This window comes from Hibiscus syriacus, unplaced genomic scaffold (genome assembly GCF_006381635.1).
Source record: "Hibiscus syriacus cultivar Baekdansim isolate YM2019G1 unplaced genomic scaffold, ASM638163v2 tig00116997_pilon, whole genome shotgun sequence".
NCBI lineage: Eukaryota > Viridiplantae > Streptophyta > Magnoliopsida > Malvales > Malvaceae > Hibiscus > Hibiscus syriacus.
In genome coordinates, this window is record NW_024063513.1 from 1 (window position 1) to 135,000 (window position 135,000).

Sequence of the window (135,000 nt, forward strand, 5' to 3'; positions counted from 1 at the left end):
TATGAAAACAAAAGTTCATGTCAAAGTGTATTTTCTACTTATTAATAGGTTCTTCGTGGAAAACCCATTACTTCCACTATTACACTCTTTTTCAAAAATTACATAGAAACCTTTGTTTTGTTTTCTGGCAAATTCTATATATTTTTCTCTTTACTGATGCTCATAAATTTCCAATTATTACATTTATCTTCCTATATATTTATAGAAAGAAGTATGATGTTTTCTTGAGTTTTAGATGTAAATATACCCGTAATAACTTTATATATCAACTATTAAGTCAAATAAAACAGATAAAGAGATGAAAACAGACCTGTAAAACTTCATATTGCACTATAATATAACTTGTTTTGAAGCTTTCAGCGATTGTCTCCACTCTCCAGTGAACACTAGCATTTGGGGGAAAAAAGGGGAAAATGAATATAGGTGCGAGGTGCCTCACGGGTTAACATATTGGATTTAATCTCCAAATAAAATTGGGTCAATTATGGAGTTGGTCATCAGAATATTAGATTAATTAATATTTTTAAGATACTTACAAATTGATCACCAAAATTGATTTAAGAAGATTGAGTTAAACATAAATGAATGAACATAAATGAACATAACCGAACGAACATAAACGAACATAACCGAACGTTTACGAACGTAAATGAACGAACGAGACATATGTTCATGTTCGTTCATTTAATTAAACGAACACACAAGCTTGTTCATGTCGTTCATTTAATAAATAAACGCACATAAACGAACTTCCCGCCGCACGGTTCGCTGAACGTTCAGTTTATTTACAGGCCTATTTCTATATATCCATTTTCGATTTACTTTTATAACACATTATATGTTTGTTGTTGTAAATATTTTATTTCTATAGATCCATTCTTTTTTGTCTTTTCTCTAGACTTACATATAATTTAATTGGTTATCATACTTATCTATATATACTTTAGATTCTCAAACTAAATATTAATAAGTATTTATAATGATTTAAAATAAATTATAACTGAGTTGTGATAATATTAATTTGTTGATAAAATATTTTTGTTACATATATTTTAATGTTAATTTTAATGTTGCTTATACTTCATCATGGATAATGATATATGTTTATATATATCATTTGTTTGAGTTGTTTAGTTAATTTTAAAAAAAAATTATGATTTTTAATTGATTAATTTAAATATTTCAATGATTTTAAGGAAAATGTACAACTTACGACGAGTCTTATAATTGTAAAAGATTTTCTGTTTAATATGATTTACAATAAATATTTCTGAAAAATAAAAATATTTGAAATATATGAAAAACAACCGAACACGATTTTTTTTTATCGTTTACGTTAAATGTAAATATCTAAGTTGACATCAAGCCATGTTCAAAGTGCTTTTAACCGCTTTAAGTTTCAGGTCTAATTTCACTTCAAATTACCATTAATGGCATTGTTTATGTATCCTAGACGTGATTTGCTCAATCTTTAATTCAGATTGCTTCACATATAGATTTACCAAATTTGTTAAATTTTATATTTAAAAGCAACTGGTTACATGAACTATTTAAGAAGGTAGAGAGCATAAATTATGGCAATTTTCATTTTTGTTTGTTATTATAATGGTGATATCAGGTGCCTATATTCGTTTCTTGCTTCTTTTCACAACTTTTGTCAGCCTGATTAGCAGTCATAATCTGCCTGAAAATCACGTTGCTCTGTTCATCTTTGGTGATTCGTTGTTCGATCCCGGAAACAACAATTACATTAACACCACCACTGATTTTCAGGCAAACTTCATTCCTTACGGTGAGACCTTCTTCGAATACCCCACCGGCAGATTCTCCGATGGCCGTCTGATCCCAGATTTCATTGGTATACACCTTCAAAAAACTTTCGAGTTTCGATTTGCCCATCGATTCATTTCTCACCATTTTTGTTGTTGCAGCTCAGTTTGCAGGGTTGCCAATAATTCCAGCGTATTTAAAGCCCGGGAAGCATAAGTTTACAGATGGGGTGAACTTCGCATCTGGTGGAGCCGGTGCTCTTGTCGAATCTCATCGAGGATTTGTATGTCATATTGGTTTACCATCTTAAATGCTCTGTTAAGCCATGTTTAGTTCATACTTAGATGGAATTCGTGATTTATTTTAAACGCCAGGTCGTGGACTTAGAAACTCAGATAAAATACTTCAAGAAAGTTGAGAAATCATTGAGACAAGAGCTGGGAGATGCAGAGGCCAAGAAATTGTTGTCCACAGCTGTTTACTTGATAAGCGTTGGGGGCAATGATTACTTGACCAAAAACTCAGCTGCCTCAGACGAAGAGTTCGCTTCCATGGTGCTCGGCAACCTCACCGTCGCTCTCCAAGTAATACATACCTAAAAAAACTAACTTGTCTCTGTTCCACCCATTTCCAGTAGTTGCTTAAAAACCCACTTTCTTTTGTTAAAATCGATGCAGGAAATATACAAGAAAGGAGGGAGGAAATTTGGGTTCCCAAATCTGATACAGTTGGGTTGTTTACCGTACATGAAAGCACAATCAGGGGGTTCCTGCAACCATGAAGCGACGGCAATAGCAGAGCTTCACAATGTCCTACTTCCCAAAACCCTGGATAAGTTAAAGGAGGAGCTTCGAGGCTTCAAATATGCTCTTTACAATATATATCAATCTTTTTCTGAAAGGTTGAACGACCCTTCAAAATATGGTAATGTTAAATCGCTGCTTTTATTCTTCTTTCTTCTCGCACGAGCAATTAAATAAGGAGGGTCCATTTCATGGGTTTATTTATGGTGTGAAGGTTTCAAGAATGCGACGACGGCGTGTTGTGGGTCTGGTTTGTACGGCGGAGTTTATAGCTGTGGAGGGAAGAGAGGGGTATCGGAGTATGATTTGTGTGATGATCCGGCTGATTTCTTCTTCTTCGATTCGTATCATCCCTCCGAGAAGGCTTACCGGCAGTTTGCAGACTTAATGTGGGCTGGAGCTACAGATATCGTACGGCCTTACAATTTCAAAACGCTATTTGAACACAAAGCATCATCGATTCATCATTCCAATGTCGAGCTTTAATTTCTCCGATAAATTTCATGTTCCAATGGAATAAATCAATTACTATATTAATGTTGTTTTATGTTTATATTTCTCGCTCCATAATTATTTGAAGATCGCGATTTTGTTACTTTTATGGCTATTGTTCATTGGGGAACATGTCTTTGGTGAGACGCGGTCAAGTTGAAGTCCAATTGATGACAACGATGGGTGTGGGTGATAGGCATGGTTATAGGGATTAGATTTAGGGTTTTTAAAGCTCGAGATAGTTTTTAAGATTTTTTAAAATTGCGAGTTTTTAAAATATATTTTTAACCTTTAAAAAAAAATTTAAAAATTATAAGAGTATAACACATATCACTTAATAGAATAAATTAATATTTTTGATGACTTAAACACTTAAAATGATAATTTTTATAACATTAAACATTAAAATGATAATTTTTATAACATTAAACATTAAAATAAATTAAAAAATACTTTAAATACTTATTACATAAAATTAATATAATTTAAATACTTATTTTATATTTAAACCTATAATAAATAACCCTTTAAAATCTTCGTATGCCTATCACGTAATCGAGTACCTAAAATTGTGGCCGAACTCGAGAAAAATCCAAAGAGGCAATCAGGTGTGGCGTCAGCATATATGATTGACGATTGAAATTGTGGACCAATTTTAGATAAAAATATGTATTTTTTTGTATACGTTCTTATCCTTTAAAAGTTTTATGATAAGAACAGGGGAAGCATCAACCAACAAAAATATAGTATTTTTTTCCTCTTTCGGCGAAATGTCATGTTTAGACACCAAAAATGGTTGATAACATCTCATCTATGGGGGCACGATGGGCACATGTGTTTGTTAATCAAAATAAGATTGGATACAACAAATACATAAAAAAATGTAGCAACCTACAGGATTATGAACGGCACTTTTTCATGCGGCCTTTAATTTTAGGGTAAAATACATAAATGATCGCATAATTATAAGTTGGATAGAGAAATGACAATCATTTTTAAATGTGTATCAATACAATTACTAAATTATTTAAACGATTTCAATATAGTCACACATCGTTAACATTTAAAATGTGGCAGTTAAAAAAATAGTATAATTAGGGGATGGGTCCTTGTAAAGTTTTGTATTCGTAATTCTGGAGCAATGCTTTGTTTTCTTCCATTTTAATTACTGTTTGTGTATGATTTGTTTCCTTAGATTTTTATTTAATACAATTTGTTCTTGATTCTGTTTTTAACTTGTCTAATACCTTAATTTGAGCATTGACTTTAAAATATTTTATTATTGTCATGTATTAAATTTATATATTAAATCCCTTGAATTTTAGAATTAATCAATTTGATCACCTAGATTAAATTTAATTCTTAATTTTTAATTAGGTTATAATTTTAATTTAATTTAATAAATTTATTTATCCAATTGCATTTTAACACCCAAAGGAATCCAACTTGGTCCCAAGGCGCATGCCTTAACCACTAAGCTAATTCTCACGTTTATTATTGAGATAATACATATGTTACATAACTTGTTCAAGTTTAGCTTGAAAAAAAAATTAAAATAACTTAATTGGATTTGAACCCAAAATGAATTAGTAATCAAACAAGTCTTAACCAATAAGATGAATCTAATATTTAGGAATTAATTATAATATGTATATATATATATATATTATAGTTAATGATAAAAAATAAAAATGGATAAGTGAGAACTTACGTCTAGGCCAATTGAGAATACGACAACACTTAAATCACTAAAATAAATATAATAGTTTATTTATAATTGATTTAACATTTTAATATTTTTAAACTAAATTTATTGTTCTGATATTTATTTTTTAAATATATATATGAAATCATTAAAAAGTAGTTTACTATTCAAACTATAATATATATATATATATATATTATAGTTAATGATAATATATATATATATATATATATTATAGTTAATATTCAAATTATAATCTTAAGATTGTGACACGTGTCACAACTTGATTGGAGAAATAAATATATTAAATTAAATTGAAATTATGACCTAATTAAAAATTAAGAATTAAAGTTAACATTGGTGATCAAATTGATCAATTCTAAAACCTAGGGGATTTAATCTACAAAATTAATACATGACTAAAATAAAATATTTTGATGTTAATGCTCAAATTAAGGAATTAGACAAATTAAAAACAAAATCAAGATCAAATTGGATTAAATGAAAATTCAAGGAAACAAATCATATACAAGTAGTGACCAAAATGGAAGAAAACAAAGCAGGGTGATGCGCCGTGAATACGTAACTTTACTAGGACTTGCACACTAATTATATCAATTTTTTAACTACCACGTAAACACCTCCACTAAATATTAATGACGTATGGCTATTTTGAAGTCATTTAAATAGTACAATGATCATATTGACGCAAATTTAAAAATAATAATCATTTCTCGACCCAATCCAACCCATAGTTAGGTAGTTTAACCCACAAGATTTTTTTTTTTTAATTTTATGTTTGAAATGGGTCGGGATAGATTTGTGTGAAAAATAATTGGATTGGAACGGAATCGAATATTGATTAATTTTTAATCTATTCGGTTTAATTTTTTTTTATTTAATAAAATACCACAGTATGTAAATTATTCAAAACTTTCCATTTGATGAAAGCGTTGATGGGCACACAAAATTTTACAATAGTAGTTGCTGTTGGTTTACAAACCCAGGGAAATGCCCTGGGTTTTTGGTTACTACTAAAGTCTTTATGAAATGTCTAAAAAAGATTAGCCGACCCTTATTCCCATATGTAATGCAGCAAAGATTGATTTTATTCACCACCTACAGGTTTAATCCCCGTATCTGGCGGAATGGTCTAGATATAAATCACTTCTGGTCAGTATAAACCGAGTCAACATCATCGAGTTCAAGCAATTTAGACATAAGTTCCTTGTTCAAGCCCATAGCCTCGTCATCCACCTGAAACCAACCAACATATCAATGGTGGCGCCAATGCAATAAGCAAGATGGTGATACAAGGTGATTAGGAAATCAACTGTGATAAGCATTCAGCACATCGTTAGGTCAACATCAGCCATATACAAGGCAAAAGGTCCTGGTTTAGAAGAAATCAAAGGGCAGCTCACAGATCTTATCAACATTACAGAAAAATGTACCTCAATGGTGTTTAGTGGAATTAGCTCGGAACCATTATCAGTTTCAAAATTTATTCCTTCCTCACGTAGCTTTGAAAGTATTGTTCCATAATTTTCTGCTGAGCTTACAATCTTGTAATAGCTACAAGACGAAATAGTGTTAAGCTTTACCCACTCCAAGTAGCAAAACAACTTATATGTTTGGAAAAGGAAAATGGGATCGATTTGTAACAGATCATTGAAAACCATATACGTGGACTTACTAAAGCATACAGATCTGGTAATTGATAACAAAGATATGTGCAACGCATTTGTAGAATCATGATCCTGTCATTATATGTCCAGATTTTTTTCTCGTCTGGAACAATTCAAAAAATATCCGGTCAGAAAAGAAAAAAGAAAGTCTCAAAATTTTTATGCAAACAATAATTAGTTCCTCTAAAATTATGTAGAGAAAGTATGGAATGAGTTTATGCCATGTATTAAAAAATTTGAAAATCAAAAGAAGCCGAAAAAGATGCAGTAAGTATGAAAAGGAGAAAGTAACTAAGAATTCAGTTTGGAAATGAAGGAGCATTACCTCTCTGATCTATCCTCGTCAGTATCATCTTCATATATGGGAGGCTCAATAACATTCTCAACTCCAGCATTTAATGCAATGTCAAGGAGCTGGTCTTTGTCAGCATCAGTGAATTTAATATTTGCAACTCGAACTCGCCTGAACTTGAACATAACGGAACCAGGATCTACCATCTTTGCTCCACAGTCCTTGACCACCTCCCTAACAGCTGCAACTGATCGAGTTATTTTATCTGTTAAGACCTCTACTACCATGCTTACTCCACCATAACCATATACCTGAAAGAAGCAGTCTTCTTGAAGAGTTAAGAAAACCCAATCTTGTATACAATCAAAGCATCTAAATACAAGAAGATACCCTCAATGACTATCACTACAGCAACAAATCTATAAATAAAAGTAGACCATATAAACAAGCCAACCTCGTAAACTTTCTCAATGTAAGCCTCTTGCCCTTTCTCCAAAGCTCTCTTGATATTGCGTTCCAAAATTTCTTTGGGTATATCAAGCTCCTTGGCCTTCTCAATTACAGCTGCAAGAACTGTATTTGAAGCTGGAACTGCACCGCCTCGCTTTACATTGCAGTGCATAAAGAATCAAACTCATGAGATTCAGTCTCCATACAGAAATGTATAGAAACTGGTCAAAGTAGAATAACTAAATGGTAAAACATGATATAAGAACTTCCAGCAGTTAACAAATATAATCAATTTTCAATGCTCCTTTTTGGCATTAATATAGAAGATCAAGCAAGGACCATGAGCTACCAACTTACGCAGATACAATTTCTTTTCCAATCTTTGAGTGAACTTTAGCCTTCTTTGCATCTTGAGCACCCTGAGACTAAGTAGAACAATAGTATAAAAATCACTTCTTTAATTGTGAATTTCTGACCGCATATATAAGAGGTAAAAACATATTTCAGCTCCACGCTAAAACAAGAGTAAGCGTGGTATTTAACTATTTCAAATTCGTAAATTACAATTGAGTTTGTCTTCTTTTAGAACTTTCATCAAACAGGTAGCATCCAAATCTAAAGAGGCTATATTTATTCAAAGGGAATTTAATAAATAAGACAAAATAGACCTTTTTGCCGGCAATCTTGGAAGAGCGCCTCCCCATGCAGAGAGGAGGGAAAGTGGAGATACTTCGTAATTAATGTTCATCGCTGTTAGTATCAACGTGATGAAATATTGAAGTTGAAGATGAAATTGAGGAAACTGATGATAATAATTTCCTATTACTTTTTAGGAGGCCAATCGAGAAACACTCGAGGAAGTCGAGGGAACCCCACTTGTGAATCTGTGGAGAACAGCACCAAGGGCTCTCAAGGTTGAAGATGATCCCATCTTTTATTTGCTTTACTAGGGATGTGGGATTTGGTTTTGTTTTGGGTTTCTTAACAAATGGTAGAGGACAGTGTTGGTTTGCACTTCCTCGGACTAGCAGTGTGTAAAATTATTCGACCCGGATAAAAAAATCCGGTTAATTTTTAAAAAAAAATACCCGATCGGGTCGGATACCCGGACCGACACTTTTCAGATCGGGCTCGGATCATAAAAATTGATTTTTTCGGATACACGGTTGATTTTTTTTAATATATTTAGTTTTCATGATATGCAAGGGATACATCATTGTTTCTGGGGTTATTGGTTTGAGAGCCTTGCCACTGAAGATCCAAGAAGAGATGATGGCGAAGGGATACATCATGTTGATGCCAATGTTGAATACTGTTCAGTGATTAAAACCAAATTATGTTCTCATCGAATTCTGATGGGTGCTGAAATGGATTGCTGCGATTCAGCAGATGAGGGAAGAAGATTTTATGTGGAGTTGAAAACAAGTCGTGAGTTGGATTATCATACAGAGGAAAGATATGAAAGAAAGAAACTGTTGAAGTTCTGGATTCAATCATTCCTGGCAGGCGTTCCGTATATTGTTATTGGATTTAGGGATGATTCAGGACGACTTGTTCGCACCGAGAGACTCAGAACCAAAGACATCACTCATCGAGTGAAAATGAAGAACTACTGGCATGGAGGAGTCTGCCTGGCATTTGCCGACGAGGTATTGTGTTGGTTTTACGGAACAGTCAAAGAGAATGAGGATTACATACTGCAGTTTGCACCGTCATTCAACCGGTTAGAGCTTCTTCAAGCGCAATCTTGCCCCGATGCGATTACTAACCAAGTTGAACAATCGTAGCTATTGGCAGGCTTCTTGTTAGTTTGTAATTCGGATAGTTCAAATACAGAAGATTAAAGAGGATGGTTTATATTTTACCAAAAAAAAAAAAATGATATGCAAGGGATGCATGCTACTGATGCAAACACATCTGGGTATCCGGGTACCCGACATAAGGGTACCCGGAACATCCGAGTCGGGATACGGGTCGAGAAATCATTGACCTGGATGTTCCGGGTACCCGGATTTGTACATCCCTACCTCGGACAACGAACAGATAACTTGGACCTTGGTCGAATATACGAGGCCTTATGTCCTAGTCCTTTACCGATTGCACTATAGCACAAAATGGGCCAAAAAATTCCAACTTTATTTTTACAGTGCTCTCTCTGCTCTTTTTGCTCGCATGGAAAATTAACTAAAGAAATTCGGCAAAACGTTCTTACATTGTTCGGCTTAAACTTTACCAAACGTAATAGGCCTGCCAAATCAGTTCTTAAACCACTCATGCAATTACCCTTAACACTGAAATTATAATTCAAATTTTCGATAGAACAAATAGAGCAGAACCATATGGCATTGGAACCGCCATTTTCAAGTGTCAACCATTAACTTGTGTTTATTATTTGGTTAAATGAACATGGAAGAAAAAAGTATGAGGAAAGTGTGTCATAAGCTCCAAATGAAAAGTAAAGCAAAAACCTTTACAACCACAACATTAAGAAAAGAACAAAAAAAAAGGTTGAAACTTGAATAAGAAATCATGTCCGGTAGTACTTTATTTCCAATCACAAAACACCCTACTTTTGCTTTTCCATCGAATGATGTTTCCAGCTCCCCCCACCAATAATCTTGAACAACATCAATACATTGCCTTCACCAATAATCAATAAAAGCAACATGAAGAACAGAAGGCTTTTTCAAGTACCCTTGTGTTGTCCTTCAACGCCAGTGCAATTGACAAAACATGCTGATATGGACTTGCATTGCCATTGGAATCCACATTCTGAGCCCTTTGTCGAGCACAATGTCCCTCAGTGACTGGCATCTGACCACAACATTCAAATCATCCATGCAAATATTGTGACAAGAAGCCAACACAAGGTATTCCAGTGACTCATGGTTCCCAAATGCTCTAACACCAACTCCGGTGACCAACTCGCAACCTGTTAAATCAATAGCCACCAAGTTCACACAATTTTTAGCAATTGCAGTAACTGTGGCATCCGATAAGTTGATCAGCCAAGCCAAATTCAATTTCTTGAGACTCGAGAGTGAAGAAACCGCGAGGCCACCGGTATCTGTTATCTTTGGCCCGCACTCAGCTAAATTTAGCTCCTCCAAACAACACATGTGCTTCAACATCGACACCCCAGAATCAGTGATTCGATCACACTCTGCGAGGACCAGTTTTTTCAACGTTCTTGAGATGAACCCAGTTGCTAGAACAGCCAGTCCATGGTCAGTAATCAATGAACAAGCTTCCAAATTCAAAACCCTTATTGAATCCGAACACCCGATTGCTTCAACGGCTTGATCATCCACCAAATTACACCTTCCTAAATCCAGAGATGTCAAATTCTTGCAGAACTTGACGAGGGAAATAACAGCAAGGTTGCCTACATTTTTTCTCTTTCGCAACAAAGCTTTCGTTAGATTTCGGCACCCATTAGCCAGAGCGCTAACCCCATCGTTTCCAACATCTTCAAAGCCGGAAACCACATCAACTTCATCGAATTCTTCAAGTGTTTTCCTAAGATTAAGGTTAAGGACTTGGAGCCTGGGGCATGTTTTGGCCACAAATTCAAGGTGGGGATCGGAGATAAAAATCTGGGTTTCAAAGAAAAGAAGATTTGGGAATCTGGGCATGAAACTGGGGAGGAGATCGGGCTCAAGAACCCGAATGGATAATCGGGATAAACCTTCCACCCGCAGCCATTGTTTGCAGACTTGAGAGAAGGATTTCCTGTCGTTTTGATCATAAACCCGTTTGAGAACTAAGCTTAACTCGTCGTCACCCAGTCTCGACATGAAGATAACAGAATCGTAACTTCTCAAGTTTTTCTATGAATTAAGAACACAGACAAAAACGACTATAGATACTCCCAAAAAAAAAACTACTCCAAGACAAAAGCTATGTAGACCGCAAGAGTATGCGTATGGCACCCACTAATTTCAAATCCGGGGGTTTATATGGGAACAACCCATTTCCCAAATTTAAATACTTCTTCAATGAGAAAATGAGATATGAAATCTTTCTTAAAATTTAAAAAAAAAATCAAAAGTGGTATGGCTTAACACTGTTTTCTATTTTAAATTCTTTTTTCCTCACAATATGTTTAATTTTTAACCTTCAAAATAGAATAACATTACTTACGGCATAATTTCTTTTCCTTAAAAATGACTTTAATCAAATAATAATATTTTAAAGAAAAAGTTTATCAAAGACCACTGGATATTTATTAACTAATGTACCAGTAAAACACTGCGTGGATTGGTTGGCAATGAAGAAGAAGAAGAAGAAGCATGAGCAACATGCACGTGGCATGTTGTCCTTTGGTAACCATATTACTTTCAGTATTGGAGCTCTGACTCAGCTGCATCAAATTAATGCAAATCTACCCTCCTTTCAAATTATGTGTGCGCCGCATTAATAAACATTTTTATTTATTTATTTATTTTTACTGATTTTGTGTTATGAATGATTTACATTTTCATACGAATATACCCATATTATACAATTAAAAATATAAAAGAGATTATTGATAATACCATTATATTAATGATTAAATGAACTTAACATCTCATTGTCAATAATTCGAATTATAGCTTAGGAAAGTAAAAAAAATGTGTTACTTTTACCTCGATGACACATCTTAATCTCACCTAATCATTGATGGTTCAAGCTTGCTATTCATGGCTGCCGACATTATGTACATTCCAAGCTTAAACATTAATTTTCCTACTTTCGCTTTCTTTCACCTCTTCTTTTTAGTTATTTCTTTGTTGCCTATTTTTAAATAGCGTAAACCACACAAACGATACCCGACTACATGACTCGGTTTTATTGAGTACTTTAATTATTAAATATTATAAAATGATCATTCGATTATTTATTATGTTTTAAATTCGTCATTTTTCGTAAAAAAAAATTAATGATTATCTGAGTTGGATTTAATTATCTGTATGAGATATGATAGTCGTTTGAGATTTTAGGATCAGATTTTAACGTATCTCATACAACATATTAGCATTCAGCTCGAACTGCCGTTAATTTTTCAACGAAAAGAGATGAATTCATAATATAATGAATAGTCAGGTGACTATTTGTAACTTTTAATAGTTGGAGGACTCGACAAAGTAACATCTTATAATTAGAGGACCATTTGTGTGCTTTACCCTTTTAAACAATCTCTATTAGTCTATTTCGTGTCTTTAGTAATATGTCCCAAAATTAAATTTATCTTCCTTTATTTTTCAACCCTTCGATTTTTATTTTTATATGATTTTCTGGGTTAAATGTCGAATTTAAATCCATATTACAAGAGAATGTTAATGTTTTGATTGGTATTTACCGTTCTGCTTTGAGTATTACGAACTTTTTTTTGACAAACATATTATGAATGAATTTACAACTATCTTTTTATACAATTTAAATTTACAGCTAAACTTTTAAATTTATTAAAATTTATAACCAATATTTTAACAAATAAAATTTATTATTCAATATTAACTTTTAATGACTTTAAATAAAAAAATACTTCAAATATTTTATTAAGAAACATTAATTTGATATAAAATAAATAAAAACGCGCACAAACCAACTTACGTCAGTGGTTAAAAGAATCGTTATTATTCTCATCGGCAGATTCAAGCCTATGGCCTACCCTATGCCCAAAAAAGGGGAAATTACTTATTGAGTCACTCATAAATTATTTACATTTTATTTTGGTCATATAACTGTTATTTATTTTAAATCACACTTAATTTACGTCTTGGTTCTATTTTGGTCACTCATCTTTAAAATTTTAGCAATGGTATTGAGTGTCATCATATGATAATGCAATATCATGATTGAAAAATAATTTTAAAAAAATGTAATGTTGATATTTTAAAAAATATCATATAGCTTTGATTTTGAAAAAAATTAATAGCTGAGTGACCAAAACATAAATTAAGTAATAGACGTGTGAGTAAATAGTTTACCCTAAATAAAAAAACATGTATAATTTATTTTATATAAAAATTGTATTATGTCTATATTAGCCCTAGTTTATAAAATTTTTCTGGCTTCGCCATTAGTTATTCCTAAAGGTCATAGGTTCAAGACCCCTAGTTATAGTAAATTGATTAATCGTTCATTTTAAAACGATTAAGAGTATTTAGAATAAATATTAATTTATAATCACTTTATCTTAATAAAAAATAAAAAATATTAATAAAGAGAAAAAAAATAAGCAAACAATGATATATCATTGTTATAATTGAGTATTTGTAGTCCACGGTTTTAATTTAAGAATAAGCAAACAAGAAATTCCAAGTATGATTCCTCCCCCGTTTGTATGTAATGAGAAGAGGGAGGAAGGGGGGATACGAGGGAGAGGGACAGGTGTGAAAGGGAGAGGAGGAGGTGCGGAAAATTTCTTAAATATTTTTTAATATAATAATTTAGTTGCAAGTTTTTCAAATAAAAATTTTAAAATTGATCAGAATACCATACGTATCCGTTAACGGAGTTTTTAAAGACCGTTATAATTATAGCACCTAAAGTGATACGTTTGCAACGTTAGACATCAAAATGAATCAGAAAAAAATTTAGAGATCACTTAAAAAATATATAATTTAGATACCTATTTTTTAACTGAGTCTAAAATATTTTAAAATTTAAGACTAATTTAGAATAAAGGTCAAGTTTGGCGGTTTTCTACGCAAGTAATTATATGGTAAATATAAAACAAATATTTTATATACCAATAGTTAAATTAAAACAAAATGCACAAAGGTGTTAAAGGACAAAGATAGCATTTTATTTGGACTTTAAGAGTTTTATTGATTTTTATTTTAAAAATTTAAAGTTTGTCTCTTTTTAAAGGTGAAGTCAAGTTTGATGACTAATGGTACTCATTAACTCTGAAATTTTAAGTATTGAACTGCATATGGCAGGTTTTAGTGGTTAGACAAGACCTTAAGATGAAATCAGGGAAGATTACATCCCAATGTGCCCGTAAGATTCCTTTGTTACTCTTAAAATCTGAAATTTTGCTTTCGATTTTAAAATCTACGTCTTTTTGGCTTTACCAACATTAGCTCCTCAGTCACACACATCCACTCCCCTCCCACCGTAACACTGGCATGTATGCAGAATTGATGTATAGGTATGTTTCTCTGGATAACAAGTCAGTTTCTTAATTCAATATTCACTTTGTTGGAAGAACCTCTTTATCCGTGTTAGTTACTTGTGCAAGTGAAATTATTTGACCAACAATAAATCATGTAAAACCATTGCAGTGATCGATCCCTTCTAAGACAATGGGAGGATTGCGGGCAACCCAAAATTGTTGTTACATGCAGGAATCAACAAGAAATGTAAGCAGGTGATTTTGTCGGGAATTTGTTGGGGGTGTTTCTCACCGTATATGTCAACTTACGTCAATAGTTGTGTAAGTGTACTTTCATTTTATTGTCAGGAATAAGCTAAGGGAAGCAGCTGAGAATATTGGCCTTCCCACTTTTGTTGTTGCTGATGCTGGAAGAACACAGGTGTTTTTCTTAATCAATTCGTGTAATCTCACAATTGCTTTACCTGAATGTAATGGCAACTTATAGGTCTAAAGGCATATCAGAACCAATAGACTCGTTATCCTGATATAATGTTAAAACCCCACAAAAGCCCTCAACTAGTCAACTTCCTCCCAAGTCCTCACCCTAACATTTCAGTGCTGCTTTGTCTTTTCTCAAAAACGGCGTCTCGCTTCAGATTTCTCTCAAAACCAGCGTTCTCTATCGTCAAATCCACCCTTAACAAACCAACCCTTAAACCCAAAACTCTCTATCCTCTACTCCCTGCTCGCTCCTCTACCACATTCTCAAGGTAAGCCCTTTAAAAATCTCATCTTGAAGTATAGGCTCCTTCGTTTCTCCAAACTTATTAATTCCAACCCTTTAATTTATCCTTTGGGTTTCCTTTAAACTACTTACCTTTGCTTCTAAATTGTCAAGCTTTAATTTTTTTCAGGCCTATTTCTCAATTGGGTTGTCTCCAATCTTTGCTGCCTCTCCACTCAGCTGTGTCTTCAGCTCGGTTAACGTCGTGTCTGGGAATCGATTCGAGGAGCTCTAGCTCATTGTCTCAGGGTATGCTTTGCAGCGCAAACCCAGGAGTTTGATTATCTTCAAAATGTTTGTAATTTTGTTTCCCCAAGCAACTTTTTAAACTCTAAAGTTAATTTGTAAAGCAATGTTGTTTGTTTAGGTTGTCTAATCTCATGATCATGATGTTCGTGCCCAATTAAGTGTCACTGAAAGCTACAATTTTGAGACCATTTATCCGTTCTTTTTTTGCTGCATCTCTTTTATAGTTCTCATCTTAATGGTATACGTTTTCCCTTTCTTAATGTTTTGTTGATAGTCTGAACCAAGTGAAAGTGAAGACATAAAGGTCTCTATTGTTCCTGTGTTAGGTTAGATAACAATTAAGCAAATAGGACAGGCAAAGTCTGCTTTGCTTGGTTTCAACTGTAAGGATGAAGTTAATCTAATAGAGATTAGTAAAAGGAAGAGTTTTTTTTTTGGGGGGGGTCGTCGAAGAAGAAGAGCTAGGCAACTTAGGGAAGACTAAATTATACTAACAAGTGAGTGAGATGTGCATGTATGATGATTTGATAAGTTGGGTGTATTGGAACAGGGGTAGATACAAACAAAGACACCTTGAGCTGGGGAACTCACATCCTTTGAGTGAGTTGTGTATGATTTATAGCTTTTTACACAGTACACTGATTTTTTTTTTATAGGAGCACTGATTTTTTTTATACTTCTTGTTTTGTCAATCGAAGTTAAAAATTGTTTGATACTCTAATATGATTGGGAATATAGACTCTACTTATGTTGACCATTTACTTTCTGCATATACTGTAATCTAATAGGCTCCCTATATGATACAGATAACATATACGTATAAGTCTTATTTCGTTCAGTATTGCTTGGTTTTTCTTTTCTTTTCAACATGATCTATAACCTTGTGTGATTCTTCTCTGTCAATGAAGAGTGTTTTACAACATAGGCCATTTTCTGTCCTGATTGTTATTTGATACTAAATTTAAATGGAGCTGTCAAGGCAAAACTTTACTTTTCTCCTGTTGAAATATGTAATTAAATGCACATATAATTGTGAGATAAGAGTTTTGTATTTGTCAGACCATTACTTGAACTGTATAAACTGATCACGAAACCCTGTTTGGTTAAGGAGAAGAATTTGATCTTTAAAATTTTAGTTGCAGGAAATCAGTGTGAAATATTCTTTTCTAGGAAATGTAGGATCGTACGAATCGTTCAAACTTCTTTCATTTCTTGCGCTCTAGTTATCTGTATTTGTCAAGTCTTTTTGCCGGTTTTGGTTGCTCCTGTGGCAAGTTATCTCTTATCTATTGTTTTATGCATCGTACGTATAATTTCTCATCATGCTATTTGGTAGCAGCTGCTTTATCTGTCAAGTGCCACCATACCTTGAAATAGTTTTAGTATATGAAGGCTTGTTTCTGGACCCTATTGATGTTTACATAATAATATAGCTTTATTCACAATTGACTCAAATAAGCCTCTTCTTTTACTTTCTTTCCTATAGTGCTTGCTAATGCTACTTGTTTTTATAATTTTGTACAGAACTAGGTCTCAGTGTGCCTTGATAACATAGCAAAACTGGAAGTACCGCATGATGGATCAGAGTCGTCGCTTTCCATTTTATGATCATGTCCATTTGGAGACTTCTTATATTTCATAAGTATTTCCTGTTCAACATTAGTTGAAGTTAATTTTCGAGTCTTGGATGCTGGATATAAGTTTATACTGCAAGAGCCAAGAGGTCTATTCACAGTTGCACAACTTTGGAAATTCTTCAGATTTCAGTTTTGGCAGTTGATTGAACTGTGTTTCTTTAAATTATAGAATTGTTTTTTGCAGGTACCTCATTTCTCTCGTGACTTTTAAATTATAGAATTGCTTTCAAGTCATGGTGGATGTAATGGAAAATGAAAGCAATGAATTGACATGCTTAATTTCATTCTCTATTCCCATCCTTATCTACCAGTAAAGCTTCCTAGTTGCCTCCAAATATACCAATGCGTGTATCAGTGCCGTTTTCTCGCGTCAGTCATATTTAATGTATTATCCTACCTTTGATGTGTCCCCTTTCTGATCCGACTTTGAAGGGTTTGGAATTCTGCCATGGTAAACCTTGTAAACAAACCTATGATTGTTCTATTATCTTCCTAAGGCAGGTGAGAAAGTAGAAAGTGAAGAGACGGGGTGTTGTCCACATGTCTCCACCATTAACACAACATTTGCAGTGCTTATAGGGCCTCTACCTCTCCATCCCCCCAAACGCCTTGCTTCCCTTTGTATATTTCTTTTTTGATTTGGGGGAAAACAAGCATGTGCTTCCATGCATTTTCAAACACAGGGAAGATAATGTTTGCAATTTGCATGATTGAACCCTCCCTGTCTGCTTATCCTGTTTTAGCTAGTCATTCTTTTCTTTTTTTCTTCTAGATCAAAGAATCTACCGGTCCATGTTCTTTTGTAAGTTATACGAAGTTACATTTTTCTTTACTTCATTGCTCTTGTTCTGATCATGTTCAATACCTTGCTACCCAACCAAAGTCAGAAACATAAACATTAAATTTATGCATAATCTGGAAAGAAAAAAACCTAACAAAATCCCCAGAAAATAAAAAGATTAATTGATATAGTCTATGAAAAGAAAATGTTTCCATAATAAGAATGATGATATTTAGTAAATGGAAAAAGGTAACTTTGGCTTCTGTAGTAGACCAAATTTGTCACTTTCGCCCTTATCGTATTTTCGCATCAATTTAGCCTTAAAGTTGTTTAATTGCATCATTCTATAACTCTACTCCTAAATTATAATACCTAAACCATAACCCTATTACCTATAAACACTAACTTATAATTTATAATTTAGGGTTTTAAGTTAGGGGAAGGATATAGAATGATACAATTGAACAACTTTAAAGGTTAAATTGATGTGAAAATATAATAGGGGCGAAAATGATAAATTTGGTCTACTACATTGTAGAGGTGACCCTTAAGCCTCGGTAAAAATAGCATGTTAAGAAGTTGGTTCAAATGATAGCTTCCAACTTCCCATGTTAGTGCCATTTTGTGCCAAAGAAAAGAGAGCTGAAAGTGAAGCCTGCAAGTTGTCCAAATGCAAAGACATTGACAGCAAAACTGGTCGCCAAAAGCAGACAATGTCTTTACTATTGAAATGGAAATATTACCACTCTGCATGGATGCCCATGTTTTCATAACACCACTATTATTTATTCCCATATCTCAATATTTCTAATAACAATGAATTTGGTATCCTTCTCTCATATAGTAGCATTCAAGCATGAACTTCCTTTTTCTTCCTCGTTTATTCTTTATTCTGATAATATTAACTGTGCGAGTGATTACATGCGGAGGGAAGAGACTAGAGAGTAGGAGAAAGCATGTGACATCCGCAAACTTCGCTTCTTTTTTCAGTTTTCACACAAAATTAATCGATTATATAAATACGTCTGCAAAAACTTACATATATATATATATTAACAACTGACCTACTGCAAGAATAACCTCTCTGTTATTTCGTTGGTTTTAACAAACAAGAGAAAGGAAATGAGGAAATGATTAATGTGTTGAGAATATTGTATGTGTTATATTCATATGATTAATTAAAAACTGATTTGGCAGGCCTATGGGATTAGCATTGCCTAGGATCGTGCATAGACAGTGGCATCGTCAACGAATATTGTAGCTCATGACTGATCAGGTTGCATATTTTTTTTTTCCTTTTAAAATCTCTCAGCTGGATCCCAATCCTTATTCGCATCACATGCTGCATGGTCTTTTAAGTCATGGAATAAGTTCTATTTTGAAAAATCAACCACATCTTGAAAACCTAATTTCCTATATATTATATTCATCAAAACCTGAATTTCCATGTTCATGTTTTCTGCAAAAACTTTTCCCTTTTTTTTATCATAATCATGTTAGTTCATTCTTGAAGCTGTTGTGCTAAACAAAGGGAAGAAGGGGAAATGGTATTCGCAGAAAACGATGCTAACAGTTATGGTATCGGCATTGATTTCATAAACATTCTCTGTACATATGTGAAACTTAAAAGCTATTTCATCATCAGCGTTTCATTTCACTGAAATTTATGCTGATAATTGGGTACAGTACTAGTTTTAAATAATAATACATATTCACTTAAAATAATCAGATGTATCTGCCGCCTGATTCTCTTGTTCCCATAATAGTTGGTGCATCGTTTGCACATTAACCTTCTAAACATCAAACTTTTGGCTAAGTATCGACTCCCTTGTAACTAGGATTTTAACCCTATACAAATAGAGCCCATGAAAAATGTACGCATTTACATTAATCTGCCGGTGGGGATGAATCCCAAAGATTACGTTTCGTGTGTCTTCAGCCAATTCAGAAAAACAAAAACTCCATGTGAGGTGTACCAATTCATGCAAACAAAATTAATTAATAAAGATTGTGTAGGTGATGGTTCTTGACTTTCTTTTTATGTCAAGGCCTCAAGGCTTTGCAAGGAAAGGTGGAAAATTAGAAAGAAAAAAGTAAAATTTCCTTCCTATTGTTGCGCTAGGTAAGAAGAATGAAAAAAAAAAACCCAACTTTTTCTTTATTAAAATTGTTTTGAATGATATCAAATCACATTTCCACTAGCTTGGGGAGGTATTGATGTATTCATGCATAAGTAAGCAAGCTTAGAAATGTTAATATTAATAATTAATGATGCCCACGATGTAAATAGTTATATCTACGTTACTCAAACTCAAATTATCAAGGAAGAACAAAATTTTCCTAACCATTAAAACCACTCCAAAGGTTCAAGATTTGAACTTTTCAAAATTAATTGAAGTAGTTCCAATCTAATGTTTAGCAATTGATTAATACTGGGGTACATAAGGACACCTAGTGAATGTATATTTATATGCATCTTGAAACATAATACATATACTATATTATGTATATATACTGGAGCTTAAAGGTCACGCTAATGGTGGAAGTCAAAACAATAATAAAAATTGAAAAAGAAAAAGATTGAATTCAATTGCCTGAAGTAAGAAAATTGGGTTTATAGAGTTTGCCAAATTAGGCCGGAAAAAGTCCAACTCAAGAGACGATTAGTCTACGGAATTATCCAAAAAATAAAACAACTGGAATTCAGTAACTAAATTAGTTCTGGGGGGAATTCAAGAACTCAAATTTAATTGAAGTTCCCTACTCTAGAATGAGCTGCCTGAAATCAGGGCCAACATGTTGGTGGATCAAGTAATCATCGCCGTTGGATACATCGAAAACCATGTTCTGATGATGGTGCTGCATGAATTGCTGTTGATGTTGCTGCTGGGCCCTTAACATTTCCTTCTGCCGCCTAAGCTCAAGCACCTTACGGTGAGAATTTGAATGTTTAGTAAGAACAAACGTCGGGCTCGAAGCGGGTCGGTATTCTGGCACAAGTCGCCCCGATTTATACCTCACCCCACATGCATTGCACAGTGTTTTGGGACCCATGGGACCAGTTCTCCACTGCGGCGTCTTATCCGTAGCGCAGTGCAGGCACTTCCGCCCATCGGAAATGGCCACGCCACCATCTTTCTTTTTCGACGACGTCGTTTTGACGGGCTTTTTGCCGGGTTGGTTTGGCGGAGGCGGTTGCACCGGGACGACGATGTCAGACTCGGAATAAGAAGATGTTGAGCTGAGAACAAGGAGACGGGAAGCCCAACTGCATGGCGCTGCCCGAGAGCGTTTGCTTCTTGCCTTGGCGGGAACCGACATATCCGGATTGAAAATTGGGTTGTCGGTATTGTTACCGTGGCTGTAGTCGCCGTTGTCAATGGCGTCATTAATTTGGGTGGGCAGAACGAGTTGGAATCCTTGGGTCTCTAATGCGTCGTCGGGTCGAATGTTCATTCCTGATAATAGCTGCTGCTTTTGTAGGTCATCACTTGAAAACGATTCCTCCACGAAATTTGACAGCCATTCAAGCTCAGCTAAATCGTCGCACTGTACATGAAAGGATAAAAAAATTAATATTATTAACAGAAGTATTTACTTGCAAAGTAGAAAACTAATATCATTCCGTAAAGCTATTCACGCACCTTTAACCAATTTGCGTTTGCCATGCACATGGCTTTTTATCTTCGTTTTGTTATAAGGAAAATGATCAAAAAGTAGAAAATACGTAAAATATTTACTTGCAACCGTATTTTTAGAATTCGAACCAAAATCCAAAATTTATTTTATTCCAAAAGTATTTTATTGCATGTACAAGGGGAGGGGGATGAAATTACCGGCACATAAAGGTCAGCGGAGGAGTGACCATCGGTAAAACCACGGCAACCAATACCGCCAACTAAATTGGGTTCGCAACCGGAAAACGATGACGAATTGCAGCTGTCGACGGCGGTAACGGTGGAAGAATCCGTGGAATGGCCAGCAACTGAGGAGTCGAACGTTTGTTCAGTTATAACGGCATCCTCGTTGGAAAAATCGAGCAAGTCTTCCACGATGAAATGGTCAGCGGTGGACGCTGGTTCTTCAGGCGCTAATTGAGAAGAACAGCTGCTTGCTTGAAAGAATTCTGGCGCGTCCATAACTGTTTCTTTTTCTTTATTTTTTTTTAAGTTTTCTTTATTTGGGAAGGAAGTGTAGAGTGTAGAGAGAAAAGAGAAAGGGAGAGAGAAGTGTGGGGAGCTGTGGTTTTTAAGAGAGTTTATTTGCGTTTGAAGGGGGCAGGCAGACAGCTAAAATGGTGCAATTTGACGACGTTAATTTTTTTTTTAATAATTAATACCAACAAAATTAAAAATCATGATATATAAATAAGCCTTGATTGGGATAAAGTAAAATCTAGTGTGAAGTTACTTTAGTGACCTTCTTGAGTTTTGGGTAAGGTCATAAATCAATCCGAGTTTCAACCATCGTGCATTTATGTGCTCATTTATTTTAATTTATTAGAATGCGTGTCAATACATATCGTGGTATAAAAATAAAATTATATAAAATAAAAAAATGAACTGCGATACATACAGATAAATAAAAATATAGTCATAAGTCAATACATGCTATGAAAAATTCCCTAAACTGGATGACAACAATACATCATTTAACATATGAAATAAATTAAAATATGACACAAAATAAATATAAAATAATTAAAACAGCGTAAAAAATTATATTAACATAATATAAATATTCAAACATGTAAAATACAATAACCAATTAGTATTATTGATTAATAGAAAAAGGCAATGTAATTTGTAATAATTAATTTTCATAATTATTTATTATTTAATTAATTTGGAATTTAAATTTTTAATATTTTGTTTTTAAGGTATGGGATATGACTAAGAATTAACAAAACTGGGGTGACCGGCCCCGCAAGTTCGCTTTGGTTTGATGATATAAATCTAACCGCACGTGTAGTCGTTGAGAGTTGATGATGGTAGTGACGGTTTACTCGCAATCATTGCTTCATTGCTTACAACTCCGGTTTACTCGCAAGTCACATAGGGCAGTGACGGTAATTTAAATAAAAAGATGTACCCTTTTTTGGGATAGCAAATTAAAGATAATTTACCGAGTATAATTGGGTAAAGAAGTAATTAACAAATTGATCAATCAATGATTAGGGAGTCCAATCTCTAGAAGTAACATATCTTTTAAGCTTGTCGCTAAGGCTTATGCATTAGCGTCCAAGTTTACAGCCCGACTCATCTGCTTTATTTCCCCTCGAGAGTAGTGCTTGTAATTTTTAATTACATTTCTGTTTTTAATTAGTTTCCTCTGACATTGTTTTTTTAGAGTTTTTTTATTTCACCTGTTAATTCGGGTATGATAATCAAAACCCACTTTTTAGCACGATTATTACAGCTAGTTGGACGGTCAGGATCCATAGAAGGAGCTACCAATTTGGGTTTTCATTTTTATCAGGGAACTGATGTCTATTTACATCAGAAAGAAAAAAGAAATAAAAATGTTATTAATTATTATCTTGAAGTATAGTATTTCTTAAAGTTAATGGGGGAGATGTTTGACAAACAACTTTTTTTTAAGAGTTTTTAGTTTATTTGAGTGTAAATAATTAATTAATAGTCAAACTCTTTTATTTTTGTGTTTGGTAAATACTATTTTGAAAGAGTTTATTGTACAAAATAAATTGAAAATGAAAATGTTGAAAAATTCAGCGGTTTGAAACAATTGATTGTAAAATAAGATGTTAAATAATATATTTGATCTTATTTTTTTTCCATAATTATATTCTTACCATAAAACATAATATAATGAAATAGCATTCGTCATAATATATCTAAGCTGAAATTTTATTTTATTATTCTATTTTTTAGTTCGAGATTCTCAAATATATTTTAGTTAATAAAATATAGCAAAACATGAAATTAAGAAAATATATAGTATTGATATTTTATACAAAGTTACTAGTATACAATATTAATATTTTTAAATATTAAATTTAAAAATATATTCAAAATTTTCGAAAATATTTATTAAAATATTATAAAACATATATATACTTAACAACTAAATGTATCATAACTTTATTTGTCATTTTACTTATATCAACCATCACCTAAATTTTACTAAACACTACTATATAAACAATTAATCAATTTAGTTTCTCAAATCAACTAATCAAATCAGTTAGTCAAACCAACTACTAAAATCATATATTAGCTGCCAAACACCCCTAATTTATTTTTAATTAAACGAAAATCATTGTATCTGTTTTTAACAAAATCCGCTGCTGAATGCACCAATCTCGAAGCAAGTGTATACCGAAGAGCGGATAAGGTTTTAAGTCTTTAAATTTATTGCTGTAGAGATATTTGGTCTCTTGTTTTATTTAATATTAATAACTTTTGTATAGTTTTAAATCTTATTACATTTCCCCCTTTAGCTTGAATTAAAAGATGTGCTGAAAAAAGTGAGAGTACCGAAGGCATTGCTTGGCGCGGAGGTCTCCGTTTAACAGACTTTTTCTTCATCCGTTTTCACTCAATTTTTTTTAATTGTAAAAGATTGGGATTTGGATGAATGGGTCCAATATGCACGTGATAGAGGGCGGGAGGGTGGTGGTGTCAGCTACCCATGTGAGTGCTTTGGCTCGTCTTAAAGGCCAGATCTGCCTGTGATCAATGCCACGTGGCTGCATCATCCGTGTATCTACTACTTCCGGGATGTTTTCAATTCGATCAAATGAGATTAAGGTGGTGTTTCATCCATGTTCGGTAATATTTTATTATTAATAGTAAATTTTTTAGGTATATTACCGGAAATGTTATTACCTCTCTTCCCTTAGGTATTGTAACATTATCGATGTTTTGGACTAAAATATCCTTAAATTTTTATTTTTTTCAAAAATATCATTCTTCTGTCATTGAATAATAAAAATTCTACGAATGTTAAATTATAAATTTATCCTTAAATTATTTTAGATTTACAAAAAAAATCTATAATTAAAATTTTATATGAAGTTCAGGGGTTAAAAAAATTTTACCCTTTCATTAAACCTTTTTTATATTTTTAATTTTGTAAAAAATTATATAAATATTATGAATTTAATTTTTTAAAGAAAATATATAAATATTTTACAATTTGTAATATTATACAAATATATAATAAGACAATTTGATCAAATATACATTCCAATAATCTTTTATTCCTTTAACCAAACACGGTAATCTTACATTCCTGCTAAACCAACCAAACACAAAATATAACATTCTCAGTAATCTTATTCCCTGGTAATCTTTTATTCCCACTGGTAATCTTTTATTCCCACTGGTAATCTTTTATTCCCACTGGTAATCTTACATTCCGTGAACCAAACGCACCCTAAGGGCACGTGCATGATGGTCACGTGAGTGGTGTTGAAGACGCACCTGTTCCATCGGGACATCTCGCGTGGGTCGGGTCGTTATCTCGTTTTGCTCTCGGCTGGTTTCTTTTCTCTAGCCCTAGTTTGCTAAAACGCTGAATCACCGACCTCTCTTATGGCTATAGTTTTAAAAATAATATATAATTTATTAAATCTAATAATAATGCATTCAAGGTACATAGTTTTCATAAATAGAATTTTCAACCGTAATTAGTACATTTAAATTTATTTAATACCACAATAAACACAAATCAAGAAATCTCTTTAATTAAAATGTTTGTTATTATTTCTTGAAGTTTCGGGTTCAAACACTATGTCTGCAGAGAAATTGTTTCATTAATCCTTCTCACCACGTTATCAACGGTCTCAATCAATTAAAAAGATATACTTTAATCTTTTTTTCGATGTCATTCACACTAGAGGTGGGTATACGGGCTAACCGGCCCGTTTAGCCCGTGGGTTTTGACGGTGCGGGCTTAAAAGGAGCGGTTTAAAAAGCCCGCATTCATAAACGGTTTTGAATTTTAAGGCCCGCGACCCGTCCATTTAACCTGTGGGCTAAACGGGCTTACCCGCGGCCCGTTTAATAAAAATAATTTTAAATGCTTTAAATGCAATAAAAAATAATGTTTTAACTTACTACACCTTTAAAAATGATCGAACAACTTGAAAAGGAAGGTAGTGCCGTCAAAATAATAAATAATATTTAAATTTTATTTTAAATAGCCGGAAATGATTATAAAATAATATTTTTTTAATTTTTTTAATCATTAATATATATATATATATATATAATGATATAATTACTTAAAATCAAATTAAAAAAATAATATTCACTTATATCACCAAATTAAAAAACAAATAAAACAATAATCACATTATACTTTTATAAAATACGATTATTAAAGGCTATAATAAGTCTAAAATACTATTTACTTTTTTTAATTTTTTTTTTAAAATGAAGAATAATTTGATACATTAATGATGTATATTTAAATGAAAAAAAATATCAAGCAGGGGTAGAATTATGACAAACGCCCTAATAAATTTAAGAACTACAATAGTTATAAGTAACATTATATTTATAGGTAATTTATTTTCTTTTTCTATAAAATTCTTTAAGTTTATTTTCTCTAAAATTTTATAAATTTTAAATTAAGCGGGCTTTAGTGGGTAGCCCGCGGTTATACCCATTAAACCCGCGGGTTTAACGGTCCGGGCTAAAAAGCCCGTAATTTAAACGATCTTTAATTTTTGAGGCCCGAAACCCGCACAGATCGCGGGTTAAACGGGTAGCCCGCGGGCCTTAGCCCATATACCCCGCTCTAATTCACACATATAAATTTTATTTTCCAAATAAATTCCGTCGTTGATGCATGTCAAAATTAAACATAAATTTAAGCATTGTTTTTTGGTCCTCATTAATATATATAAAAAAGGTTTTACCTATCTTATCTATTTTTTTCTTCTTTCAAAGTTTATCTTTTTATCTCTGTTCGTCCAAATCTTTTTCATGACTTTCAAACTTGAAACACCTAAAATTTTCATTTACCAAGTGATGTATGATCATCGGGGAAAAAACACAAATTTAAAAACTTTGTTATGTCTTCAGGTCAACAAAACTGATTAACAGACTGCTTCAAATGCATCTATAAAAAGCCAGGCCAAGAGAGGTAAAAAGTTACATGTTTTAATGAAAATCCTAAAATAATAGTTAAATTTAGGTTTAATTTTAATACATATTAATGAAGAAATTGATTTGGAAAATAAAATCCATGCGTGTGAATGACATTAAAAAAACATTAATATGTATATTTTTAATTAGTTGAGACCATCGGTGACATGGTGAAAAGGGTCAATGAAATAATTTTTAGTGTATGCATGAGTATAAAGGTTCATTTGTCAAATGGTTGAGTCTTTAAACATACAATTCCTTGTATTCACCTCATAATTATAAAAGAAAAACCACTATAAAAATTTACCAATGTATCTTGATTCAAATAATAATTAAATATATTTTAAAAAATACTATACTAAAATTACAATATAAAATATTAAAAAGAATTAGGCTTAAACTAAACAAGTACTCAAACTATGTCTTTTTTTGTTTTAAGTATCAAAACTATTTTTTTGGGTCAAACTAAGTCTTTAAACTATTATATGTAATCACTGTAAGTATCTAAACTATTTTTAGTCAAAATAAGTCCCTAAACTATGAATTTTTTCTTTAAGTCTCTAAACTATTTTTTGGGATCAAAACAAGTATTTAATTTTGTGCATCGTGTCAACATCTTATTGGTCAAAAAAAATTCAAACTAAAAAATGATGTGACTTAAAATGTTTAAATATAATAGTTTAAGGACTTAGTTTGACCAAAAATAGTTTAGGTACTTAAAGAAAAAATATTACATAGTTCGAGTACTTATTTTTACTTTAAGCCAAAGAATTAGAGTGATAAACTATTCAAAATCTCTTCTAAAAGCCCAACTTAGCCCAGTAGTTTCAGGCCTCTCCCTTTGCAAAAAAAGAGAAGAAAAGATCAAGTTAGGGCTTGAGCCCATGTTCAAAATTCGGGCCATGAAGTCCAAGGGTTTTCTTCTTCAGTCTTTCCCGTTTGCTATCGGGGTTTGAAGTTCCTTGGCAGAAATCGTCACATGGTCAGAGCGATGGAGAAAAACAGTTTTTTCATTCAACTTTGAAGAAAACAAAAATGGTGGAACCTGTGTTAGAAAACCGAAGCTCTTAACCAGAGTCAGATCCAATCACTGAAAAATAAAGAACAGTGCAAAAAGAAAATGAAGAATCAAAGCAATCTAATGGAGTGGTTGAATCAAGTGGTGGGTGAGCCGTATTATTTCTTCCATTTCCTAGCTTTGTTCTCTTATTTCATCGTTCGGAGCTCTGCTGCTAATGTCCTTTCCCCTCAAATCACTCAACATCTCTTTCACAGGGTAATAACTCGTTCTCCCCATCTCTGTCTTGATCTTCCTTTCACCAAGCAAACCCCATTTTTTCTAGCCGTAATAGATCGCCAATTTTCTTCTTTTGGATTTAGGAAGTTCAAGCGATTTTGGCCTTTTTGATGCTGGCAGCATACAAGGTAATCGAAGCAACATAGGAAATTAATTTCTTTGAACGTGTGATGTACTGTTTATTTTTTTCTCTGCTTTTCGTACAGATGGTAAGAGAAGAATCATGGGAGGGTTTTATTGCTGATACATTGTTTTTTGGAAAGGTTAGATTACCCATTTATTTGCTTGTTTATTTCATTTTAATGGATACGATTTGCGACTAAAATTTCCCATTTTTTCTCTTTTCTCAGATCTTTCTTATTGCCCTTACTCTAATAATGGACTATCACTTGACTTTGTGGGATATAGTGGTATTTTCAGGTATAATTGTTGCTTATCTTGCTATGGTAATTTTACAAGTATCATGGTTTATGCACTAATTGTTAGATCTTTAAAAATTGCAGATTTATGATGACATTGTTTTTATTTTTCAGTAATATATGTTATGGCACAACAACCCCCTTTCGAAAAACTTGGTACTAATGGATTTTGAATCCTTTCTTCCTTAAAAAGGACTAGCATGCCATTTTGATAAGAATGCTGTTTCTTCTGTTTATGAATTGAATTTTCTAGGTTCTTCAAGTAAGCTAACACCATTGCAATTGGAAGCTTTGCTAACCGAAGGGAACACATCAAGATTTTGGCTGGTTGGTTCTGGTTTTCTTTTCGTTTGATATTAATGTTCAATAACGTATATGATGATCTCTTAAAATTGCATGCTCTTTGGACTTATGAAATAGTTGTTATAACCTGCATTTAAGTGGTACCAAAGCAACATCATGTCTTACTCGTTAGTTAGTGGTAATTCTGAACAATATAAGCGAACATTGGCATTATTTACGAAGATGGTTAAAGTTCTGGTATTGATCGTTTATGCTTAAAGTAGTTACTTACTGAGAAGTTAAACTTTAAGAATTAAATTTGCAAACTAAGTTCCTTTTGTGCTACAAAAGTTGACATTCAATTACAAAATTTAATTTTATTATCTTTTATTGAGCTTGATCCCCCATTTTTTTGTGGATAACAACACGCTTTTGGCAGGTAGAATTCCGTTCTTCGTTTTCATCTGGATGCAGACGTGCCAGTCGGTGTTTTCCTGAGCTGTCAATTACGTACGTTGGTTTCCAAAATTATCTACTTTGCTTGTTTATTGTCATTAATTAGTTTCTAATGGTACTCAATGTTGACCTTGTTCAGATACTCGAACAAAACTCTATCGTTTGGAATAGTTGATCTTGGTCTTTTCCCAAATGCTGCAGAAAAATTCGGAATCTCTCCTGGAGGTGAGTAACATATATTAATTATGAAGAGAGCTCAGTAAGTTTTAGATCTTGTATTACTTATTTTGAATGTTGGTAATTGTAATGAATTTACGTGGGAATCTTGTACTCACAGGAAGCATGGGACAGCTCCCTACGTATATACTATTTGAGAATAATACAGAGGTTTCACGCTTTCCTGAGTTCAATTTTGAAGCAACTCCTACACTTCCTGTAACAACGGTAATGTACATGTTCGTGCATATATACATGCTTATGTTTTTCAGTTGGCTCTTGACATTGCATGTTCAGCACTCAAGTATTTTTACTCAAGGTTATTGTATAATTTGTTTTTGGACATTGTTTGTTTGTGTTTCAGCGGCTTCTTGCTCGCCATTTTGAGCTCGACCGGCTTCTCCTTGAATATGTAAATGGAAAATAGCTGATTCATCTAAGGCTTTACCTGGCAGTTAGCTATAAACTTTGATTCTTGATTCCCACTTCTTGGATGGACACCTAAAGAGAAGTAGAGATCAAACCGAGCTTTCCGCATAATTACGAAGTGTAGGTTAACATTCCTTTTTTTCTTATGCAATTGATTGGTGGATTTTTTTTGGCAGTTTGACATTTTTTGTCATTCACAAAGTGGAATATGAAAATATCTTAATGTTTTTGGAATACATGTAATATGTAATTAACTAGCCTATGAAACGCGATTCATAATCATACTGAATGTAGTACTGATACAACGAGTCTGAAATGAAAATTATTTGGGTAAACTGTGTTTAGTAACCAAACTATATTAGTTTTAGTATGTTTTAATACTTGATTTCTTTTCCGTAATCTTAATGTATTTAATATCTTAACTATCGGTTTTGGTATGTTTTAATAAAATTAAATGTTAAGTTTTTAGCGGGTATTACAATAAAACAAAAGCTAAAGATTAGCAGGATCTTGAAAATATTAAAAAATTAAGTATTCAAATAAATTAAAATCGATAGTTCAAGTATTTAATACACTATTTTATCCAAATTATTTTGTATCGGAGCAAGTTTGGGCTTTGGAATGTGCCTCATAAATTGACGTCCCCCCCCCACCCTCGACTCCTCGAGTAATATTAATATGGGAGGGTGGGTTTTACAGGCCATGAAGTTACGTAATATCGGAGCAAGTAAAAATCTCACGTGCGACAGTTTTAATATACGGTTAAAAAAATATTATTGGTTTTGTTATTATTTAAATAACAAAACTGATAAAAAATGACCGAAAATATTATTAGGCGCTAAAAAATATTAAAAATAATATTTTAGGTAAAAATAATAATATTTTAGATAATTTTTTACTATATTTTATTTAAACAATAATAAAATCGATAACATTTTAATTTAATATTATATTAAAGTATCGCACTATATAACTTCCCGATTCTTTTAATAGATAACGAGATTTGCATCTGCGCCGCCGAATATTCGTGTTTTTTTTTAATTAGGGTTGAAAAATGAAAAAGGCAAAAACAGGAAGTTAATAGACAGTAGGGAATGATTAAGAAGCGGAAGAGTGGGCCAAAATCCTCTATTTCCGCGCCGCTGAGTGGGCACTGCCACTGCCATTTGTTTGTCGGCCGTCCCACTCTTGTCTACTTTATTTCTCACTCACTCCTCCCCATTCACTTTGTGCTTCGCATGCCATTGCTTCTTCACAAAGTTATTAAACTACTAACTCATTTTATTATCCCTTCATTCCTCTGCCACTACCATTTGCAATTTATGATATTATAATCTGTCTTAATTTTGGTGCACTCCGTGATCTACATCCTTAAACTCTTCATTTTTGACACGTTTAATTCTAATATATATACCAACAATTATATGTATATATGTACTACGACTATACGTATATATTCACGAGTAACCATTGATACTCTTTTCGGTTGTAAACTCCCATATTTTTATGATAATGAAATTAAATACTTATAAGATTAACATCACAATGGAGTTGCAGCTAAGTAAGATGGGCGAGGAACGAATCAATAAATCAAGATCCTATGTTTGGATAGAATAAATTTCATCACATTAACAAATGAATTATAACATTAAATTAAACTATAAAAGATCATTGATAATTATAAGTTAGAATCGAACATCGTGAGAAGATTATTTCTGAACGTAAATTGTGTATTTAAATAGGGACGGACGCATCATCTTATGTTAAGGGGTGTGAACATGAACTTATAAATTTCTAGCGGGGGCGAAATTGAACTTATAAAATTTTAGGTTGGGCAAAAAAAGATTTTCAATAGAAAATACATTAAAAAAATCTAAAATATACGATAATTTTATTTTTTTTTTGGAGCGACCGCCCCCCGCCTAGGTCCATCCCTGTATTAAAATATAATCCAAGGGTCTAAAGTAGAGAATATAAAAGATGATAACAAATAAAATATCATATTGATAAGTTGAGGCAACCATGAGAAAATTAAACGAAGAAAACGATCAAATGACTGACAAAGATAATGAAAACATAGTGAAAGATGGAGGAAAAACATGTCATAACAATAAAATTATTAGAAACTAAACTAAGGGTGTGTTTGATAGCGGTAAATTATTTTCTGGAAAAATATTTCTCATTTTTCTGTGTTACATAGTTGTAATTGATTTTCTCAATGTAAATGATTTTCTCAGTTCCTTTGTATTTTATGTAAATTGGTTTACCATATAATTTTTTGTAAAATATTTTCTTAACTTTTCACTTCATAGTATAAACTTTCAAAAAATATTATTTTATAAATCTAATATTAAATTAATATTTCAATATCATTTAATAAAAATATTTATTATAATATACATGTAATATAATTTTAAGAATATTATATTTTTAATATATATTCAGATATACTATAATAATATATGATATTATATTTTTAAATAAATTATTAATATTTATCTATTAGTTTTATAATATAATGTTATTAAATTATTAATAATGAGTAATATTAATATAAATAATTTATAATTATTTCATAAAATACTAATAATTAAAATTAAGGGTGTTCAAATGGTTAATTCAACCACCTATCGAATTGAATTACGATTAACCGAATAAACAAAATTTTTTTTTCTTTAATCGTTAATCGAATCATTTTTTTTAAAAATATTAACCACACCAAACTTTTTTATTCATTTTATGTAAATCATTTTCTATACAATTAATTATAGTGTATCAAACAATCAGTGAAAATAATTTACACAATATCATCAAAACACCGTCAAACATTTTCCGAAAATTAATTTCCGAAAAACGTAATTCATTTTACATAAAGTAGGCTGTCCCTTTTTTCCCATATGTATGGGGTAAGGGGAGGTAAGATAGTAGGCTGCCCCCAACACCAGGTTGAGAGCAGCTTCCGTAGGAGACCTCCAAATTATGAAATGCCCTCCGTGGGACTTGATCCCACGACCTCAAGGTTTAGAACCTTGTGCTCTACCAACTGAGCTGGATGGTCATTTCATTTTACATAAAGTAGGTTTAGGTAATTCATTTTACGTAAAACAGTTTCATGTAATTAATTTTACGTAAAACAATTTTGTAAAACAGTTTTCAGGTAATCTATTTATGTAAATTATTTTGATAATGAACACTTATAATCTCTGACGTACGTAATGTTTAACCCAATATTAATGATAATCACTCAAGTTAAAAATGAATTTTGTTTTACATTTGCATGTATTATAACATAAAATACTAAAATAGTACGTTTTCTCACTTTATTAGTAGATTGAATTTGCTCTTTATAAAGCATACAGATTTAAAGTTTATAGACAGTTAAAAAAGAGTTACTCCTTTGCTTCAACTTTATAAATCGGCATTAGATATATTCGATATAAAGCTTTATCAACTTAGTATATGATAATTAATCGTAATTTTATTTTATTGTTTACCGCGCGTGAAACATTCTCTGGCACAGAAGCGCGTGTATGATAAGCATACGGTATCTTCACTGTAAAAAATGGGGGTACACCTGGGCTGGTGGCTGGTAAGGGCCAAGGAGCACGTTGTAAAGCGAAAGGAGAGAGTCTACACGCGTGCGTGGGCCACACCTCGGGTCCCCAGCCTGTGGACCACACCCCACAACCCCAAGGATTTGGTCTGCTGACGTCAAACTCACGTTACGCTCACTCGTGGTACACCTGTCAAACTGCTGTTTGTTGATCCGGAATTTCAAAACCAAAAAACTTTAAAAAAGGAAAACTAAAATTGTAGCGCAATCTTCTCAGTGGCACCGCTTTCAATGGAACAGGCGCGAGTGGCGGAACTTTCACGCCTTAATTTCTTCCTCCACCCCCCTTCTTTTAAATATTTAATAAAAAGTTAAAATATTAAAATATTTACCATTAAACAGTAAACACTCTTTTCCTCGTCTTGTTAATCTCCCACCGAGACCCGGTTAACCAATAACTGTAAAAAAAAAAGTTACAGGCAAAGCACTCAAATCTTTTATTAAAAAGGTTATTTAATTTAAAATTTAATAGGAAGACATTTCATAATTCGAAGGTCTTATACGAAAATTGTTCTCAATCTAATATTGAAAACAACCTACTATCTTATTTTCCCTTATCCCATTTCATATGAGAATAAGGGATAATACATATGAAAGTAAAAACGCGTATTTTGGGCTAAGATTGGTAGTGGGATTAAAGGACGCTAGTAGTCAAATCCACTTTGGTTGGTCTGCCGTTGCTTGATTTATAACCGATTGCTTCAAGAATCTCAATTTTCGCGTAGCAGATTTTATGAGTTAGTGGCCTTGACTCGTTCAACTATAAGCATCCATACTTCCATTCGCCAGTCTTAAAATCCAGTCCTTTGAAAATATCAGTCTAAAACTATACATTTCTTTGTTTTGTCGGTAACGTATACTTTTCGGTTTCCCAATTTTCATCATTTCCATCGAAATCATGTTTAGATTTTAAATAAAAAAATTATTGTTATTTTAATGTCAAATAATTAGGAATTATATTTACCCCTATTAATGAAAAATAATAATTTGCCAAGGAAGGCACATTTTCTACCATTTTAAAATGATGAGAGAGAGCACGAACCAAGTGATATTCGTGATAAAAGAATTGTTGTTATTCATTGATGACCCGTGTTCGAGTCTCGAGAATGCTATGAGTGTGGGCGTTCAATGTCAAGAGGTCGAGAGTTATATTCGAATAAATATTATCTTGTACTAATCTATATTAAATATAAAAAAAGAAGGATGAGAGAGAAAAGGTGGTGATTTGGGAACTCGAGGCCGCATGCAGACTCCTCCATAATTCTCTGTCCTGAACCCATGCACATTCACGCCTTCCTTTTCATTTATTTTCTCTTAATATCATTGTATTGTGTAATCATCTATGTATCTGATATAATCTTGAAAATAAATGTAAACAACTTGAGAGATTCGTCGTTAAATTTATAATAGGAGAAATCATTATACGCCAGACTTGAATCAATATTATATTAATGATATTGATACGTGAACCTTATGAGTTACACATTAATAAATCAAACCATCCGTATACTTTAATTAATTATTTATTCGATTGAAATAATAAGATTTCATATTAAGATTTATTTTAGTTTTTTTTTTATAAATTAGTTGTCTGTTATGTCTTAATAGTTTTTTATTTAAATTTTATATGAATTATGTCTGCTTTATATTCATAATAATCGATTTTATTTGTAGTAATATAATTACCTTTGTGTTTGTAATTTTTAATAAAATTATTAAATTTACAACAACTGTGAAAATTAACTAAAATTTTAAAATATGCTTTTCAAAATAACTATATATTTATAGTAAAATTATTGTATAAAAATTAATTTATATATATATTAATGGCATATGTCTTATTTAATGATTAAAATTTAATATAATTTTTTTTGAACAATTTCTATTTAAGGGAATGAGGAAGGAGGGTTTTATTCCTAATAAGTATTAAACCCATTACTTAAGAGAGATAAGAGTTATAAACCGAAAGGTTTTAACCATCTATTTTAAAAATTATCAACGACATTTTAAATTTTAATTTTCAACACCTATTATGTAAAAGATATCTCTATTTATGGGATTATATTATAAATAAGTATTTAAAGTAAGTTTTTTTCATCTAAGTGCCTAAAGTAGTATTTGGTCAAAATAAGTACTAAACTTATCTCTTTTTTTAATCAAAATAGGTACCTAAAGTATTTAATTTTTTCATCTAAATTCTAAAAATTGACGTGTGATATTAAAGAAATGGATGAAGTGGAAGATTTTGAAGAGCATGCGCTGGAACTGGGAGTGTGGATCCTACTAAGTTAATCGTTAATTTTTTTTTTTGAATTAATCATTGATATTTGATTTATTGATTGATTAATTCATATCAAATATTTTAGATGCGAGAATGATCCTCTCAATCAAATTTACTCTATTGATAAACGTTAGAGCTCGAACTATTGACCTAATCTAAAAGACTTAGTACCACTAGATCAACTAGCTGCTAATGTTGAATATTGTATCTTAATTGCATATTTTAGGAGGCCAAGACCGAAGAGGCGGTCTGTTTAAGTTTCTTTGATAAAAGAGAGAAAAAAAGTAAGAAAAGAAAGCAGCAGCAGCAGCATAAGTAATAGTATTATGATGATTGAGATTTGAGATTTGAAAACAAAAAAACAAAGTCTGATATTCTGTCAGGTATTAAGGGTGCTCTCTCTCTCTCTCTCTTTTTCCCTATGCTATTTCCCCCGTATCAAATCATCTCTCCTCCTCTTCAGTCTTCATATATAACACCACCTTCAAGCAGTAGACAGAAGCCTCTTTGCTCCTCCATCAAACATAACGGCAACGGCTGTTTTGAATCTGGTATCTGTTTAACATGATCAAGAGGATTCGTCTCAGAAAAATTTTTCATTCCTAGAGAGTGTTTCCCTTTGCTAAAACACCAAAAGCTAAATTACCCAAAGCTCAGAATTTGGTATACGAGGAAAAAGCTCTTTTTTTCCATTCTGAGAATTCGAAGAATGGATCTTTGAAGCTTCAACGGTGATCCGTTGGTGTTTCCCTAGTTCCCGGAGAAGAAAACGGTGTAATCAATCTCACTGCTTCTTTTGATTACTATATGATATTACTTATACTTCTGAGAATGAATGCTTTGATGATTTTTTTGGGGTGTATATATATATATATTGAAACTAGTCGTCGTTGGTTTTTGAAGGGGATTATAGACGTGATGATGGCGGTGACCTCATCCTGCAAAGAAGGGACCAGGATAGCAATGGATAATGGCAAGTATGTAAGGTACACGCCGGAGCAAGTGGAAGCTTTAGAACGTCTGTACCTTGAGTGTCCTAAGCCTAGCTCCATGCGTCGCCAACAGCTCATTCGTGAGTGTCCCATCCTCTCCAACATTGAGTCCAAACAGATTAAAGTTTGGTTCCAAAATCGAAGGTACATATTTTTCCAAATCTTCAAACATTGGGTCATCTAAAACAACCCTACCCATGCATGATCTGGTATACAGTAACTTACCATTTCCTTTTTGATAATTTTCAGATGTAGAGAAAAACAACGAAAAGAAGCGTCACGCCTCCAAGCTGTGAACAGGAAGTTGACAGCTATGAATAAACTGTTAATGGAGGAGAATGATAGGTTACAAAAGCAAGTCTCACAGCTTGTTTATGAAAACAGCTATTTCCGCCAACAGACTCAAAATGTAACAACTTTATCTTAAAAGGAGAGGAAGAAAACCTTAGAATCATATTATCAAGTGTTAGATTTGCTTCGAATTATTGGATCTTTTGTTAACAGCGGTGGTTTTGTTGTGGTTGCAGACGACCCTAGCCACCACGGATACAAGCTGTGAATCACTAGTGACGAGTGGTCAACATCATTTGACTCCTCAGCATCCTCCAAGGGATGCCAGCCCTGCAGGGTTAGTGGGAATTCTTTCTTACTGGTTTACTCCCATTGTTATGTCCCTTTCGTTCCTCGTTTTTCTATAAAAAATTAAACCTTTGTTTTGTTGCTGTATAATTGCTTATGGGCCTTTGCTTTCCAGACTTTTGTCCATTGCAGAGGAAACTTTAACACAGTTTCTTTCAAAGGCTACTGGAACTGCTGTTGAGTGGGTCCAAATGCCTGGGATGAAGGTCACTGCTCTCTCTCACTTTCTTCTCTCATTATACCTTTATTCTTTGTTATACTATTATATACTCCGTTATTCTTTTGTCATTATGGACAAAAAATCTTATATAAAACAAAGCGTAAAATCTTGCTAATCTTCTAGGCAACATCAAAACACATATTTGTTATGTCAATATCGAGGACAACCCCACTGTCCCATTTCTCTATAGGTTACTAATTACTATTCCCTTGTATCTCATACGAGTTTGATTTAAAAAAAATCATTTCTTTGACTAATGGGCTTCCAAAAATATGTTACGGGATTTTTTCCCCCAATTTCTATATTCTATATGAATGGTTAATAATTACAGACGGGATTAGTTCAAGTGATAAGTAATTTGATATCGCTTAAGTAAGATATCGGGTTTGAGTCTATGCAGAAAATCTTCCCTAGACGACTCACACTCCAAAATTAGGTGTGCGACCCAGATCGGTCTAGATTAGTCAGGACAAAACTTTGGAACTGGAGGGCAAAAAAAATGGTTAATGACTAATACTGATTAATATTAAAATGGAGAAAGTGTTAGGAACATATAGCATGCTGTTAATACTCAAACATGCTCTGGTCTTACAATGATTAATCTGATATCAAATGGAAAAATTTTCCTGTTTGATCCTGATTTCAGATTCATGCACCGATATTTCCTACTGTTAGATGCTCATATCTTCCTTTTATGTGCAGCCTGGTCCGGATTCCATTGGAATCGTTGCAATTTCTCATGGTCGCAGTCGTGTGGCGGCACGTGCATGCGGACTTGTGGGACTAGATCCTACAAGAGTGAGTTCATTTTTGCTTCCTGTTGAGAGGATATTTCTTTTCCTGGGTCAAATTTGGAGAAGAATTAAATGACATTTTTTTTCTTTTCATGTAGGTCGCGGAAATCCTTAAAGATCGGCTTTCATGGTATCGTGATTGCCGAGCTGTGGATGTTATAAACATGCTGTCCACTGGAAATGGTGGAACCATTGAACTGCTTTATATGCAGGTTAGCCAAGCTCCCATTTATTTCGCATTTAATTTGCAACTTAAGTATGAAATTAATGGTGCAATTGCTTTTCGTAAGAGTTCTAAATTTCGGTTGCCTTCTTCTTAAGCTCTATGCCCCAACAACATTGGCACCAGCTCGAGACTTTTGGTTCCTGCGCTATACTTCTGTTTTGGAGGACGGTAGTCTTGTGGTATGTATGTTTCCTATAGAGCTTTTGCTGTTCCTTTGAGTTAATGTTGTCAGAATAGATTTTATATTCTGATTTTTATAATTGTGATATGCTGCTTAGATATGTGAAAGATCACTTAACAACACTCAGAATGGTCCAAGTATGCCGCCAGCTGCAAATTTTGTGAGAGGAGAATTATTGCCTAGTGGTTATCTAATTAGACCTTGTGATGGTGGAGGATCCATCATTCACATAGTTGATCACATGGATTTGGAGGTTTGTAAATCACCATGCTTCGGTTTTGAAACTCTGGCATTCTTTTAAAGAGGCAAAAATATCAATTTTCTATTTTCTTATATGCAGCCTTGGAGCGCTCCTGAAGTGTTGCGCCCTCTTTATGAATCCTCAACATTACTTGCTCAGAAAACAACAATGGCGGTAAGACCTCTCTCTGCATCTATAATTACAGTTTTTGCAAGATGTGAACTCTATTTAGTGCCAAGATAATGCAGAGTAGTTAAGTGATTCAACCTTTGGTTCGGAACTTGTGCAGGCCTTGCGTCATTTGAGGCAGATTTCACAAGAAATATCTCAGCCAAATGTTACAGGTTGGGGCAGAAGACCTGCTGCCCTTCGTGCACTTAGTCGGAAGTTGTACAAGTATGTTGATCCAGCCCTTCAGAATTCATTTTTTTAAAATGGATGGAATGGAATCTAACAAATTCTGTTGTCCAGGGGATTTAATGAGTCTGTTAATGGATTTACCGATGAAGGATGGTCTATGTTGGAAAGTGATGGTGTTGATGATGTTACCCTACTTGTGAACTCATCTCCAAGCAAGATGATGGGCATAAATCTTTCTTATGGCAATGGATTTCCTTCGATGGGCAATGCGGTTCTATGTGCCAAAGCATCCATGTTACTCCAGGTCAGCGGCTTAATTGTGTTGCAAATTTGTCATTAACAGCAGAAGATCTAGTGACATGAAACAATACATATTATAATTTCTAATCAAACATGTATCTTTTTTATGAACCTGTGCTTTGGTTTTATTTGTAGAACGTGCCGCCAGCCATACTTCTCAGATTCTTGCGAGAACATCGATCAGAGTGGGCAGACAGTGGTATTGATGCTTACTCTGCTGCTGCTGTCAAAGCTGGTCCATGTGGATTGCCAGTAGTTCGAGGTGGAAGTTTTGGCGGTCAGGTCATTCTTCCTCTGGCTCACACTATTGAGAATGAAGAGGTAAGTAATTTGTTGCCGAACTTTGGCGATTACAGTATAATCCTTGGCATCAATTGGCATAAAATATTCTGATTGCTCCTCGTTTTTTGTTGCAGTTCATGGAGGTCATTAAGCTTGAAAATATGGGCCACTATCGAGAGGACATGATCATGCCCAATGATATCTTCCTGTTGCAGGTACGTAGGTTTTCACCTACAACCCCTCAACTTATGTTTTATTTCGTTGTCATTCTTCCATTTCCTCGTATAATTCTTGTTTTATTGGTAATTTATGTTTTTCTTTGTATATATCTCTCAGCTTTGTAGTGGAGTTGATGAGAATGCAGTTGGCACTTGTGCTGAACTCATCTTTGCCCCCATTGATGCTTCATTCTCTGATGATGCACCTATTATTCCTTCCGGTTTTCGCATCATCCCTCTTGATTCTGGAATGGTAATTTTTTTACATGCATGATACTATCTAAACTTTGATTTAGTATCTTTTTATCACTTTGTTTTTTTTTGTTTAGTTTTGTTCAGGTTAGTTTCTTACAAAACGAATTTAAACCTTATGTAGGATGCATCCAGTCCAAATCGTACACTCGACCTTGCCTCAACTCTTGAAGTTGGAGCTGCTGGAAACAGACCAACTGGTGATAATTCCGGTCATTATAGAAGCACAAAGTCTGTGATGACAATAGCATTCCAATTTGTGTATGAGATCAACCTTCAAGAAAATGTGGCTATCATGGCTCGGCAATATGTCCGTAGTGTTATTGCTTCTGTTCAAAGGGTGGCATTGGCGCTCTCTCCCTCCCATCTAGGCTCTCATGCTGGTTTTCGGACACCTCCTGGTACTCCTGAAGCACAGACGCTTGCTCATTGGATTTGTCAGAGCTATAGGTGTGTCAATCAAATCCCTTTTATTCATTTTATTCCTGTTTCTCTGAATTATGAACCTAATCCTTGTATCTAATGCCAATTACGTCATTCCAGACTCAAGCTAACCACTATTTTTGTGTTGTTCATCTCTTTGCAGGTGCTATCTCGGAGTTGAGCTGCTGGAATATGAAGGAAGTGAATCGATTCTAAAAACGCTTTGGCATCACACCGAAGCAGTTTTATGCTGCTCTTTGAAGGTAGTTCCTTATACTTTCCTTTCCCATTTCTCCCGATAGAGTTCTAAGATTTTCTGAAAATTGTCTTGTTTGCTACAAATTATAATCTACTTGGTAATATATGCAGGCACTACCAGTTTTTACATTTGCTAATCAAGCAGGACTTGACATGCTTGAAACAACCTTAGTAGCACTTCAGGACATAACTTTGGAGAAAATTTTCGATGACAATGGACGAAAAGCTCTATTTGCGGAGTTCCCACAAGTGATGCAGCAGGTATATGTGAATATCATATTCTTTGAAATGAATAATTGAAAAAAATAAACTTATGAGGTTGATAATAATGATGATTGATATGGTTGGACAGGGTTTTATGTGCCTTCAAGGTGGTATCTGCTTGTCAAGAATGGGGAGGTCAATCTCCTACGAGAGAGCAGTCGCTTGGAAAGTGGTAAATGATGAAGAAAATGCTCACTGTATCTGCTTCATGTTCATCAACTGGTCTTTTGTTTGAAAATTGGCAGAGAAGATAAGATTTAGAACAACAACTAGATTAGAAGGACTTCCCTTTCCATTTATTTAGTCTTCTTAGTTTGCAGAAACCTTTAACTGATGATGAAATGACACTGTTATAAGGATGTTGAACCTAATGGAATCTCCGGGGGCCCTCGATTGTAACCCCATTTTTGTATTTGCTTCATTGATCTCTCTCGGGTGCCCTTTGCTTCGTTTTACCCCTCAAATCCAATGTCTATGATTCACCCTGCTTACACATATCATTTACATTTATCCATGAGCATGTTCTTTTATTCTTACAGAACCCGTACAATTTCCTTGTTTACTTGATCCATGCAAAGTACTGATGTGTATGCATGTCATTTTCATTGTGGCAATGGTTTTCCAAAGGAACATGATGTTGAGCATCTAACATGGAATCTAGACTTAGATCCTATGGTATTGATGATCACCCGTTTCTTTTTTTATATCCCTTAAACGACAAAACATCAGTCAAATTTGTTATTGCTGGATAAAGTAAAAGTTCTATTGAAATGTGTAAAAAATCAGATAATGAATTATTAACTTACCTCTATTGATTCTTTTGCTTTCAGATTTAACGCTGAGCCTGACCCTTTATCCCTTTCCACCCCCTTCGTTGTGCAATTGGAAGACAAGAATTTGTCATCCTCCTAACTTACAATGTGCTGTGCTAAAGACTTCCACTAAAAATACTAAAATGATTTCCATATCCTTCCTGTCCTCAAGACTCTGCTTCCTTGAACTGACCAACAGTGGTGAAGCAAATTTGACCATTAAGATCCCATTTTTTCTCATGTTGATTAACGAATTTGCCTAGCCGAAGACAAAAAGAATAACGTCTGAATTTCTTTCACATCTTGAGTCAATGTCAATCCATATCAAGATTATTCAACTACTGAATACATTTAAACCTCACATACTTGAAGTACATCTCTTATACCTACTCCACCAAATCAAATAAGAAAGTTATTTTAAAAAATTGCAGGGAATAAAGTTTTGAGAGAATCTAGAAACACACTGATTACTTTTTTGATGAACCATTTTGGCACTATGTCAATAAGTGTAGATGGTTATTTTACATAGGTGAGAAGACATAACAACATAGTAGAACATACTGTAGTAGAGAACAAGACTAGATTAAATCATGGTAAATAGATTGTCTACATACTTGTATTCCAGGAAGTTACGACTTTTAATAATGTTTGTGTTTGCATTCCAAGAAAATATTGAGTTACCAACTAATTGGCTATGATTTAAGCTTCCGTCCCCCTAATTAATGAAAGGTCAAATTGATGGTAGCATGGTATAACAAAAAATGTGAGCAAATGGTTTTAAAAGTATATTCTAATAGGTTGGTCAAACTGAAACTGCACGATCATCCCATTTTTCATTTCTCCCATACCAAGAAATCCAGTGGGTGGTTGATGAGATATGTAAACACGTTTCGTTCTTGTGATGTGCAAAAAGAGAACTTTTTGGATAAAAAGGTTTGGAATTGGTATGTATAGAGGAAAACTTTCAAACAGAAGATCTGCAACTGTGGCCCCATTGAATCAAACAAGAATTATAAAGAAACAAAATGAGCTTTCTTTTTAGAAGAAAGCAGCCGATCGAAGAGACTTTTGCATGGTCTCCAAGAAAAACCCATAATTGATATCTCCAAGCTTTTTAAGATAACATTTCAAAAATCGTATCTGTGCCAGCAAAACTGAGCTGGTTTACTCCTCCAAATATCACCAAGTTCTTGTAAATCTTTAATGCTTAAAGCCCCTTTACTGATGGAATCTTCCAACAATGTGAGCTCATCTCCTCCCCATATGTTTTGTTTGGGCACAAGGGAAAAGGAAAATGATTTTTGTCAACGCCATCATTGCTTACAGAGAATGAAAAAAAAAAGAATAAAACCCTTCAGCATCATCATTGCCCCTTGAAGGCAAAAGTTTGTCACAAGAAAGGTTAGAAAAGAAACGAGCTAGCCCCATGTCATTTAGAATATCCACAATCAAACTCTTTAACAAAGTATTTCCATCCCTTCAAAACACTTGGTTATTTATTTATGCAAATAGGCTTCTTATTTTTTCTTTCCTTATATCATCATGAGCTGCAGACATTTGAATATTGAAATCCTTTTATCATTGCCTGTCAAGCATGAACAACTCTTGGAATGCGAGGTTAACGGATAAAAGGGCAGACATTGTTTTAGACTTTAGCAGTTTGCTTTTGTACATATGAATAGTGGTCCGACAATATGACAAACAATATCATCATCAAGACATCAGGATTTTTATTACAGAAAGCGGCCCCCTTTCAGAATGAGCAATTATCCCTGTTTTCTAGCTGTTTGACCTAACAGGTAGCTGCTGGGCGTGAAACCAAGCCTTTCACTGCCGTTGAAAGCCAAAACTTTCACACACACACACGTATAAATATAGTTCTCAATCCATCTAATTATGCAACAACCAATTCCCTTTGTGAACCGTGACTGTAGCTTTTGGCAAGCATGTGTTATATTTAACAAATATTTATATAAATTTGCAGAAAGAACAAACAAGGCGTGCGTTGCCCTCACTGTCTCTGGGTAAATAGCAGAAGGATCTTTCCAAGTCCCTGTTGAAAATCAGAATTCCATTTGAAAGATTTAAGTGATGTGGTAAAAAAATTGGTTAACTAGAAATGAGAAAGTGAAAACAAAAGTGTAAAGAAAAAAAGGGGAATAAATTCCTACAAGAAAGAGGGAAGACAAAAGGGAAATGAAAGTGGAGGAAGTAGGGCATGATGTTGAGTCCAAGACTCCAAATCCATGTGAATTCTATCTAATCCTTAAATGCCATTTTCAAGTTTAAAACCAATCTGTAAAAGAGAACAATGGTCTCTCTACGCATGTCAGCCAGTCATAGGTGGGAAAACAAGATGTCTTATATAGTTTTTTTCTCTTTCATTCCATAAAAGGAGATTTCAATCAAGTTTTTTTCCGCTTGATACAGAGTGGGTTTTCCAGGGGGAAATCCACTTACTCGATTTATATTTTGAAATCATTTAAGTTGAAAAGGTTGGACCATTAATACTTACAAACTCGTGTAAGCAACTTAATTAGTGCAGTGATGAGCCATGGAAGCATAGAAGATCTGAGAATAAGATACTTAACAGAAGATGTAGTTCATATATGAAGGCATTTAAATTATCTACAATTTTACACTCATTAGTATGTATTCAGCATACCATCAAACAAAACATTTGAGTGATGACGATCGTTTTAGTTATAACTCGAAACCATGGGAAAACAAAGAGGAAATTAACCAAAATTCTGAACAAAGTCATGCTGTGCAATTATTATTAGAAAGCCTAAACAGTTGAAGAAAACTTTAGGGCTGAACCACAGGAAGTTATTTTGAAAGCGGATTGTAGAGTTTTCGATACGTCGGTTGAGGATGGCCGAGCCATGGGGTCGCCGGCGGTGCAATGGAGAGCTAGATTCATGGCTTCAACGATCTGGCTCGGGTTGGCGTTGGATGCATGGCTTGGCTTGATCATGGGATCAACCCACGTATCAAGATGACAATCTGAGTAGCAGTAACGGGCCCACTCTACGATGCTTTGGTGTTGCTCCCCGAATTCACCATCGTCGGGGCTTTTCCCCGTTAATAATTCGATCAGAATGAGGCCAAATCCATAGATATCACTCTTTTCACACATATCTTTGCTTTCTCTAGCTTCTGCCAACAGAGGAAAAATATGCAAGAAAATATTAGATAACATGCACGTGCATTAATTCATAGAAATATTAATGAATATTAAGACACAATAATCGTAGAATGTAAGACATAATAATATCTCATAACTTCTGGTTTGACCCATGAATATCTTGCCAAGAATTTTTTTTTCAACTAAAAAAAGGGCTTTACTATGTCACGTACCTGGTGCGACGTACGCAGAAGATATGAAGGGCTTGTTCGCTATGGAAAACAGTCCAGGAAGGCTCAACTGTAACCGAGGTTCATCTTTTCCGTCGATGATAACTCTCTCCGGTGACATGTCTCCGACGATTACACTTGGCTTACAATAGGCATGCAAGAATCGTAGAGCTTTGGCAATCCCCATAGCGACTTTTCGCCGCTTCTCCCAGGTTAAATTGTGAAGGGTTTCACTTAAAAGTTTCCCTTCTATGTACTGGTAAAACAAATACGCACCCTTGTCCGACCGACACGTTCCGATCAGAATAACAATGTTCGGATGCTGAAGCTTGCCGAGTCGTTTGATTTCAGACCAAAAACTCGGTGCAATCAAGTTCACTTCATTCATTTCTTTCACCACGAACGACTTGCCTCTGCAAATACCATTGACTTCCTTTGCAGAGAGTTTGATATCATCGACTGTGACTGACTTGGAAACTTTGGAATCAAAGAACTGCAATTCCCATATTCCATCTTCGTTTTCCACTCTTTTCAGCTCCAAATTCTTTCTTCGTCGAATGAACATGAAGCCAAAAGCAGCAACAACGAGCAAAATTAAAGCCCCGAGAGGACAAATAACAAAGAAGAACCACCAATCCCGATGCTTTACCTTTTTGCATGGTGGTAAACCGCTCGTCTCATCTCCTCCACAAAGATCATTACCAGCCACTGCACTTGAATTTATAGCTAGAAAGGCCCCGGTAGACGGTAAACTACCCTGTAAATGGTTGTGAGAAATGTTCAATTGAATTAACGATTCCATTTTCCCCAACTGCGGCGGTACTTGACCGGATAATTGATTCTCCGACAAATAAAGACGACCAAGAACCGGCATATCTGCGAAACCTGTTGGAATTCGACCACTGAGTTGGTTATGGCTTAAGTCTAGACTCACGAGCTTGTTGCATGAACACAATTCCTCGGGGATTTCACCGATTAGCTTGTTTTCACATAGGCTCAATTGCATTAACTCCTCTAAGCTTCCGAAACTACGTGGAATAGTACCAGCAAATCCGCTCCTCGACAGGTCCAAGACCTCAATCTTTTGGCTGCCGAATGAATGTGGCAACTTCCCTGAAAATCTGTTTCCGGCCAAGTTCAACATTTCAAGCGACGGCATGTCCCATTTTCGTTCTCCAAGGTTGCCGGAAAGATAGTTGTTCGAGACATCCAAGAAGTAGACGAGAGGCAGCTTCGTGAACTCCGAAGATAATTCGCCTGACAGACGATTGTTTTGAAGCCTTACTCGCTGCAAACTCGTGCAGGTGCTCAAATTCTTTGGGATGGAACCTTCAAGCGAATTTGAGAAAAGGATGAGCTTAAAAAGCCGACCCGAGCTGCAAAGTCCGTCCGGTATCCGACCCGTGAGATTATTTGTGGAGAGATCGAGAATCGTGAGATCATTAAGTCTTCCAAGACTTTCAGGAATTTCACCTGACAATCTGTTGGACCAAAGCTGAAGCACTTGAAGACGAGGCAAAGCGGTCAAAGCCTTCGGTATTTTACCCGTAAAGCTGTTGCCGAAAAGATGAATTATCTCCAAGTTTTGCAAGTGAATTACCAGTCCAGAGATCTCACCAGATAACGAATTATCACTTAGATCAAGAGAGACCAGCTTTTTTAGTCCAAAAATGGAGTTTGGAATTGGACCTGTAAGCTTGTTTTGGTAAAGAAAAAGATGCTGAAGGTCGCTGAGATTTCCCAGGGATGATGGGATTTGGCCGGTGAGATTGTTGTAGACAAGATCAAGATGATTCAAGGAAGTTAACGTACCAATTTCTTCTGGAATTTGACCTGAAAGATTGTTGTAGCCGACGTATATCCACTTCAAGCTCTTCATTTTGCCTAGTTCTCGTGGAATGGGGCCAATTAATTGGTTTGAAGCCAAAGTCAAGAACTGCAAATTTGTGATGTTTGAGATCGAGGTTGGAATTTTTCCAACCAAAACATTCCCACCAAGATCGAGATATTTTAGGCTGTAAAGCGATCCGATTTCTAGTGGGATTTTTCCGGAAAGCATGTTGTTTGAAAGATCCAATACCTCGAGGTCGGGAATGGAACCTTTTGGTATTTGACCTGTGAAATTATTGTTACTAAGGTTGAGAGACCGAAGCGATGAAGAAGATGAAGAAAATACGTCCTCGGGAATTTCACCATGCAGCTGATTGTTGGAGAGATTTAAAGTCTGGATAAAAGGCAAACGGAAAATCGACGAGGAAACTAATTTCCCAGATAAGTTTTTTGCAGAAAGATCAAGTCTGTCGACATGAGAGAGATTATTGCAAGTGACACCGTGCCACTGACAAAAAGTGGCAGATGAATCCCAGTTTGAGAGGAAACCGGAAGGATCTCGGATTGATGACTTGAAAGACAAAAGAAGCTCAATTTCTTCACCAGCATTATCAGACACGACAAAACTGAAAAACAAGAACATGAACATAAAAAACACTACGACAACAACTGGACTTGCTTCAACTCCTTTCTTTTCCATCTCTAGTTTGATGAGATTATAGATGATCTTTGATACAATTCCAAGGATCCCAACCTGCTTGGAACGGAAAATAAAGAACGAGTCAGTACATGCATACATGCATACATACATATAGGTAGGAATTAACAAAAGCTTCTACTTGTATCACACAAAGGAGAGACTAGTTAATAAAAAGAACCCGCAAGATAAACTTTTTGCTAAGCAAAGAATCTAAATCATAAACGACGATAAAATATGGGTGAAATGTGTAGAGTTACCTAAGTGTAATCATTGGATTACAGTAAATTTCAAAGATCAGATTTCCATTATGTGGCAGAGAAGAAGGAATTAGGATGATATCAGAAGAGGGGTATGTCTTTGGTGTTTTCTTCTTAGTGACAATTGAATTGAAGATGGTAGGGCGAGAGGCTGTGTGTATAAATAGAGGGTGATAAGGAAATGGGCATTGAATTAACAAATAATTACAAGATTGCAACTTGACTTTGCCTTTGAAAAATCAAACTGTCGAAAGTGAACACAGGACATTTGTTGCAAGGAAAAGAAAAGGCTCTGCTTTTGTCGGATATTACCATCAACATGCTCTTTTGACTGAAACTGGGATTTCTGTAATCATTGAAAAGCTTTGATGACTGTACTTAATTACCATTTACTATCATGCGGATTAACTCTCTTAAGCATGCATGGGTTCAAACCCCCCCCCCCACTTTTTAAATGAATGGTTTATTCAGATTCGAGGTTGTTGAACATTATAATGAAGTGTAATTTTGGTGTTTGATGAAAGTAAAACCATGTTTTTCAGTCATGTTTAGTGGGCAGTAATCCATCATTTCTTGGTCAAAAAACCAACTTCAGAAAACTAATATCTCGTGATACAAAGTTAGAAGGCAATGGAGTGAGACTAATTAATGTAAATAAATAATCAGAAATATAATCAATTAGTTTGACCAACCAAGTTAACGTGGACAGTAAAGATTATTACGACTGAGATTTTATGAAATTCAAAGCTAATATATATTATCAGCCATGCAATGCAAACTGGTTTACGAGCCTGCACCAGTATGAAGCAGCACTTAACTGCCTCCTTTTGATTATATATATAATCATTTAAATCAAAGCATTGAGCTGTCTTGTCATTAGTTTTTATATATATTATAAATCATAGTTTGTCAGAAGAAATCATTACTGAGACACTATTCTCCTCTCCACCAATCACTTTTGTGCGAACAGTTCCATTAAGTGTGAATTAAGAAGAAAACAAGGGAAAAGAAGCCTGGAGTTGAAGAAAAATCGAAGTAATGGTTTTGGATCTTAAGTTATAACTGTAAAGCAAATAGAAACGCAGAAAGTGGCAGAGAGAAAAGGAAGATCAGTCATCAACGGCTTACGTTAAAGCAGAATATTTCAACCCCTTTTGTTTGGACTCACTGTTTACATCATTGTCTTGGATTCTCCTCTCTCTTATCCCCCCAACAAAAAGAAGGAAAAGGACACCCCCTTTTTGAAGGTAAAAAAGCAAAGAGAAAGGAGTTACAAATATCATATATAAACTTATATCATATGAATTGATTATTGCGTCCAAATTTATAAAGTATAATCTTTGAAATATGATTATAGGAATTGGAGCATTGAGAGTTACATATTTTATTTTTATTTTTTGTTCTTGAAAATGAGAGTTAAAGATAAGTACAGAGAGCATAGTGGGCAAAGGAGCAGAAAAACTGGAAAGAAGATGAAGAAAAAGAAAGAAAGGCTGAGGCAGTGCTGTTTCTCTTCTCAGGCTCTGTTAATGGGGCTTTTAAGGAAGACCCCACCGTTTATTTCTCGAAGGAATATACAGTGTGTTGTCTTTTTCATACCCCCGCCATCACCTTGCATGCTCTGCTTTCTTTTATTTCTCTATTTCCTATCTTCATCCTATTTTTTCAATTACTTGGATATCTTTGTAACTGATATTATACTACTTTTTACATTAAGCTTTAAATTTGATATTACTAATTTAGTCTTTCTTTTGTGATCGCTATAGCTTTTAGTTGTATATGTCGTAAAGATTACTTTTGTGTTACAAAATTATTCTAAAATATACATATTTTTTATATACATCAAATTTTAAAATAATATGTTTATATAAAATTTTAAAATACATGTGATATGTAATATTTGTTGATTTTTGATTCTCTTATTCATTCTGATTCATCTAAGTTCAAGCTAAGTTAAAAGACTACAAAACTAATATAAAAAATTTAATATGTATATATATATATATATATATATATAATTAGATTTATCCATAATCTTAGAAATAAAAAAAATATTCAAAATTTAATTAAATTGTTTCAATCAAACAAACCAAAATAAATTAGATTATTAAACAAAATATTTAGTTTTAAGAGGTTTGGATTTTCTTCCATTTTATATTAAATTATATTTTATATTCGAATTTTAATTTAAGGGCTAGGATCAATTACACATAGTAAAATTTTAAAAAAAAAGTTACACCTAAAACGTTTTAGGATCGTTAGACGAGGTAAAATCAAATGTTGAGATTAATAATAGGAAATGATAAGATATTCAGTGAGGAAAAAACAATGAGTTAACCTAAGTTTTGATTTTCCCTCGTCTAATGATCTTAAAATATATAAAACTAAAAGCTTTACATTAGGTATAAGTATAAGTGAATTCTAACCTTTAATTTATATAATTGGCCTTTGGGATTAATTTTCTTAAATTATATTTTTGGAATTGATTATTCTACTTCTCAAATTTAGAATTAAAATGAAAAACTTAAAACTTTAACCGACTCTTTAAATCGATTGAAATTAATCAAATCGAATTGATTTATTCAAATTAATTCAATTAATTTAACTATGTCCTACTTCAAAATATGTCACCCCTAATTGTCTTTTTTTTATTACCCTTTAGTTCTAAGGATTCGTCTTGATTAATTTGTACCGACCCAAGTTTCACACCTGACTAATTGACTTTTTCTTATAACATAACCGATATTATGTTTTTATAATTAAAAATGTTATATATAATCATCTAGTTAATGCATACGAAAATAAGACTAAGGGGTTGTTTGTTTGCCTCTTAATGGAACCATTCAGCGCTGAATGTTGAATCGTTTAGCATTCAGCGCGCGTTTATTTCGCACCTCTTAATGATTCAGCACAGAAGTACATTCTGAATGATTCAGAGTCATTATCAAACAACATGTCACATTCAGAGCTAATTCATAGAGCCTCTGAATCATTCAGCATCTGAATCATTCAACGCTTAATCATTCTGAGTTAAACAAATAGCCCCTAAATCTATATAAAAGAAATTGATATTTTAAACGATGCGCTATTTAAGCGCATTTAGCACTGTTCTTTATTATATAGTGCCATATAGTTGTCGACAACCATATGGATCGCACATATATTTGGACTTTGGTTGGGCAAACATGAATGTTGTACAAATATACGACTATTAACTTGTCCCATAGCGTCTAATTAATTGTTCCACTATATTTTTGCTTAAAATGGGACAACTCTTCTCAACTCTCCACTTTTATGATATTTATACTCTATATGTGCCGTGTACAAAATATAAAAGAAGTATGGGAAAATGGTTGAAATATTGTTGTAGAAAAAAAATCAATATAGACCACATCCGGATTATTTCTTGATCTATGGTGAAATCTATACTAATAACACAAAAACTCCATGACTATTTGACGTCTTCAGACCAAACTTAAAGACTCCAGTAGTGCATGGCGTCTTCAGACCGAGGAGAGACAGTCTATCTGTTTCTGCATGGCCTGAAGACGCTGTGCACTCCTGGAATCTTTATGTTTGTCCTGAAGATGTCGTGCACTCTTGGAGTCTTATCCATTGGCATGAAGGCGCCATACACTCCTGGAGTCTTTACGTTTGGCCTGAAGACGCCATGCAGTCATGGAGTCTTTGTGTTGTTACTGTAAATTTTACCTTAGATGGAGAAATAATCCCCGATATACCTTATCACAAAAATTTTTCTCCCACAACAATATATAGACAATTTGGCCTCGTCTACGTAATTTGCTTTAATTTATTGATATATGAATGTGTGATGAATCCCACCATATGAGTGGGTGGGCATGAGATGCACGAGTAATCCATGTCTCTAATTGTGTGAGTTAATATTGAGTTATTGTACCATGTTTTTTAATAGTTTAGAAAAATTATAAGTTAGTGTTAATTCAAAATCTTTTTAATATATTGATAATGTGAGCACACCTAATAAGTGTAAGTGCAACTGTTCGAACTTATGACTTTTAAGAAAAATAATATTTTCTTTAACGACAACTTAATGGACTCCAATATCTTTTTGTTAAGTTTTTAATAAACAAATAATAATATATATACACAAGAAGAGCATGTATCTTCCTAGTGGAACTCCTGTACATTCTCCACCGCATATTTTATATCTAGGAAGTAATCAGCAGTATTATACTCGAATAAATTAGTTGGTGTCGCGGTTTGGAGGTGGGATGATGAATCAAATATGCCTAATCCAGCTCAATATTCTCTTTGTAAGATTACATTAAAAAGTTGATTTTATGCCAACATGTCGTAAAGGGCATTAAAAACAATAAATTATATTTAGTGCTTTCATCATTGCAATCTCTTTCATTTATTCCTTAATTTCTTTTATCCAATTCTTCGAATGAGGCATGCATGACGTGGAGCCGACCCGCACCCCTCGAATAAGGGTCTGAACCCTCTTTTGAAAGTTTTTATTTTTTATTTTTAGGGTTTCGCTCGTCTTTCGTGGTCCGTAGAGTGATCAATAAGTTGGAAACTTAATAAACATATATTACTTTGGCTAGTAGCAGGGACTTGAATATCCCACTTTCTTTTTGTAAAGAATGTTCTCGTCGGGCGCAAATTGGGTCCACCCGGATTATAACGTGCGATTATTAGGTTGGCGATCGGCCAAATTGAGGGTCACATGGCAGCTGAAACCCACTGCCATAACACCCTATATTCCAACTGTTGTTTAAAATTCGTTCTTCGTCCAAAAAAGAGAAAGGGAAAATTATATTGAAATTATAATTCAACTTTTTAACTTTGCTCATGAAACCCATCAAAGAAACCCATTTGAGAACATTTAGATATTTGTTCGATCATTTTAATAAGATTAAATCTTATTAGAGATTATAGTCTGAATTTTATTTCCACCAGTTTATGTTGTAACTCGCTTAACGAAGAAAACTAAAATAAGATCCACGATAAATGCGTAGATTCTCGAGCCTAAAATTTTGTATAAATGTGTATTTGGAGTTCTAAACTTTTTAAAAGGAATTTTGTTGATATTATGATGTGTTTAAAGTTCGTTATACATTTCTTAATATTTTTCTTATATTTTAACGTCGGTATAATGAAATTCATTTTCTTTGCTCGTGATTTTTTATGATTAATTTTTTTCCACGTAAATTACATTTTTATAATTTCACAGTTAATTACTCGTCAGTAACCATAACTAATTCTTATATAAAAGCATCATTACATGAACATTTAACTCAAATGGAAATGGAAGAACATATATATTACTTATTTTTTTGGACAAGAATCCAGGGGTGTTAAGTCTTTTGCCATCCGACTAGTTAATCATGTCACGCTCCCCTATACGACTATTAATAAAGGTTTACCCGACCACCCTTGTCTCCTCAATCGTCCAGCATTAGCAACAGTATTTACAACATAAAAAACAGCACTTACGGATGCTTTACTTCATCTTTTGATGTGGAGTTTTCATTCATAGGGTTTATGCATGAAAGGGATGGGTTTAAAGGAATGGTCCAATCAAATTACTGAAAAATTCAAACTATTTTTAGAAAGGTCGGTCCACCCTAAAGTTGAGTCTATCGCACGTGTGATGTTCACGTTCCATGTGAGATTTTGCACCAACTAAGCCTTGTTCCATAATTTGGGGTTTTTTTTTTTGATGGGGGGGGGGACCAGCGACCAACTATAGAGCCCAATCATGAATACGATCCCACACCCCTACACTAGACTCAGGTCCCCGGCCCACTTAAATAGTATTCGTCAATTTTAAATTTGTAACATGTAACAACCATAAATATACTCACAAATAATATAATTTAATAATCCTATTCATATAATGTCAAAAAATAATAATCTTATTCATATGCGACTACAGAGTATTAAGACCTTCAACATGATAAACCAAAATTTATGATTAAAGGTTTATCGATCATGTTTTTTGATCTAATGGGATGTTGACTTTAATTGATCTTAGTCTTAACAGGTAGACTAACCAACATTTGTTTTCATTCTGAGAATTGGTTTTAAGGTGGGTAGGGACGTGGGGTTAAATGGTCACGCAATTTTTTGAACTACAAGATGCTTTATAGTCAGTTTTACCCAAATTTCGCTAAATGAGACGAAAGTCGTGAACTGATTTGATCACTTTAATATTCACTGTCAATTTTATCTTCTAAACACCTTTAAAAAATAAAATAAAATAATTTATTTTTTTGAATTTAATTATTAGTTTTAAGATTTTATTCTTTTATAAACATATTTATATGCAAATTTCTTGTATATTCGCATTTTATAATAAAGGCTTAATACATTTTTAGTGCTTAAACTATATCTCAAAACACGATTTGATATTTAAAGATTTTTTTGTTAACAATAGGTGCCTAACGTTTTCTCCGTTATACTTTTAGATGCATACAATTTTTTCCGTTACCCTTTTAAGTGTTTTTTTTAATTTTTAATAACAAAAATATTTTTTAAAAGAAAAATAAAATAAAAGTTCAAACCCCTATCCTATGTTATCCCTCTCCCTCCCATCCCCACCACAAACGACAAAGAGTCACCACCGGTCTGGTTTTGCTCGAATCGGGACAAGAAACTAACGGTGACAACCATATAACTTACGAACGAAAACTATAAAATTTGATGTAAAATTTGAGGGTTTTATGTTTTTTTTAAAAATAATTTTTGAAATTTTATATAAGTGACATGTGTCTGATAACAACCAAATTTAATGACCGTTACGGTCCATACACCTAAAAGTGTAACGTTGGAAACATTAGAAACCTATTACGAGTAAAAAATTCTTTAGGCACTAAATCATATTTTAAGGCATAATTTAGGTACTAAAAGTGTATTAAGCCTTTTATAAAAGAGAAAATAATCTCATTGACCAAAAATGCCTTATAATATACGATTTTAACTAATTTTTTTGGATTTGCCAAAATGACCAACTAAATCGCAATGCGATCGATAATTCGCAACGCGATCTCCGGAATCGCAAATCAATTTCCAGATTCACAACGCGAACTTCGACTATCGCAGTACGAACTTGGACTATCGCAATGCGAATATGTAAATCGCAATGCGATAGTCGACTATCGCAATGCGAACTCGGACTATCGCAATGCGAACTTCGACTATCGTAATGCGAACTTGAACTATCGCAATGCGAATATGTAAATTGCAATGCGATAGTCGAAGTTCGCGTTGCGATAGTCGAAGTTCGCGTTGTGATTTATTCCAAATTCGTTTCTTAAGAATTTTCTTTAAAAAGATAGTATTCGCGCGGACGTGTTGAAGACACGTATGACCACGACCACGACCACGACCACGACCACGAGACGAGACGAGACGGACGGCGGCGGCGCCCGAGAGTCCCCCTTGTTCTCTATCACTCAACAAGGAAGTGGGAAAGCCAAGCCTTAAATACCATTCCCAATAGTGTTTCCAATACTATGTGGGATTGAGCATTACCAACACTTGTTCCCAATACTATGTGGGATTGAACCTTAAATAGTAATATTATTTTTGAATGTTTTGCTTAAAATTGCAATAATCGCGATTGATTGTAGATTGACTTTTAATTATGACATATATAAGAGAAAATCGCCTCAGTGACCAAAAATGCCTTATAATATACGATTTTAACCAACTTTTTTTGGATTTGCCAAAATGACCAACAAAATCGCAACGCGAAATAAAAATCGCAACGCGATCCCAGAATCGCAAATCAGTTTCCAAAATCGCAACGCGATTCTTGACAATCGCAATGCGATAGTACAAATTCGCATTGCGATTTTCCAGAATCGCAACGCGAATATGAAAATCGCAACGCGAACACATAAATCGCAACGCGTATCCGTAAATCGCAACGTGTATCCGTAAATCGCAACGCGTTTCCGTAAATCGCAATGCGTATCCGTATATCGCAACGCGTATCCGTAAATCGCAACGCGTATCCGTAAATCGCAACGCGATTTTTAAAGCGCCATTATAATCGCTACGCGTATTTTATTTTCAAATTACAAAAACGAATATTAAGACAAAATCCCGTAATCGCAACTCATAACCTAAAACCTAAAATCACAACTCAGTCCCATCTCCATCTCTCACTCTCTACGGCGAAATCCGTCCCCATCTCCGAAGATTTCCGTCCCCATCTCCGGCGAAATCCCTCACAACCATTCACGGTCAGAAATCCCTCACAATATTCAGAAATGGAAAATCAACCTCCGAGGGTTAGTTTTTTTTAATTATTTTTATTTTGAAATTTTTGCATTATTGTAGGTTTTTCATATTGAAACTGATGATAAGTTTACTGGTCATTTCAATAATAGATTAACCATTTCACTTAGATTTCATTTCGCGTTACGATTCTCTCGTTGCGATTTTCATTTCGCGTTGCTATTCTCTCGTTGCGATTTTCAAGTTAGTATTTGTCTTTGTCTTTGTTCTGTCTTTTGGTTGAAGTAATGCAATCCATTCAAGTTTCAATTTGCAGAAGAGTCGCAACGAGATAAATGAAAATCGCAACGTGAAAATGACTATCTGCAACGAGAAAAATGAAAATCGCAACGAGAGAATCGCAACGCGAAATAAAAATCGCAACGAGAGAATCGCAACGCGAAACCAAAATCGCATTGCGATTTTCATTTCGCGTTGCGATTCTCTCGTTGCGATTTTCATTTCTCTCGTTGCGACAGTCATTCTCTCGTTGCGATTTTCATTTCAACCAAAAGACAAAACAGTGTTGCAAATTTTAGTTTCAAGAATAAACTACTACTTTTTATGTTTATTGTTTTTGGTATATCTTCACAGTGTAGTTTTTGGTATATCTAACTTGGTATGTTTATTGTTTTTGTAGAAATTTTTTTCGGCTTCATTGACATTAAGGAATAAAGTTAGCCTAGCCACTACAATTGCTTCGAAGCTTTCACCTTCACAAAGACAATTGTTTGAGGAAACCTGCTTCGGGCCATGGCTGAGAGTACAGCATCCGGGTGGAGATGCTAATTTGACCCATTTGTGGCTTCAGACCATGACATCAAATCTACCCGACAGTATACAACGTGGTGAGGAAGAGATATGGTTTCATTTTCCACCAGCGTATACTTGTTTTGGGCGGAAGGAGTTCTGCTTAATCACTGGTCTACGATTCGGACACGATGATGTAGGCCGGTACACTCGTCATATCGCCCGCCCATCATGGTTATCCCGGGTTTTTCCGGATGAGTCAATGGAGAAGCCGAACCTACACGTCGACGACCTGAAGAAATTGTTTAATAAGAAAGCTGGTTTCACTCGGATGGATGACGTCGATGTTGTCCGAGTATGCCTTCTACTACTTGTGTATGCCGGCTTTTTAGGCAGAGAGGCCAGACAACCTATTCCTCGGGAGCTAATAATATTGGTAGAGGACCTGAATGCATGGAATCTGTTTACGTGGGGTTCATATATATGGAAAGCTACCTGGACTAAGTTGTCTACTGCCTTTGATGACCGCAAAAGTTTGCGTGGCGATGGGTCGAAATACACTTTGTCAGGATTTGTTTGGGCCTTTAAGGTAAGAATTTCTATATAATGTTTCTAAAATTATAATTAATTATTTAACAATTACTAATTTTGTTATTATATTGTTTGTAGATTTGGATATTCGAGGCTTTCCCCAGCATGCGTACATATGCAATAAAAACGTCAAATGATATTCCCAGGGCTATTTCCTGGAAGAGGAAAAATCTGTTGGATTGGGAAGACTTAATACCATATGCGATAATAAATAATGTAAGTTAACACAAATACTTTCATATAATATATAAACAAGTTATTAATAGTAGACGTTTAACTTTGTTTGAGTTTTTATATTGTTAGGAGGCCAACATTCCATTACAAAGACTGACACCCACGGAGGAAGAGCTTGCCACTGATTGGTGGCAAGCTAGTCAGAGTTTTTTGATGGCACGGATGATGAGCAGCATCCACTTCCTCCAATTCGAGAGCCATCACCTCACCCAGAGCCATCACCCGATCGACCCGACTATACACCTCTAGAACGAGAGCCATCACCTATCCCGTCACATCATCGAGCCTCTTCTCCACCATCACCTCATGATAGGCGACCGGTAAAGAGGCCACGACATTTATCTCCTTGTTCTCCACCTCCACGGGATGAGTTACGTGATGAGGTCAATGCCTTGCGTGAGGAGATCGGTACTCTACGCGATAACGATGGTGCATGGCGTGTGGAGGTGTCAACTTTACGTGGTGAGGTTGCCGCTCTACGTGAGATGATAGTATCGTTGCAGAATGAGGTTCATACTCTACGCAACGAGGTAAGTTTAAGATTTTCCATATTTAACTTAATGATAAATTTACTCGTAATTTCACTTAGATTAGCCATTTCACTTAGATTGCTTAGTAAATTTATTCGGTTGCTGCCAATTCTGCTAAACTGTGTATTCTTTAACACTGTGAAATAGTATTTGTCTTTGTTTTGTCTTTGGTTGAAAGTAAATTTGTTCGGTTGCTGCCAATTCTGCTAAACTGTGTATTCTTTAACACTGTGAAATAGTATTTGTCTTTGTTTTGTCTTTTGGTTGAAAGTAAATTTGTTCGGTTGCTGCCAATTCTGCTAAACTGTGTATTCTTTAACACTGTGAAATAGTATTTGTCTTTGTTTTGTCTTTTGGTTGAAAGTAAATTTGTTCGGTTGCTGCCAATTCTGCTAAACTAATACCCTGAAGTCAGTATTTGTCTTTGTTTTGTCTATTGGTTGAAGTAATGCAATCCATTCAAGTTTCAATTTGCAGAAGAAGAAATAGTTTACTTTCGCAACACGAAACTTAAAATCGCAACGAGAGAATCGCAACGCGAAATGAAAATCGCAACGACAGAATCGCAACGCGAAACCAAAATCGCAACGACAAAATCGCAACGCGAAACCAAAATCGCATTGCGATTTTCATTTCGCGTTGCGATTCTCTCGTTGCGATTTTCATTTCGCATTGCGATTCTGTCGTTGCGATTTTCATTTCGCGTTGCGATTTTGGTTTCGCGTTGCGATTTTGGTTTCTCGTTGCGATTCTCATTTCGCGTTGCGATTTTAAGTTTCGTGTTGCGAAAGTAAACTATTTCTTCTTCTGCAAATTGAAACTTGAATGGATTGCATTACTTCAACCAATAGACAAAACAAAGACAAATACTAACTATAGGGTATTAGTTTGAAACATATTTTTCTTTGTTATCTGATGCATTTTGTGAACTATGATAGAATAATGACTTGGGTGAATACAATGCAAGTTTGAAACATATTTGTCTTTGTTTTCACTGTTTAAATATCATGTCTGTTTATTTACTGATTTTTGTATTTAATTATTTAGCGGCCCGATAGAGTGGATGCTTTACGTCGGGTTATGCTTGCACGACGGATTTCACGCATCAGACAGCGTGCACGTGCTATTAAGTCTCCGTACACCCCAATAGTGCGAAGACACCGCAAGAAGAAGCCCGACTCGCCTGTCATCCCTCAAGAGTCCACTCCTATCGTTGAAGAGGCCCCCCCTATCATTCCTCGAGAGTCCCCTCCCACCGTTCAAGAGGCCACTGTCATCATTGAAGAGGTCCCTCCCACCATTCAAGAGCCCGATTCACATGGCGTCATATGTAGGCTTCTTGAGAAACCCTCTGACGTGCCGGACATGATGGATTCAAGTTGGCTCTCGTATGAGTTACCGGCCAGTACCATACCGGTATCTGAAGAGGAGAGGAAATAACTACCGGACATAATTCTGGATAACACCCTTTGGGCTAAGACCGCAGTTGATTTTTATCTACATGAGCGGAGCCAGGGGTGTTTCACTGACATATGCAAGCTCACCGATGATATCTATTTGTTGCTTGATCGGTCTTGGTGGGGCGTATTATTAGGGGTCGAAGACAATGGCTATTTCGATGGGGGGGTAAGTCTTATATTTTTCTTATATTTCAATTTGATTAATTTTTTTTTTAAATTTATGTAAGTCACTAATATATGTCTTTTTTTGTAAAACAACATATCGATGCGTGGGTGACACGTCTTCTAATAATAAGAAAACTTAAGAAAAATAAAAATATACGATATACAATTATGTCGACGTCTTTTAACGCCGTTCACTTGAAGAATGCACGAGATGAATCATTTGATTTGGGCAATGGACAAGCTAAACTTTATCCTGCATGGTGGGAGGTCGATAAGGTTAGTATTTATTTTAGATTGAGTTTAAAGGTTTTATGAAATAAGTGCGCAAATGAATGAATTATTACTTATAATTGCAGATGTTTATCCCTGTTTTGAAACGTAAACATTGGATTCTCGTCGAGCTTCAGCTCCCATCCCTTAAGACAATAGTGTATGACAGCATGATAAATTACATATCATTGGCTGATTTAAGAGATATTATTAAGGGATGGAGCTCTCATTTGGCTAAATTCTTGGATGCGATCAATTATTGGACTCGTTCTGGAAACAAGAAGCCAAAGAAGCTCAATATTACAGTTATTAGAGACGAGACCGCGCCACAACAAACGGGAGGAGCCAGAGGAGATTGTGGTCCTCTCGTATGCTTGGCGTTGGAGCGCTTGACGACGGGAAGCACCAAGTATCTACCTCCCACCGATAGAGATAGAGCTGTAGTAGGCTTGTGGTTTCGGCATTATATGGCTAAATCGATATATACGAGACGCTGCCTACCTGCATCCGCGTTATAAAAATGTCCATAAACAATTGGTAAGTTTATAGACTTTTGGTTTGAAAATGTTTGGTTAAGTACCTAGAATTCAATAATTTGCTGTTTGTAGGTTTTAGATGTGTAGAAAGTGTTGTTTGAGCAAATGTTTGGTTTCTGCAGGTTAATCTCAGAAGTGAACTGCGTGAAAATGATGTATGGCTGCAAAAGTTGATTCAATAGTTTAATTGATTGTTTAATTGATTTGTAAAAGTTGATTCAATAGTAGATGATTGGAAATAAGAATTATTACTTATTTTTTGATTGTTTAATTGATTTGTAAAAGATGATTTGTAAAAGTTGATTTGTGTAATTGATGCGAACATAATTCTTATTTGTGCTTGTTTAATTGATTGAAATGTAATGGTTGATTTTGTTGATTTCAATCTGCATTATGTTGAAGGCAAAAATGACTATCGCAATGCGAAATGAAAATCGCAATGCGAAATGAAAATCGCAACGAGAGAATCGCAATGCGGAAATGAAAATCGCAATGCGGAAATGAAAATCGCAACGAGAGAATCGCAATGCGATTTTCATTTCGATTTCGATTTTCATTTCCGCATTGCGATTCTCTCGTTGCGATTTTCATTTCGCATTGCGATTCTCTCGTTGCGATTTTCATTTCGCATTGCGATTTTCATTTCCGAATTGCGATTCTCTCGTTGCGATTTTCATTTGGCATTGCGATTTTCATTTCGCATTGCGATTTTCATTTCCGCATTGCGATTTTCATGTTGGGATTTTCATTTCGCATTGCGATTCTCTCGTTGCGATTGTAATTTCCGTGTTGCGATAGTCAAATGCATGCCTAATAAGTGATAACAACTGAATAACAAGAGTTGGTTAAGTCAAAATGGTTGGCCTGAGTCATTAATTCAACTGAAAATGTTAAAAGTTCACACATAAAATCCACATAATACAACGTTTGCATTTAAAAATCACCTAAGTTAACAGTCCCAAAAGGTGAAGCCAATTGTGATTGGGATTTTAAAGATGATTGCCTTTTGCTTGACACCATATGAGCTTTGGATTTTGATGAGGATCCATATTTTCGTAGAGGAAAAGATGATTTTGATGGCACTGGTGATCCACATGTCAACCTTGTATGACCACTTTCCTTGCACCGACTACATGTCGATCTCTTCTTCTCTTCACCCTTAGACGGTATACGATCGTGACTTTTTGGTCGGCCAGGTAGCCTTCTGTCCATGGCTGGTGGCAAAACTGTTTGTAAGTCATCTGGTATGTCCCACTCAGAAGGATGTGGAATAGGGTAGACAATCTCGGCATAAGTCTGTCGATAAACTTCTGTAGTGTAGCAATCCATAGCGTATGCGCTTGAATCATCTTGGTTTAAATGAAGAGCAACTTTTATAACATGGCCACACGGATAACCAGATGTTTGCCATTTCATACAACTACACGTCTTTGCATTTAGATCGACTAGCCCATTTAAGTTATTATCCAGTACTTGAAACAAAGTGTTTGAACATGGTTCAACTCTCCATGACGTTGACTTCACAACACGTTTCGTTATCTTTTTTTCAGTCCATGGTGTAACACGATGTTCCAATGTTCCTGTAAATTTAAATAAACAATACTTAGTAAAATATATAAATATGATAAGTTACGAATTCAAAGAAATAATACCTGCATGGTTTCTTTTCTTGTAGTACCACTGTTGAATAGAGGCTCGAAAAAACTCCATTAACATAGTAATGGATAATTTCCGGGAATGACGACTTAGAGCGTTGATTGATTCTGCACTATTAGACGTCATGAAACCATATCTTGCTCCAAGTTGATGTACTCTTGACCATCTTTCAAACCCGACATCTTCTAGTGTTTGAGCACACTGAGGCAAAACACGTCTTAAACAATTTATATGCTTATTGAAATCCACTTCCCGATAAGCTTTTACAGCCTTCCAGTATGTCCATTTGTGCTTTTTTATACCAGCAGACCTTGATTTTAGATTTCTATACAAATGAACACCACAAAGTCCATGAAAAGCATCTGGGAAACACCTTCTAACAGCGTTGTCAATTGAGTTTGCCCTATCGGATATGATTGTCAGATTGCTAATAGGACCTATGCAATCCCTAAGATGCCCCATAAACCATGTCCATGAATCAGAGGTTTCAGATTTGCCAACCCCGTAAGCTATTGGCAATATCCCATTGTTAGCATCCATGGCTACTGCTAATAAGTTTACTCCAAGGTATCGACCTTTCAAATGTGCTCCGTCAACTATAATAACTGGGCGCATGCAAGTAATAAACGAACGAATCTACAAAATAATATACACAAGAAATATAATCATTTAAATGTGAAATGCATGTAACTAACAAAAATGAGTCAACAAAATTATATTGATTTACTAACCGTAGCACCAATGGCGATAAACAGCAACTCAAAGCGTCCATCTCTATCTGTTTTGATATGAGTTACCGACCCAGGATTTTTCAGCTTTAAATTGTGACAATAAGCCGGCAGTTGGGCAAACGATGCTTCTGGCGACCCCCTCAACAATTCCAAGGCATAACATTTGGCTCTCCAAGCTTGAGAATATGATATACTAATCTTGAACCGAGCATTCATGTCAGTCATAATTTCATGTCCCCGATATACCCTGCCATTCAAAAACATTAACTCAGCCATAAAACCACCCAACACCTTTTTGTTTGCCTGTCTATGGTGAGGAAAAACTTGGGTTCTTGAACATGTATGTTTATCAATAAAAGTCCTAACTTGAAACATTTTGCAATCTTTTATTCTCTTTGCAATCATACGCCACGTACAGTTTTTGTCAATCATACACCTTGTTTCGAAACGATCTTTGCTTGATTTGTTAACTTTTAGTTGATAGCCATCTTCCACACATTTCGTATACAAAGCTATCTTCAAGTCTTCCTTTGTATCAAAACAATCATCTTTCTTGACACGAATAACTTTTGTGTAACAATCAACTGCTTTCTTTGCCAACTCTTCTTCCGGTAACTGAAGTAATTCTGGCATATTCCAGTTATACTCCCGTGGCATTTTCTTTTCTTCGGGGACTTTTTCTTCTTCTTTTTCTTCTTCAGGATTATATGAATTACAGAATGGATGTTCAACATGTTCATTCACAGTCGTAACTTCCTCCTCATTATCATCAACAACATCTTCCTCGGCAACGGGTGTTTCATCATCAAAATTCGGGTATTGACCAATATGAAAATCATTACACACATGGTCTGTTTCTTCTTCTGAAACATCATCAAAATCCGTGTATTGACCAATATCAAAGTCCGGATATTGACCAAGACCAAATTTCGAATACTGACTAGTACTCACAATTTTTTCTGTTGGCTCATCATCGTCTAACTGGTCAATACGAAAACCGGAATTTGGTGCTGAAAGTTGATTGGGATTTGGATTAGAGAAAGGTTGTGGGTTTTGAGAAAAACTTAGTTGATTACTACCCGCTACTGACCCAACAATACTACTTCTAGGTTCAACAACATACAATGTAACATCATCTTGTGAAACACTAATGTAAGCAATGAATCGTTCAACATCTTCATTGTCGGTTAACAAATAAACTTTACCATTTCTCTGATAAGATAGCCTAAATCCACTTAGGGGCTCTAAATTCAATTTATTTGAAACACGTAGCATTCGAGTTTCATAAGTTAACTTTTGTAAAGACAATTTTAGTTGAAGATTCATGGGTAAAGGCATATATTGTAAAACACCATGAACATTATCCCATGACCCTCCAAAACACAAATCTATCCAAACATGATCAACATTAGATGATTTCATGGTTGTAAATTAATTTACTAAACAGACGAGCTGCGAAACTAAAACCTGTTGCCGGATTGGGAAGGATGTCGTTGGATATAGGAACGGATGTCGCCGGAGAGAGTGATAGATGGAGATGGAATGAGTTGCGATTTAGGGATTTAGTTTATGATTTGTTGCTGTTGCGTAGTTATATACCCAAAATTTCAGTGTTGTGATTTACAGATTCTCGTTGCGATTTACGGATTATCGTTGCGATTTACAGATTCTCGTTGCGATTTACGGATTATCGTTGCGATTTACGGATACGCGTTGCGATATACGGATACGCATTGCGATTTACGGATACGCGTTGCTATTTACGGATACACGTTGCGGTTTACGGATACGCGTTGCGATTTATGTGTTCGCGTTGCGATTTCATATTCGCGTTGCGATTCTTTAAAATCGCAATGCGAATTTGTACTATCGCATTGCGATTTTCAAGAATCGCGTTGCGATTTTGGAAACTGATTTGCGATTCTGGGGATCGCGTTGCGATTTTTATTTCGCGTTGCGATTTTGTTGGTCATTTTGGCAAATCCAAAAAAAGTTGGTTAAAATCGTATATTATAAGACATTTTTGGTCACTGAGGCGATTTTCTCCATATTTAATCGTATAATACTAATGCAATTGGTTGCTGATTCAGTTGTTTTAAGGTGCATGATTGTTAATTGTTTCCTGAATAATCACATTGTATTGGAAACAAGTGTTGGTAATGCTCAATCCCACATAGTATTGGAAACACTATTGGGAATGGTATTTAAGGCTTGGCTTTCCCACTTCCTTGTTGAGTGATAGAGAACAAGGGGGACTCTCGCGCGCCGCTGCCGTCTCGTCTCGGGTCGTGGTAATATGTGTCTTCGACACGTCCGCGTGAATACTATCTTTTTAGAGAAAATTCTTAAGAAACAAATGCAATACCACAAGTCGTTGCGATTTTGGTCTATCGCAACGAATTTGGAAAATCGCAACGCGAACTTCGACTATCGCAATGCGAATATATATATCGCAATGCGAACTTCGACTATCGCAACGCGAACTTCGACTATTGCAACGCGAACTTCGACTATCACAATGCGAACTTGGACTATCGCATTGCGATTTACATATTCGCATTGCGATAGTCCAAGTTCGCATTACAATAGTCCAAGTTCGCATTGCGATAGTTGAAGTTCGCGTTGCGATAGTCGACTATCGCATTACGATTTACATATTCGCATTGCGATAGTCCAAATTCGCATTGCGATAGTCCAAATTCGCATTGCGATAGTCGCAGTTCGCGTTGCGAATCTGGAAACTGATTTGCGATACCGGAGATCGCGTTGCGAATTATCGATCGCATTGCGATTTAATTGGTCATTTTGACAAATCTAAAAAAAGTTGGTTAAAATCATATATTATAAGACATTTTTGGTCAATGAAGTTATTTTCTCTTTATAAAATGTATGTTAAAATAATTAAAATAATGATTAGTAGCAGTGAAAAAACCCCGATATGTCCACTGGTATTCTGACCTACGTGGCTACATTTATGAAAATCTTTTTGACATCGGCTGGCTACTTTGAAGTAAATCCATGACGAAATTTGTGATTATACATAGACAGTTGTCGGATGGCAAGTGAAAATTCAGAAGCATTCTGCAAATTACTTCATTCGTTGGCCTTGAATATAACACAGTTTCTTCAATCGAACTATTTCCTGGAAGAAAGTGAAAATTAAACCAGAAATATCAGTATTGGTTCATGTACTCCTAATCGAGCCAGTATGAAGAGTTAACAAGAACACAAAATGCTTGCCTCTGAGTTGTCATGATTATATCGGATCACAAAGAGACACCTACAACCTCGTATGTCATGCATTTTCCGATCAATCTTTAAGACGTGAGCATCATAGTAAACTGGTTGGTCTCTCCTTTCCTAAATTCCAGCCAAGAAACGCAAATTAACAGAGAGATGGAAGATTATTGAGAAATTTAAGAACAATGAGTGAATCATCTATTAATCACCTGCAAGCATAACACGAGATTTCCAATGGCCACCTGATTACATTCAGAATGCTCAAATGGGATGGATCGCTCTCGTACTTCCTTTTTTACATTAACCCATTCATCATCCTCGGCCCCATATCCAACAAATCTGACCTGAACAACAGATAATACATTTTATCAAATGAAGCTCAGTAAGAGCATCGGTCTACACAGTGAATGCAATCATATGATCTAGCTACTTACAACTTCACCAGAACTTAGAAATCGGTGAGTGACAAATATATCAACATCATAACTGTGCATCAAAGTAAACTCAGCCCAATATAAGCAAGTTTAAATAGAAGATTGGCACGACATAACAGAATAAATGCACAACATATTTCAATAGAAAAAGCCTGGACAATTATTATTCGGAATAATTTATATTCATTTGCTTACCATGCTCCATCTTTAGATGACTTTGCCTCGAATTTTAGTTCTGATAGATCAGGGGTCTTTTCTCCAGCTTGTGAATCCACTCCTAAAGAGAGGAAAAATGTTAGCAAAAGCAGAACATGCTTTCCCCAGAACACTAAAGGGGCAGTCCAGTTCAATATTTAATACTTATGCCATGATTTCTAGATCATAAAGCAGAGATGGACACGGCCAAGAAAATCGTATTAGATTTCGGCACCAGTCAATATGGATGGTAGTGAACTTGTGCTTAAAATAGGCACTCTTAATCTATACTGGTAAAGTTCTACATTACAATAAAGAGAAAGTAAGAACTAGGGCAGCAAAGGTCACTTCAAGTCTTCAGCTCTGTTGTGCAAGAACGACAAAAGGGCAAATTTGAGATTATGACGATTACACAGGCAAATGCAATTAAAATAAATCTTAATATTGTGTGAACAATTGGTTTATATTTTATATAACTATTTATGCAAAAATAAAGGTCTCAAGCCATATACTCAATGTTCCCAAAATGAGGCAGCAAATTGAACTAAAACCTGATTACAACAACCAGATACCCGAGTCTCTCCAAACTTCAACCATTTCTTTGTTCAAATTCCAAACAGGACAGACCTTCAAAATTTTGAGAAGTTTGATGTCCATTGTTTAGAGGGCAAGTTTCAGCAGGCATTGGAGACTGATTTTCAGGTGTGTCGGTAAAGGAAGGAACTTTGGATGTGCTGTCTGGCTGCAAACCAGCTTTGTACCTAAGAAACAATAATGAAATTAGTGATCATCCTAAACCATACGACATCAATGAGATAACCAAAATTGAAATAAAAAAAAGAAATACTAAGATAGTAATGGAGTAAAGAAAGACCTCAGTCCATTTTACAATGGGTTTGCCAGCACGATCTGAGGATAAACTGCAGAGACGTGTATACAAGTCCAAGTTGATTCAGTTCTTCAATCTAAAAGGGCCGGAGAGATAGAAATTACAAAGATTTCCATGAAAATGTATCTAACCTGAAACTTTTTGCCATTTTCTGACAGAACTCCTTACTATGCAGCGGCTCCCTTGATTCCACTAACAATTTCTCCATCTTTTCAATCTGTACATAAAGACGTACAAGAATGAGCATGTACATGTTTCATAATTCCATAGCGCAATGGCTTTGTAGAAACCATCTCAATCTGTACATAAGGAGCGAAATATAAGAGAATCAAGAGATTCATGAATCAAAAACAACATTAAGCCGTATTCACGTTGACCAGGAGAACGAATATAGGATAAGACATCAAAGACCATTAAGAAGTATAGAAAATTTCCGATATATATAAATATCAATATATGTAAAAAGAAATTCATAGCACCATTTGTTCTAGACCCCACTGGCTGATAACCGACAATATAAAAAATGCCACTAAAAATAGAAAAAAGACGGCTTTTGTAAATCCAGAGAAGACCAGTCTGTGTCTTGAGCGCAGACGATCCATCAAACACTCCAAAAATAGGTTACTTTTCTTAAAAAACCCTAATGGCTAAAGTCTTGGGATTTTCACTGACTGAGTTTTTCAGGGAATGCCAGTTTAAGCGCCTTTGGAATTTCTATTCAATATTTGTTTAATAAAGAATAATAAAGAAAAGGAGAAAAAAAACTAAGGAAATAGATAACTAAAAAATTAATTAGACAAATAAGTTTATTTCAAATAATAATTATTATAATATTTTTTATTTATTGATGATTTTGATAAAATTATTTTTTAAAAGAAAAATATTTTGATATCTTGAAATCATTAACAATTCTAGATGATTTTGTTAGGATAGTGTACATTTTTTTGTATAACAGAAATAAAAAAAAAATGACTTTAAATTAAATTTTTAATAACAGTTAAAAGACTAACTAAAAATCACTAGCATGGGTTTCCACTTCAATAATATATTGACAAAAGTAAATAATATATAAAATAAAAAAAATTATCAGATCATATGACTTAGCAGAAACTTTCAACTTAAATGTATACAATAGATTAAGATGTTTATTGGTTTTTACTTGATATCTCACTCATTCCACATTGGATGATTTTCTGATACTATTATTAAAATATTTTCTAAATTGATTTAAATTTTATTTACAATATATTATATATATTTTATTAAACAATATATATCGTTATCGTAGCGTCCTCCCTCTACAATCACGGGAAACAAACAGAAAAAGCATGCAAGGGTTTTACTATTTTCCCTCTAGACAAGGAAAAGGCGGTAAATAAATGACCCTCCAGTACCCATTTCCGGCATTTATTTATTTTTATCATTATAAGTTCCCACGTTGCAAGTTAGTTCCTTTTTTGGCGTTGACATTTCCTTTCAAATAAAATTGAAATTGAAAAAAAGAAAAGAAAAGAAATTTATCCTAGGATCTTCCTTTTGAACACCCATTGATACTCGTTTTGCTTTCATGGGTTTTGCTTTGCTTTGCTTTTACTATTACTATAGAAAAGGTTTGGTTTTTGCCTTTCGAATCATAATGGCCGGTGATGTTGAGGATAGTGCCACGTTGGATCAGCCTATCACTCAGAAAAGACAAAGATGATAGATTTCTTATTGATTTTTGCAAATAATATTTTTGGCTATCGACTCAAGGTAGATCCTTTTATTGGTGTTGTAGTGGGTATTCTTTGATGCGTGACCCACGTCACAAGACTCACAACAAAGGGCTTGCCTTCACTGAGAAAGAGAGATGCACATTACCTGCGTGGCCTTCTTCCTCCTGTTGTTCTCACTCAGGAGCTTCAGCAGAAGAAGATGATGGATATCATTCGACAATACACGGTTCCTTTGCACCGATACATGGCAATGGTAGATCTTCAGGTGAACTTTTCACTCCTTAAATTCCCCCATTGAATCCTTATTTATCTCTACTCATATCGTGTGATATAGAGCATATATATTGGCAAATTTACCAATGTTGCATTTGGCAGGAGAGGAATGAACGACTATTCTACAAGCTTCTCATAGATAACGTGGAGGAACTGCTCCCAGTTGTGTACACTCCAACAGTTGGTGAGGCTTGCCAAAAATACGGCAGCATTTTCAAGCATCCTCAGGGTCTTTACAACAGCCTGAAAAAGAAATATGTATTTTCACTGTGTCCTTTGTGTTGAAGTTGAAATACAAATAACAACAACCAACCATCAAATCTATCAGGGGGAAGATTCTTGAAATTCTAAAAAACTGGCCTGAGAGAACAGTTCAAGTCATTGTTATGACTGATGTGAACGAATTTTGGGACTCGGGGATCTTGGTTGCCAGGTAATTTGCTAACTGCTTTGAAGCTGCAGTCAAAACATCGATCATTTCTCTCGTTCTTATCGATCGACTTAATGATAATTAATGTTCTGATTGTTTTCAGGGAATGGGAATACCTGTAGGGAAACTTTCTCTATACACAGCTCTCGGTGGTGTCTGTACCTCGCTAGTAAGTAGTGATAAAACCAGTTGATTTCATGTCACCGTATAAAAAAATTGGTTACAGTAGTTCCATACATGGTAGTATCCGAATGTCATATATGATTTCTTTATAATTCAGGCTTCCAAAAGCTTAACTATATAGTATAAATCCTTTCCTAAATCAACTGATTATTTACAATCTTCATTCAATTGTTTTGCAGTGCTTGCCTATTACTATAGATGCTGGGACAAACAACGAGAAGTTGTTTTACATCGGACTCAGGCAAAAGAGGGCAACCGGAAAGGTTTGACAATTTTCCTTTGCATCTATATGTTTCCATTAAGCCATAATATGTTATGTCATAAATGTACATCCCTGCCTGAACTACCAAATTACATCAGTTTCCGTGGTGCAGGAATATGCTGACCAGCTACAAGAGTTCATGTATGCAGTTAAACAGAATTATGGAGAGAAAATTCTAATACAGGTAATCATCAGCTCATCTTCGTTTTATGCCTTTGCTGTTAGGTTTTTACATGCTCTGTTCTCCAAATAAAGCTAAGCCTGATTTTCAGTTCGAAGATTTTGCAAACCACAGTGCATTTGAACTGTTGGCAAGATACAGTTCTACTCATCTGGTTTTCAACGACGATATACAGGTAATGTTCTTAACTAGAATCCCATCTTCTGTTTTCTTCAACGGTGGTGAAATTAGTTTAGTTTCGAGAAATTTTCTCTCATATGGCAACTCTTCCATAATGATAGGGTACATCATCTGTGGTTCTGGCGGGGATTCTTTCATCCCTGAGATTATCGGTGGAACTCTTGCTGACCATACATTCTTGTTCCTGGGTGCTGGTGAGGTAAGGCTCGATTAACAAAATGCTCAATTAACAATATGTGCTTCTTATCTCGCATGTACAATGTCTTAATTGTGTTTCTTTTTGGTTGTCGGTAGGCTGGAACTGGTATAGCTGACCTCATATCTCTTGAGATCTCAGAGCAGGTAACAATCTTCTAATGCTAATTATTTGTGTCTTCAGGAAAGGTTTATGGCTAAACATATACGGTTTATTGACAGAATGGAAAACCGATCGAGGAGAACCACAATAAGATTTGGCTTGTAGACTAAAAGGTACTATGAATTTCATTGGAACCATCTTGTATAATAAACTGGAATATATGTATAACCATCCTTTTCCTCACTGTTGTGGCAAGGATTGACTGTTGCCTCTCGCAAGGAATCACTTCAAGACTTCAAGAAACCTTGGGCTAATGAGCATGGACCTGTAACGGAACTCATAAATGCTGTCAACGTGTGTAACTCGTCGTGAATTATTAACAGAGATTCTTCAAAAATGAAATGTATTTCTTTTATTTCTTCTCGCTTTTATCTTTGATTAACCAGCCAATCAAGCCAACTATCTTGATTGGAACATCTGGTATAGGAAAACAATTCACGAAGGAGGTTGTTGAGGCCATGGCGTCATTAAATAAGGTTCTTTATCTCTCTCTCTCTCTCTCTCTCTCTCTCTCTCTCTCTCTCTCTCTCTCTCTCTCTCTCTCTCTCTCTATATATATATATATATATATATATATATATATGAGGTCATCTCAGCTGGTGAGTTTTATACTAATCTTTAAGGCTGATTTGCAGACCTCTCTTTATCATGGCTCTATCGAACCCTACATCACAAACCGAGTCTACGGTAGAAGAAGCATATACATGGACTGAGGTATATGACATGCAAGATGTCTTGTAGCATTGAACTTTTTACTCATTCAAATAAATCACTATTAAAACTCTGCAAGGTCGTGCAATATTTGCCAGTGGAAGCCCATTTGATCCCTTCGAATATAATGGAAAAATCTTTGTGCCTGGCCAGGTTTTGCTTTCTGCCTATGCTTGAAGCATATTCGAGTTTGGGAAAATTTAATTGCACCCACACATTTTCTTAAGACTAACTGTTAAATCCTTGGGACATTGTGTAATGTGATCCAGGCAAACAATGCTTATATTTTCCCTGGCTTTGGTTTGGGTTTGATAATTTCTGGTTCAATTCGAGTACGTGATGCCATGCTTTTGGAGGGCTGTAAGTGCATCAACCCAATTCCTCAAACTAAGCATTTGGTCTGTTTCTATACATGAAAAGGGTGAATAACTTGAACCTAAAAGTTTCTCCTGTGTGACAGCCAAAGCTTTGGCTTCACAAGTGACCGAGGAAAACTTCGAAAAGGGAATGATTTACCCTCTTTTCAAGAACATCAGAAAGATATCTGCCAATATTGCTGCTAAGGTAGCTGCCAAGGTATATGAACTGGATGAGTTCCAGCCTTAAAACTGACATTTTTATTTGTCTAAGCTCATAAAATCACAGTTCTCGATATCCATATATTTACATTGTTTGATGGTTGCTGATGCTAGGTCTGGCTTCTCATCTTCCCCAGCCGAGGATCTCGTTAAATCTGCTGAGAAATGCATGTACAGCACGGTCTACAGAAGCTACCTTTGAAATTCTGTAGCAATATTATTTTAGACCTTAAATCCCTTTTTATGTTCTCTCTAATTTTGCTTTATATAGTTTATCCCTCCAATTCTTGAAGGAAATACTGATTCTCTTTGGTGAGAAGAGCGAATACTGATCCTTCCGGATGAAGTCGAAATCAGCAATTCATATCATCATCCACTACCACCTGTCCCATATAGCCTTCCCCTTTAACAAAAGAGAAGATGCTATCAAGCATCTGAAAAAGACCATTTGATGGAGACCAATGAGAGAGGTCGATGCCCCCGTAAAAATCCCTTTTACACTCGTCTTTGGTGTGTGGCAAAGGACTAAAGCTTAATTCTCTTCATTCTTTTAACTTTTAGCTAACAGCATGGTTTTTATAACCGGACCGGTCAGCGAACCGACCGTGCTACCGGTTCACTGATTCAACCGGTCGGAAGAACCGGACGACGTCATAATTAATTAATTATTTAAAAAATTAAATAAAAATATAAAAAAACATTTAATAAAAAATAGTTTTTTATATCACAAGTCATATTCAAAGCAAGTTATAACATATATAAGTTCAAAACCATAAAATCAAGTGAAACAAAATGATTCAAATCAACTACAACATAATATTTAAGGTAAAACATATTAAATAATAAATATAATTATATAACTATAATCAAAAAATAAATTTGGGGTTAAAAAAATCATAACAAACGATGTCGTTTGATTTAATTTTTTTTTTTAAAAAAATCTCACATGGCTAAGAAACATAGAAGAGCATCACAAAAGTCTAAAGAGTAAAAATATGAAAACAAAACAATCTCAAGAGGCTAAGAAACATAGAAGAGCATCTCAACTGACTTCTATAAATAATAGAGGTAATTTGGCATTCAAATCATGTAGCATTTTGTGAGCACAGAACAAACTATTCTTTCGCTTCAATCGAACTCGAATTTTAAGCTTCAATCAAGTTTCTAATTTTTTTTTTGAATTCGAGCCTTTTTGAGTTCAAATTTTAATATTATATTTCAAGTTCGAGTTGAACTTGATAATTTTTAGCTCGTGAGTTTTTGAGTCGAGTTGAGCTTACTTTTAAAGTTTTCGAGTTCGTGTCGAGCTCAGCAATACTCGAGTTTGACTCGACTTGTTTAACAAACGACATCGTTTGATTTAATTTTTTTTAAAAAAAAAACAGAACCGGTTTTCAACCGGTTTACGCTCCGGTCTGATTCGAACGGTTCACAGCCGATTCAACGGTTCCTTCCAGTTCACTAATAGTGTTTAATCGGTGTAGAATGAATCGGATCAGATAACGATTCCCGGTTAAACCGGCTGATCCAGTCCAATTTTCAAAACACTGACTAACAGCTTCACAGGGGGACGGACAAAGAAAGATCCTTGACAGGGACCACTGTCTGCTGTTGTAAAGGTAATATTCTCATTCCAATCATTAACATAGTTTTGTCCTCTTCTTGAGTAATTCCAAGGAGTTGAAGTTGTCGGCAAAGTGCATACCTAGATGATGAATTGATTGAATATATTCATTTGGTTATTTGGTATTTTTACTGAAGTTGCAGAAAATGTAAAAGAACGAATGATGGTATTATTTCAGTAATACTTGTACCCAAGATGAGCAAAACGAACTCCAAAATCAATCAGAAGTACGAAAGATAATGTCATGATTGGAGAAGAGGAGTTGAGGCGGGAAGGAGGAAATGAAGGGAGACTCAGACGAAAAAAAAGGGGGAAATGGTGAAGCAAGGGTTAGGGATTTCATTTGAGAAATTGGGAATTTGGTTTCAGCCAAAAGAGCACGTGTGTGAAGTAAAAGAAGACTTACCTGATCTAATATTAAATGAGCCCACCAAATGAAGCCCAACAAAGAGGAATAGAGAAGTTGGATATGTTATGCAAGGACAACAGCTGGCAGCATCTTATTTAGATTTGGTACCCATGTAATCAAATAAAACAGCTGTACTGGGAATGTTTTCTTCATGAAAAATCAGTGAATGAATTTCTTTTATCTCAATTACCCTTTCTTCTTCGTTTTTCTCTTCTAAAACCTCCATTTTCTACTCTGAACCTAACAGATAAAAACTGAAAGATTGAATTGTTGTTGACATCCATCACATCCGTTTCTTCTTATCTGCATATATATTTGAAGAGCTTTAGGCGATTGGTTTTATGTAATTTGGTGCTTCCAACTAAAATACAAATTCCATTGCATGCTTCTATTGTTTAGCGTTAGAATGCTTTTGAGAGCCGTACTTAAAAGTAGATTGGTGTGGAGTTTTACATGAGAATAGAGCAGTGGTACGTTCTTGATGGTAGACATTTATTGGTTTTGTTGGAGGATGAACATGAAATGCTACTTTTTCCGTTGTTGGTCGACAGCTGGAGTCAGGGACAGACGTAGGATTTTATGTTTGAGGGCGAACTTAAATTTAATGTGGCAAACATCTAAAATATATGATAACTTTAAATTTTTAAAGAGCGATTATCCATCCTAGCTGGAATTGAAAGGGACCTCGCTCAGCTTTGGCCAACGTTTATTAGCCACTTCCCCTATCATCAAACCCTTATTTTCAGTTTTACGATTCGGAGTATGTAGTCGGTTCATTAAAAGAAAAAAGTTTATACATATATTTTAACTTGAAATAGATACTTTTATAACTTGGTATTTGTGCTTTTTATATGATGTGATATTTGAATGCGATAAATTTACGTACTTTAGTATTTAAGTCTCATAATAGCTTTTGCCCTATTTTTCTCTTTTTTCTCTAACTGGCGTTAGTTTTATTTTCTTCATCTTTAGTATTGATCGTTGATCACCGATATTCATTATTTTTATTTTGCTTTATTGTAGTGTATTTTTATTTTTATTTTTATTTTTATTTTTATTTTTTTATTTTTAATAATTCTATCTTTATGACATGTATTCTCCTGCCCTTATAGCATATTTTCGGTCGTTTGACCGTTATTTTTGTTTATTTTTTTCAGTGTTGGATTTGACATCGTCATGGCTGATCAAGATAACGTTTTATTTGTTATCATGTTGATCCTCCTTGCTTTGGACTATCATATTGGATTTGGATGATAAATTTTCATTCGTGGATAGTATTTTCACGTCGCTTAATTCTGATTTGTGATTTGTCAATAGTATTTCAATAGCTTCATCCCCTTTTGTAGTTCGTTGTCGATGCAATCAGATCTGTTCGTACCTACCTTTTATCCGAGTTTATTTGGTTAGGTTTTTAATATTTTCCTTTAATGGTTCTTGTGATCTTAAATGACTAATTTTCTCGTGTTTAAGAAAATATCTTTATTATACGTTTAGTTTATGATTGTGGTTGTAGACCTCCATTGTAATTTGAATGTTTTCTATTTTTAATAAAATTAGCGGCTTCTATAAAAAATTTAAGTTTCGTTAATTTTTATGTGATATGTAGATTTATTATTTAACTTGATATATGAATTTGGTAAATATTATATATTTTTATATTTAAATTGAATTTATTTTAATATATTTTAATATAAAAAAATTACAAATATTAGACATTGTGATAACTAAATTTGATAGAGATACAAACATATCGAGTGGCTTTAATAATAAAAAGAAATGTCTCCGTTATTAAATATCATTTTCTTGTTTAATTCAAACTCGTAGATCCACACATCACTTTTTTTGGGTATAACCATGGGTATTCGATCTATTGATCGACTAATCCAGATTGGGTACTGCAGAGGTAATGACGACCATCTCAATCCATTTTACTCTATTCACAATTGTCAAGATTCGAACTCTTAGCATTACTTAAGAAATCTATTATATTATCTCACTGGGGTAGTTGGTCCAGCCTACGACATCATCGTATATCAAATTTATGTATCAAAATATTATGTTAGATAGAAAATATATATTGTACTAAAAAAAGTTAAATTTATATAACATATTATACAAAAATTTACAAATTAATATATTATATTATCAATTTTGATTTTTGAATTTTTAGCTTAAGCTGTTAATGAACTTATTCATTACCAGTTTAAGTAACAAACTCTCTTGTAGTATGTTTGTTTTATTTTTTTATTATTAATATGGTGTGATTATAAAATATTATATGCTTAAAAGATTTTAACTATTTAATAATTAATATTCAAATATTCTTATAAAAGTCGTATTTAAAATTAAAACATTTAATTATAACAACCATCCATTTGATAATTGAAAATATCATTTTTCAAAATAAAATTTAAAAATTGAATATAGATAAATGCTCGAAAAGGAAATGCCTCCTAGGACTATCGTATTCCGTGAATAACATATTTTTTTTTAGCTAAAACGTTAAAATCTTAATTAATATAAAAAATAAAATAATCATTTGACACGTAAGCCTCTTGATTTTTATTTATTTTTGACCGTAGACTCTATATCCTCTCTTCTTTACCGCAGTTATACACAATAAATACAAAGGCGGAGCCTTGACGCTGAGCGGATCTCAAATTCCTTGCAGAGGGACAGAGCAAAGCTACTAAATCATTCAAATATCAGATTTTTTGGGCACTTTCTTTACGATAAACAAAGGAAACGAGAGCAGAGCATGGATAGGAATGGCCTACAACACCAAGTTGCTTGCATGAGAAGGTCCCTCTTTGATCCGGTCCTCTCTCTCGTTTTCATTATTTCTAAATATAGAATTTTAGGGTTAACTACAAGAATGATCATTTATGTTTGTTATTTGTCTATTTTTTATCATTGATTTCAAAATATATAAGATATGGTTACATTCGTTCTTATTTAATTAAGACGTGACCGCTTCGAATTAACTACCATTAAATATTTTGGCATAATCATACATTTAGTCTTTGTTATTTACATATTATCTCAATGTAACGGTACTTTTAATAAATTTAATCTTCTAATCGAAAGATGTCACTGTCATTGGTACCACATGCTGTGTCATATGTGACATATGTCATCATTTGGTTAGAAGACTAACTTTATTTTAATATAACAAAACAAATCAAATTGGTGGAAGATAAATATATTAAATTAAAACAAATTAAAATAAAGTTAATATTCTAACCGAATGGTGACACGTTACACGACACATGACACGAGTGGCACGTGCATCATTCGATTAAATAATAGGAACCAAATGTGTGATTATATCAAAATGTCCTGTTAACTATTAACGGGAGTTAACTTGTAGTGACCATCTCTTAAATAAATAAAAGCAAAAGTGACTATATCTTAGTTAAATAAAAAACGAAAGTGACTATATCTTATGTATTTTAAAATCAGTGATAAAAAATAGACAAATCACAAACATATATGATCATCTGTGTAGTTAATCCACATTTTTTTTACTTTAGCCTCTCATAGGTCCACACTAGAAACCCCTTGTTGAATTTTGTTCTCTATTTCTTGTTTAGGATGCTTGGGAATCAAGTCAATGGGCTGGACAATATATCTTGGAGGGTTTTGTTTAACTTGAAGCCCACTTCAAGACTTTTTCAAGAACATGCAATGCAATCAAATGTCATTCGAAAATATTTTTGAGGGTGAACATACATAAATTAAAAATAAAATGTTTTTGAATATGGTGTGTATAAATAAAATTTCAGATCAACACAGTCGGTATAATAAATAACTAAACCATGGAAATTTGAAATTTGAATGGGTTAAACAAAAGTTGCTACCCTATTTGTTTAATTTGCACTCCAGCTTTAAATGTATTCTCTTTGCTCTGTTTTTCACTAATTACACCTTCTCACTTGACTCATCCAACACAATCCCTACATATCACTTGTATTTTTGATCCAAGCACTGCTTCTCAATAGTGTGCCGAGTTAAGTTTTTTATTTTTTCTTTCCAATGCTTAATTTTCATAGCAAAATCAAGTAAAATGTGCATGTTGAAGCATTGTTGTAGGGTTATCTTGACGAGCAATTCATCCAGCTGGAGGAGTTACAAGATGATGCCAATCCTAATTTTGTACAAGAAATTGTCACTCGGTTTTTCACTGACTCAACTAGATTGATTCAGAACATCGAACAGGCACTGTAAGGGGAACATTGACATATAAAAAATGTGGTCTTGTAATAATTGCCTTATGGTTAGGATTACAGCGACAGATGTTTCCATGAATGCAGGAATAGTTGGCCTTTTAACTTCAATAAACTGGATGATTACATGCAGCAATTCAAGGGTAGCAGTTCCAGGTAATCTCTTATAAACCCACATTCCAAATCAATAGTTAAAAGTGAATTGATGTTTTATTAGTAGCAGTGTAGCTGTTTTGCTAATTTACTTACGATTTACTTGGAAGCATTGGAGCTAAAAAGGTGACTAATGAATGCGCAGTGTTCATCGTATACATACGGATTAGTACATTGCCTAACTGAACTGAGCTTGCAAAACCTTTTCTTTTGTATAGATGCATTAGGAGTTATCAACAAATCAGGCAAGAGCATGCAATCTTGAGGAAGAAGCTTGATATTTACTTCCAGGTCTCATATTATTTATATAACCCATTATCATATTTACACTGGCATGTCTATAACTTATAACTGAACGGATATGTCTGGTTTTATTCAGATGGTGAGAGAGGCTGTAGATGCTCACACTGCATGAGGGGGTCCTGTAAGTCGGATGCTAGAAATGACGACACACCGGCCTTCACTAGAACCCCTTCAGTACTATGAAAACAAGATTTTATTTTGTAAATGAAGCATTAGCAATTAGCATATATATCAATAATAAGATGGCTGATTTGTACATCAGATTCCTTTTTGATCAAGTTGCTTCCCTGGCGCCGGCCGAAACTACTTTCGTTACTTGGTGGGTTGGCAGGAACACACACACACATACATATAGTGATCGCATGTCGAACTTTATGGAAAGTTGACAGTGTTAGTGGCTTGATTTCAATTTCCATATTTAAGGTCTGTTTGGAGGAATGTCATTCCCCGCACTTCGAAATTGAAATGAAATGGAGGGATCAGGTCATGGCCTTCATATTTTGCAAATCAAAACTCTTTTCATAAGTAGAATATGATTAACACAGTAGATACGATCAATTTTACAGGTTCAAAAACTAAACAGTTTTAAGCATATTTGATGTAGTTGTAATTATGATTTAAGAGGAAGGGATTTGGTAGAATGCAAGTAATTAGCAGCAGGCACACTTGTAATCATAATTATAGATCAAAGAAGTAAAGAGAAGAAACAAAAGGGCAAAAAGAAAAGGTCCAAAAAGGCTCCTCTTAAAGTGAAGTTGGGAGTTATCAGGTCAGGCAGTGATGATCATATTTGGGATATTAGGGCTCCACCACCATTTACAGATGGTGAGCTCAAAAGGGTTGGTTGTTCTGCAAATAATAATGATGGTCAAGACTTTTTAACTTTGTTTTTTTCTTTCTTTTTTTCCCTCAATATTCATTGAACATATCCATTGCCTACTCTGAAAAAGAATAAAAATTTACATATACCATCATTTAAATAGCGACTGCAGCATGGTGTTATAATTTTTATTTTGCAGTTCGGGTTTTCTAGGATATCAATATTTACTGCAATTTACTTCAATAACATCTGTTATGTCCGTAACCCTTATAAACACAAAGCGAGTACAACCCGATCTCAACTTGAACGCTTTGATATATTTGAAAATAACTTCATTGTCTGAAAATGTTAAACCCATCAAAGAAAAGGTAGGCGTCTCCACTCATCCATGAAACGCGGATTGCAGAAAGCATGCTTGATAGAGGTTTGAGAGTCAACAATATAATAATGACAAAAACACAAGGCATTGTAAAATATATTTAATTATTACTTTTCGAGTTTTCTTTTAAATCAAGAACTTATCAGGATTCTAGTTTCTCAGTTCAACAAAGTTGGAAACTATTTCCTTGTTTTCTACACGTTGAAAGAGTTGACTGCGTTTACTTGTACAGTTACACAAAACCGACGTGAAATACAGCACATGGTTTATTTTCTTCCTTCTTTGGGATGATTGTATATAAGGTTGTATCAGCTTAATACCGCAGAGGAGAATGCATTAGAGGATATGTATTTAATCAAATATACAAATGTATGCTGTCCTTACCATGAATAAATTCCATCTGCCTAAAAGCCCAGGATAAGGCATCATAAGAGTCTAGGCTAGCATTAGGTTCTTGAATCTTGACAAAACAGAAGAAACAACAACGTTGTCTTGTCTAGGTCATGAATCAGTATTATGAGAGACTGTTCTGTTCTGTGTGTAGTTTCCTTTTTTTTCTGTCCTAAACTTAGTCTTGAGGAGGAAAATAGGAGAGCAAACTTGACAGAATATAAAAGAGCTTGCCATATATCACCAAGTTTTGTTGCCGTGTATTGCCTTTTCCATGAAAAGGCATCAAAATTCATATGCTGGTGAAGCACTTAGCTTTTCTGGGTTGTTTTTGGTTAGCCTCTAGGTACACTCAAATAGGCTTCTCTAATCCTACAAACTGTTTTCAGTACTTTGTTTTTCCTGCAGTTCTCTTATGACAGGCTTATCAAATAGCCTCTAGCTTCTCTTATGAATTCCAAGCAGTAGAAGTAGTGATTTTTCCTGCAGTTTGCATATACATAGAAGTAGAAACAGCTAGGATTATCTTTCACATTTCCCTTGTTATGGCATCTGATAAGACGGAGGAGTATCCTCAGCTTCTGACTCTAAATACTATGAACAAAGAATGGCTAGTAAATCATGAAGTCTCAGAGGAGACGAAGTTGGAGCTGAGGCTTGGTCCTCCAGGGGAAGTCCATGGCTACAACAGCAATACAATTCATGGAACAAAGAGAGCTTTCCATCACACAACAGCTAAGACAAGAATAGGAGAGAAAGCAGGTGATGAAGTGAATTCTACTCCAACTCCATGGTCCTCAGGCTTTACAATATATTCTGGTTTTCAGAAAGACGCCAAGACGGAGCCACAACATTCAAAAGCTTCATTTTTCCAAAACATACCAGTCTCCAAGAAGTTTGCTGGCATGGCTGAGGACTTTAAACAGCCAAGTAGCTCTAAGATGACACTGGGAGAGGTTCAGTTTTCTGATAGGAAAGCACGTTGTACTCTTTCTACTGCTGATCCAGACGCCTCGACGAACAATACCTCAAATAAAAGGTTGTTATTCCGTAAAACTTTTGATACTTAGCTTTAGCTTTTATGATATGGGATAGAAAATATTCCGTCATATGTAAAAAATTGAACAAGGTTTGCATGGTTTGATTCAAGTATGTCCAGGATGGGAAAGATGTTTCAGTGGCTTATTTTGAGTTTAAAAAATGCCATGATTTTGTTTTTTGTAACGTAGTTTTATTGCTTAGCCCCTGGTTGATGCAATTAGAGTATGTTCATATTTCTTATCAGCTCTTCTTGCAGCCTCAAAATGAGCAGAATTGCATATTCCCCAGTTGTTGGGTGGCCTCCGGTTCGATCATTCCGGAAAAATCTTGCAAGCAACAGCTTGTCGAAGCCAGCTTCTGAAACGTCAAATGACAAGACGGACACCGGAGTCAAACCAGAAAATCACAAAACTCAGTTGTTTGTAAAGATCAACATGGAAGGAATCCCTATCGGGAGGAAAATAAATCTCAGTGCCTATAACAGTTATGAGGAACTCTCACTTGCTATAGATGAACTGTTCAGTGGTTTGCTTGCAGGTTGGTCCATAAACCAGATAATACTAAATATTCATTCTACCATAGTTATTTCCTTACTTTTTCTCAACACCTTAGTTTATGTTAGCTTAAGTTTGACTGGTTTGCTTTACAATTATATATCAGCTCAAAGAGATCCATCTGCCACCCAAAGCGAAAGCAGGATCAAGGAATTAGCCAAAGCAGGGGCAGGTTCATTAGCTGGAAATGGGGAATATACTCTAATTTAAGAAGATGATGAAGGAGACAGGGTGCTTGTTGGAGATGTCCCATGGAAGTAAGCTTGTTTCTCTCATATAGGTCTTAGATTATAACATCAGCTTACACAAATTGAATTCTTACAAATGAATCCTTCATCTGTTATTCAATTGCAAAAATACAAAAAACATGAATCAAACTATAAACATACATAATTTCCATTTATGTTAATTGATCTTTCTTTTTTCATTTTGGTTCCAATAATTCTGATCCTGGAATTCATGTATTTGGCAGCATGTTTGTTTCTACTGCAAAGAGGTTACATGTATTGAAGAGTTCTGAAATTTCAACTCTACAAGGTAAGTTGCACCTTTTCTTTTATCTTCATTAAAAGCTAAAAAATTGAAAAGTGTCCATTTCTATTGATCATTTTGTTAAGAACTCTGGGGAATTTGGATGCTCTCAGTTTGTAGAAATGAGAAAGAAAAGGCCCCATTGGATCCTGCAGTTCATATTTGAAGGTCACTTTATGAGGGAGGGAGGGAGGATTTTGTTATATCTTTCAGGTGGAGAAGTTCTGGTGGCATGAAACTTCGAATCTATCATTTGCAGACATTTTCATGGAAGTTGGCATATGAGCTATGATGTTCATTGAATAAGTTTGTGAATATGTTTTGATGGATTCTCTTAGATGTATTTCAATTTCTATGTTGCTTCTTTTATTCTGTACTTTCAGAGGTCAACTGGGTGTTTGGAACTTGATGGGACTTGATTATCATCTCTTTTGAAATGCTTCTAATTTGATTTAAGATTTTGTTCTAAACGATGTTGCATCGTATTAGGAAGATATTAAAATTCCACCACCTAAGCACTGCAAACGCAAGGGGAAAGTCTCTTTCTTTTTCTAACTAGTTTAGATTATGCTCACAATCTTGACAAATAACTTCTATTTGTAGTTTTAATTATTTTATTTAAAAGCACGAATCAAACTACTTAAGTGGCTAAAAGTATGGTTGTTTTCCCTACAATCTCGAATTTGAACACCATTGATTGTAGGGTATTTAAGTGTTTAATGTCAAATGGTTTAAAGTATCATTTGTAATCACCCTATATTAATAAAAAATATTTTATTTAAAATTTATATAAACATAAGAAAATTAAGGGTAAACTACCCCTTTGGGTCATCCTATTTATTTTAAATTATGAGCAAATTTGATAGAGGTGTAAGTTTTGAGGACTAAAAAAATGGTTGTCCCTTCTTCCCATATGTATGGGGTAAGAGGGAGGTAAGATAGTAGGCTACTCCCAACACCAGATTCAGAGCAACTTCCGTAAGAGACCAAAACAGAAATATAAGATTAGATGAGTGATCAAATAAGTAGTTTACCCATAAAAATATTTTGAAGAAGACCGACAAGAAAAAACCAAAATTGAATACCTTAAACTTATGCAGGCCATTCGTATATTAAAAGAAAGGGCCAGAGAACCCAATACCCAAAAAGAAAGTTCCTTTGCCCGCCCCTGGTTCGGCCTTTTTAGGGTTTATCGTTTACTCGTTGTTTCCGTTTTCTCTCTGTTTGTTTCAGAAACAAACCAAAATCTTTTTATGCGTTAGAAATCCCTGTTTTCCTCCAAAGATTGAGGTAAAAAAATCTATAGTTTTATTATTGCTCTACGATAGAGTTGTGTACTTTTTATTTTCCCAAATAGTATCTGGGTTGCGTTGAGACTGATTCTTCATGGTTTGAAAATATATGTTTTTCTGGGGTTTTACTATGTTCTTATTTTGTTCCTTGGGTTTTTAGCCTGGATCTCGTTTATGATCGTTTTCTTTGAGAAAATTATACTTTTTATGTTGTTTGATATTATAGCCGGTGATCTTATCAAGGAAAAGAAGGATGTACTGAAAGCATGTATGTAAATCTGTATCCTAGGAATTGTTTTCTGCTGTATGTGTTCTATTATGCCGTTCTGTGTTTATTTTGTTTGGTTTTGCAGGTCATTGAAATTGATTAGTATTATTAGTTTGTTACAATCAATTGCTGAATCGTTCTAAACAAATCCAAGTTTGTTATTTGTTTTGCTATAATTCTTGATTGTGTGAAAATTTGAGCATTTTTTTTTGACAGCTGAATTTCGTAGGGAAGCTAGAAACTTTGGGTTTGTTAATAGAAACGACACAGGCTTTGTGAACGATGGGGACCCCAGAAACGTCTCGAGAGCCATGCCCTGATCGAATTCTCGATGATATTGGTGGCGCTTTTGGTATGGGTGCTGTTGGAGGTGCAGCCTTCCACTTCATAAAAGGCACATATAACTCCCCAACCGGTGCTCGGTTGATTGGAGGAACTCAAGCTGTGCGCATGAATGCCCCTCGTGTAGGCGGTAGCTTTGCTGTTTGGGGTGGTCTTTTCTCCACATTTGATTGCACCATGGTGTACCTGCGACAGAAAGAAGATCCATGGAACTCGATTATAGCTGGTGCTGCCACCGGAGGGTTCCTTTCGATGCGTCAAGGACTTGGTACTGCTTCAAGATCAGCAGTGTTTGGCGGAGTTTTGCTTGCTTTGATTGAAGGAGCTGGGATCATGTTGAATAAACTCCTGAGTCAGCCACAGATGCCTATCATGATCGAGGAGCCAGCACCGAATGTAGCTGGCATGCCTGGATATCCAATGGGGCAATTGCCAAACCAAGCCTCGGCATCAGTTGGCAGTTTGAGGGAGGACTCACCTTCGTCGACATCATCAAATTTGTCATCTTCATGGTTTGGAGGTCTTTTTGGTGGTGGAAAGAAGCAGGAATCAGCAACAGGTGGAAGTAAAACTGAGGCTTTGGAGAGCTTTGATGCTCCTCCCGTGCCCTCGTTTGAGTACAAATGAAATGTTAGCTGCCCATTTTGGTCGCTTCTTGCATCTGAGACCTACTTTGAGGATCATTTTGGCATTGTTTTTAGGGAAATTGCTTTTAAAAAGTGTTATTAAAATATATTTGGTTTAAAATTTGAGTGTTCGGAGTTGTTGTCAAGAAATATTTTTGAAGTACGTAAATATTTATTTTAAATTTCCTTTTAAAATAGAAAAAAAAGTGGTGATTTAAATGAAGAAATAATAATAATTTTGTGTGCCTTTGTCATCAACAATTGCAAAATTGATTCTTTTAGGGCCTCGTAATTTTCATCCTCGAATCATTTGCTTCACAGCTTTCATCATAATTTCAAAAGCGTTTTTACGCCAAAAAACTGAAGATATTTATATGGTAATTGAAAGATTTTTTTACGCGATCTAAATAATCGATTATCTTTTATTATGTACATCTCATTGAAGGCAAAGTAGGGCAATGCGGTCGGTTTGGATTATAGTCTCTTTTTATTTTTACCATTATTTTTAAATTTTTGTCAGGTTATTTGCTGTTAACATTTAACGAAAGAGTTAATAAAATTGATATAATTATACATTTAGTCACTATTACTTATAATTATCTCAATTTGATCCTAAATTTAATAAATTAAAATATAAATTTAATTTTTGAATCAGATCATACCATGTGTCGTCGCCAAATTAGAAGATTTAATTTATTTTAATTTAATATATTTGTGGAAAGATAATTAAGAGTGGTAAAGGGGTACAAGAGATTTGAAATAACAACCATTGGGGGAGAAGGGAGAAGCCCAACCATTAGGCTAAGTTCATTTTTTGGTTTAAAGAAGACTACATATTGTATATATCTTGTTTTCTAGTATAATCTTAAATTCTTAATTATAAAATATATATAAGACCAGATTTATTTTAATTCAACATGATATTTGGTATTAGTGACACGTGGCATGATATGATTCAAAGATTAAATTTATTTTAATTTACTTAATTTAAGACCGTATTGAGATAATATATAAGTAATAGTGACTAAATGTGTAATTATAACAATTTTATTAACTGCCACATCAGCAGTCCCGTTAAATGTTAACGGCAAGTAGTCTGATTGACAAGAATTCTAAAATGATGATCAAAATGAAAATGGGTTATAGTTGGGTGGTCTCTAGCATAGTTTACCCAAGAAAAAAAGAAAGAAGAAGATGAATTGCGATAACGATGTAAAAATATGAACTGTCCAAAAATCTAAACGAAAAGCTTTGAAAGCACGCTTACATTAAGCCGATGATCGAGTAGTTTACACTTAGATTACTACCCAGACTTCTTCCCTTTGAAATGCTGTTCAGTTAGCGAGACAAGAAACTTTATGAGCCTTGCTTCTAATATATCAATTAATTATGCAATTATCATATAAGTAGCTTCAATTTTTTGGCATAAAAACATTTTGGGCCTTGGAACTTTTCATCAGAAGTGTCTTTCAATATTCTTTTCACCAAAAATGATAAATAATTGATGTTAACATGTTCGTTGCGTTTTTAATCAGTTTACTCAATTGAAATAAAATGTTATTAAACCTACGTTTTCAGAGAAGGGTGGAATTTAAGTGATCCACTTATTCAAGAACAACCATTTTCTTTTTTAGCGAAGATAATTGCAATACGGTGGTGGACAGGGACGGAGCTAGGATTCCAACTTAAGGGGGGCAAAATATAATTAATCATAAAAATGAGGGGTAAAATATAATTAATTATAGAAAAAAGGGGGCAAAGCATGATTTATCCATATAATTTTTTGAGAAAAAAAAAAATATAAGGTAGCTCCGTCACTGGTGATGGGGATTGTTAGCTTTCAAATTCCAAGTTTTCTTTCTTCTTTTCCCAAACCTTTTAATACTCTATAGCAAAAGTTGTAGCACTCGCAAATTTTATAGAAATGTAAACCATAACGGAAGAAAAATTAAATCAGGCCACCTAACGTTTAGATATTGGATCCATTTTCCCTCCTTTGAAAATCTTTAATCAGATTGACTTAAATTACGTAACAAACTTTTTTTAATAGAAGCATAGTGTTATTAGAAAATAAAAATATTTAAAATTATAATAATAGTTTACAATTATTATCGTAAATTAAATATTTTTTATAATATTAAAACTAGTCATTTTAGATCATATAAGTTTCATACATGAAAACGTTAAAAACTCGACCAAAGGATTGAACGAAAAATAGATACGAACAAATTTGACTACATCGACAAACGAAGCACAAAAAGAAATTAATCTATTGAAAGACCACTGAGAACCGTAAATCAGACTGACCTACAGTCAACATCAAAATTAGTGTTGCCATCAATTAAATAAAATAAATTAAAATATTAATTGATAATTTTTCACTTATTCTTCTAATTTAATTACTGATATTTAATTTGTCAATTTATTTATGCATATCAAATATTGCATAACTTTATTATAAGAATGAATTTTTTAATTTAACTTTTTCCACTTATAAAGATCTCATTAAATTGATACTAATTCTTACTTCATTTTTAATTGACTTTCTAGTCCATAATGACTATTGTTTTTTTTTTACTTTGAACCCAAAATGTGTGCTTTGTTGACGTATTTGTTAAAAATTAAAGAATTAACGTTTAATTCAAAAAGAAAAAAAGATGAGTGTATTTATATCATATTTATATTAAGTTTTTTAATATTATACGAACCTTCTCATCTCGTCTCGTCTCGTCATTTTACTTTTTCTTTTTGCCCTTTTGTTGAATATTCTAGATGCTACACCATCTAGAAAAAAAATAATACGTTAACCTATTAAAATTTTCTATAACATATTATCGATTACTAAAATAATTTAATGTTGAATAAATTTATTTAAAATATATAACTATAACAAATATAAAAAATAATTTAGATGGATAAATGGTTAAAACTGTCGTGTACTGAAGAAGTGTAAATATTGGATAATAAAATTCTCATTCTCTAATTCATAACGTATTGAGAAATAATTTTATAAAGTTAAAAGAATAAAGAAAAATTATGTATCTGGAAGCTGTCTAACCAGCAGCCCACGATGGTTGACTGTTCAACCGACATTTTTTCGCACAGGAAAAAGGGGTCATACAATATTTGCAATTAGTTGAGGAATTACAGCACGCTTCATTTGACGATGATCGCTCTGTTAAAACCAAAACTACAATAGCTAGGTGTATAAAAGGTCCTCAGATTATAATTATTATTTTAAATTAATCTTTAACTTTTAAAATGTTAATATTATTTTAATCAGATTTTATTATATTATTTCGTTTGGACGCATTAAATATTTCTTCTCTTCTGAATTGGAGGCCTATCGATTACATTTGTCGTATCATCGCATTCTACATAAACCTTTGGTCAGTTCCATATAGGGATGGGCGTAGGAGAGGCCATACCCTCTTAAAAATTTAAAATTATAGCGTATTTTAGATTTTTTAATATATTTTTTTATTAAAAATATATTTTCATCTCCTAAAATTTTATAAATTTAAGTTTACACTCTAATTTAAAATTCTACGTCCGTCCCTAGTTCGATATCCTCCCATTCTGATTTTTTTTAAGGGGGAAAAATAGAAACCTAACTATAAATGTATGAGATGATAATTGATGGTTGAGAAAAAAACATAACATTTTTCATTAAAAAAATCAACCCAAATTTTACAATAAATAAATAAATAAAATGGATGTCCCTTTTTTCCCATATGTATGGGGTATGAGGGAGGTAAGATACTAGGCTACCCCCAACACCAGGTTGAGAGCAACTTCCGTAAGAGACCTCCGAATTATGAAATGCCCTCCGTGAGACTCGATCCCATGACCTCAAGGTTAATAACTTTGTGCTCTACCAACTGAGCTGGATGATCATTTCAATAAATAAATAAATGTAAATCCCAAATTACATTTTTGAAAGCAAACAAATTGGAAAGCCCTTAGAAAACTCAATTTTTCTCAATTAATTATTGTAAACGTAAATTTATTTATTTGTATTGTCATATATAAAAAACTATAAGGTGGCATTAAAACTCATTGGTTGGTGACTTCAAAATTTTCACATACATAAGTCCTGATTTCATATTAAAGAATTTTGAAAATATGAAATGTATTTATATTCTAGAAATTACATTTTTTTAATAATACAGGTAAATACATGATAATATATATTTAAAGATAACTCTCGATCTTTCAATATTAATCGCTCTCACTCTTGATATCTATAATACTCAAATCCGAATCCTCAAAAAATAATAATATTTTCTTTACCATTGAGCTCATTTTGATTCGTGGTACATTTAAAATAATTGTTTGAATAGAACCTATTCCATTTTTTTTAAACGAGTACAATCCCCATATTTGGATAAGTGATGGCTAAAAAAAGGGTTTAGCGTGGAAGGAAAGGCTTTATAATTTAGTAATCTCACAAATCAACGAGTACCTCCGATCCTCCTCCCCAAGCCAAAGGTCTAACTCGGCTTTTCCAGTTAATACAAACTGTCCGGAAAATGTCTCAACTATGCTTATACTTTGTCTTCCTTCTCTTCATCTCCATATCCCTCAAAGTAACGTCACAAGACATAAATGCCGAGCGAGATGTTCTTCTCGACCTTAAACGACAACTGGGCAATCCACCGTCCATTCAATCTTGGACCTCGTCTTCCTCGCCGTGCGATTGGCCGGAGATCAACTGCACGGCCAACTCCGTCACCGAAGTTCACCTCGCTGACAAAAACATCACGGTACCAATTCCTCCGACGATATGTGGTCTTAAAAATCTCACTTTGCTCGACCTTGCTTACAATTATATCCCTGGAGAGTTCCCGCCTCTTTACAATTGTTCAAAGCTCCAGACCTTAGACCTCTCTCAGAACTATTTTGTTGGTTCAATTCCTGACCAGATTGACCGGTTATCAACCCTGGTTTACTTGGATGTAGGTGCCAATAATTTCTCGGGCAATATTCCACCAAGTATTGGGAGATTATCAAATTTGCAAACTTTATACATGTACCAGAACCTGTTCAACGGAACATTTCCCAAGGAAATTGGAAACTTATCCAATCTTGAGGTTTTGGGTATGGCTTATAACGAGTTTTCTCCCGTGAGAATACCTCAAGGGTTTGGCCAGTTAAGGAAATTGAGGTACTTGTGGATGACAAGGACAAATCTGATCGGCCAAATCCCAGAAAGTTTCAACAATCTTTCCAGTTTACAACACTTGGACTTGTCTGGAAATAATTTGGAAGGTCCAATTCCTGGTAGGCTGTTTTCGTTGAATCTAACGCATGTTTATCTTTACCACAATAAGCTGTCCGGTGAGATACCCAGACCCGTTGAAGCGTTGAATTTAGTGGAGATCGATCTTTCGATGAATACGTTGACTGGCTCAATTCCAGAGGAATTCGGGAAGTTACAATATCTGGACTTCTTAAACCTGTTTTCGAACCGGTTAACGGGAGGGTTGCCAGCAAGCATTGGCTTTCTGCCTGCCCTGAGAGATTTTCGTGTTTTTCGGAACAACTTGACCGGCGTTTTGCCGCCGGAGTTCGGCCTTCATTCGAAGCTTGAAGGGTTTGAGGTGTCGCAGAACCAATTCAGTGGTCAACTGCCTGAAAATTTATGTGCCGGAGGCGTGCTACAAGGAGTGGTTGCTCATACAAACAATCTCAGTGGTGAAGTACCAAAGTCGCTTGGGAATTGTCGCACTTTACGCACGTTTCAGCTTCACAACAACAGGTTCTCAGGTGAGATCCCTCAAGGTCTATGGACAACTTTCAATTTGTCGACATTGATGTTAAGTAACAATTCGTTTTCGGGTGAACTACCGAGTGAACTTGCACTGAATATGTCGAGGGTGGAGATTAGTGACAACAAATTCTCCGGTGAAATTCCAGCCACTGTTGCTTCTTGGACAAATTTGGTCGTCTTTCAGGCTAGCAACAATTTGTTTTCAGGTAGAATTCCAAAGGAGATAACGGCTCTTTCTAGCCTTACAACACTGCTTCTCAACGGTAATGATTTTTCTGGTGAATTACCATCTGAAATAATCTCGTGGAGACAGTTGACTACATTAGATCTCTCCAATAACAAGCTTTCTGGTGAAATCCCTGCTGCAGTTGGTTCATTGCCTAACCTGCTTAACTTGGATTTATCAGAAAACCAATTCTCCGGTGAAATTCCTCTCGGAATTGGCAATCTAAGGCTGACTTCACTCAACTTGTCATCTAATAAACTCGTTGGGAGGATCCCGAGTCAGTTCGATAACCTTGCATATGAAAACAGTTTTCTGAACAATGCCGATCTATGTGCAGATGATCCAATACTTAGGCTGTCGGACTGTAATTCCGAACTCCATGAATCCAAGGGGTTGTCCTCTAGACATATTTCCATCATTCTACCATTCGTTATCCTTTTTTCCCTAGCTATCCTTGTGTTGAGCTTCTTCATAGTTCAAGACTATCGGAGAAAAAAGCGCAGACAGTATCTAGCAACATGGAAGTTGACCTCATTTCAGAGATTGGATTTCACGGAAGGGAAAATATTGTCCGGTTTGACAAATGACAATCTCATAGGAAGTGGTGGATCGGGGAAAGTTTACCGAATTATCATTAACCCTTCGAATGAGTACGTTGCTGTGAAGAAAATTTGGAACACCAAGAAACTGGATTACAAGCTCGAGAAAGAGTTCTTGGCAGAAGTTGAAATACTAAGCAGCATTCGACATTCCAACATAGTGAAGTTATTGTGTTGCATTTCCAGTGAAGATTCAAAGCTTCTGGTATATGAGTACATGGAGAATCATAGTCTTGATAGATGGCTTCACAGGAATAAGAAGTCGTCAGTGTCAGGGTCGGGCTCAGTTTATCAAACTGTCTTGGATTGGCCAACACGGTTGCGAATTGCTGTTGGAGCTGCTCAAGGGCTATGCTATATGCACCATGAGTGCCCAACACCAATCATCCATCGCGATGTGAAGTCGAGCAATATTTTATTAGACTCTGAATTCAAGGCGAAAATTGCAGATTTCGGACTTGCTAAGATGCTAACTAGGCATGCAGGTTCTCACACAATGTCCGTAGTTGCAGGATCTTTCGGTTACTTTGCCCCAGGTAAAAATCCTCAAAAACTTAACTGATATATCTTTTTGAATATCAACTATCTTCTGAATTAGAAAAACCAGACCATCACTTTAACGCAAAGTTTTGTAATTTGAAAAGCAGAGTACGCATATACAACGAAAGTAAATGCAAAGGTAGATGTTTACAGCTTTGGCGTAGTACTCTTGGAGTTGGTGACAGGAAGAGAAGCCAATAACATAGATCAGAATATGAACCTAGTCGAATGGGCGTGGCATCACTTCTCAGAGGATAAGCCAATAACTGAAATACTTGATCCGGAGTTGAGAGAATCGTCTTACTTGGAGGACATGATAATGGTGTATAAGATAGGAATCATGTGTACACGTGCATCTCCCTCTACTAGGCCTTCCATGAAGGAAGTATTGCATGCCCTTCGTAGCTGTTGTCCGGAGGATGGTCAGGGAGCCAAAAAAAAGATTACCGACATCGATATGGCTCCACTTCTTGGCAGTGTCACTGGCACTTACCTTTCCAGTTACAAGAACAGTAAGAAGGGATTCGAGGAAGACGACAGCGTGATTTTCGATGTCTGATCGACCATGTGAAATGCCTGCTCCATATGCACGGTCACGTGCAAAGGATTCACTTATGTAGGAGCTTTGCTGGTTTAGTTCCACACCAAGAAAAATTAACTTGGGTTGAGTGATTATCCGCTGGATGTATCAGCTTAGGTTAGGGTAGAAAAGGCTACTGTACTGTTGTAATCTAGCTGAACATACTTTCTTGCATCATAGATTTGCCTTTTCCTGTTATATTTTGTGCTATCATTGGGGCCAAAAGGAACACAAGAAACAAAAAAGCAAAGATGGATTCTACTTTTTAGTACCAAAATAAGAGTAAAAAGGAAAATAGAAAAAGATGTTGCACATCTCATAACAACAAATCATAGTAATGTAAGCATACAAAGGAATTATAATATATTGTTATTCGTACAAAGCTTGGATGCATCTGTCGCAAAAACCAGAAATCTTTGCCCAATCATCCTCTCAAAAAAGAATTAAGAGGAAGGGAAGTGATTTAAGCTCTATAGATGCCAGATGGGTCCGCATTTTGAACAATCCATGGGTGCTCAAGAAGCTTATGCAATGGCAGGCGTTCTGAAGAATCCTTGACAAGCATCTGTAAGTAATGTTAAAATCCTCAGGATATGGATTAAAAGTAGCTAATTGCAAGTTATGAAGGCAACAAATGATACCTGACTAATGAGGTCCTTAGCTGCAGATGAAACTATGGGTTTAGGAGGGAACTTCAGATCCACTTGCACAATCCTGTGGACGAGGTAAAGTAAGGCAAAAAAAAAAAGGTCATATCTTTCTCTTAGTTTTGAGCTGAAAACTTACCTCCGGTAAGTGTCGGAGTGTTCCTTGGCCTCAAAAGGAGGGACTCCATAAAGGAACTCATAGCACAACACACCAAGGCTCCAGATATCTACACTAGCATCGTGCTCTACACTTTCAACTGAGGAGAACATAAAAAAATAAGGCGAAACTTTGATTTTGTCTGACTCAAATTGTTTCTCGTACCCATAAATGTTACATTTCAGAACACAAAATGGGTTTCTAATGATTCACTACATACATACCCATTTCAGGAGGGAGATAATCAAGTGTGCCGCACATAGTCCGCCTACGGTTGAATGTGTGTACTGACCATCCAAAATCAGCAATCTTAAGTTCACCCTGGAAAGAAATTCCAGTTGACAAGAAGAGCACTATAAGTTTTCAATGTTAAAAAAAACCCAAATGATAAGTACAACCTATAGAGTAGGAATCACCTGTGCACCAATTAGCAAGTTCTCAGGTTTGATGTCTCGGTGTATTACATGCTTTCCATGGCAATAAATGAGTGCCCGAGCTAAAGATGCAACATACTGCAACAACAACATAAGCATAGAAAACAATCATCAAATTAGTCCCCCTTTTTTCAGTATATCGTTTAAGCATTACAAACTATCATGAGAATCAATTGGCCAAAAAACCAGAAAATTAACTCACAGTAGCCGCACGTCTTTCACTGAAGTATTTACATTTCTGCAGTTCCTTGTAGAGTTCGCCCTTGGCTGCGTACTCCAGTATCAGGTAAACACGTTTCTGTAAAAATTGGTATTCAGTAAAAACAAATGTTAATTCATTTCAATTAAATTATACACAATGAAGAATCAATATAGGCCAATATACCTGATCGTAGAAATAACCATAAAGCCTCAATATATTGGGATGACGCAGGTGACTTTGTATTTCCACTTCGCGACGCAGCTGATGTTCAACTTGAGATTGTTGCAATTGGCTTTTAAAAAGCACCTTGAGAGCCACGATATGATTGCTCTGTTCCAGAAGTACATATGGATCAGCCTAGTACTAGATTTACAGATAATAATATCATAATTCATATGTCAATGGTTGACCTTTGAAATTGCATAGTTTATGACCAGATAATAATCACAAATAAAACATTCAATTTTTCTCGTATTAGCACATAAAAGGATCCATGAAAAAAAGGGTGCAAGAAACAAACCCTCTTTTCTCTAGCTAAATAAACGTGACCGAACTTTCCTCGTCCAAGGGGCTTTCCAATGTCAAAATCGCTCAGCGTCCATCTTTTCTTTTCACCCGCTGAAGCCTCTGAAGAAACCTGTTAAAAGTTTAATATGAACAGATTAAAATATAAATACCAAAATCCCAACATTGTATAAAATCTCAAAGCAAGATAAACAAATCAATAATGTTCAATTCAAAAGTTTTCGAAATCCGCTAATCCTAGATACCGAAGGGTACGGAAACCAGACATAAGACTTATCAAAATCCCCAAATCTGGCATTAGAACCCTAGAAATCAATCCTATTTGGGTATTTAAAAAAAATTCATACGGCGAAAACCTTTATCAAAACTCTTTTCTATAAAAGAAAAAGACTAAAAAGTCGATCATCATTTGGTTCTTCAAGGATGGAAAACAAAAGGGAAAATGGAACTAATTTCCCAAGAACAAAAATGGGAAAGAAAATCTTAACCTTCTCTTGTTGTTGAGAGTTGGCCTCAGCGATCGCCATTGTTTTAGAAAGAGAGAAAAAGAGAGCAAAATGAATTTGAGGGGAAAGTGAGGGAAAGGCCGAATGAGAAAAACAACACCGATAGGGAATTTATTATTTGATTGATAACGAAAAGAAGAAGAAGAGAAAATTGACAAAAAAAAGAGTTGTTATGAATATGAACTATGGATTTGCATTGGGGGTTGGATCGGAGGAGGCCCCATTCCCAACGGTCGAATTCCTCGACTGTGCCACGTGGGATGTTTATTTCAAATTTTCCATCTTTGAGATCTGAGGGCAGTAGGAGCGTCTTCTCTAGTTAGAAAAGAAGCTAAGCTACAAAGCTGTCGTGTATGTTATCTCATACGGATATGGGCTGAGTAAAGTGAATGCCTGGGCCTATGGACAATGATCTAGGCAAAATCATTTTAGTTTAATGTCTTTTTTAATTCGTTTATTATAATAAATTCTTCACTTTGATAATTCTATTACTCTTTTTGTTAGTTTAAACATTATATTCTTCATTTTATTCCCCACTTCAATTAATTGCTATTATCATTAAAAATGTAAAGCTTTTTTTTTTCTTTTTCATTTTTTCATTTTTAAGAATTTTTTAGGTTCTTTTTATATTTTTAATGATTCTATGATTATTTGCGTTGTATGTTCTTGTTGGTGGTCCACCACTTAATAGAGCCATTGATGCACTTGGACATTGAAACTTTGCATTGTGATATTAACCCAAGGAGCTTGAAAAGATAAAACAATATTGCAAACTTGAGTAAAACAGATACACAAATGAATTCCTCAAAGCATTAGTAGCATATACCCCAATTGATTATTTACATTGTAACTCTGAAATTATAGGGAAAACCTTGTGAACTTGCCAATGTCATCCTATGTCCTAATATTTTTCTTCTGATTTTTCCCGCCTCTTTGTTTCTCTTTGCATTAGTAATCCAACTTCTTACAAGTAACTTGCAGACCAAAATGAACAAAAGAACCTTGTCAACAAGTATGTGTTTGGTATGATGGGTCATGACTGCCAAAAAAGCTCAAAAACATCACTGTACAATGAGCGATCTTGAATCTCTAGATTCGTAACATGCCAGTTTATAAGCTGTGATTGGAAAAGTTTGCACAAAACCAACCCAGCAGGGAAGATCCACCACTCGTTTTCATCCCTGCATCCAAAAGCAAGGAGGGTTATACCACAGTTCAAAATCTCATTCGCACATGCTAAAAGATCGGCTCACATGTTAATATTCCATGGCTGGAGGGCCGGGATCCTTTTACTCAATGACGACTGACAGTTATAGTTAACATACCCACAAAGAAATGCAACAACCTGGTGAAAGATGCGATGATATTTTAGAGTTACTGTGGATAACGATTTTTCAAAACTGGAGGAGGAGTACATGTTAAAAGTTACAGCAACTTACAACATTAACCAAAGATGTTATGTTCCATAAAGCATAGAAGCGGGTAAGACCTGCAGAACGCCTTGGCCCGTGACTGAATAAAGCATTTATGCCGACAGGAAACGGGAGAAGGATGCCAAGGGGTAAAATAGACAAAACCAGAACGACATCCACCGATGATACTGAATACAACTGGAGGAATGTAAGCAACACTAAGCTAAAATCTCCTAAAAGCAGTATTGATATGAGTAGGCCAACAAGATCCTGCAACCATATAAACAAACGTGTTAGAGAAAGATTTGATAATAAAAAACAATATAATCTTAAATTTGTGAGCTACCTGGTGACCAACAGGTTTAGTATTATAGACTAAGAAAGAGAGAAGGTAAAACATCCCTCTCTTCTCTTCAAGCATTTGTAAGTTGTTAGTATCTATAACCTCCCCATAACTTCTCTTCTCCTTTGCAAAACCTTCATTGCTTTGGTGATCTAGGGTTAAAAGCACATCTTCTCTAGGATAACCAGATTGATTTTGAATGTATGTGGTCTTCAAGCTGAAGCAAATGCGAAAATAACCAGGTTAAATTTCAGATAATTAGGTATCAAACGATTCATCATATGCACACTTGCACACAGACATTTATGTAAGAACTTAAATTTCTTTCCATCATACATTACAAGCATAACTACCAACTTTAGTTCCCTGTTCTCTTGTCCAAAATCCCTTACAGGTCAACCTATCCCAGTGTTGGGATATATTTCTATTTTTTCATTCAACAATGCTCAAAATATGCCAACATTACTTTTGCACCACCAACATGAAACTAAAATGTCCAAGTTCGGATAAATGATGGTGCACAAAACATGGACAGATTTTACCTTGAAGAAAGGTCGGTTCTGTCTACTCCAGCAGTATTTTCCACGGATATAGGTCCATTTTCCTCTTCAACAGAATACACCAAAAGTCCATACTGGCAATGACCACCAGATGCACCATGAAACAAGGCAAGTTCAATGCATACACCATGGCTTCTCAAAGCAGGATTAGCATGTGTTCCAAGCCATCGCAGGACAGGTCGAAATGTTACCCTCAGCCGTCCACGGCGAACCAAGCGTAATTGCACATTCAAACCAGCCACCAGTCGGTACCAAGTGGTAGGGGGCACCAACTGTAAGAAATAATTAGCATAACTTCATTATAACTAAAATTTGCAGTGAAGCCGACCCTTCATCAATTACATTTACATGGTTAAAATCTGAAAACTAACCTTACTCATAAGACTGGCAATTATGTTATCATTTTGAAGGGAAAATGGAGCCATGTAACTTCCATCACCTCCAAAAATAATAGCCATAGGAAACCTTTGAGGGAATCGACGAGGAAGGTCTGTTCTCTTTTCATCTCCACCAAGGAAGAAGTCCACAAAAGCCAACATTAAATCAGAGGTTCCAGATACCTACAGTGATCGAATAACAAGTTTCAAATTTGAAGCTACACTAAAATTTGCGTTTTGACAACACATATCAAGATTAGAAAACTGTTAAAAGAATAAATATAATGAATGCATAAATTCCAAAGAGTTAAACTGTAAGATATAGCACAATGTATTAATTTAATTCTCATCTGTTGGAAACAAAGCCTACTTGAACATGTTTATAAAGTAAATTGAACAGGAAAAAGAAAGAAAATCTAAACAATGAGAAAATCAGGGTGGTACACTGTACACAACAATAAATAGGAAGCATATCTACTCAGTCTCTAAGAGAGATGCGTCAGAATGAGAGCATAAAAATGTTTTTAATAATCAAAAGGTCAAAACATAGGAGTTCGTCTCAGCCTCAGAAATGTCAGAATAGGTTATTTACAAAAAAATGATGAAGAGAAAAGCAGAAAAAAAGATGGAACTGAAACAACTATGAGATGTAAATCAAATAAAATGAAATCATATATAGCAAATGAATTAGACCAAGTAAATAGATACCTTAATCCCCTCGTAGAGAGCCCGTGAACGGCAAGAACGTAAGCAAGAATGATCATATTCGGATCGCACAAACTCACGTAACAGTTGCAATTTCATTCTCCGACGCCATTGCTGCCATGACCAAGCAAGGGGATAAGCAAGAATAGAAAGAATGGTGTAGATTGCACCTTCCCACCAATGATAGGCAGCTATTGCATTAATCTCATCCACAAATATGTTGTATGCACCCTCATATCTGCCAGGTCAAGGACATTAGATCAACGTCAAGAATCATGATTAAATATTAATAAAATTCAATACCAGCACAATGGGAGATCACAAATTGAAATAAGAAAAGCAGTACAACAGAAAATATAGCAATATACTCACACAATCTCTCTTATTTCTTCTGGAGGAGTGTGGGGCAGATGCCAAGGTTCACTGAAACTATTAGGACCCATGAAATACATTCTGTGCACGTGACTCTGGGACTCCTCAACTTTGTTGGTTTCCATTACCTGAAAGAAAAGTAAAGGCACAATTGATGTCAACAGGGGGGTTTAATTTGCAAAAGAAAAAGGGGTCGTATGAAATATTATTATTAATAATAATAATAAAAAGAATCAACATAGAAATATTATACAACCTCATTCAATGACTCCAAGAATGGAAAAGAATGATCTATCTGATGGCGAGTCGGGCCAGGTAATTCATCAACCCCAACAAATTTCATCCGTGCAACACTTAGCACCAATGCTAAGATGATGAGAAGACACACAAGTAGAAGAGAAAATAACCAAGGCCCTCCAAATGTGTAAATCAACTCTTCAAGAGCTGTATAACAGTGTGGCCTGTCATATCTGTCAGAAATGCATTCATAAGGACAAGGTGTTTCAACATTACCACCTGCGAAGGAGTAGGTATTGAATATTAATTTACTATGATGAAGAAAAAACTAAAATAATTTTTTGTTAAATAGCACTTGAATCCTGAAGAGAGAAAAAAATAAATAACTGCATTATAAGAACAGTATGCCATTTGAATATCATATAAGATAAAATCCACTCCATAAAGACAACTTTCAAATGTACCTCGTACAGCAATATAAATGGCACGGCGAGGAAGCTCAGAAGCAGGGCAACGGTGACAGAGAGAACTATCCGATCCACTGACATTCTTGTAAGTACCAGCAGGACATTCCTAGACAATGGAAATAGTTAACAAGCTCAACAACTGAAAATATTAAACCTAATATGTATTAGTCAAAATGAAGAAATAATTTTTAACATACTAGTAGAAAGAGATGGAGGATAAGACTAGCACCAATCTATAGTTAACATATTATGAGACAAAATAAACTCCATCCAAAAAGTCTGCTTATATTAAATTGCTCATACTTCAGAAAATAAGTGGACTGGATACAGTTCTCCCAGAAAGTGTAGACAGTCCAATATAGAATTCATGTTAATTTGGTGATTGAAATATTTTAATGTTCCAACTACCATATGCCATGTTAAATGAAAAGAATATGAAAATTTTCAAATGCAACATAATTGCTAACTTACAACACAAAATGTTCCATAAAGCCCCTTTGGACAAGGTTTACCAGTCACCGTTCCATTCTCTCCATCACCACTCTCATGTCTACCTAGTCCCCCCCTGCAAAAATAATCAAAACATCACTATGATACCAAGACGATAAACTCATACAGAAGCATCTTTGACAAGTATTAAACAATGGGTATAAACTAGAAGGCAGCAACAAAGTTTCTAGTTCAGGAGAACAGAAAACTAAGAAGTCCTTTAAGCAGTGATCATGCTGAAACTAACAGCTTACCTGTTGTATACACATTTTATACTATAACAGTTTGAACAAGATATAGATTAGTTCCAGCAAGGTGCTTCAAAGCACTGACATAATATAATGATCAAATATTTACTAACGCAAGTGCCAACATAAGTTCAAAAACTTAAAAGCTTCACCATTTGATTCTTGGCACCAATAAAAGATCTAAGCACTATAGCATAAAAAATTTAAGCCCATACCAAAAAATAAACCACTATGTAACAGTTACATAAAATACCAATTATTTGATGAAATGATACACGTTCACAAATTATAGTTACACCACTGCATTTCTATAATATGCATAAAACTTCCCAGTGAAATTTGGTACCTGAAACTTCATGGTTGAGAAAATGGGATTCTGATTAATGTTTACATTATTTTATTTGCCCATTAAATTTATATTCATCAATGTCCACAATTAAAAAAAAAAAGAAGCTATTTAGTAGTTAAAGAACGAGACAAAATCTAGGTTGAAAAGCTTGTTAGCAGTTATTATACAATATTATTTTGTGGACACATACCACCTGGAGTATTGATTGCTCAACATATGGATCTAGAAATGTTATCAAATGTGTAGACCATATGTAAGCTAGGATACAGAAAAATAAATCACTTTGGAAACAAACCTAGCATAGATGCCTCCCATCACACTAGCAATTGGCTGGTATACATCACCGGAGGGAATGTATGACCAATGAAAATGAATCCTTCCACCACCTCCACCTGCACCCCCTTTGGGACTACCATATCCTCCCACACTTGAAAGAATAGCGGACCTGCCAAGAGTCAATTTGTGCAGAAACAAAAGTACAGTACCACCAGAGCCACCCCCAGGGGCTATGATCAAATCATTAGAAACAGAATACTCTTGCTTCCAGACAGTTCCTTCAGAACTTTCTCCATCAGCCCTCACTGCACCCTCCACATACAAACTTGACAAGGGATGCTCCATGGAACCAAACACTGTTCAAACGTAATATCATCAAAATAAGGGTTATATTAAAGAAAGCAGTAGCTATTCAGATAGCTACTAATCTGATTGGTAGAGAGGATGGAACGTATTTAAATCTAATGGTTGAGATTCCACCGTGTTATTTTGTTGGCTCAACCATTAGACTGTAACTTTTCCCTTCGCACCGCATACTTCCTACCAAGAATAATAAAGTGTCTAAAGACAAGACAGCAACTCAAACATGGTCCTATGCCTCATTTTGTTCACATGTGCAAAGAGTTAATACTTCTCAAGATTTCCTCCTGTAAATCATAATCTAAAATAATCATCAAACTTCAATCCTAAGAAGAAAAAAATGAGTCACAGTAAAGTTCAAGCTTCCCAGGATGGTCATTAAGAATTTTCCCCAAGTCATCTAAAGATTTCAGAGAAAGACACCAAAGTAAAAAAAATGGCTTTCAAACTAGCACTGCTAAGATTTACCATCACAATCTTCAGAAATTAAAATGCAAGAGCCAAAAACATATGCCGGAGGAAAAAAGTGACACAAAGGCCTTACCTATAACACCACCACCTGCAGTCGAATCAGCTAAGCTCTCGTTTCCACTTCCACTGCCAAGTTCACAGGGCAACTCTGAATTCCCATATGAAATACCTCCCTCAACACAACTATTACTATAACATCCAAGCCCCCCTTTACCACCATGGCCACCACCACTGCCAATACCATTGTATAAAAAGTTACCTCTACCGACACCACCTGTGCATCCTGTACAAGAACAAAGAGAAGACCATCTAGATATGACTTTTAACAAATTCCCAAGCTAATCCGAGTGTCTTTACTTCTCATCAACACAAACAATAGATGATAAAAACTAAAAAGGTATAAAACCATACAGACATGTTAGAGTCCATGCACAAATGATAGAGAGAATTGAAGAAAATAGAACCTAAATAACGACGGAGAAACATACCCATCCCAGATGCACTGATTATTCCAGAAGACGATACAGAAACTGTTCTTGCCCGATGGAAATGAACAACAGATCCCTTAACAAGACCTTCAATAGTGATGTCCTCAACTCGGCATATCTAAAAAAAATAGGTGAACAGTTAAATAAGCAGAAGAAAGCATATTCCTCAGTTCATTACTGGACCATTATATTGAATAAACACCTGAAGAGTAAAAGATAGAGACGAATTCACATTGCAATCTCCAGGTGGATGTAGTAGTTCAACAGGGCAGTCTTGGAGCTCACAATAAAGATTTGATGCACTGCCATAAGCAAAAAGAATAGTGAGACATGTTATAAGACAATGCAAACTTTAAGCACAAGCGTAGTACAACCAAAACCACAACTTACACTGCATCAGATGAGGCATTCTCTAGGGGACCACGTAAAACAGACCCAGGTCCAACCTTTATGCAAAACAGATATAATTAATTCATTAATCATCTAAGATAATCAATGCCAATTCTCCAAGCATATAGCAATAGACCCTGCAGCAAGGATTCATCAAAACTGGCACTGTAATTTATAACTATTTATACCATACAAGAGACAACATAAATGAGCGCCCCATCTTTCCATATTACTGTTTTGGTGATCAAATCATTTGGGGGTGAAAAAAGCCTTTACATAAATAATCTTGTCCTCCAACGAAAAGAACAGTACAGCAGTTAAACCAACAGTAACACTTCCATCCAAAAATGGCTTCCATAACTGAACTTTTTACTGAACTCTCAACCCAAATCATGCATAACATCAAAAATCGCATGAAACTGAAATGAGTTACAACTAGAGAACTAGAAAAGCATCATTGTCACATAAAACTGTACTAAACCATTAAAGTGCAACCGATTAATGATCACAAAAAAATTACTTACGTTAATACCGTAAAACAGTGATAGGACCAAACGCTGTGCTTGAATTGTATCTCCGGGTCCAGACAAATTCAATAAACCTTGTCCATGTACTCCCAGATTTGCGTTTGAATGTATGACTGATGATTCCTGGGTATGAAACGAAAGAGGTAGGGAGAATTGGTCAAGAATGTTTACATCCTAGGAATCATGCAACAGAAAGAGCAAAGGAAGGGTTAAACACCTTGAGAATAACTAAATTACTAGCCTCAAGCCATGAAGTTGCAACAGTTGCATCTTCACCACCATCTATTAGCAATTTAGAATTCCACATCAAGAATATTTTCACAGTCATGCGTAAAGCCCCATAGACCTGATGTGAATGAAACAAGGAGAGCATTAAGTATCAGCAGCATAATACAAATAGGGAAGGAAGAAAAATGGGACAAAGGGTTGACTGAAGCAAAACTAAATAGAAAGTGGCCAAGACAGATTATATAATACTTTCATTAGAAATCATCAAACTGCTTCAATTCAGAAGCACAAAGACATGTTAACATCTATTAGCAATTTAGAATTCCACATCAAGAATATGTTCAGAGTCATGCGTAAAGCCCCATAGACCTGATGTGAATGAAACAAGGAGATCATTAAGTATCAGCAGCATAATACAAATAGGGAAGGAAGAAAAATGGGACAAAGGGTTAACTGAAGCAAAACTAAATAGAAAGTGGCCAAGACAGATTATATAATACTTTCATTAGAAATCATCAAACTGCTTCTATTCAGAAGCACAAAGACATGTTAACAACATGAAAATGTGTCAAATGAAGTGGAAATACATGGCTACAATAATACCACATATAGATAAAACACCAATTAAAATAAAATCAGCCTCTTCAACTAGGGTATTCTGTTGTGCAAACTAGTCAAGGACTTAGCAATATAACAACAATAAGAGTTTAGAAGACAATTGATAGAAAATATGGACAATATTGTCTCACATACTGAGACAAGAACGCCAATAAGACTTCTTTGTTCAAGTTCATAAGAAAAGTATCAGTCACCTTGATTACAGAATCACTCATTAACAGTTCTTCTGCCACTAGTTCAAACTCTGAAGACCCAACATGTGCTAGCCCAAAGCTCAACACACCCCCAGATAGTAGACTTATCTGTCCTTGAACCTATATAAGGAACAGATGCTGAATTAGATTCCTCAAGAAAAACCTAACTGTATCTTCTGAAATTTTATAAAACAAAAAAGAAGAAAGAGATACTAGAAGAGTGTAGCAACTCATACAAGGAAAATGATACCTTAAAGAGAGAATTTCAAATACTAAAGGTAAGTATACTAAAGGTAACTAGTCAAGGACTTACAACTAGCTTGTTTGCTAAAAAAATAAGATATAAAGAAGAAAAGAAAAAGCACTTTGAAGCATTTAACTAAACAGGTACTAATATCATGTGCAAAGAGTTGTCGACATATTTTAATATCTCAGTACAAAAATAAAGACTTCAAATTCTTAAACCTGGATGCGACTCCAAAGCAATGGAACAGTGGCCCTTGCCAAATTTCGGATATAGACGTTAGTCCAAAGTGGCCGATAAGGAAACTCTAGAAAAAGTGTTTCTGTAAATGATGTCAAATTATGGTTGTTAACAGTAAGACTTCGGGGCAGAGCATCATAAAGGGTTCCAGCAGCACCAGCATTCTCTGGGCAACCATGACTAATTCCTCCTGCAAGATGATAAACAATAGATCACCAAGCAGTCACATAAATGAGGTAAGAGGGATTAGAAAAAAGGTAATTACACAAAATAATGAAAGATGAGCATTTTCCAAGTTTATCATCCAACAATAGTTCACTCATAATGAAAGTTGTTGATTTATGTCATCATCAAAAGGCATTTCTATTGTTGGTTGGGAAAACTGTCCCTCCTTTTTTGTAACATGAAAGCAATCAAGCATCCACATAAAAGACATTGTAATGGAAAGCTTTAATTTCCCAATCTTAAAAAAATACTGAACTTCTTCCTATGATGGCATAACAGGAGAAATCTTACCATGCACATAAATTTGTGGTTCATCATGCCTGCCGAAAATATCAACAGAAACTCTTCCACCACCCCCGCCCCCAAAACCATTACCTCCACAAGCACTTATACGGCCACTTCCAGTCCTGCTCTTCACATAAAAACAAGACACTATAACATTAAAACCTTAATCGTACCCAGGTAATATAGTGACTTTTAACCCATAGCTATTATTATAAGAGAGCCAAGTTACTAATGAAAATCAGAAAGTTATTTTCAGAATAGCGTCACATAAAGCATAAGAACATGACAGTGCTAAGCATACATAAGATAGGATTCATAGGCATAGCCTAAATGGAGCACAAATGATAATTGGAACTAAATCTCATTCTACAACTAACAAATGGGTTTAAAAATTAAAACAATGTGCTGTGTGAATGGAGAAAGCTTCAAGCTCTCCATATTAACTAATTGAAGATGCATTTTACAAACCCAAAAGCATTTATATCCTCAGCCATTAGATGTTTGCAATGAATGCATTTTACAAACCCAAAAGCATTTATATCCTCAGCCATTAGATGTTTGCAATGAATATAGCCCGTAGTACCTCAGATGAAGTAAAACTTCGATCAAAAACAAAGAAGAGTGGATTTGAGGGAGTGTTTCATTAATGGAAAAGTAGCAGAGCATTTATAATTACAAGTTAGCAACAAGTAATGCCCTTGCAAGCTTAATTGAACAACTAGCATACAACGAACAATATTCAATGCTTTCAACAAGTGATTAACTTGTTCGAATCAAAACAGTCCTAAATATCTTCGTTATCAGGGTCACATAAACAGTAGCTTAAGAATTTAATTATACACTACTCATAATTAATCCTTCTCTTTATTTCCTACATTCAGTTTTTGGATTATCAAACAACAAAACGAAATATCCATCCAAGTTTGGAAACTAAACAAACCAAAGCAGCAGTAAAAGAACTTCAAGAAACAAAGTTAACGGGAGAGAACCATTACATTTTATGAGCTTTAATGTAGATGCTACCACCTGATCCACCACCTCCTTTACTCCCTCCATCACCACCATCAACCAACAAGCTCCCATTCATCTCCAACAAATCTTTAAGTATAATTTTCACTCGGCCACCACCTCCACCTCCGTAATCCACCTCCTTACTCGTTGTCCCACCCTTACTCCCATAACTCCACGGTGTCCGCAACGATGACCATGAATATGCGTCTCCGCCCCAAACATCCTCTGGTAACTTCCCATCCTCCACGAAGCAAGAGGCCCCGCGGCCCCCATGACCTCCGCCCGCTCCCTCCAATCCCTGAGGTGTCCCGCTCGTCTGTGGCGGTGGGTCCCCCGCCCATCCTGTGGTGTTCACGGCCGATCCATTGAACAAACTAGCGTTATAAGCATCGAGCACAAAAGTACCGGTTACTATAGTCGACCCTTCGCCCAAGGAAAAGTTTCCACTGATGTTTAGGGTTATGGAACAGCCCAAAAGGGGGCAATGGAATCTAACTCCGGGGAGGATGTAGAAATTACCCTTTCCCGTAATGTAGACGTCACGAGTTAGGTTCAAATCGGCCACAATCTTGCACGTGGAATCCAGAGAACCTATCCCGCCGAGGTCATCAGTGCAAGATACCGACGAAGCGTGAGGAGGAGACGGGGGAGGTGCCGGAGGAGAATAATCGTGATGGAACAAAAAAACTTCCGAATCCGGATCGACTATCGAAAAAACAGAATCGAGCGTCGAAGAGGAATGAGAGATTAGTGCAGTATAGAAGAGGAAGGTGAAGCAATGATGAAAAAGAGAAGGTAATCGAGCCATTCGCTGTTGATGAAATTCATTAGAATGAAGGGTCAACATTCAGTATTCGAGTAAATCCGCTGATTCGGAAGAATAACCACCATTGAAACTTGAAACCACCATGAAAAAAACTAACTCTACTACCATTCGCTATAAATCTTGATTGTCTAAAATTCCGAAATTCATAAAAATTCAAAAAGAAAAAAGAAACAGTTATTTCCCCTCTAACTCTCTGCCTATTGGGTTGAAGAAGGCGAGGGAAATATATAGAACGGTTAAGCTTACAAGAGCTTGGCTCTTTCTGGAATCTTGATTGGTTAGGGTAGTTTTTTTTTCAGTTTTGACTTTTTGAATCCAGTCAAATGTGAACATGTAAGCTGGCTCCTACGAACCTTTTTTCTTAAAGAACGTTTGAGCAAGCTTCTGGCCAAAGCGTTATTATTAAAACGACGGCGTAAACCTAGTCTAATTCTTGAGATCAATAAATAAAAAATAAAATAAAATAAAAAAACAAACTTGCGCTTTTAAGCCAAAAATTAATAAAATGATTGGGAGTGAAATTTACGCGCGGAGGGAAATTAAAGTGACTGAAAAGCGCGTAACTTGTAGAGCAAAGCGCAGCATGAGGATTGGATTGAATTACCCACACTGTACACTGTCTTCGTACGTGATTGGACGGTTACATATTAAGAACTTTTTTATGCAGTGATGTACCGGTCGTTTGAGTGAATAAATGTTGATGATTCCATTTTCACATGACCTTCACGATAACCTCTTTTTTAACTAATTCGAAAACTACCCCTAACAACTTAACTGACTGCTAATCATCTGTTACACACTAATATCATCCCAAATAAAATGTGCCATGAAAACATCTTGAATTTCGATTCATAAGATTGTTTAATTCATCATTGTTTTCCTTTCTATGTTTGCATTTGCACGGCATCTCAAATGTACTATAACATATAATATTCATAATTTGTAGTTAATCCGAATCAAATTCAATATGTTAAAACATGTTATTGTAGTCTCATTCCAGCTAGCTTATGCCATTTTGAATATTCAAAACGAACCAGAAATGTTGGCGTCAAGGCCCAATATCAGTCGAAGGTTCAACCTTCTTTTTCTTTATCCAATAAATACCCAAAAATAAACCTAACACCAGTAGAGTTGAAAAATAAACCCTAAACGGGTTGATCAGAATTCATAGCCCGAAACCACCGTTTTTAGGCTTAGCAACCAGTATTTCTAACGAACCTCGTAATTCATAGCCCAAACCGCCGCTCTTTCAATTAGCTGCTAGTCTTTAAGACGTTGTTAGTAAATCATAGTTGAACAACGTGAGAAAATAATTTAAAAATGTAATCGTGTATCTAAATTAAATTCAAGAGTTTAAAGTAAATAAGATTAACAGGATAATAAATAATTATCATCTTGATCGGTTAAGGTTTGAAAGAGTCGAGTGATGCGACCCAAAGAGAGATGAATTCTATTCAATGGAGGGAAAATGTGACGTTTGAAAGAGGAAGGAATGAAACTTACCAAAATATTAGTGATCATTTACGTGGGGGGTGGGGGGGGGGGGAGAAGCACTATTTAATTATTTCCTTTTCACCCGAAAGGAGTAATATTTTCATATCATGGAGGGAGGTGATAATTTTTTTTAACTCAACCATGATTAACGGACAACTACGGCTTGGGGAACCAGTTTATGATCAAGAGAACCGCTGCTCTTCTTAGACTTAGAGAACGTTGTACGAGAATAATAATCGGAAACCAATCCGACTAAGTGGCAATATTGAAATACCTTTGGGGGATCTATGGGATTATCCGACGGTTAGGTTTTCATCAGTCAACTTTAACTGCAGCAATGCACTCAATAGTCCTTGCCCCGTCGGTTACCTCGCTTCTATCCACCGTTATCAATCGTCAAACAATAACGAGTCGATGTCGATGAGTGAAGATTCATACCTACTTGTGGATGTATTTTCATGCCTACATTTTCGGATGTACGAGTTCAAGGCGAAGAGGTGCGATCGTAAAAAGTCACTTGTAGGGGTGGATGCATATCACCAGATAGAAAACCAAATGCACCCCATCATTTTATATTAGATATTAAATATAGTTCAATATATTAAAAGAATAAAAAAAATAAGAAATTTTATATACCCATTGCATTAAAAAAAAGATTATTAAAATTTTTAGATCCTTATTTTTAAATTTTTAGATCCTTGGTCACATTAATGGACCGAGTGTCCGTACGCCCACCCTGTGAGAAGGCCCGAGGAAGTTCCATTACTCTGGAATTTCTTGCCCCGACTTTCGCAAAGGAAGCTGTAAAAGAGGCGATTCCTGTGAGTTCGCTCACGGCGTTTTCGAGTGTTTGCTCCATCCTGCTCATTATCGTACTCAACCTTGCAAGTACGATACCAGTTGTAAAAGAAGGGTTTGCTTTTTTGCTCACACGCCGGAACAGCTTCGGGTGTTACCACAGCAGAGCCCGATAGGAAATGGATCCGGTCCAGGTAATTTGGATCATGTTGGTTCTCCCATCGCCACCATCAGGAGTTTGGTTCTTCACCAACTTCCATTTTGGCTTCGCCTCCTTTATCCCCATCTTCTGAATCACCTGCTACGTCACCCAGTGGCTCATTCAATTCGGTGAATGAACTTGCTGCTTCTATGCGAAGTCTGCAGCTTGGTAAGGCCAAAATGAGTTGTGCCTGTTCCCATGGAATGCAAATGGGACCGGGATTCGGTTCTCCTTGTGGTTCCACACTTCCACCCGGCTTTTGCAGCTCTCCTTCAACTCTAACTCGTACACCGACTCGGTCTAGCCTCGGCAAGTGTGACTTCTGGGAATGCAACGCTTTCGAATTAGAGGAACCTGCGATGGAGAGAGTGGAGTGTGGGAGAGACTTAAGTCTTAAGGGCAAGGATGTATGCGAAGCTGAGCAAGGAAAATTCTCTTGGCCGTCTTCAACCAACAGGGTCGGGTCCTGATGTTGGATGGGTATCCGAGTTGGTAAACTGAAGCTGGTTCTTCGGAAAGGATTGGCTACTTGGCATCTATTTTTATTTTATTACTGAACGTTAAACCAAAACCGGTGCCCTTTGATTCTTCTGAGTTTTTGTGAATATTGATGATGCATCTGAATTTATCTGGCACTGTAAATAGACGACGGGGAAAGGGAGATCGGAGAAGTCTGTATTTTGTGGTGCTACTGCCTCTTTTCTTCGATGTTGTTCATGGAACAAAAGAAATGCAACTCTTGTATAGAAAAGGACCCATTAGGGCTGCCGAAGAATGGTCAGCGGTTTGTTAATTTTCTGTTTTGTGAACCATTATGAATCGTGCTTTCCTTACGGATATTATCTCTTTAATTTTTCCTATCATGGTTAATCAATGTACTATATTTCTTCTTCTTTACTGAAATTTGCTTAGTGGTTTAGAATTGGAAAGCAAGCCTGTTCCTCAATAAGCACTAATTATAGTTATGAGCTTCATTGAAGTTGGTTCCTCAATAAGCACTAATTATAGTTATGAGCTTCATTGAAGTTGGTTCCTCAATCAGCAAACTTGCTTAGTGGTTCTTCCATTAAGGTTCATAATATATAAAATAATAAAAAAAGATTGGAAGATATATCAGTCTCCCCATTTCCATTTCAAGATGGGGTTTGGGTAAGACTTATCTTCGAGTCAATGGATCCTGGAAATCTTAGACTATAATAACTTCGTCATATGTCTTTTACTATCAACATCTCGAAATATACCGATTTGTTGTTATTCTATGACTTTGTGAGTTATTCGGGAAATTTGAATTAGTTATGCACAATTGTCTTGTTTAGCATATATTTTCGTCAACCAGTTCTATTACTGATTATTTATAATTATACTATGATTAAATTACATCTTAAAAAATAATAATCAATATTATATGTGTAGACGAGAAAGTCCTAGGTGTGAAATCTGAGTTGATTCTCTTTTTCCTTTAGTATTTTTTCTCCCTTAATTTCAAGTGTGTGATCTTATCTGCACAATAAAAGTGATTACTTGTATAAAATAATAAAAATATTAAAATATATTTAAAAGGATTATTTAAAATTTTAAAAATGTATATTTAAAAGTGATCTTAAAAAATAATGAATTTTGGCAAAAATAAAATATATATTTTTATAGTTGAAAATTTAAATATTTTAAAATATTTTAAATATATATTATTACCTCAAATAATAAACTTGGCTTACTTTAAACCAAAAATATATATTCGATAAATTAAAAAATAATAAAATATATATTTTATAGTTAAGAATTTAATATTATTATACAATAGGTAGTCTTCTTTAAACTAAAAAATGAATTTAGCCTAATGGTTAGGCTTCTCCCTTCTCCCCCAATGGTTGCTGGTTTTATGCCCCTTTTACCACTCTTAATTTTCTTTCCACCTGAGGGTGACACATGTCACTCTCTGATTGGTGGAAACTAAATATATTAAATTAAAATAAATTAAATCCTCCAATCGGGTGGAGACATGTGGCATGATCTGATTCGAAGATTAAATTTATTTTAATTTATTATATTTAGGACCAAATTGAGATAATAGATATGTAACAATGACCAAATGTATAATTATACCAATTTTATTAACTGCCATGTCAGTACTTCCGTTAAATGTTAACGACAAGTGGCCTGATTGAATACATTTAAATAGTTGGGTGGCCTAATTGAATGAATTTAAATAGATGGGTGGCCTAATTGAATGCATTTAAATAGTTTGATGGCTTGACTGATAATAATTTTAAAATTGTGGTCAAAATGAAATGGGGCTATAATTGGATGGTCTCTAGTATAATTTACCCTAGTTTAAATCGAATGGAGGTGGTCGTGATTGAAAAGGATAAAACAAACAAAAAAACGGAAAGAGGTAGAAAATAGAAGAAAAAGGAAGATATATTGTGGCTTGTCAATTATTTATCACCATAATCTCAAAAAGCACGGGCTGAGTAAATCTATCGCTTCTACAAAAGTATTCAAGATCGAACATTCCTCGTCTTAAATCCTCGCAGATCTGAGCCGTCTTTCTGAATCCATCTTACATTTCTAGTGACAGTTTGAATCTATCGCTCCTTTGTTAGATCGGTGATGGATTTCATGAAGGTCTTCGATCAGACGGTCCGCGAAATGTAAGCTCTAACCCCTGTTCCTCGAAATCTAGAATCTAAGTTTGTTTTGTTACTGTTTCTCATCAAAGATCAATTGATTTTAAATCGGTTTTCTTTTGGTATTTCAGAAAGAGGGAAGTTAATCTAAAGGTATTGAAGGTTCCGGAGATCGAGCAGAAGGTGAGATCAATTGCAATTTTATGTTTCTTCGAATGCTTGTTGCATGGAGAAATACGCTTATGATTTGATCAGTTGTTATTAGATTCGTTAAATTTGTTTTTTTAAGGAAAGAGTAAGATTACATTTTGCTGTATCAAGTAAAGAATTGACACTGGTTGAGTGTAAAATATAAATGATTGTGAGAAATCAGAACATATTTACTGAAAGTGCTGGATTCGTCTTTGAAACAGCGGTTTATGATATTATTGGAAGCTGAATTTGAAGTCAGTTATTACTTGCTAGGATATTGCTTTTGATTCAGCTGAAAGACATCATAAGTAACTTACGTTAATATTCTACATGACCTTTTGGATTATAAAATTGTAAGTTGGTGCTGAAATTCTTTCATCAAGTTTGGGGTGTGGTTAGCGGTGCAAAATGAATTGCCCTTTTAGTCGTATTCAACGTTTTAGATCTTCCATGCTTTGCCTTTTTTCTTATAATAGAAAGGGTCGAAGTTTATGATGTTGCACCCGATATGGAATAAATTGGTAGTTTGGTACCTTCTTTATTGTGGTGTTTAAAATATGTAATTTACTAGTTCATAACTTGGTAGGAAATGATAAAAACGTTTTGCAATATGCATGACAATACATTCGTTCTTTTTTTTTTCTGGTAATACTTTATTTTCCATTTGAAGTTAATGCAAGGTTCTGTATTGAGTTTGATCGGGTTACATTTTTTATATGGAAAATGTATGCAGGTACTTGATGCTACAGATGATGAACCATGGGGTCCTCATGGCACTGTATTGGCTGAAATAGCACAGGCCACAAAGAAATTGTAATAGTCAATTTTTACAAATGTTTTCTTTTAACTGTTTGTTTTGCGTCTCTCTTGTGGTATTGATATTTGAAAGATATCTGACACTTTATTCTAATTGGACGACCTACCATATCTTGTAGCTCTGAATTCCAGATGGTTATGAATGTGCTTTGGACAAGATTGGGCGAGACTGGAAAGGACTGGCGCTATGTTTACAAGGTATGCATATTCTGGCTAGCCATCTGATATGGTGAAATTGCAAAGTACTTCAAAACCTTGTTGGCTTATGCTTTTCGTTCCTTGAACATCTGAAACCATTTCTCTACCAGGCATTGACTGTTATTGAGTATTTGATTTCTCATGGATCTGAACGTGCGGTTGATGACATAATAGAGCATACTTTCCAGATCTCTGTAAGGGTCTGAATTCCTTCAATTTTCTTTGCACTGTTTTTGGAGCAAACTAGAATTTCTCTAAAATTCTACTTTTTCTATTCATTTTGCACTTTGCAGTCCCTCACAAGTTTTGAATATGTTGAGCCAAGTGGGAAAGATATGGGAATCAATGTCCGAAAGAAAGCGGAAACTATAGTGGGACTTTTGAGTAATAAAGAGAAGATACAAGAAGCTAGGAACAAAGCTGCCGCAAACTGTGACAAGTAAGTTTTCCTTCAGGAAGTGAAATTCTATGCTTGCTTATGTTACTTTCATTGACTAAACTGTGTTTGTTACTGTTTTTAGGTATGTTGGACTGTCATCTAGTGGCATAACATATAAGTCCGGTGCATCCTCATATAGTAGTGGTGGCTTCCATGGTGGCGGTGATAGGTATGGAGGCCTAAGTAGCAGAAGAGAAAGTGACAGCTATAGAGACAGTTATAAAGAAAGCAACAGATACGGAGAAGAAAAGTCTGATACAGACACCTATGTGAAGAGGCATCAAGGGACTGCAAGTGAGAACCAAGGGAATTCCTCTAAGGAGTCTAGACTTCATGGCAGGTTTATTTCTTACACTGTTCATTGTTATCTGAAAGTTATTTGATAACCTGGCTTTACATTGTTAGCTTTAAGTTGGAGAAAGTTTTTGGGCATATCCATTTTATTTGGTTATGAACTCCATAATTTCTATTACCTGCTGCAATGCCATATATTTGGTTATAGGAATCGTGATGCTTTTGTTAATCCGTTTGGTTTAGATGATGAATCCTTTTTTTTTACAATTCATAATACCGAGATGATGGAAGTTCATAGCACCTGCAACCCTCGCAGATATACCTATTCATTTGTTTGCAGCTGTTCCCCTCATGCTTTGCCCTAGGATTTCTTCAAAAATCTTATATTGTAATGTTTGTTTGCAGCAAGGACTCGAAGAAAAAATTCTCCTCAAAGTTGAGTGATTCAAATAAATATAGTCAAAGCGCAAGCACCACTTCAAATAATCATCATGATGAATTTGATGATTTTGATCCCCGGGGAATATCCAATTCTAGTAAGATAAAAATAATCATTCCTTAAGTTGAGAATGCTTCTTCATAGGTTTTCTTTTTATCTTTCTAACTTAATTTTAAACCTGTTATAAGTCCCGTTTCTGCTAGTTCATTTTGTCGACAGGCCTAGGGTTTGTTTAAATTATGCTACTTACTCTCCACTTTTCAGTAATGGGTTTTATGTAGGATTTGTTTTATAAATGCATTGTTCATTATTCTTTGGACAGAACCTGCGGCTGGAAGTTCTAATCAAGTGGATCTGTTTGGGCCTAGTTTGATGGATGACCTCTTTGATGCACCAGCATCAGTCCCTATGGAAAAGTCTGCTATGAATACTGATTCAGCAGATGTTGATCTATTTGCTGATGCGACTTTTGTGTCAGCACCAACCAAGGTGACTCACGAATCAAATCCTCAGGCACAAGTTGATGTATTTGCTTGCCAGCCTATCATTACTCCTGCAGCCTCTCCAACTGTTGACCTATTTGCTGCCAGTGATCCAGTTGTGCAACCAGACGTAAAGGTAGCTGACTATGAGCCCTTAAATGGTAGCATTATTAAGTCACCTATTGCTGTTCCACTGGAAGTAATGGCATATTTTCTCATTTTTTAACACGCGTGCCCCCTGGTTTTTTCCCTTAAATGTAAAAAAAAACGCACAGATAAAAACACTGGTTCACTTCAGAACCTGAATTCTTAAAATGCTTTTAATTGAGCATGCATTGTGTTTGTGTATTCATTAATTTGTCAGTATCAAACAGAGGTATTGTATAGCTAATGAAGGAGTTGTGCCATATCTTTTAATCACGAGGAGCTGAAATCCACTTCCCCTTTTCTCATTTGTGCAGGGACAGGTTGATTTATTTGCTTCCCAGCCTGCCACTGCACCTGCAGCATCTCCAACTGTTGACCTCTTTTCAACTGCTGACCCTGTTGTGCAACCAACCATGGCAGCAAACATTGAGCCAGTAAATGCGAACATTGTTGATCCATTTGCTGCTGTTCCACTGAACAATTTGGATGGATCTGACATTTTTGGTTCATTCACGATTCATTCTGATTCAGCTTCGAAAGAACAAAAACATGATGGAAACCTAAATAACATGAGCACAAAGTCTTCACAAGACTCTAAAGATTCTCAAAAGAAGGATGGTTTTCAGGTTAAGTCTGGAATTTGGGCTGATTCACTAAGCCGTGGAATAATTGATCTTAATATATCTGCTCGTAAGTTATCCCACTCTAGTCTCTACTTTTGCTTATAAAATTTGTGTATTTTGAATTGTTTTTTGTATTGTCGTTTGAAACCTTGCAGCCAAGAAGGTTTCACTGGCCGATGTAGGAATAGTCGGCGGATTGAATGATGTAGATGAAAGAGAGAAAGGACCTCCAACTTCGTTTTATATGGGGAGAGCAATGGGGAGTGGCTCTGGTCTTGGTAAAACTGGGTTCAGTTCTACTACCGTACCAGCAGGGGAAGATGATCTGTTCTCAAACCTTGGCAGCCACCAACAGTATCAATTTAGGAGCTTTAAGTAATTTTTGTTACTATCCCCTTGGCATTCATTATCGTATTTGGGACTGATCCAACATGTGCATTTTGGTATGTTAGTGTTTTTTTATCGTTACACTCCCCACGAATTCTGCCGTTCCAGTTGAAACATATACATGTTAAGTTGTTGAGGTTCGATTCAAACCAAGTTGGACCATATTTTTGGGTGATCGCACACTACCTTGAGATTAATTTACGTTTGCCTGAATCAAGTTGTATAGTCAGCGTACCCGAGGATCATCCGAATGCGTGTCAGCCTATTGAACTTACGATTTATGATACCGTTTCTCTATATTAAAAGCATGTACTGTACTCGTGTGAATAAATATTATTCTTAGTTTGACCCTTTTTACTTTCTAATGAGGTTATTGACACATCGTAGCACTCTTATGCTTGCTTCCTAATGTTCATGTAAAACTAGCAATCAATAACTGTTTGCTGCCTGATAGAAACAACCCGATTACAATTGGCAGAACATGGGCTAAGAGGATTGGGAATGTGATCACGGTTGAGAATGATTTTAAAATAGATATTATAAAATGAAATTGAATTTTATCAGTTTTAATCAATGTTACTAATTGTTTTTCTATTTTTTACTAAATTATATAATATTTACATTTTTCATTAATTTAACTATAAAATATTTATTTTCTATTATACAAATAAAAGTAATTATAAGTTAAATAAATAATAAATTTTAATTAAAATCAAATACTTTTGAACATTTAAATATGAGTATTATGTCCGAGAATTGAGTTTCACTATATGTGAATTTGCGTACGGATTCTCATATCACTTCTTTGTGTGGGTTTATATTACGATAATTATTTCTGATTATGTAAAGGTTCACTCCAATTTTCATTCGACTTTATTTATATTATGTTGATTTTGATCGTCTTTGTATTCGTTTCATGTCAGTAAATTATAATAATAATTTTAACTGAAAGTAATGAAGTATAATTTAATAAAATTGAATCGAATATTATTATTTAAAGTTTAAGGGTTACACTTATCCGTGTAGTATATCAAATTTATCAATTCCGCTTCTATCGTATTTTCACATCAATTTTAACATCGAAATTTTTTAATTGCATTAATTTATATATTTGTCTTTTTAAATAACCGAATCATTAATTTCTACTGATGTGGACGTCAACTATTCTCATCTAAGATAATTTTGCTGATGCGTAAACATTATAATGTGATAATAAACAAAAAAATATTTTTTAAAAATAAACAATTACCCTAAATCGGCATAAGTCGATAAACAAAGCTCCTCGTCGGAAACGCCATCAAAATTATGAGAAACAACCCATTGTAGAGCAGTCCAACAATCTTCATAAGCGATGGGGAGAGGGTGTTCGAGGGCTTAAACGGTTCATGTACTTGGTCTCGACCCTTAATCCCTTAATCTCGAAAGTAAAGAAAGAAAGCAAACAAATTCCCAAAATCAAACCTATTATTTTAAGAGAAATTAATTTCAGTGACTAAAAATGCCTTATAATATACGATTTTAACCAATTTTTTTGGATTTGCGAAAATGACCAATAAATTCGCAACGCGAACTCCTATTTCGCAACTCAGTTTCCAAATTCGCAACGCGAATTTGTAAATCGCAACACAAATGTCAAATTCGCAACACAGAAGTCAAATTCACAACACAAAAGTCAAATTCGCAACACAGAAGTCAAATTCGCAACACTGAATTTCAAATTCGCAACTGAATTTCAAATTCGCAACTCGATTTTCGAATTCGCAACACGAATTTAATTTCGCAACAGGTTTTAGTTTCGCAACACAAATGTTTTGGGTATATAACTACGCAGCAGCAACAACTCATAACCTAAATCCCTAAATCGCAACTCATTCCATCTCCATCTACCACTCTCTCCAGCGACATCCGTTCCTATATCCAACGACATCCTTCCCCATCTCTAATTTTTTTTACATAATTTTATTTCTATATAATTTTTCAATGATTTCTCTCCCAAATTATCAACTATCAACTTAATAAAGGTATGTTTTTTCTCTAAGTTAGTGTTGATATCTAGTTTATAGCTCGTTTGTTTAGTAAATTAATTTACAATTTGTAGAATGAAATCATCTAATGTTGATCATGTTTGCATTATTTGTGTTTTGGAGGGTTATGGGAGAATGTTCATGGTGTTTTACAATATGTGTCTTTACCCATGAATCTTCAACTAAAACTGTCATTAAAAAAGTTAACTTATGAAACTCTAATGTTACGCGTTGCAAATAAATTGAATTTAGAGCCTCTAAGTGGATTTAGGCTATCTTATCAGAAAAAAGGTAAAGTTTATTTGTTAACCGACAATGAAGATATTGAACGATTCATTGCTTACATTAGTGTTTCGCAAGATGATGTTACATTGTATGTTGTTGAACCTAGAAGTAGTGAAGTTGGGTCAGTAGCGGGTAGTAATCAACTCAGTTCTTCAACCCCAGTTTATAGTGCTCACAATGTACAACGTTGTTATCAACCTCAAAATTTAATGGTTCCGCCACAATTTCATCACCAAGAAAATTTTGTTTCACCACATTTCCATTACCAAACACAAGCTCAAAACCCACAACCTTTTGCTAATCCAAATCCCAATCAACTTTCAGCACCAAATTCTGGTTTTCGTTTTGACCAGTTAAACGATTATGAGCCAACAGAATTCGAAATTTGATCTTGGTCAATACCCGGACTTTGATCTTGGTCAATACTCGGATTTTGATGATGTTTCAGAAGAAGAAACAGACCATGCGTGTAATGATTTTGATATTGGTCAATACCCGAATTTTGATGATGAAACAACCGCTGCCGAGGAAGATGTTGTTGATGATAATGAGGAGGAAGTTACGACTGTGAATGAACATGTTGAACATCTATTTTGTAATTCATATAACCCTGAATAAGAAGAAGAAGAATAAGAAGAAGTCCCCGAAGAAAAGAAAAAGAAGAAAATGCCACGGGAATATAACTGGAATATGCCAGAATTACTTCAGATACCGGAAGAAGAGTTGGTAAATATAGCAGTTGATTGTTATACAAAAGTTATTCGTATCAAGAAATATGATTGTTTTGATACAAAGGAAGACTTGAAGATAGCTTTGTATACGAAATGTGTGGAAGATGGCTATCAACTAAAAGTTAACAAATCAAGCAAAGATCGTTTTGAAACAAAGTGTATGATTGACAAAAACTGTACGTAGCGTATGATTGCAAAGAGGATAAAAGATTGCGAAATGTTTCAAGTTAGGACTTTTATTGATAAACATACATGTTCAAGAACCCAAGTTTTTCCTCACCATAGACAGGCAAACAAAAAGGTGTTGGGTGGTTTTCTGGCTGAGTTAATGTTTATGAATGGCAGAGTATATCGGGGACATGAAATTATGACTGACATGAATGCTCGGTTCAAGATTAGTATCGCATATTCTCAAGCTTGGAGAGCCAAATGTTATGCCTTGGAATTGTTAAGGGGGTCTCCAGAAGCATCGCTTGCCCAACTGCCGGCTTATTGTCATAATTTAAAGCTGAAAAATCCTGGTCGGTAACTCATATCAAAACAGATAGAGATGGATGCTTTGAGTTGCTGTTTATCGCTATTGGTGCTGCGGTTAGTAAATAAATATAATTTTGTTGACTCATTTTTGTTAGTTACATGAATTTCACATCTAAATGATTATATTTCTTGTGTATATTATTTTGTAGATTCATTCGTTTATTACTTGCATGCGCCCAGTTATTATAGTTGACGGAGCACATTTGAAAGGTCGATACCTTGGAGTAAACTTATTAGCAGTAGCCATGGATGCTAACAATGGGATACTGCCAATAGCTTACGGGGTTGGCAAATTTGAAACCTCTGATTCACGGATATAGTTTATGGGGCATCTTAGGGACTGTATAGGTCCTATTAGCAATCTGACAATCATATCCGATAGGGCAAACTCAATTGACAACGCTGTTAGAAGGTGTTTCCCAAATGCTTTTCAAGGACTTTGTGGTGTTTATTTGTACATAAATCTAAAATCAAGGTCTGCTGGTATAAAAAATCACAAATTAACATACTAGAAGGCTGTAAAAGCTTATCGGGAAGTGGATTTTAATAAGCATATAAATTGTTTAAGACGTGTTTTGCCTCAATGTGCTCAAACACTAGAAGATGTCGGGTTTGAAATATGGTCAAGAGTACATCAACTTGGAGCAAGATATGGTTTCATGACGTCTAATAGTGCAGAATCAATCAACACTCTAAGTCGTCATTCCCGGAAATTACCCATTACTATGTTAATGGAGTTTTTTCGAGCCTCTATTTAACAGTAGTACTACAAGAAAAGAAACCATGCAAGTATTTTTTCTTTAAATTCGTAACTTATCATATATTTTACTAAGTATTATTTATTTAAATTTACAGGAACATTGGAATGTCGTGTTACACCATGGACTGAAAAAAAAGATCACTAAACGTGTTGTGAAGTCAACGTCATGGAGAGTTGAACCATGTTCAAACACTTTGTTTGAAGTATTGGATAATAACTTAAATGGGCTTGTCGATCTAAATGCAAAAACATGTAGTTGTATGAAATGTCAAACATCTGGTTATCCGTATGACCATGTTATAAAAGTTGCTCTTCATCTAAACCAAGATGATTCAAGCGCATACGCTATGGATTGCTACACTACAGAAGTATATCGACAGACTTATGCCGAGATTGTCTACCCTATTCCACATCCTTCTGAGTGGGACATACCAAATGACTTACAAACAGTTTTGCCACCAGTCATGGACAGCAGGCTGCCTGGCCGACCAAAAAATCACGATCGTATACCGTCTAAGGGTGAAGAGAAGAGGATATCGACATGTAGTCGGTGCAAGGAAAGTGGTCATACAAGGTTGACATGTGGATCACCAGTGCCATCACAATCATCTTTTCCTCTACCAAAATATAGATCCTCATCAAAATCCAAAGCTCATATGGTGCCAAGCAAAAGGAAATCAAAATCCCAATCACAACCGGCTTCACCTTTTGGGACTTATTAACTTAGGTGATTTTTAAATGCAAACTTTGTGTTATATGTATTTTATGTATGAATGCATACATTTTCAGTTAGACATTCATTAGTAACTTGAGTTTGAACATTGTTATGATCTATTCAATTGTTATCACTTATCAGATTGTTGCCTGTTATCTTTTTGAAGGTGTTTTCCTTGAATTCGCAACGCGAAAGTCAAATTCACGTTGCGATTTTTTGTTGCGAAAATCAAAATCGCAACGCGAATTTGACTTTCGCGTTGCGAAAATGTACCTTCAACAGTCTTTTTTGCCTTCAACATAATGCAGATTGAATTTAAACAAGTCAACTTTTACAAATCAATGAAACAAGTAAAAAATAATTCTTATTTACACATCAATTAAACAAATCAACTTTTACAAATCAACAAGCAAAAAATAATTCTTATTTCCTCAACAAATCAACTTTTACAAAAAGAACAAATCAATGTAAAATTCAATTAAACAAGGAAAAAAGTGTACCCCAGACAGTTGTTTATGCACAAATACATCAATTTCACGCAACTCACGTCAGGAATAACCTGCAGAAACCAAACATTTGCTCAAACAACACTTTCTACACATCTAAAACCAACAAACAGCAAATTATTGAATTCTAGGTACTTAACCAAACATTTTCAAACCAACAAAGAGTATATATGTTTACAACACTTGCTCAAACTTACCAATTATTTATGCAAACTTTCAGCACGCGGATACAGGTAGGCAACATCTCGCATATATCGCTCGAGCCATAAAATTCTGAAACCATAAGCCTACTACAGCTCTATCTCTATCTGTGGGAGGTAGAAGGTGTTTACTTCCTGTCGTCAAACGCTCCAAGGACATGCATACAAGAGGACCACAATCCCCTCTGGCTCCCTCTGTTTGTTGTGGCGCGATACCGTCTCTGATCATTATAACTTTGAACTTTTTTGGCTTCTTGTTTCCAGAATTAGTCCAATAATCAATCGCGTCCAAGTATTTCACCAAATGAGCGCTTCATCCCTTACAAATAATATCTCTCAAATCAGACAATGGTATGTAATTCAACATGTTGTCATATATCATTGTCTTCAGGTATGAGATCCGAAGCTCGACGAGAAGCCAATGACGACGTTCCAAAACAGGAATAAACACCTGTAATCATAAATAATTGCGCACATCAAATAAAATTTATGAAAACCTTTAAAATATTCAAAAAAATAAATACTAACCTTATCGACCTCCCACCACGCAGGATAAAGTTTAACTTTTCCATTACCCAACGTATATGAAGCATCTCTCGAATTCTTCAAGTGAGCTACGTGAAAAGACGTCGGGATAATAGTCCATTGAGTATTTCTTATTTTCCTCAATTTCCTTATTATTAGAAGACGTGACACCTATGCATCAATATGTTGTTTTATAAAAAAATACATATATTAGTGAATTTATTAATAATTTAAAAAAATTAATCAAAATGCAATATAAGAAGAATATAAGACTTACCACCCCTTCGAGATAGCCATTATCTTCAACCCCTAATAAAATATCCCACCAAGACCGATCAAGAAACAAATGCATAACATCGTCGAGTTTGCATAGGTCAAAATAACACCCCTTGCTCCGCTCATGTAGATAAAAATCAACTGCGGTCTTAGCCTAAAGGGTATTATCCGTAATTGTGTCCGGTAGTATTTCCCTCTCCTGCTGGGGAATGGTACTGGCCAGTAAAACATACGAAAGCCAACTCACATCCATTATATTGGGCACGGGAGGGGGTTTATCAATATGTCGACATATGACACCATGTGAAACGGGCTCTTGAACGGCGAGCGGGACCTCTTAAACGATGACATGGGCCTCTTGAACGTGAGAGGGGTCTCTTCAATGATGAAAGGGGACTCTTGAACGATAGGAGGCACCTTTTGAACGATGATAGGTGCATCGGGCTTCTTACGGAGTCTTGGCACTAGTGGGGTGAACGGAGACGTAATGGCACATGCACGACGTCTGATGCGTGAACCACGTCGTGCAAGAAAAACCCGACGTAAAACATCTACCTTATCGGGCCTCTGAAAATAAATTAATACATAAATCAGTAAATATATAAATAAATAATGCCGAAAAAATGTTATTTGCATTTTTAGTATAGTATTAAACAAAATTACCTCATTGCGTAGAGTATGAACCTCATTCTGCAACGATGAAACAATCTCGCGTAGAGCGACAACCTCATCACATAAAGTAGATACCTTACCACGTAGCGCACCATTGTCATTGCGTAAAAAATCTACCTCCCCGTGTAAAGACCGAACCTCATCACGCCATGCACCATTGTCTTCACGTAAAGTACCGACCTCATCACGTAACTCCCCTAACTCTTCTCGTGGAGGTGGAGAACAGGGAGATAAATGTCGTGACCTCTTTGTCGGTCGCCTATCATGAGGTGATGGTGGAGAAGAGGCTCGATGATGTGATGGAATAGGTGATGGTGAAGGTGGAGAAGAGGCTCGATCAAGTGATGGCTCCGGGTGTCGAGCTGTAGAATCGACCCGATCAGGTGATGGATCTCAAAGTAGGGGGTACTCATCATCCGTCCCATCAAAAAACCGCTTACTAGCTTGTCACCAATCAGTGGCAAGCTCAGCCTCTGTGGGTGTCAGCCTCTGTAATGAATAGTTGGCCTCCTAACAATATAAAAGCTCAAACAAAGTTAAACGTGTACCAGTAATAACTTGTTTATATATGGTATTATTTGTGTGTTAACTTACATCATTCATCATCGTATATGGGAGTAACTATTCCCAATCCAACATGCGGATCCTCTTCCAGGTAATAGCCCTAGGAATATCATTTATTTTTTTATCGCATATGTCCGCATGCTGGGGAAAGCCTCAAATATCCAAATCTACAAACAATAATATAATACACAAACATTAGTAATTGTTAAATAATTAATTATAATTTTGGAAACATTATATAGAAATTCTTACCTTAAAGGCCCAAATAAAGTCTGTCAAAGTGTATTTAAAACCATCGCCCCACAAACTTTTTCGGTCCTCAAAGGTAGACGACAACTTCTTCCATGTAGCTTTCCATAGATATGAACCACACGGAAACATGTTCCATGCATTTAGGTCATCTACCAATAATATTAGGTCCTCAGAGATAGATTGTCTGCCCTTTTTGCCTAAAAAGTCGGCATGCAAAAGTAATAAATGGCATACTCGGACAACATCAAGGTCATCCATCCGAGTAAAACCATCTTTAACAAATAATCTCTTCAAGTCGTCGACATGTAAACTCAGCTTCGACTTTGCCAGCTCAGGAAAAACCCGAGATAACCATGATGGGCGGAAGATATGACTAGTGTACCGGGTTACATCATCGTGTCCGAAGCGTAGACCAGTGATTAAGCAAAACTCCTCCCGCCCAAAACAAGTATACTTCGGAGGAAAATGAAACCATATCTCTTCATCACCACGTTGTATCCTCTCGGGTAGATCGTTAGTCATGGTCTGAAAAAATAAATGTGTCAACATAGCATCTCCACCCGAATGTTGTACTTTCAACCATGGCCCGAAGCAAGTATCCTTAAATAATTTTCTTTGTAGAGGTGTAAGTGTCGACGCAATTTTAGTGGCCATGCTTAATTTATTCCTTAAGGTAAATGTAGCCGAAAAAATTTTCTACAAAAGCAATAAACATACAAAATTAAATATACCAAAAACTACAAATTATACACTATAAACAGACATGATATTAAATAGTGAAAAAAAGCCAAATATGTTTCAAACTAGCACGGTATTCACCCAAGTCATTATTCCATCATAGTTAAAAAACATCATATAACATTCCAGAAGTAAGCACTTATATAAACATTTACAAGGACAACATATAGGTTTAGTGCAGGTTCAAGGACAACATAAAGAGTAGTAGTTTATTTTTGAAACTTAAATTCGTAACACTGTGAAGTTGGTATTTGTCTTTATTTTTTTGTTGAAGTAATGCAATTCATTCAAGTTTCAATTTGCAGAATAAGAGTAGTTTCTGAAACTTAAAATTTCAAAACGAAAATGAAAATCGTAACGCGGAAATTAAAATCGCAACGCAAATATCGCAACGCGAAACTAAAATCGCGTTGTGATTTTCATTTTCGCGTTGCGATTTTCATGTTCGCGTTTCGATTTTCATTTTCGTGTTGCGAATTTAAATTCCAAAAACTATTCTTTTGCAGATTGAAACTTGAATGAATTGCATTTCTTCAACAAAAAGAAAAAACAAAGACAAATACTAACTTCACATGGCAGTATTGACAGCAACCGAATGAATTTACTAAGCAATCTAAGTGAAATAGTTATAGATTATATACTGAATTACCAGTAAATTTATCATCAATGTCAGAAAAATCTAATAATAATACAACAATTTCAAAATAAAAGTAAGAGATTAAACTAACCCTTGGTGGTTGATTTTCCATTTATGAACGTGAATGGTTGTGAGGGTTGCTCTGAGAGATGGAGATAGACGAATTTCGCAGAAGATGGGGACGGATGTCTCCGTAGAGAGTGAGAGATGGAGATGAGACTGAGTTGTGATTTAGGGTTTTAGGTTATGATTTGCGATAATATTGTTTACATTTGTGTTTCTCAATTAATATTGTGTTTCGAATTCGAAAATAAAATTCAGGTTGCGAAAATAAACGCGCTTTATGAATTTGACTTATGTGTTGCGAATTTGACTTTTGTGTTGCGAATTTGACATCTGTGTTGCGATTTACAAATTCGCGTTGCGATTTACATAATCGCATTGCGAATTTAGAAAATAGGTTGCGAAATAGGAGTTCGCGTTGCAAATTTGTTGGTCATTTTCACAAATCCAAAAAAAATTGATTAAAATCGTATATTATAAGGCATTTTCGGTCACTGAGATTATTTTCTCTTATTTTAAATTCAATTCAAAACCAGTCAGCCAAATGCATAAACAAACAATATGAGAATTACAGATACTTACATTGGAGAGTTGGTGCCTTTTCTTGTTTGAAGTGTAAAGTGTAGGGAAAACTGGATGAGTATAATAAAAAAAGGCATATAAGTTAACATCAGCGGGAATTCCATCCCAATTCATGACTTTCCCTTTTGTTTAAACTGATACCATCAATGAAATCCCAATCTTTGGATCAGCAATTCCACTTACACCACTTTTCATCTCTGATGGAATCCTCATCCCCCAACGGAATTTCCACCAACGCCTTTCCCTTCATCGACACCACTATCCTCGCTGATATCTCCATTCTGGAGAGTGAAGAGTATCCCGCGAAATATTTTGAATAGAAAGCCGTCAATTTTCATTTATCGACAAAGAACCCGATTGAATCGTCTTTAACACCTGAAAAATCCACCACTTCAATAGATGAATCATCCTCCAAAACGCTATCATTGCTGGGTTTCACGATAGCTGGAAAATCCTCCAAATCGACTTTGTTCTCGATGTTGTAAGTCCCCCTTTTTTCATTGCAAAATTGAATGAAGGGAAAAAGGGTAAAATTCGGGTCTGTTTTTGGAGACATGTGATGTTTGTTGAAGTATATTTTTGATATTAAAAGGGGGCTTTTGGTCAAGTATTTGTTTTGGAAGGTAGATTCTGGCTGAGATTGGTGGGTTTTTAGAGACGATGATGTCCTTTAAGGAGACGCCGGTTTCGGAGTCGGAGGCAAATGGTTGGACCAGAGGAGAGCCGAACAATCGCTGGACCGAGCCATCTTTGTTATTGCTTCTGATTCATGGGGGGTTTTTTGTGTGCGGCGCATAAAATAAAATAAGGCTAATTAATGGTGTGACAGATAGAAAATATTACAGGTTAAAGGTCTGACCTATAATATTTTAATTCGGAATTAGAATAATTATGAGTCAGAGAAACATAACAAGTTTTAAATACTGTGATATATTTAAATAAATTAAGTTATAGAATGACGTTGCAATCTAGAATATTATTATTTTAAAAAATAAAAGTGGTTGCGCCTAAAATATTACGAAAATTTTAGCCGATAGAATCTTGATGTTTCCGGCGACAATCAAATAGATTAAGAGCAAAAAATATTACGATTAGACAAAATAGAAACTATTGTGTCTCGAAATATCACGGTTCTAAAGGAAATATGTTGTGACTTATAATGTTAACTTGTTTATTAATAGAATAAATTGTGCCCAGAGTGTCATGGCCCCCAAAGAAAGCACGTTGTAATATGGAATATTATCAAATAGGTTAAGAGCACAAAGTATTACAATTAGGCAAAATAGAAACGGTTGTGCCTAGAATATCACGGTTCTAAAGGAAATAGGCTGTGACTTGTAATTTCAACTTGTGTATTAATATAATAGATTGCGCCCAGAATGTCATGACCCCAAAGAAAACATGTTGCAATATGAAATATTATTATGTTGAAAAATAAAAGTGATTGCGCCTAAAGTATTAGGATTTGATATATAGATACGATTGCACCCCATAATATCATGGTTCTAAAGGAAAGGTTGCGACTTGTAATTTCAGCTTGTGTATTAATAGAATATATTTTGGCAATAAAGAAAATTAGAAGCAATTTGAATTTTAAAATATCGATACTTTGAATATTAGTATCAATAAGTTAAAACAATGAAGAAGTGGAAGATTACAACTGTCTCAAAAATATCAATATGTATTGTGTAATATTCAATACTTTTTATCTTTTAATGAAAGTAAGGAAAAAACTTAAAATGTGATGAGTACAATGAGAAAAATGATTGCACGGAGAAAGTGAAAAAAATCGATAGTAATATGAAATTTCGATACATTATTTTATAATTTCGATACCTTTTTGTATAATACAGTTTGAGATAAGGTGGGAATTGAAAATATTGAAACTTTGATATGCTAATATCGATATTTATTTATTTAAATTTTAAATGACAAAAAAGGGTTGAAATTTTAAATATCTAAACGTTATAATAATATCGATATAGAAATTATCGAAACTTGTATGTAGAAAACATTGACTTGGATTTCATTTGTGGCGGATGGGGAAAAAACGTTACACGATGTTTTGTTTTTCAGTATGAATTAATGGTAATAAAAAGTGGGAGGTCCCAATGAAATTAGTTTACTTAAAGGGTTCGTTCCACGACTATTATAAATATATGCTTAGGTTTAAGGTTTGTAGTAAAGTATTTATCTCTTTCAAAATAATGGAAAAAATTATGTTCAATTGTGGAATCGATTCCAACGGAAGTGCTAATGGAAATTATTGTGCTTGTTTTGTCTAATTCTATCATTGATTTCTGCAATATTCGGTTGAGTTGCAAGACTTTTCATGAAGCTTCGAAGAAGGAGGAGTTCATATATCGCAAAGTCTCGATGAAGAATATTAGTATCATTCCATGGACTGAAGCTGAGAAAAGTTTTGAAAGAAGATGCGAAGCTAGTATTAATCCTGAAGCGTTATACAAAACAGACATGTATGCTTATTTTAGTGAAAAGAACCCGGGATCCGGTCTGCATTGGTTTAAGGAAGCAGTCGATAATGGCAATATTAAAACCTATGTTTCAAACATGTTATGAGATTGAAGAAGAAATAGTAGAAGGACTCAGAGTGTTGAAAGCTTTCATTCCCGCCAATTATAAGAAAATAATTTTAGAAGGTATGTATTTAGAGATTCAGAGGTTTGTGGGCTTAATGACGTGGTGCCGTAACAATATCGAGATTTGTGGTCCAAAACTAATCGGACGCAACTGTGATAAGTTCTGTCCTCGTAACTCAGTCGAACAAGGTTGACAACCAAGGGGCAACCTCTGCACTTGTTATGGTTCTTGTTTTTGGGAGCATGAAGCAAAGTTAGTATGTAAAATGTTAAAACCTTTTGAGTTGTTTTAATTTAAAAAAGGATTTTTTTTATATCTTGCCACCGCCACAGCATGGGCAAACAACAATTACTAGTAATATAAAAAAAATAGAATGGTGTATTAGTAAAGTTTTTAGTGTTAGAGTAGTCCAAATGTATAATGTTAGTAAAATATTTAGTATTAGAGTACTCTAATACTAAATAAACCTACAGGGTAACGTCTTGTTTTTTCCACGGACTCCATTCCATTTTATTTTGAATATTGGTTTGAATCAGTAGGTTAAAGAACGTCATATTCATATTCGTCAAACTCAAATAAAAGAAAATGTCTAAAAAATTTCTGCAATCGTGGGAAGAAGGTTGTCATCCGTACTTTCAGAAAAGAATCAAGCAAAGGCCATCTATTCTTTGGTTGCCCAACCAGGAATATGAATCTTAATCAAATGATGAAATGTTACTCCGACGTGAAATTTTGTATTAAGGTTATGTCATATTTGTTTGTTTTTGTTGTAATGACTATATTAAATGGGATGCAAGAGGATGGATGTACCTTCTTTCGGTGGGTTAGTAAAGATGTTGTAGAGAAAAACGTGAAGGACATTCTTATCGAAGTTATGACTGAAAATAACACGTTGTTACGGGAGAATCGAGAGTTGAAGGTTGCTCAAGTACTGTTGAAATGCAAAAGAGAATGTTGTGTAAATGATGATTAAAAATTGTTGGTGGATGAGAAGTTGAGGAAGGCCAAGTGTGAAGCTGATATGTACAAATTTGTGATATTGTGTTTATTGCTATTTTTTTGGTCCATTGTTTTTCAGGATGCGCGTCCCCACCGTGTAATTGATACATTAAAGATGTGAAGTACTTGTTTTTTATAGATGGGTATTCAAACAATGTGTTTTGGTGCAGGAAAAAATATATTCAATTTTTAGCGGTATGTCTCTGTTATTCTAGTATCTACTTTCATATATGCATGCGTGTAAAAATGCATCAATGTATGTATGTATCGATTGTAATAGAGAAATTATCGATACATTTAAGTAAACAATATTCTCTAAAGTTGTATTTCTTTAAAAATGTATCGTTACATTTTAATGACAACCTATTATCTAACAATGTATCGTGTAGGACAGATAGCAAATGTAAATCGATACAAATTATTTTACATGTATGTGTAGCGCTAAGATAAGAAAACGTTTCAAAATAAAAAATATGTAGTTTATGAAATGTGGTAGTTAATCTGTGCATTTAGATATATATATATATATATATATATATATATACACACGTAATTTTTCTTGTTTACCATATGCCCATATGCCCATATGCAACTTCATTCTAATGTATAGTGAATGACTGAGTCTTGTTAACAGAGACGGACCCAGGAGCCTTCGTCAGGGGTTGCAAGAGCTGCAGGGGTGACACTTTTGAGGCATGACACTTTTGAGGGGTGGCATTTGGATTAGGGGTGGCACCTGTGGAGGGGTTGCTTGGGATACCACGGGCACCATGGAGATCCACCCCTGGATGAGGGGTTGCCCGGGATACCCCGGGCTCCATGGAGGTCCGCCCTTGGTCTTGTACCAAGGTCAACCCGACCATATCAATAACCTAACAATGTGCATTACAAAAATGTTATGCCAAAATTGAATCTCCATTGACTACACAATTTCAAATTAAATGTTATCAACAAAACCCTGAGCCAACTCATGTTACCGGTTTCAATGTTCTTGTGTCTCCTACTATTATTTCTTGCCCACAAATTTCGACAATAACTTCACAGAATATAAATTACATTTAGTTATTCTCACACAACCCAACCCATAACAACTAATTTTAAAACTAACTCCAATTTCAAATACATATCCATTTCGTAAATCGGAGTTTCAAATGTAATCACAATAAGCATACTTCATTTTACCAATCGCCCTAGGTATTTTCACCTGCGACATTTAAAAAAATAGAAATACTCATCAACGATACAACTAATGAAGCAAACAATTGTCATTCTCGTTTATGTTCGAAACAAATATAAATCGCCATTTACATACCACTAACAATTCATGTCTCTACAAATGTTCGTCACGGGTACTTTTGGTCCTAACTAATATTTAATTTTTCCACTCTAACAACAATTGTTTCCCACTAACCTTTGGCTTGGAACCCACAACCTACAAAATTAAACTTTAATTAGACACAACACTACAACAAACACAAAAATAAACTTCATGTACTTCGATTCATCTTACCTTATGCTTTTTCAGTGGTACAAGACACTCGAAATCAAAGTAGTCAACAGTGACTATATTAGGTGTCTGTAATCCAACCGTAGACACCTCCCCAACATGATCATTTTCACTATTTCTTCTTCCCCCACTTCCCCCTCAATTCATTCGAACGATCGCTTCTCCATTTTACACATATCATCGATTTTCTTGTCAATTGATGCAAAAAAATCTTAATCTCACTCATTTCTTCCCTCAGTTCCGTAAACCCCTCCAGACATTTATTCCCAATTTCACCAACAACAGTAATCACCTTCTTCATTTCACTCCTCATCTTGTCAACTTCTTCTGACATATCATCGAAACTAGCTTTATTCTTCTCGCTAGACTTGTTCCCGTCGAATTTCAGGTTGTTAATCACTTCCTCCATTCTCCTTTGTCTATCACAAACCTCTGAAATAATTCATTTCATTTGCAACAACTCAGACATTACCGTATCATGTTTGCATGTCCCAGTCTCATTCAAGGAAGTCCCCTTACAACCATCTTTCTCTCTAATGTTCTCTTCGTCCACCGAAACACCCTACAAAATTAAAGTACACTATTGAACAAGGTTATTCAATGATTCATAACAAAACCTCATTGTTATTACCTTTTCTTTCCTCTTCAGTCATTTCGATTTCATCTTGTTCATAATTCGCACCACCTCATCCTTATACCATGCAAAGATGCATGGAATCTCGTTTTTTTGGTAGGCCAGTACACTCGCAGAATTCGACCAGAAATCAAACAATACAACCTGGATTCCAAAGGAAGTTAATCAATCAACCTCCACAACTATGTTCACTTAAATAAATATTTTAACAAAAAAATCTTCAACATTCAATTACCTCTAATATTCAAGGCAACCTTGCAAGTATTCGTGGTTTTTGACTTTTGAAAAATTACTATTGCCTCTATCAATTTGTCTGCAACGAATTTCGTCCAATTTAATTTGTTTTTCATCCTTACGTCACACAACAACTTCAAATAGTTTGTTCTCAAGGATGTATCATCCATTGGAGCAAGAAATATTCCAATAACATAAAAAAAACTCTACCTTCATATCATCACCAACGAATTTTTCACTTTTAATCTCCGCCTCAAGCTCAACTAATGTAACATTTTGCTTTATAATAAACTTATTGTTGTGTTCTTTCCATTCCTCCATTTGAAAAACATCTTCAACACAGTTTTCTTCATTTTTAACCTTAGCACTGCTACAACTTGTGCATCCCCACAGGAGAATGATAGCTACCAAAATGAAGCATACGGTTTTCAGTATCAAATTTCTCAAACAACTCCCGACACAAATCCCTACGAATTTATCGTCTTTTTACCTCAATCAAACTCTAAAAACCTAATTCTTTCACAACTTGAGATTTCCCCTCCTTTTCAACGTCTCCATCAAATCATGCAATCTTATCAAGCTACATCTTGTGGGCACTTCATACATTTATTTAAAAAAATTGTGTTGTGTTACGTTATACAAAACATTTTAAAAAATGTTATATGCCTTGAAAATATTCGAAATACCTTTCTCACATGCGATCAACGTTGTTTTATCAATAATGTTGACAACAATCCATCTCTATAACCTTCTCAATTCCATTCACATACAAACATAACCAACCTTCTTATTATTTTTCGAAACTCGCTCCAAATGTCTACATTCTATCACACTGTAAACATTTCAAATTTCTCATCAATCTAATTATCTATTATATTTTTAATCAATAACCAGCTTTCAAACAAGTTACAGACAAATACATGGTCACTTACTAAAAGTGCATATATGCGCACATTGGTTTCTTCGGCCTTACCTTTGTCTCAGTCGCATCCTGGTCCTGAAACATATTCTCCCTCTTCTCGAGGCACAATTGCCATGTCAAAACCTCTCATTTCATTCATTTCATCGGTTGATTACATCTTCTTCATCTTTTTCTTCCTTTACTTTCAATTATTACAATACAAAACATATTTCAACAACAATTTTTGTTATAAACTGTTATGTAAATGTTACAGTAAACGGTTATCTCATGATTGTTTATATCAATATCGGTTCAGTACAGTCATCTATCATGTACAAACTAAAAAATTATCTACAACCCAATTTTTTGCCCTACAACCTATAATATTACATTTCGCTTGGTTTACTAACAACAATCAATTCTAATTCCTTCAACCTATAACAATAATCGATCATTTGTTCCAAAGCTTTACCCTCTACAATAAACCCTAATCACTAAATCCAAAATAACTTAATTGAAGAAGTTGTAAACTAGGGTTTCGACAACATACC

The 135,000-nt window shown here is 34.9% G+C and overlaps 15 protein-coding genes and 5 pseudogenes across 17 annotated transcripts; 13 read left to right on the plus strand and 7 right to left on the minus strand.

Moving 5' to 3' along the window:
• The first annotated feature begins 1,576 nt into the window (after positions 1-1,576).
• LOC120193850 (GDSL lipase-like) lies at positions 1,577-3,126 on the plus strand. The gene is made up of 5 exons (XM_039196278.1): positions 1,577-1,858; positions 1,932-2,053; positions 2,145-2,354; positions 2,448-2,694; positions 2,788-3,126. Exons 1-5 carry the CDS (start codon positions 1,606-1,608, stop codon positions 3,057-3,059), a joined length of 1,104 nt encoding a protein of 367 aa, XP_039052209.1. The 5' UTR covers positions 1,577-1,605; the 3' UTR covers positions 3,060-3,126.
• A 2,752-nt stretch (positions 3,127-5,878) lies between these two features.
• On the minus strand, positions 5,879-8,219 carry LOC120193871 (annotated as a pseudogene).
• A 180-nt stretch (positions 8,220-8,399) lies between these two features.
• On the plus strand, positions 8,400-9,031 carry LOC120193896 (NAD-capped RNA hydrolase DXO1-like). Its single transcript, XM_039196320.1, has one exon. It carries the CDS (start codon positions 8,400-8,402, stop codon positions 8,985-8,987), a length of 588 nt encoding a protein of 195 aa, XP_039052251.1. The 3' UTR covers positions 8,988-9,031.
• A 591-nt stretch (positions 9,032-9,622) lies between these two features.
• On the minus strand, positions 9,623-11,188 carry LOC120194125 (F-box/LRR-repeat protein 2-like). Its single transcript, XM_039196514.1, has one exon. The coding sequence runs from the start codon at positions 10,995-10,997 to the stop codon at positions 9,909-9,911; it is 1,089 nt and encodes a 362-aa protein (XP_039052445.1). The 5' UTR covers positions 10,998-11,188; the 3' UTR covers positions 9,623-9,908.
• Positions 11,189-13,533: 2,345 nt separating this feature from the next.
• LOC120194218 (peptidyl-tRNA hydrolase 2, mitochondrial-like) lies at positions 13,534-14,824 on the plus strand. The gene is made up of 5 exons (XM_039196600.1): positions 13,534-13,575; positions 14,130-14,187; positions 14,302-14,341; positions 14,475-14,552; positions 14,654-14,824. The coding sequence occupies exons 1-5, from the start codon at positions 13,534-13,536 to the stop codon at positions 14,790-14,792; spliced, it is 357 nt and encodes a 118-aa protein (XP_039052531.1). The 3' UTR covers positions 14,793-14,824.
• A 12-nt stretch (positions 14,825-14,836) lies between these two features.
• On the plus strand, positions 14,837-17,183 carry LOC120194220 (protein NONRESPONDING TO OXYLIPINS 2, mitochondrial-like). Its single transcript, XM_039196601.1, has 3 exons — positions 14,837-15,057; positions 15,202-15,320; positions 16,845-17,183. The coding sequence occupies exons 1-3, from the start codon at positions 14,837-14,839 to the stop codon at positions 16,865-16,867; spliced, it is 363 nt and encodes a 120-aa protein (XP_039052532.1). The 3' UTR covers positions 16,868-17,183.
• Positions 17,184-20,306: 3,123 nt separating this feature from the next.
• Positions 20,307-21,955, minus strand: LOC120194169 (GATA transcription factor 12-like). Its single transcript, XM_039196560.1, has 2 exons — positions 21,575-21,955; positions 20,307-21,287 (listed from the first exon to the last, which is right to left on the minus strand). The coding sequence occupies exons 1-2, from the start codon at positions 21,875-21,877 to the stop codon at positions 20,499-20,501; spliced, it is 1,092 nt and encodes a 363-aa protein (XP_039052491.1). The 5' UTR covers positions 21,878-21,955; the 3' UTR covers positions 20,307-20,498.
• A 5,863-nt stretch (positions 21,956-27,818) lies between these two features.
• On the plus strand, positions 27,819-30,162 carry LOC120193818 (thioredoxin-related transmembrane protein 2-like). The gene is made up of 10 exons (XM_039196249.1): positions 27,819-28,130; positions 28,235-28,279; positions 28,358-28,414; positions 28,502-28,571; positions 28,685-28,726; positions 28,824-28,897; positions 29,292-29,362; positions 29,448-29,533; positions 29,646-29,752; positions 29,889-30,162. Exons 1-10 carry the CDS (start codon positions 27,975-27,977, stop codon positions 29,949-29,951), a joined length of 771 nt encoding a protein of 256 aa, XP_039052180.1. The 5' UTR covers positions 27,819-27,974; the 3' UTR covers positions 29,952-30,162.
• Positions 30,163-36,583: 6,421 nt separating this feature from the next.
• Positions 36,584-41,906, plus strand: LOC120194382 (homeobox-leucine zipper protein ATHB-8-like). Of its 2 annotated transcripts, none has more exons than XM_039196696.1 (19): positions 36,584-36,621; positions 36,761-36,983; positions 37,089-37,248; positions 37,367-37,467; positions 37,594-37,684; positions 38,401-38,496; positions 38,591-38,704; positions 38,814-38,897; positions 38,997-39,152; positions 39,240-39,314; positions 39,430-39,536; positions 39,612-39,804; positions 39,936-40,121; positions 40,217-40,297; positions 40,419-40,553; positions 40,677-41,002; positions 41,139-41,238; positions 41,345-41,494; positions 41,586-41,732. In XM_039196696.1, exons 2-19 carry the CDS (start codon positions 36,766-36,768, stop codon positions 41,730-41,732), a joined length of 2,520 nt encoding a protein of 839 aa, XP_039052627.1. In that variant the 5' UTR covers positions 36,584-36,621; positions 36,761-36,765. The 2 variants fall into 2 exon arrangements, with proteins under 2 accessions (XP_039052627.1, XP_039052626.1); XM_039196695.1 differs by lacking the exon at positions 36,584-36,621 and adding an exon at positions 41,798-41,906 and having other exon boundaries at positions 36,766-36,983; positions 41,586-41,734.
• Positions 41,907-45,060: 3,154 nt separating this feature from the next.
• Positions 45,061-48,556, minus strand: LOC120194413 (probably inactive leucine-rich repeat receptor-like protein kinase At2g25790). The gene is made up of 3 exons (XM_039196723.1): positions 48,454-48,556; positions 45,670-48,250; positions 45,061-45,468 (listed from the first exon to the last, which is right to left on the minus strand). Exons 2-3 carry the CDS (start codon positions 48,194-48,196, stop codon positions 45,098-45,100), a joined length of 2,898 nt encoding a protein of 965 aa, XP_039052654.1. The 5' UTR covers positions 48,197-48,250; positions 48,454-48,556; the 3' UTR covers positions 45,061-45,097.
• An 18,182-nt stretch (positions 48,557-66,738) lies between these two features.
• LOC120194138 lies at positions 66,739-69,040 on the minus strand (annotated as a pseudogene).
• Positions 69,041-70,189: 1,149 nt separating this feature from the next.
• On the plus strand, positions 70,190-73,487 carry LOC120193859 (annotated as a pseudogene).
• Positions 73,488-77,976: 4,489 nt separating this feature from the next.
• LOC120193860 lies at positions 77,977-80,106 on the plus strand (annotated as a pseudogene).
• A 1,389-nt stretch (positions 80,107-81,495) lies between these two features.
• On the plus strand, positions 81,496-84,122 carry LOC120193858 (auxin-responsive protein IAA16-like). Its single transcript, XM_039196287.1, has 5 exons — positions 81,496-82,622; positions 82,869-83,161; positions 83,285-83,435; positions 83,651-83,715; positions 83,823-84,122. Exons 1-3 carry the CDS (start codon positions 82,129-82,131, stop codon positions 83,386-83,388), a joined length of 891 nt encoding a protein of 296 aa, XP_039052218.1. The 5' UTR covers positions 81,496-82,128; the 3' UTR covers positions 83,389-83,435; positions 83,651-83,715; positions 83,823-84,122.
• A 735-nt stretch (positions 84,123-84,857) lies between these two features.
• Positions 84,858-86,309, plus strand: LOC120193875 (mitochondrial import inner membrane translocase subunit TIM17-2-like). 2 transcript variants are annotated; one of them, XM_039196298.1, is made up of 2 exons: positions 84,858-84,999; positions 85,499-86,308. In XM_039196298.1, exon 2 carries the CDS (start codon positions 85,552-85,554, stop codon positions 86,236-86,238), a length of 687 nt encoding a protein of 228 aa, XP_039052229.1. In that variant the 5' UTR covers positions 84,858-84,999; positions 85,499-85,551; the 3' UTR covers positions 86,239-86,308. The 2 variants fall into 2 exon arrangements, with proteins under 2 accessions (XP_039052229.1, XP_039052230.1); XM_039196299.1 differs by having other exon boundaries at positions 84,865-84,999; positions 85,486-86,309.
• A 4,369-nt stretch (positions 86,310-90,678) lies between these two features.
• Positions 90,679-94,027, plus strand: LOC120193807 (receptor-like protein kinase HSL1). The gene is made up of 2 exons (XM_039196238.1): positions 90,679-93,371; positions 93,483-94,027. Exons 1-2 carry the CDS (start codon positions 90,770-90,772, stop codon positions 93,932-93,934), a joined length of 3,054 nt encoding a protein of 1,017 aa, XP_039052169.1. The 5' UTR covers positions 90,679-90,769; the 3' UTR covers positions 93,935-94,027.
• Positions 94,028-94,240: 213 nt separating this feature from the next.
• Positions 94,241-96,568, minus strand: LOC120193808 (serine/threonine-protein kinase Aurora-2). Its single transcript, XM_039196239.1, has 9 exons — positions 96,409-96,568; positions 95,916-96,032; positions 95,579-95,725; positions 95,396-95,491; positions 95,176-95,271; positions 94,984-95,080; positions 94,742-94,859; positions 94,597-94,669; positions 94,241-94,520 (listed from the first exon to the last, which is right to left on the minus strand). The coding sequence occupies exons 1-9, from the start codon at positions 96,445-96,447 to the stop codon at positions 94,419-94,421; spliced, it is 885 nt and encodes a 294-aa protein (XP_039052170.1). The 5' UTR covers positions 96,448-96,568; the 3' UTR covers positions 94,241-94,418.
• A 594-nt stretch (positions 96,569-97,162) lies between these two features.
• LOC120193806 lies at positions 97,163-108,572 on the minus strand. Its single transcript, XM_039196236.1, has 22 exons — positions 107,527-108,572; positions 106,538-106,653; positions 106,003-106,211; positions 105,538-105,657; positions 104,715-104,843; positions 104,495-104,620; positions 103,971-104,026; positions 103,783-103,882; positions 103,581-103,698; positions 103,166-103,375; positions 102,281-102,617; positions 101,371-101,464; positions 100,897-101,005; positions 100,452-100,711; positions 100,196-100,323; positions 99,827-100,061; positions 99,113-99,301; positions 98,724-99,013; positions 98,185-98,398; positions 97,866-98,108; positions 97,680-97,771; positions 97,163-97,607 (listed from the first exon to the last, which is right to left on the minus strand). Exons 1-22 carry the CDS (start codon positions 108,387-108,389, stop codon positions 97,460-97,462), a joined length of 4,386 nt encoding a protein of 1,461 aa, XP_039052167.1. The 5' UTR covers positions 108,390-108,572; the 3' UTR covers positions 97,163-97,459.
• A 1,704-nt stretch (positions 108,573-110,276) lies between these two features.
• On the plus strand, positions 110,277-111,662 carry LOC120194221 (annotated as a pseudogene).
• Positions 111,663-113,254: 1,592 nt separating this feature from the next.
• On the plus strand, positions 113,255-117,857 carry LOC120194461 (clathrin interactor EPSIN 1-like). Its single transcript, XM_039196773.1, has 11 exons — positions 113,255-113,513; positions 113,621-113,672; positions 114,415-114,494; positions 114,617-114,695; positions 114,806-114,889; positions 114,989-115,134; positions 115,217-115,474; positions 115,834-115,964; positions 116,190-116,485; positions 116,811-117,186; positions 117,275-117,857. The coding sequence occupies exons 1-11, from the start codon at positions 113,473-113,475 to the stop codon at positions 117,496-117,498; spliced, it is 1,767 nt and encodes a 588-aa protein (XP_039052704.1). The 5' UTR covers positions 113,255-113,472; the 3' UTR covers positions 117,499-117,857.
• The last annotated feature ends 17,143 nt before the right edge of the window (positions 117,858-135,000 follow it).

Bases quoted from the DNA above. Each gene is read 5' to 3' on its own strand.
- LOC120193896 (XM_039196320.1), top strand. From the start codon at position 8,400: ATGCAAGGGATACATCATTGTTTCTGGGGTTATTGGTTTGAGAGCCTT.
- LOC120193850 (XM_039196278.1), top strand. From the start codon at position 1,606: ATGGTGATATCAGGTGCCTATATTCGTTTCTTGCTTCTTTTCACAACT. The intron at 2,054-2,144 runs GTATGTCATATT...TTTAAACGCCAG, and splicing joins TCGAATCTCATCGAGGATTT to GTCGTGGACTTAGAAACTCA. The intron at 2,695-2,787 runs GTAATGTTAAAT...TATGGTGTGAAG, and splicing joins GAACGACCCTTCAAAATATG to GTTTCAAGAATGCGACGACG.
- LOC120194413 (XM_039196723.1), bottom strand. From the start codon at position 48,196: ATGGAAAAGAAAGGAGTTGAAGCAAGTCCAGTTGTTGTCGTAGTGTTT. The intron at 45,469-45,669 runs GTACGTGACATA...CTCTGTTGGCAG, and splicing joins TTCTGCGTACGTCGCACCAG to AAGCTAGAGAAAGCAAAGAT.
- LOC120193807 (XM_039196238.1), top strand. From the start codon at position 90,770: ATGTCTCAACTATGCTTATACTTTGTCTTCCTTCTCTTCATCTCCATA. The intron at 93,372-93,482 runs GTAAAAATCCTC...TTTGAAAAGCAG, and splicing joins TTTCGGTTACTTTGCCCCAG to AGTACGCATATACAACGAAA.
- LOC120193806 (XM_039196236.1), bottom strand. From the start codon at position 108,389: ATGTTGACCCTTCATTCTAATGAATTTCATCAACAGCGAATGGCTCGA. The intron at 106,654-107,526 runs GTAATGGTTCTC...TGTGAAGAGCAG, and splicing joins TACATTAAAGCTCATAAAAT to GACTGGAAGTGGCCGTATAA. The intron at 105,658-106,002 runs GTTTAAGAATTT...TTCCTTATATAG, and splicing joins TGCTTTGGAGTCGCATCCAG to GTTCAAGGACAGATAAGTCT.
- LOC120194382 (XM_039196696.1), top strand. From the start codon at position 36,766: ATGATGGCGGTGACCTCATCCTGCAAAGAAGGGACCAGGATAGCAATG. The intron at 37,468-37,593 runs GTTAGTGGGAAT...TTTGCTTTCCAG, and splicing joins AGGGATGCCAGCCCTGCAGG to ACTTTTGTCCATTGCAGAGG. The intron at 38,497-38,590 runs GTGAGTTCATTT...CTTTTCATGTAG, and splicing joins TGGGACTAGATCCTACAAGA to GTCGCGGAAATCCTTAAAGA.
- LOC120194169 (XM_039196560.1), bottom strand. From the start codon at position 21,877: ATGGACGCGCCAGAATTCTTTCAAGCAAGCAGCTGTTCTTCTCAATTA. The intron at 21,288-21,574 runs GTAATTTCATCC...TTTCATGTACAG, and splicing joins CCGCTGACCTTTATGTGCCG to TGCGACGATTTAGCTGAGCT.
- LOC120194220 (XM_039196601.1), top strand. From the start codon at position 14,837: ATGTTAAAACCCCACAAAAGCCCTCAACTAGTCAACTTCCTCCCAAGT. The intron at 15,058-15,201 runs GTAAGCCCTTTA...AATTTTTTTCAG, and splicing joins TCCTCTACCACATTCTCAAG to GCCTATTTCTCAATTGGGTT. The intron at 15,321-16,844 runs GTATGCTTTGCA...AATTTTGTACAG, and splicing joins CTCTAGCTCATTGTCTCAGG to AACTAGGTCTCAGTGTGCCT.
- LOC120194125 (XM_039196514.1), bottom strand. From the start codon at position 10,997: ATGTCGAGACTGGGTGACGACGAGTTAAGCTTAGTTCTCAAACGGGTT.
- LOC120193818 (XM_039196249.1), top strand. From the start codon at position 27,975: ATGAAGAATCAAAGCAATCTAATGGAGTGGTTGAATCAAGTGGTGGGT. The intron at 28,415-28,501 runs GTTAGATTACCC...CTCTTTTCTCAG, and splicing joins ATACATTGTTTTTTGGAAAG to ATCTTTCTTATTGCCCTTAC. The intron at 29,753-29,888 runs GTAATGTACATG...TTTGTGTTTCAG, and splicing joins CTACACTTCCTGTAACAACG to CGGCTTCTTGCTCGCCATTT.
- LOC120194218 (XM_039196600.1), top strand. From the start codon at position 13,534: ATGAGAAGAGGGAGGAAGGGGGGATACGAGGGAGAGGGACAG. The intron at 14,188-14,301 runs CCCGTAAGATTC...ATCCACTCCCCT, and splicing joins GAAGATTACATCCCAATGTG to CCCACCGTAACACTGGCATG. The intron at 14,553-14,653 runs GTAAGCAGGTGA...TTTTATTGTCAG, and splicing joins TGCAGGAATCAACAAGAAAT to GAATAAGCTAAGGGAAGCAG.
- LOC120193858 (XM_039196287.1), top strand. From the start codon at position 82,129: ATGGCATCTGATAAGACGGAGGAGTATCCTCAGCTTCTGACTCTAAAT. The intron at 82,623-82,868 runs GTTGTTATTCCG...ATTTCTTATCAG, and splicing joins AACAATACCTCAAATAAAAG to CTCTTCTTGCAGCCTCAAAA. The intron at 83,162-83,284 runs GTTGGTCCATAA...ATTATATATCAG, and splicing joins GTTCAGTGGTTTGCTTGCAG to CTCAAAGAGATCCATCTGCC.
- LOC120193875 (XM_039196298.1), top strand. From the start codon at position 85,552: ATGGGGACCCCAGAAACGTCTCGAGAGCCATGCCCTGATCGAATTCTC.
- LOC120194461 (XM_039196773.1), top strand. From the start codon at position 113,473: ATGGATTTCATGAAGGTCTTCGATCAGACGGTCCGCGAAAT. The intron at 114,696-114,805 runs GTATGCATATTC...TTTCTCTACCAG, and splicing joins ACTGGCGCTATGTTTACAAG to GCATTGACTGTTATTGAGTA. The intron at 115,135-115,216 runs GTAAGTTTTCCT...TACTGTTTTTAG, and splicing joins GCTGCCGCAAACTGTGACAA to GTATGTTGGACTGTCATCTA.
- LOC120193808 (XM_039196239.1), bottom strand. From the start codon at position 96,447: ATGGCGATCGCTGAGGCCAACTCTCAACAACAAGAGAAG. The intron at 94,860-94,983 runs GTATGTATGTAG...TGTTCTCCTCAG, and splicing joins TTATCTCCCTCCTGAAATGG to TTGAAAGTGTAGAGCACGAT. The intron at 94,670-94,741 runs GTAAGTTTTCAG...CCTCGTCCACAG, and splicing joins CACTCCGACACTTACCGGAG to GATTGTGCAAGTGGATCTGA.